The sequence below is a fragment of the Sebastes fasciatus genome, chromosome 4 (assembly GCF_043250625.1).
Source record: "Sebastes fasciatus isolate fSebFas1 chromosome 4, fSebFas1.pri, whole genome shotgun sequence".
NCBI lineage: Eukaryota > Metazoa > Chordata > Actinopteri > Perciformes > Sebastidae > Sebastes > Sebastes fasciatus.
In genome coordinates, this window is record NC_133798.1 from 33632619 (window position 1) to 33747675 (window position 115057).

Consider the following 115057-nt stretch of genomic DNA (forward strand, 5'->3'; position numbering starts at 1 on the left):
GAAAATCTAGATTTCACTGTTTCCTTTTCTATAAAGGTAATAGTAGATTAAATTAACACTGAACTGGTGCAGGTCCATAAACACTAACTGAGTTTTATTTAGTGCCAGTGTAAATTTAAAGTTTATGCTGTAATTTCAACTTGAACCAGGCTTCTATTTCTTGATCATTACTCATAGCCTACTAGAAAACTTTAATGCACCCGGTGGAGGTAAAACCACTGGTGCACAAATGAATATATGCAACAAGTTGAACTTTATTATTTCATTCCAAATGACATTTTTGTGGTTGTGTGAGATTCAATTCAATATGTCAAACTAACTAAATAATTCAGTAATTGAATATACAGACAGATAAATAAATAAATAAACAACACAAGCAATCATGAAGTCAACATAACATTTGTGAAAACTCAAAAGCAGCTGTAAAACGAAGGCAGCAGCAGTTCGTGTGCTGTCTGCTTCTTCAAAGGTATAAATGCCACCCATTTTAATAATTCACATATGTTATTTCTGTGCCACGGAGCACTTCGGTCAATACTTCTCATCCACTGAGCTTTTCTAAAAGCTGGAAACTGGAGAAGAAACACATGACCTTTAAACTGGAGTGAAGGATCTGTCTGTCCTCGAGAGACCACCAACTGGACTGTGTCGAGGTCTGAAACCAAAATGAGCCTTAAAAACTTGTTTATATGAGCTGCTCTAGAATATTAATTTCATTTTGTTGTGACATGTCACAGTTTGACCAAGTCAGCATCTCATTTATTATCGACAAAGCAGCCGCTGAGGAGTTTCTTCTTGATTTCTGTCTTTTAGGAAAGTGTCACCAAGTTCAGAAAAACTGACTGAACCTCTTAATCTATATAATGCCTTAATGAGATGTCTTGATATGTGTCTTTATGATGATTGACACATTTTAACCAGCAGCCACCTGCATTTGTCGCAGTCCTTTAAGAAAAAAAATTGTTCTCCCTAAAATGACTTAAAACATGGAAGGATGAAGACTTTGAATGTCTGTATCTTTTTAAATAACAGCAAGAGTCCTATCATCATTTCAAAAATTAAAGATAATAGTTAAATATCTTACTGGAATATTGTGATAACATGTAATGGGACTAATACTGTACACCTCTTATTGAGTATAGAAACATCAAAAGTCCCTCATTTGATGGGTAAAAGGCAGGAAATGCTTGATATAATCAATGATATTTGAATAAAGTAAAGTAAAAGTATTAATTATGCAGAATATTTATTACATTATTTGATTATAATTATTGATTATTGTTCATTAATTTAATGCTGCAGCTGGTAAAGGTGGAGTCCATTTTAATTATTTGATATACTGCTGGGTAGCAGCAGTGTTAACCTATAATAATATCATAATTTATTATGATATGACCACTACTTAACCTTTAAAAAAAAACTGAAACACGAAGCAGTCATGTACTTATGCATAATATCTGTTCCCTCCTCCTCCCCCCGAGGTCTTCTGGTTCATCCTGCATTTTAACCAGCTTATTGTATGTGGGTTTGTTTTATTCGTAATGTAAATAATGTGTCTATTTTGTATGTAAAACTGTTTGTGAGCTCTTCTGTGTGCTGTCTCGTGGACTGTCCTGTGAGGTGTCCTGTAATTTTAATGTTTTTAAAAATGTTTTTATACCTGCTTTAGGGCTACAGATGCAATTTAGCTATTGTGCTAATTCTGGCATATTTACATTGATGCGTATTGCTGATATGTTGATTAATGTGCACTGTCCTAATTCAATAAATTTAATTTAAAAATAAATAAATAAATACATATATATATAATATTTATTTAAAATTATTTATTAAATTATTATATATTTTATATTAAAATAAATAAATATATATAGCAACTAAAGCTATAAAATAAATGTAGTGGAGTAAAGAGTACAATAATTCTCTCAGAGATGTAAGTATAAGTATGGAATGGAAATACTCAAGTAAAGAAAAAGTACCTTGAAATTGCACTTAAGTAAAGTACTTGAGTAAATGTACTTAGTAACTTTCTACCACTGATAATCATTATAATAGTCCAGAATCACAATGATGCTAATGGTAGCTACTGAATCCCAGTGGAGTTATACTTGTTGGGGTGTTTTTACATTATTTCTTCTTAAAGTATCTGAATGCTTCTTCCACCACGGTTGAGTCGTTAATGTAAAATGGATGAGTTTTTACAGTTAATAGTGGAATACTGGAAAACATTTCCCTCCATTGTTGGATATTATAACAGCTCTACAGGTGGACAGATGCTGACCGGTGAGTCTGTAATAAATTACACGTGCACTGTGAGTCTTCCTAACACGTGCATTCATACTGTACATCCTCTACGCTCAACATCTTCTATTTCAAATTGGAATAAAGATATATTTTTTAATTTCTCAAAGATCCAGTCACTTCTCTGCAGTCAGATAAATGCCTCTCATCCTCTCTCACATCCAGCTCTGTGTCTGGTTTTAAGCTTTTTTAATGATATCTGATGTACCCTTGATCCAGGAGGAGTGGGGGGGGGGGGGGGAATTAGTAGGGCTGTGCTGACGAGCTCTCCTCCTCTGCCAAGGCAGCGGCAGCACGGCGGTGGCCATTACATCAGCGCGCCAACCTCCTCCTTTGTGATTGAGATTGTAGGAGCTGTGCTGAGCTCAGCATGTTTTTTCTCTTTTTTTTTTTTTCCTCCTGGGGGCCTCATTTAACTCTGCCAAACGGCCCTCCGTTTAATTTTTCAAATGGAGAGCAGCCTGAGTCACTGTGTGATGGGTCCAAGCCACACTGTGGACTCTGCGCTCGCACGTGGTGGCGGGGGAAAGAGGGAGGCGGAGGTGCTTTAGGGAGTAGAAGAGAGTGTGAGTGCTCCCATTCCTCTACCCATTCATGGTTTTCAGCTGGTGTTAATCACACAGGGAAACAGTGAACTCCTGCTGTATCTCTGATTCAGATTCAGTTCCTTTATGTTTCTTTGGATAATAAATGTCATGGCATCAGCACAGACTCTTTTTTTCTCTTACTTTATTGTGTCTTTTACCTGAACTACAGGCTACTTCTTCTTGAATGATGACAACACATTTTGCATCCTGAGTAGCTAAATATCGCACGACTCTCATCCCCTTGTTGCTTAAAATAGGTCAGCGGTGTGTTCGCAGCCTGGAAAATGACTGGACTAGTAGGCGGGAAAGGTGGCGGCTCTGCCAAGGTTGCATTAAGCTGGCAGCTCTCCTGTAACAAGGCGGGTCAGAGGTCACCAGCCGCACGGCCAAACGGAGGAAAGCCACCTCATCCCCCTCCCCTCCCCTCCGCGAGTTTTATGAATACTGTATGTCGTCATTGACGTTAACACGGCAAAGGCCAGCGCATACGTGCGTATGTGAGACGAGGTGAGGTGGGAGTCTTGCAGAGATTCTGTTCGCTGCCGTCAGTTTCCTGGTGTTGACGAAAGCGCTTATGCAGCAGTTCAGTGGCAAATGGCTGAAGAGGCTTTTTCTGGCACAAAAAAAAATGCAGTACATTGTGGGGGCACTTAATAATATCAGCAGCTAGATAGATCGTCTCTTTGCTCAGTCTATGAACCTAAGAATAGACAGCTAATAAGCTTTTTCAAACAGAAACTGGTTCACTTTAAACCACCTGATGCCGGCGAGTATTACATACATACTGTACATATACTGGCTGTTTGAGTCACTCAAATGCTGGCTAACAGTAATCCGGTTGCTGTGAGAAGTGATTGAGTACTGTTCACTGTGAGAAGGAAATGCAGTCCTGGAAGACGCTGATTTCAGTCATTATGTTAACAGCGATTACAATTTTCCAATCCATCATTTTCATTGTTTTAATGCCAGGAAATGCACCCACACCAGCGCCGGAGTACCAGAATCCATCATTTTAATGTTCTGATTGCATCTGACCACAGCTCACTGAATAGAAGTTTTAAAGAGAGTTTTTAGGAGGTTGCACTTCACGATACCATGATACATTTTCATAAGATATATACAATTTCTCATTTAGTTAATTTTGTCAGGTGAAAGCACATGTTCCCCACATAAATTCTGTTCATTAATACACATATTCAGTGATAAAGTTGGTGAAACACAAGATCTCTGAGAAGAGGAGATCCGCTGACTGCGTGCAAAATTAGCTGCAGGGAAATCCTTTTTGCCTCTCAGTATTGTATCTGTAAAACTGGGCTTTCTCTAAGTGCTGAGAGGATTTATGTGTTGAAGACTCCACTCAGACTCACACACTTTGTTGGTTATTAGACCGCACATTGTCAAGTGTAGGATAGATTTCCTCCTGTTAGAATCATTGGCTCGCTTTAATCTAACTTTTCATTATTTTTTCTAAACAACTTATTTCTATTTGCACCTCAGAAGATTACTGAGAAGGCCTAAGGCTGATAACCTGTATGTGCCAATACTAGTTAACGGCACACTAACTTGTCCGTCAGTCTGTCGGTCCAACACTTTTGTTCAGAGGAAAATATCTCAACAAATATTGAGGGGATTGCCAGGAAATTTCTGACATTTAGAAGAGGATATTATTGACTATGAAAGCTCACAATTTCACCTTGTTCAACACAGTTTAGGAATCTTATAGAACTAGACCCAAAAAAAGAGACCAAATTTCCATCACCCACAGCTGTACTTTGTGTTTTAATCAGAACCAGAATCAGAAGCAGGATCCGGTTTATTGCCAAGAAGGTTTTCATATACAAGGAATTTGCTTTGGTGTATTGGTGCATACTGTAAACATAGTCGGAGACAATTAAATTAAAAAAAGTAAGTATTGCCAAAATCAAGAAACATAAATATAAAAATTAGAGTAGAAATATGCAAAATTGTCCAAGGAATGTGCAAAGGTTAACAGTAACAGTATGTGAACATAACACTAGTAGTAGGGTCCTGGAGGCTATTACTAATCCAATTTTTTTTTAACATATGCAGTATTAGGCTTCTCCCCAACACCTGTAAATAGACTTTGATGTGTAAAGCTGAGCCTGACAAGCTTAGTCTGATCATAAATGGTTACCATAGAATAGAATAACCTCTTTAAATAAAATAGCCTTTCATCTGGTTCTATAATTTTTGCCTCACTTATGGAAAAGATCTTAGAATTGCAAAGTTGCCTCAACAGTTTTCATCCATCTAATACTTTAGTTTTCTGGTGTAATGAAAATGAAAGAGGGCTGTTAGTGTTGCTAGACAATGTCAGTCTTTTTTTTTTAAGCTGCAGCGGGTAAAAATGGGAGCAAATAAGATTAAAAAAGTTATTTTCATAAAACGGTCACTCTATCCTGACAGTAGTGCATGAGACAGGTAATGTGAAAAAAATCCTGTTCCTCTGTGTCCTCCGGTGCTCCTAATGGCATCAGCAAGATTTAACAGACCGGAGGAAAACAACCAATCAGAGCCGATCTGGAGTCTGCCGTTCAGCCGCCGTCTATGAGAGGCGGCTGTCAATCACTCGCGAACTGACGGTCAAACTAGGCAGCGCTGATCAAATATGAATCAATATTATGTTACGTTAATGCCTATTTTTTGCCTCAATTTTTTTTCAGAAACATCTTATCATATACTGTTTAGCTGTAAAATTAGAAAGTTTGTGTCCCAGCAGCCATGTTGAGATCAGTTGAGGAAATACCAAGCATTGCCCACCAGCCGGAGCACAGCCAATAGGAACGCTCTCTCCCTGAAATGACCTGTGATTGGTCTAAGTCTCCCATCACGGGCTAGATTTTTTAAAGCCTGAAAACAGAGCCGTGAGGAGGTGCAGAAGTCTAGTTTTCTCTCGGAACACTTGAATTACAATATGCTAAAAGGTTGTTATGGAATTTTTGCCCAAAAACATTCTGCCTACCGAAGCTTTAATCTGCTCGATGCACATTTCTGGTTTCAGTTTAACTCATTATCTAATTGAAGCAAAAAATAACACACAACATAGATTCAACCCAAGCTGTAGTTACATGACAAAATGACTGTGCATATAATTATAATAGACCGAGAATGTTTCTCTTTGTCATTTTGAACAGCTGAATATGAAAATACAGTAAAGATGTTTGACTTTTGATGATAACGCAGCCTCAACTAATCTGAAACCTAATGCTCCAGAAGCATTCGTTCATTTGTCATCCCTCGTCAGTGTCAATGCAGAAACATCTGATGATGCCAAGTTTACGGAACGGAGACATCCAATCATTGCTTTGGCTCTCCGGCAAACATTTAAGAATTAATTGCATTTGCTCATCTAGCTCTGCAGTTTTGGAATAAAACTAATGTAAGTGGTCACTTTTGGAGATGAGAGCATTGTCTTCTGACAGATAGCGCTGCATTGATCTATTTAATATCCACAAACAATTGACACCACAAATCAACTCAAACAACATGACTGATTTAAGTTCCACAGACGGTCTTTTTTTCCGTGACGACACGTAATTTGATGATAGCGAGAGCTGGAAGGAGTTGGGAGAGGTTCATCATGAGTCACCCTTTTTGATTTTGTTGTCGCTCCTGATCAGATTTTTCCAGACAATGAGGTATTTCACAGTAGATGAATGTGTGACACAAAAGCCAGTCTGCTGTGTGATAAATCAGTCTGTTTTCTGGCTCGTGCGAAGCTCAGTTCAATGAGCTTCACGTTGACGTCACACACGTGTTTCTGTTCATTGCTGTTTGGATAAGGTCACATGAATGGTGAGAGGCTGGCGCAGTTCCTCTTTATTAGTATGTTAATGTATCAGGCTGAAGGTAATATGAGATGTGAAAAATATATTCTGCAACAAAATGTGTCAGATGGCAGAACTGACAAATAATTTACAAAACGTATAGATTGGAGACATGACTGATATCCCAGACCCTCAGTGGACCCAAGTTGTCTGTGTGGCAATTAGTTTTGATCATAAACTGTATATAAGGATGTGGACGTCGTCACCGGGACGTCACCCATTGGTCTGTGGACTGCCGTTTTGAAGCCTCGAGTTTGGCATTTTGACTGTCACCATCTTGGTTTTTGGCCATCACCATCTTGCAACCAGAAGTGACACGAGAGGGTGGAGCTAAGTAACCAAACGCTGAATAAGACATCTTTAGGCGACCAAAATGTTACAATTAACTTTCATGAACTGAAAACACACTGTGAAAGGGTTAAAGTTGTAAGACAGATTCACGGACAACTCCCAAACCGGACAACGCCGTGGTAGCGACCTGTCAATCACAACGTAGCCCCGCCCTAAAGCATCCCCTGCTTTATGGTCTATTTGACTCTAAATGGGACCATAATTTACTAAATGAACATCATGCTGTGTTGAAGAAAACTTGAATACTTTACAATGCATCAGACAGCAAAAATAGCATTTCCTAATTTAGTTAACTAATAGCTTCAGAATTAATTGAAATATCCCCCAGCTTTAAATTTCATGCGACGTGACTTTTGTCAGATTTATATGAAAGCTTATGGTTTAGTATAGGCATGTGTGACTAATTTACGTGATTACAGGCTGATCTAAAAAGCCAACGGCTGATTTGTGAGAGCCACTGCTATGCGATCACGTCATCGGTTTCGACGGTGGGTTTTATCCTGATATTATTGGTTACAGTTGAGTAAGTATGACAGCAAATGAGGACAGGGCGGACTTCCAATCAATACTCACAGAGATGAAGAAGTCCAGCAAACAGAGGAACTCTGGTAAATAGCAAAAGGTTAGCTCAATTTGATATTTATGCTATTTGACTCTTGGCTGTTTTGGAAATTCAATGAAATACTTAAGTCTAGACATATTTGGATTTCTTGAAGGAATCCTTTCTCAGAGCATCATTTTTTAGTATAGGAAATAGTGTTTTACCAGTTTTATATTGCCAGAAAAGCTTTATAGGAGTGAGAAACATGTATTTATTTTTCTAAAAACCCGTCCACTGGTGAAGTGAAGAGATACGACATGACTGATCTTCAGTGATTTGGCACTTAATGGACGGAAGACACTTTGGTGGCAACGTTTAGGTTTAGGTGGGCGTGTGATCAAGTGTTGTTCTGGAGACACCTGGCTGCTCCGGCTAATCCATTCATTAAACCCCCTTAATGGCCTCTTGTGCTTCAGGATCCATCATGTCACCATAATGGCTTTTACGAGTGAAGGACGCTTTTAACTGCATTTGACTGATTGGGGAAAAAAACAAAACTGTCCCATTTCTCGTGGTGGAAAAAAAAAAAATGCAATGGCTGAACACACCATATTAATTTCATTGCCATGCCGGATAAACCATTAACTGGTGTAGACTCACTTACGTCAATGACAGTGACATGACAAGGGAAACAAGAGGTTCATGGGAAAGGAATTTGATGGTACACAATTTGAGACATTTTCCTCTGACAAGGAGAACAAGCTCTCAAAAGGATGATGAGTAGTCTTTGGTGAGACACATGGCAAACTTGTCTTAGGCAGCAGGAGGTACAAGAACAAATAACAAAAACGGCAATGGAAGAAGATGATGCAAAAAAAGCCACAGCGAAAAAATATTTTTTCTCAAAAGATATTGCACTACATAGCTTGCCATTTAAAACTGCAAAGCACAACTTCATGTAACTGACACATTTAGAGACCTTTAAGGCTTGCTTTGCATAACAGGTCCATATTTTTTGTCTAAAATTGTTGCAAGTTTAAAAATAAATACGACCTGATCCAGCCCGTTCTCACCAAATAGTATATAAATGACAGTAATTTTTATTCATTTCACATGCAATAACAACGCCTTACACCGCTTGCTTTTGGCAAGTCATGTTGTCTGTAAGCCATGTAGTCTGTAATGACTGCTATGCAAATGCATCCTTTTTCAAGTGTTCGTGTCCCATAGTGTTGTTTTACTTAGTTTACGTAATTATTTTAAGCCCAAACATGATGTTTTTCCTAAACCTAACCAAGTGATTTTGTTGCCTGAACTTAACCGCAACTGTTTCGCGGCTTAAATGACACACGGAAATGTTGTGCTATTTATATGCCTTTCCATGACATCGGGTTTTCGGAACAGGTTTGATCTTCTGCGTTATTTTGCATATGACAAGAGCCAAAAGAAGGTTGTTTGACCACTCAGAGCGGCCGTGCGTGCAAACGTCATCATCTAAAACATCATCTGATAAACTGATACGCTCCATCTCCCAGCACAAAGCACTGTACGACAAAGAAATAAAAGAATACAGAGATGCGGAATTTAAATATAGATTGTGGCAGGTGATTGCAGAACAGCTTGGAATCGGGGATGGTCGCAAAAATAAAGGATTTATGAAAGATTATAAAGTACGGATTGTGGATTTAGGTAGCTAAACGATAGCTTCTTTCTAATGTCATTCATTCATCAGCCCGATTGGGAATAGCGCTATCCATTGCACCCACGTAATTAATTCAGTTTTGTCTCGTATTGCGAATTTTCGCAACAAAGAGAATAATAGTATGCATCAGACTCAGTGTGCAAAGTTTCTCTGTGTCATGATTCTTATCAATTGACGGATAAAAAAAATGCATACTTATGTGCAAAGGCCTTTATAACGCTAATTTTGCCCTCTTTTTGACCTGTGCACGAGAGGATTTTGACTGTTGGTCAATGCTGAATCTGTCTTTAGTCGTAGGGAGGAATGGCTCTACCAAATTTGAGATTTTATTATTGGGCAGCCAATCTTACAAGCCTGGCTACAGTTTGACTCACTTCCAGTATCATTTCCAGCATTAGCTCATTCTCCCATTAAGAGCCCCTCTTCTGACTACACGAAAAAAGTAATTGTTAAAATGTCCTTGAAAATCTGGAATCAGCTCAGACGTTGTTTTGGTCTCCAGACATTCTCTACGTCAGCTCCAATAACTGCAAATCATGCTCCCCCCCATCTTTGGTAGATGGTTCATTCACTATTTGGTCCAACCTTCTTCCAACAGAACTTCTTCAGGTATCTGCAGATCTGCAGTTTTGTCATATATCTCAGAGTCATTCTTTACATCTAGTTTCCTTAAACTTCATTAAAACATTTTGGCAAGTGGATCTAGGAGAGGAGATTTCTGAGGAGCTTTGGGAGGATGCCATTGATGAAGTACACAAATCATCTATCTGTGCAAAACATGGACCGATCCAGTGCAATGTTGTACACCGCAGCTCTCGAAGGTTAGGCTCTCTATAATCGACAAAGATGTGAACCCAACCATGAACACATGACCGAGCCATGTACCAATGTTCTGGTCCTGTCCCGCTTGACTGTGGGGGGAAATCTTTAGATCACTGTCAAAGGTTACTGGAAAATTGATTGAACCTAATGCTATGATTTGTTCGTTGTAACTCCACCCACAGTACCACTCTCTTCCCTGGAGGCAGCCTTTACAGCCTGCGCCACCCTACTAGCCAGACACTCCTGGTGTCACCAAATGGCGCTTGATTGACACGCCAATTTCTTAAGTCAATTTGTGTGCTACCACAACGCCTTTATTGCTTTTGGTGTGTCATTTCACTCAATGTGGGCTGTACTGATGGCAATGTTAACACACACACGTGAATATACGCTCAGAGCTACTGACGGAGAATAACGAGGAATGCTCAGAGCAAGTGAAGAAGAGCTGGTGACGATATATAAAAAGTGAGAAAGACTGCTTATGGTGGGCGGTAGGGGAAGTGGATGCGTCCAACAAACTCAGGACTTTCACCCAGGAGAACGGTGTTTGTGTACCGTGTGAAACCAAAAGTCTTGCTGGCTTATTTTGAAGTTCCGTTAGTGACATTTGTGATGTATTTTCTGTGCTAATGTTACATTGTTTACGTACATATTTTACTTAGTTTACACACTTATTTTAAGCCCAACCATGATGCTTTTCCTAAACCTAACTAAAGGGTGCCCTGGTAGCTCACCTGGTAGAACTGGCGCCCCATGTACCAAAGCTCCGTCCTTTGATTCCGACCTGTGGCCCTCTGTTGCACGTCATCCCCTCTCATAATGAGAAAATTTTTACAAGATGGGACTTCTTCTTCAAGTATACGCGAGCTGGACCTCCCATATATCCCAGAATTATTGATCAGGCTTTTCAGCATTTAATTGTGATGTGACAGCCACCAGACTGACCAACAACTATCACTTTATGTTTTAGTATTTCATATTATTATTATCATCATACATACTTTTATATTTATATATATTTTTAATTATTAATTCATTTTATGTCCTTTTTGATTTGAAGTATTTGTCTTGTCTTGGTCCTGTCTAAGTTTTGTATTATTTCTGTCTTGCTTACCACTTGCACCTTTGCTTTATAGTGTATTGACCAAATGTTATTATGTTCTGCTCTATTTGGAAAATATTAATAAACAGATTGTGGAAAAAGACAGAACAAAAACAAAAGATGGCGCAAGAAAGGACTCTAACAAAAGAAAAAAAAGAGAGATGATTATTAAAACCTTTGCTGAAAGCCACTGTCTAAACAGAGTAGATTTAGTTTTGGGTAAAACAATAAGTTCAAACATATTTTTGCTTGTTGATGAAGATTTTCCTTCTCGGTTTCATTGCAACTTGAGCATCTTTGAGCCACACTGAGAGCCAGAAATTTCCAACTCTCAGCTTTGCTGCAGAGGCAGAAATGATGGCAGATTCTTGGGTCTGGGCCAGGCTTTATAACCGCATAACGTTTAACTTTCTATAAATACCGCGGGAAGTGATCCAAGTTGATCAAGTGTGATTGAATCTGAAATGACTCCAAAGACGGGAGCCAAGTTTCCTTAAGATACTTCAGAGGAACTGCTTGCCCCTGCCCAGCGTTTTGACAGGGCACCAGCCTGAGTCACTGCATGGTTTCTCAAGGTAAATCAGAGTTATTCAAGCAAAACTAATAGTTGCAATGCACAAAATCTCAAGCAGTATTGGGATCTTAAAAGGGCAGTTGAGCTATGACTGATGTTGTGTACGTGTCTGTGTTTGTGCACAAGGAGATTTCCTGTCCTGAAATATTAGTTTACAGGTTGTTTCCATCAAGGGTCAGAAAATTGGTTGCGGTTGCTACACCTGTCAATCGATCAGGTCATTTCACAGCACATATGCAGTTGAAATGATAACGGCAGCAGATTTAACACTACAAAATCTTATATATTTATTTATTTATTTATTTGTGGAATAATTGGTCCTTGATTTCAGACAGGCGGTAAACAAAAGTAGTCTTCTCATTTATAGCTGTCCATTTTTTTTGGCAGAAATGACATGTCGATGGAACCTACCAGCTAATCAAGCTAATGTTAGCGCCTTGAGTTTGTTGAAAATGATATATCTCGCTGAATTTTTAATGTTTCCAGCTGACTCAGTTTAAATACACACTTGATAGCTACATACATGGATTGCAATCTATTATGATAATGACTTGTTTTCAGGCAAAAAGGCTTCTCAATTGTCTTTTATCTTATTTGATAGTAAGTAAACTGAATATATTGTGTTCTCTATGTTATGTAATGGCCATTGTTCACCATTTTCTGACATTTTATGGACTATTAATAATGAATTTATCGCCATATTAAATTGATAATGAATATAATCGTTTAGTTTCAGGCCTAAGAAACATCATTATTCTTGTATTGTATTGTTGAGCTTGTTAGTCCACATATTATAAGTAAGATAAGGTAAAATGTAACTTATTCTGATCTAATATAACCCTGTTTTGCCGCTTAGCTTACATACTTGTATTTTCAAACAGTATGTTTCTACTTATAAGGCTACAATAGAAAAGGCTTTTAGGATGAGGACCAACCAATGTATTACCAAACATAACAGCTATCTCGAGTAACATTGGCTGGGACGTGCTGGAGTGTAAAACTAAATGCAGTAAAGAGCCGAACGGAGCCGCTAACCGTCACCCTAAACTCTTTACACCATGTCAGCGTTGCCAGATGTACGATAATCTTCTTATCATATTTGTACGATAAGATAAATTCTTTTCCATCGAGGTCAAGGAAAAATGGTTAGGAAAAGACATTAGGATGTAATTTTTTTAACTTTTCGACCGCAGCCAAACTCTTTGTCACGGTTAGGAGAGCAGAGAGCAGAGGAAGAACCCGAACACAGATGAGGAGAGGCAGATCAATGATTTATTAGAAAAAAGGCTTTAAGGCAGCGAGAGTCCAGATGGCAAGCAGGAAGACAAAACAGGTAACAAAACTCCAAACAGCAACAATGATGACCTGACAACAGAACAAAGGAAGTAGACCGGTAGTAGAGAGTGACTAATGGGGAAACAGGTGAGCAGAGGTCTGCTGAGTGCAGCGCTAACAAGGAACAGGTGATACTCATCAAGGAGGTGGGAAACACAAGGGCAGGAAACGGCAAGGGAATTTCATCTTTCAAAATAAAACTATGAAAACATGATGACAAGAAACTAAGAAAACATATCCTCAGAGGTGATCCTGACACTCTCAATTTACTCCCTATATGTTTGATCTTGAGTTTCTGGAAAGGCCAAATAAAGACACCACTCTCCAAACTCTTTAAAATATCTCTTTTACTGGAGCCCAATACACAAAGTCCAAAGTTTGACAGACCTGTTGTGTTACATTTACTGAGCTATGAATGGACAATCACTGTTTGTATCAGTATTTCAAACATCTAGGTTGATTGCGAGCTGTAATTGCTTCAGTGTTAGTCTGTAAAGGATCCAGACCGGAGCTGAGTTGTTTATGCATCAGCGTCTAGCACTGCAAGAGGTCTCGCCTTTTATTAGAAAATGTGAGTGGATGAAATAAATGATTGAATGATTCTAATAATGTTTTATATAGTCGAGCTGGCAAGCATATTCGCCGCACGACTCAAATCCAATTCTGCCATATTTCTGCTAGTCAGCCGTCAGGTCACTTCATTCATTCTGGTGTAATCATGATAAATAGGACTCCCAGCGGGCACTTTTCGGAAACACAAACCCTCTTTAGTGTTGCTCCGTCAGTCCACAGCATTTGTAAGTGTCTAGCTATAGATTGCTGAGAGGTCTCTTTTTTTTTTCTTGAATGAATGTGGAGTAAGCAAGCCTGGCCGTTCAGACGGTGATGTCAGAGCCAGGGGGCCAACATCCTTCCCACGCTGCGACGTCTACGCCCCTGATTGATGCTTCAAGGTTTCAACGATTGAATGTAATCTCGCTAATGTCTACAACGGAAAGATTAGCTGCGTGCTCCTTGACATTTTACCTGATGACCTGTCCCCAAATGTTAGCGTGACCTTCTGCTCAGCCACTTGTCCCATCGGTTTAACAGGTAGAACAACATGTTCAAGAACACCTGCTTGAAGCTACATATCCTCCTGCTGCTCCATCCCGCAGGTGTTCAAACACAGCCCCCCCCCCACCTTCTCCCTGATGTAAAACCACAACCAGTTCCACCACTTGAACTTGCATTTAATCAGGTGGCGAGCCTCCGTCGTGGTGGCAAGCCACTGATTAGATTTGGAGATTGAGAGCCATTACAGGAGGCTGCAGTTGGATAATGACTTAAGTGCTGTTTCGCCTTCCTTTCTCTGCAGGAAGTGATTTATCTGGATGGGCCTGGCCTTAACTAACTGGGAGGTGCCCAACGGTGAGCGGTGCCATTCGTAGATCATATCACTGCTCTGACCCCTTCAACACTCACCGTTCTCCCCGTGGTGATTTATATGCTTTATGGAAAAGTATTACAGTATAATACTGCTTATATTCACAGCTTGTGAGATGGGATCTGGCTTTCACTTGATATGTCAGTTGAGTAATTGTAGACATGTGATAGAGAGCTATCTCTTTATAATTGGAAATTGAATATCGTAAGGTTTTTGACAGATGGTCGGACATTTGACAACTTTATAGTTGACTTTTGGAAACAGGGATGAGCAATTTAAAAAACTTTTTTTTTAATTTAACCTTTAATTTACCAGGATATTTCCCATTGCGATTTAAAATGTCTGTTTCAAGGGAGTCCTACAAGACAGCTGCATAATAAATTATTACTATTATTCCGACTTACTATCATTCCCAATAGGACAATATTCTGAAATTGATATGGGTCGTGTAAACAGCATACATGTTTGGATAACCTAAATCAGGCTTTATTCAGAATGGAGCATTTTCCAATTAAGACATGTGGGATATGCCAATATTATTCAGGTTTTAGGAGCATTCTTTGGACATGCATACAGTGAATTCGGAATAAGCGTCTCAGTTGGGGGTTTTACGACACGCCTCTTGCCTGATTACGACCAGCTCTGTGCGTTGTACACAAACCAACTAGCGGACAGTTTGCAGAGATGCATGCCCAAAAGAAAAGCCCACATTTCTGGTCGGGAGGAGAAACACACCTACTGTTAAACATTATGAAAGATTTGGATATCAACAGGTTTTTTGATATGCACAAATATCACAACGCCGACCTTTTCAAGAAGGTGGTTGAAGGAATAAAAGAGGGAGGCTGTGTTCACACAGTCCACCACTGGTTACATTAATTGGAGTATGCACGGCTGCATTTTAACAGGAATATTAGTGGAATATTCATTTTCATTAGCCATGTAAACAGCTTAGTAGGAATATTGTCTTTTTCGGAATAAGCACTGTAAAAATAAAAAGTGTAAAATAACGGAAATGTTCCGGCAGCAGGGGCGCCAGAAAATGTCTGTTAAGAAACGGAAAAATACTGTTAATTTACATAAATAAACTGTAAAAAAAACAGTAATTATCTTTATATAATTAGCCTTTATTACTGTAATTTTAGAAGAAATATTTTACTTTTAACATATATTTATTGTTAGAATAGTCATACACCGTAAATCTAAGACCATTTACATATAAATCACAAATGAAACATGTAATTTTACGTTGCAAAAGCCCAAATTTACATTAACTCTCAGAAGTTTTGCAAAAAAAATCAGTATTTTTACAAGAAATAATTTTAGAATTCCATGAAGTCATAAACCTCTAAAAAACAGAATAATTATCTTGAAAAATGATCAAGAAAAGCTTTAATACAGATAATTATGATTATGATTACAAAAAATACTGTAAATCTAAGACCATTTACACATAAATCACAAATGAAACATGTAATTTTTAAATTTTTTTCTGTCATTTTGAAATACAGACAAAAATATAAAATTTCTTGGAAAAAAACTGTAAAAAAACTGTTTTTTTTTACAGTGAGGGCAAAAACCGGAATATTTTGTGAATGCAATAATAATAATAATAAATAAATAAATAATAATCCTTAATCCTATTATTCTAACCTGCCATGCTTATAAAATAATCAAGTTAAATTTTCCGATATTTCGTAGACACAACAATTACTTTTTTATTTGAAAAAATAACCGCGAGATTAATCCATAATAAGATTAATCATTAGTTGCAGCCCTTTTTAAAAAGTTTGAACGATTGAGAAATTAAATTTGTTTGAATTAATTCGAACGGCAGCCCGCGTAGCCCAATCCTGAACTTGACTTTGTAAAATTGATGTTGCTGATTGATGTTTTTGTTAATTTGTGACGCTGCATGTCGCTTCCGTTTTGTTGTTGAGGCAAAGATATTGTAGGCAGGTTTTTTTTAAAGGCAGCAAGCACCCATTATCCACGATTTTTCCATCTACACAGTATAGAACCAAAAATTCTTCCTCACATAATTTTTCTCCATTTTGCGCTAACAAGGAGGAAAAACCATTGCGTGATTTGCGGGGTATGCAATAGATCAAATTGTCATCCTGTTGCACCATTCGCTCAGATAGTTACAGATAAAATCTTAATTTTCCCAACGTTCAAACGGTAATGGATATAACTGGATCTTTTCAACAGGCAATAATGTTTCTGACAAAGCTTGAGCGTAAATACAGAATAGGTGCAGCTGATTTAAATTTGAAACATGGATATGAGAATGTGACCAAGAAATTAAGCATAATACGATAACTATTATACTTAATTAGACATAAGCTGCTGTAACAAAAATAAAGACGGATTATTAAATATGTGAAAAGTGTATTTTAAATGACCTTCTTATTGGAACAATATAAGATGTTTTTATGGATGCAGTGATTCACAAGCTTTTAAGTGTCATGTAGAATAATCGCAGTGTGACTGCAAAAAGCATCTTCAACAGTATTAAAATCAGTCATCCGTGTCCATCGGCTACTTAGTGATTTCCTGCATTTCCCAGAATGTCCTTCATCTGGTGTGAGCGGCTTCCATTCGTCTGTGGGCGGCACTTCAACCAGGGGGTTTGTAAATTGTTTTTTCCTTCTCTGAGAGTCACGAACGCGCTCATTAGTCTGGTTTTAATCGTTTGCTTTACAAGTTATTGAAAGTGAAACAACAAATATCCAGTGAAGATCCAATATCGTGCTAACTCTAATTGTTTTGTGTAGGTGGAGGGAGACAAAACAGCAGCTGTCAGCTGAGGAGCACAGAGAGTCGTGCCTCTTCTACAAACACGACCTGTGTTGTGGCTTCATTTCATAAAGCAATATTGAGCTTTAATATTCCATTACAGGAGTGCCACTCATTGTTTGGCTTAGTCAAACAATATAATGATTATATGGCCATCACCATGTTGCAGTGGTGGAAGAAGTACTCATATACTTATTATTATTATATAGTCTAAAAATAGTGCCCAAAGTAACGTCTTTAAACAGCTTGACTTGGCCGAACAAAACATCCCAAAAAAAACCGTGTAATCATATTATGTGAAGCTGGAACCCGCAAATATTTGGCACATTGAAAATGACTGAAACGATTAATATCAGCAACCATTATCAAAACTAGTTCCCGATTAATGTTCCACTAATCGACTGATTGTTGCATCTCTAGTAGCAGTAGTACTTCACCTGCTGGCATAGATAGCTGTCACAGATTTCACAATTTCACAAAAAAATATATGCATCCTCACAAAGCTTAATCCAAGACTGAGGTTTTAGCTCATAAAAGTTGTATGTTTTAGAAATACATGGATTCCATTTGACAGACATAATAACTGTGAGAGCACATGTGTTTCTGCTTGTGAACACCTACATGTGTGTTTTGCAGGTATTGAATTTCAGTCCCAATCAACCCATTGACATGAACTTGTGTGTGTGTGTTTGTGAATACTGCATGTGCATGTGTGTGAGACATGAAACACACCTATACATCACCTCTTTAATGAGTGTCGTATAGGTCATAACACACAGCACAGCAGTCCAGTAATATCAATAACAGCATTCATGTGTGCCAGCATCATTTCTACAGGTAACTGAAGCTATATTTACACGTGAGCTGCTTGATTGGCCCAATAGAGCTGAGCCATTAAGATGACATATAGCATGACGGTTGCTCACATCCAATAATAGCAGCAGCAGCAGCAGCAGCAGCAGCAGCAGCAGCAGCAGCAGCAGCAGCAGCAGCAGCAGCAGCAGCAGCAGCAGCAGCAGCAGACACGGCGGTCAGTGTGTCCCCAGTAATAACTTACACTAGGGTGGGCGGGTTGATCTCGGCTGGGGGAGGCCCGGCATCAAAGGTTACCGTATCGACTCCACGCTCAAAAGTTCTTTCAGGAAAACTTCTAAGGAGTCAGGATGGCCTGCTGCAGCTCCCTTGGGTGAAGATGACCCAAAAGAAACACCCACGCTGAAAATATGAGCACATATACGTAAGCATGCACGTACATACACTCACCCACACGCAGGAATACAATATATAGACCCACAGAGATGTGCTCACACGTGACACACTGTCTGGTGCGAACTAAGAAAAGGAGAAACCAAGAAAGACTTTTATTTTATTAACTATGACACAGAAACACCACACACAGTTCGTCCAATTGATTTTGAAAGGGTTGTTCAAACACTCAGCACTGTAGGAGATCATACAGATCTTCAATTGAAGTTAAAACTGAACTCTTACAAGATTTTCAATGACTCATACCTTATTATTAACTCCATTTCTCTTTTATCAAAAAACATTAGTAAGTAAGACTGGTTGGTTTGCATATAGATACAATATTTAAATAGATGGATATATAGGTAGTTAGATTTGTAGGTACGTAGGTTGGTAAATACAAAAGTAGTTTAGGATGAGAGAACAGTAGTTTTATAGAAGTAGTTTCATGCAATTTGCAGCATGGAAATACATTTGTTGCCAGTTTATTAGGTACACCTAGCTAAAACTAATGCAGTCTAATACAATGACTAAATAAATAAACAATAAATCCTTCTTTCACAAAGGTTATAATGTTCAGTTTGTGTTGAAACTGTTTTAGAGAGGTGTTGTTTGTCATTTTGGAGCATAGAAATGGACGTAGTCACTGTGACGTCACCCATTGGTTTGTGGACTACGATTTTGGCCGTTGCCATCTTGTTTTTTTTGCAACCAGAGAGGGTGGAGCTACGTACAACCAAATGCTGAATAATAAATTTTTTGGCGACCAAAATGTTAACTTTCATGAACTGAAAACACAGTGTGAAAGGGTTAAAGTTCTAAGATGAAAACACGGACAACTCCCAGACCAGACAACGCCATGGTAGCGACCTGTCAATCACAAGGTAGCCCTGCCCTAAAGCATCCCCTGCTTTATGGTCTATCTGACTCTAAATGAGACCATAATTTACTAAATGAACATCATGATGTATTGAAGAAGACTTGAAACTAGTGATTGAGACCATAAACTCATGTTTACAATGTTTACTGAGGTAATAAATCAAGGGAGAAGTAGGCTCATTTTCTCATAGACTTCTATACAATCAGACTTCTTTTTGCAACCAGAGGAGTCGCCCCCTGATGGCTGTTAGAAAGAATGCAAGTTTAAGGCACTTCAGCATTGGCTTCACTTCTCAGACCCCGGAGGTTGCCCCCTGTTTTCTAGGTTGTAGTTCATGGTGCTGTTGAACTGTATTGCATTATACAGAGAGGCTTTTCTATTATTTAGTCAACCCTCATTGATTACTCCTGAATAGGCTGGACACAATAATAGAAACACCTGTAGGTATAAGATGCAACAGTGATGCAACTTTTACAGATATAACAGTTTTTTTGTTTTACTCTCAACTAGGGCTTGAATAACTACAAATTATCACTCTTTAAAGGTGCAGTGTGTAGGATCTGGTGGTATCTAGCAGTAAGGTCATAGATTACAACCAACTGAAACTTCTCCTGTGAGGAGATTTGTGAAAATGCGAATGTCCCTCTCTAGAGCCAGTGTTTGGTTTGTCCATTCTGGGCTACTGTAGAAACATGGCGGCCGGCTCCGTGAAGAGGACCCGTTCCGTATATAGATATAAACGGCTCATTCTAAGGTAACGAAAACACAACGATTCTTATTTTCAGGTGATTATACACTAAAGAAAACATACTTATTAATATTATATTCCATTACTGCTAATAGATCCCCCTAAATGCTACACACTAGACCTTTAAAAGGAACTCTTTAATATGTGGGCAGCAAGGGAGAAAGCAGGGATGCACATTTACTGAGAGAGGGTTCCCAGAAGTTAGTGAAGTAACCCATTCATGTCAATTTTATTGATAATATAGTCCCAATATCAAGGGACTTTACAATCTGTACAGAATACGCCACCCTCTGGCCTTAGACCCTCGATTTGGACAAGGAACTCCCCCTAAAAAAAACTTTAAAAGGGAAAAACTGGAAGAAACCGCAGGAAGAGCAGCAGAGGGAGGGATCCCTCTCCCTGGACGGTCAGACATGTAATAGATGTACAGAATAACCAACATGGTAAAATTACAGTATAGACACTCAGTAGACTACTTTATAGTCTGCCATAACCCATTGATGCAGGGTATGAAACAGGGCTCAAAGTTGTCTGTCCGGTACTGTGCAATAAGTTCGGCAGCACAGTGGACATGCAGGTAGAAAGCGGTGATGTAGGTCCGTATAGATGTGGCTCGAGACCCAGCAGCTGTCTATTCTGCAGTGATTTAGCGTCTGACATGGGTGAGCCTTGTGGCTCAATAGCACTAAAAGGCTCATCCTGTCTAATGGGGTTCCTCTATGACGCAGACGAGGAGAGGCAACCCCTCCCCTCCTTTTACTCTGACATATTATCCAGAACATACACACACACACACACACACACACCTACTGTACAGCCATTCATTTTGTCCATCGTGCAGAGACTGAGAGTGCACACAGATATACACACACATCAAACACACACACACATACTGTACACATGCCGCCCTGCACACTAATGAAAAGGAAGGGGAATTGAGACGACGGTGCACGACAAACAGTTGTGTAATTGCTTTTGAGAAACGGCTCTTGTCGGAGGCTGTCATCGATTGGTCTTTGCCGAGGACAACTCGTTTACTCAGTGTGTGGGAGGAGGCCCGGGCGGCAGTGATCATTACTGGACTGACTGTGGTATCACTTTATTAACTCAATGTGGTTTGATGTTTCACTGCAGGGGGGGAGGGAGGTTGTCATACTCCATAAAGTAGCTGCTGCGAGACAAGAAATATGTTTCAGGTTGATCACACTGGTAAACAAAAATACACAATTTAAGTTGAAGAAGAAGGAAATTGCTTCGTAGTTTGAAAGTAGTTTTCTTTGAGGAGAGTTGACACATATGATATTTAAAGAGCCATGAGTTCATTATTTGTGGTGAATCTAGATTACATAAGCTGATCGTGTGTTAGACGGTCTACACTGAGCTGAGGCACAGTGGGTGTAGAGTTGGTGTTATCCAAACAGCGTTATGAATGAAGAGCCCAGGAGTGCGTCACCGTGTAGTGTACATCCCTCCCCAGTAGATGGCCCCGCCTGCAAGTGCTTAGCTGGGAGGGTGGCGGCGGTGCTTGGGGGGAAGTGGGGGGTGCGGGCCCTTATCGATTTGGCATTTGAGATATAGCATGCAATGTAACATTTTTGGAAGGTTCTTAAAATATTTATTGCTGGTGATGCTCCTCCACGGACACCGGCCGGCTCTGCCTCCTATTTAATTAATGACATCAATGCAAATTGGGGATAGCAAATGGTCCAAAATGACTGAAGGATTTTGTGAATGGAGCACTTACTGACTGAGGAATGACGTCAGCGCAAAGCCATATCCCTTATTAGTGAGCCAGGACCGAGGGGAGGCGTCCCATTGGCTCGCCATGGCATCAGAGCGATGCGATTGGCTGCCGGCGGATAATTAAACACCTACACAGTCAATGCACAAATCCAAGTGGTGGGATATATAGGCTGGTGCGTTGGCGCTGCATGCAACAGAATCAAGAGTTGTTCTGCAAGTTGAGAGAACTTGTTGTGTTTTGCATAGAGATACATAGAGATATATATTTATTTTTATTTTTTTTGCTGGGTGATTATCACTGAAGGTAAGTGTTGACTTTTAAATGTTGGGCGATGTGTTGGAACTATGAATGTACCTGATGAGCTGTTTGTGAGTGTGTGGATGAGATGGGGACAGAGTCACTGCGTTAGACTGCGGGGACGTGATAGTGTTGGTAATGGGATTGGAGTGTGGCCGCTGGGGTCACCAGTATCACCAGCACCCGTTCTGTGAGGGTCCAGTGAAGGCCAAGGACCCGACATAGAGAGAGAGAGATGGGAAGAAAGACAGAAAGAAAATGACTAAAGTGAAGAATGGCAAGTGAAAGAGGAAAAGGGAAGAAGAGATGGACAGGAGGAGCGAGATTTGAGTGTGTGTGTGAGAGAGAAAGTGTGTGTGTGTGAGAGAGAGAGAGAGAGAGAGAGAGAGAGAGTGCTGGCAGCTCATTACACTAATGCACTGGTCCCTTAGGGAGTTGGCAAGCTTGGAGTCTCCCTCCTCCCTCTCTTCGCTTTCCACCCCTCCTCTTCCAGCACTAGCAAGTGCTACATGCCATGCACAGTCTAGGACCTCCACCTACCCTCACACATACACACACACACATGCACACACACTCACACACACACTCTCACCCACAGGCATGTCACACTCCGGGTCCTGAGAGAACTACCTGTCCTGTGCTCTTGGCTGGATGTTTTGGAGGAACAGTGCGTTTTTCCAGAAGAAGTGTAGGAGGGGGGGATTTTTTAAGTGGCTCAGTTTTGAAGGGGTGTTGAAGTAAAAGCAAGGATGTGCAGCAGGAGACCAGAGCTAAATAGTGCCAAGCTGAGATGTGGGTAAAGCTGAGCTCACCTCTCTGGGAAGTGACAGGAAGCCCTTTTTCCTTTTCCAACTTCTTCCCATCAGTACGAGAGGATCAGACACTAAGAAGTATATATTTTCTAGATGTTTAGGCAAACTTATTTGTGTGAATGGCAGCAGTCTTGTCTACAAGGAGCTGACAGAGGGGGTGTTGGTGTCTTTCTTTGCTGTATAGGGGACCATGGTTATGTTGAAGATCTCCGCTTTCCTCGTTGCCTACGCCCTGGTCATTTGCCAGATGTACTGCTCACAAGCCGCCCCTGCCAGGTGAGACGCTCAACATTCACATTTTTAATTTTTACACTTCAAACTCTCAGCTGACATGAATCTTGAAATATGTGAGGAAAAGTAGAACGGATGTAAAAATTGTTAGTCACAAGCAACCAGTGGGATGGAGAGGAGGGCTGAAGCAAAAAAAAAGAAACCTCAAAAAAAAATTTGTAAATATTTTGTCACTAAGGGAATCGGGTAGAGTTTCTCCTCTTTAAAAAGAAATCACAACATTTTCAGTACTGCTAGAACAATATGAAGGAATGGGAGGGGATGTATGTGTGTGAGGGGGAGATAGATGGAAAAAGATTCAAACACATTTAAAGACACACAGCAGATAATAATGTGCATGCATGACAACTTTATTTGTTCTGGTTCATCTTAATATCATCAATTTATGATGCTTTGCATGAGCAGGATAAAATAAAGGCTCCAGTTGGGAGTTATTAGGTTTAAAATGTGTCTTTAATCACATAATTTTATAAGAAAAAAATAATGTAGATTCCATAAATTAGATTTCCTTATCAATATATGAATGTTGTGTATGCTGTTATACCTCTAATCCAACTGGATGAAATGGTGAATAATAGAACCAAAAAAGAACCAAAAAAGTGAAACAGGACAGAGAATAATTCACTTCACGGGGACATGTAATGTATATAAATCTATATATTTATATGAAGCCCCATTCGAGCCACTCCCCGCACTGTTCCCATGAAGCTATCGATTTAGTAATAAATCTAAAGGCGGCTGCACATCAGCCCCCTCTCTCAGATGGGGCACTTTCCGCAGATTGTTTCCCCGTGTTGGCCGGGGGCCCTCCAACTCAGACGTCATCCCTCTCAGAGTTGGTGACGTCCCAGCCAACCCCCCCTCCCCGACCCCTCCTATCCATCCAGCCACTCCACATCCACCACCACCACCACCACCACCACCACCCTACCCCACCCTAACACCCCTCACATCCCCACCCCTCCTTTTAACTGCAGGTGATAATTCCAGCGAAGGGTTTAATGCTTAATCTCCCCTCTGACCCCTAAACCTCCCCACTCACCCCTTCGCCACAGACCGGTTTTAGAGTCCATGTCAGACCGAGTCACGCTCACGGACTACGAGGCGCGAAGGTTACTCAACGCCATCGTCAAGGAGTTTGTGCAGATGACGGCGGAGGAGCTGGAGCAGCAGGCAACTGAAGGAAACAGGTACACAGACGACACACCCTTCTGTATTTTAACCCCTTTTAAAAAAAAAAAACATTTCCTCCCTGCGCAGAAACAGAAAGATTTGACTAGAATGGAAAGTTAAACGATGAAATTAAAAGGTAAAAGCTCTTCTTTGGGCTACCATGCTGGACTTTGTGTATCTTTTTAGGGGCAGTATCTTATTCTGGTTTCACTTTAACATCACTGAAGATGCGTCTTTTTAGTGTCCCACTTGGGTTCAATCAGGCGTAGAGGTATGTACGACCAAAAGAGAGAAAAACTGATTATTTCCCAGAAAAAGATGTTCATACACGAACACAAAAAAAATCCCTATCCTCTGTCATGACCCTGCTCCCGCATGGATGAGTTTGATTTTGTTTGAGCGGACTACTATTTCCAGCCTGCCTGCCGGGCATGTGAACAGCGTATGCCTAACGGAACAAATAAGTGTGCATGATGTCAATTAAGTGGAGTTGCATGACAGTGGGAAGCGACTGGTTTCTGTTTGTTCTGTGGGTGTAAAAGATGTGACAAGAGGGGATTGACTGGGGCGGGGGTGGGGATGGAGGTTTTGGCGCATGAGGGGATGGAAGACAGGTTCTTTGAATGGTGGGGAAGGAGAAAAAGCATGATGCTGTAGGGGAGGAATGTCTTTATTTGTAGTTTTTTTATACCTGCGATGGCATGTGAATGAAATGCATGTGAGAGAAATGGAAGGAAAAAAAGAAAGACAGAGATGAAGAAAGTGTAACCTGCATGTTTTCCCATGCCTATGAGCCTGTTCTCTGCATGTGTTCTTGTGTGTCCCCTCCCCGACAGCATGGACAGGCCCCTAACCAAGCGGTGCTCCAACCTCAGCACCTGTGTGCTGGGCAAACTGTCTCAGGAGCTGCACAAGTTGCAGACGTTCCCTCGCACGAACGTGGGATCAGGAACGCCCGGCAAGAAGCGCAGTGCGCCTGAGAGCGACAGCTATGCAAGCTACGGCGAGATGTTTGACAGCATCTAACCCCTCCTCGTCCTCCCTCAGCCCTATACTCTTTTACCTTTACTGCATCTCTTCCTCTTCCTTCGCCTCTTCCTCTTCCTCATCCCAGTTTCTTCCTTATTGTTTTTGGATTGGCAAGTGCATGTTGATTTTACCTGCTTGATTGACATGAGAAGAATATGACCTCTAACTGCAACCAACTTTTCAGTTCTTATCTCCTCCTCCCCCCTCAGAGAATGATTTGTCCCTATAATTTCAGACAATCAGACTTAGTTTTCATATAAATGTAATTCAGGAGCCAGTTCAGGCATCCATCTCTGTGTAGTCCACTGTGTGTGGAGTCATTTGACGGCATTTCAAAGCCCCTGAAATCTAAGAGTAGAGAGAGATCACTTAATTGAACCATTAATAAATGACCCACTCATGCGACACCATGTTTCTTGTTCAATAAACGTATTTTTCTACCAGGAAGCCTTAGCTCATTTTCATTCTTAGGGCTATACTTTAAAACAGTTAATGGGTACCTCATGAACACATTTCAAAATATGGACGTAAATAGGAGTTTAGAGCATCCTCTGAAGCTCTCATCGAGTTCACAGGTAAGAGAAATGTCAAAATATGTGAATAAACCTTGCATGCTTGTGCATATTTTAAGCTGTATGTCCTGTTTTTCTGTGCTGTGAAGTTAATGTTGATAAAAATGAAGAAATGCTGTTGTAGTTTGTGTGTGTCAGTGTTGTATTGATAGATGTCACACCAGATCTTGGCGTTAACCCCTCCTTTGCTCTCCTGAAGCAGCGTTACAGCACAGAAGCGAGCCTGCAACACGGCAACCTGCGTGACTCACCGCCTGGCGGACTTCCTCAGCCGGTCGGGGGGAATGGGCAACAGCAACTTCGTCCCCACCAACGTCGGTGCCAAGGCCTTCGGCAGGCGGAGGAGAAGCGTCCAGATGTGAGCAGCACTCCAAAACCCTTCAGGGACATGGTGAATAACTTTTCTTCTCTTCTGTTTTTGTTCTTTGACGGTGATTTCTACCTTTTCATCACTGCTTTTCTTCTGTTGCATGAAGTATGAGTATCATAAAAAAGTCAATATTTTCCATTTGCTGATTAAAAAAGTGCAACAAAAGGACTTAGAACAGAAAAAAGAAAGCAGAAGTATTTTTAAAAATTGGCAGTAATACCAAACTTTTGACAAAATCATTTATTGTATCACAATAGATTTAAATAATTTGGACTCATCCTGTAATGACCACCAGTCTGTATTGTCCTTTTATAAGCTTTAAATTTCCTTTAATGTCTTACTTTCTTTCTTTCTTTCTTTCTTTCAGAGGTTGAAACCCGACAAGAAAACACCAGAAAAAAACCTGATAACAAAAATCAACAAAAACAAAATCAAGCAGAAAATAAACACTGAACTGGCCCTTTATCCACTCCCTCACGTTCTTACTGGAGAAATAAAAAAGACGCCACAGGACTTCTCGTCCCCATTTCCATCCTGTTAGTGAAACCTTTTGCTTTCGGCAAATAAGAGAAAAAAAAAGAGAAAAAAAGCACTTTAGTTTATGTACATGAACAAATGAACTCCTGAAGAAAAAAAACAAAACATCCTAATGGTTCCTCTTTTTTATACATGAATATCATTGGAAAATAAAATGAAAGCTGCAGTGGTTATCACCTTATTCTTTCCCAACCTTCACCTCGTTAGAGCACATTTCTTCTTCTCCCCCCCTCCCCATTTGAGATCCATCCTCCATAACTCCCCCTTTCCTCCCGAGGGTACCCTGTTTCTGTGTGTGCCAGAGGGACGCCATTAAAGATCAGCCTACCCAAGGCCCCCCCCACAACGGCTGTTGTCTTGTGCCTTGATGTAGAACAATTTACATGAACATGATTGTACAGTTCTGTTTCGAGACGATAAAGAAGAGCCGGATGAAGAGAACGAAGACAGATTAATATTGTAAACAATATTGTGAAAAAAACAAATTTCAGCAAGATTAAAATGTATTTTAGATACACTCGGGTTTGGGGTACTTGTGTTGTTCTTCAAAGGTTTTTAAAGCATTTAGGTGTAGAAAGAGGTTATTATGAGAAGCTTATATTTGTACATTAATTGCTGGAATATTGATTAAGAATGTCCATAAAATATAAATTATATGGTGAAATTTGACAATATTTCCAATCACAGATACACACCAACATCCTGAAAATTTGTAGCACACATCTATAGTATGGGAAAACTATTGAAAACCAATTCATATTCTACTGTTGCACAGTTTGGGTCACTTTGTATGCAGCGACAGTCTGCAGGTGTAAACACATCAGTTTCATTTTCTGACTGACACCACAGCGGCATGGATATGTTCAGATGATATGAGAAAAAAAACAACCTGCATGGGTAATTGCTTAATAAAAGGCAGACAAACCTGCAGTCAGACTGGTTCTTCTTTAGCTCCAGTGGAGGTAAATGCACGCCACTCTTTTTAATCAGAATCAGTGTATACGGACACTCGTGATAATAATTCATCACAAGTAAAATCTTTGTTTTATTAAGTTGTATTCTGCAAGAGAGAAATCGACACGTGTTCTTAATTTCAGACACAGCTTTTTAATCAAATGCAGGAACATTTTGGGGTTCTCTTGTTTTTACAGCAGCGCTCCAATAGGTGGCAACATAATTATCTTGAGTAAAGTTTCAGTGGAGCTCTGCAGAGTGTCACAGGTCTGACTCGAGTCACAGAAGCATAAAAACAAGTCCTCACTGGTGATAAATCCATCAACCGCTTCAGCAGGTGCTGTGAGGCTGATAGAGACTTGGATTTTGTTTATTTGCACACAAACTAAAAGAAGAAAGGACAGCTAAAAAACTGTTAAAAAAATGAAAGTTTCTACGCTTGATGATGTTTGAATGGCGTCATTCTTTAGATTCTCCTGGACAGCAATGAGGTGTAAAACAATGACCTGTTGACCTCCTCCTGTAGGCGTTTCCTTAACAGAAGTCATCAACCAGTGCGTCATAACAAGGATGTGTGAGCAGATAAATGAGAAATGGTAAATTGCCTTTGAGAAAGTGACACACAAGTCCATGACTTACAAATGATATCTTTCTGCTGATGCTGAAACACATGAATAGGAACAAAAAAAGCTAAAGGTTGTCAGCTCGAACTGCGTAAATCCAGGTGTGGAGGTGCCCTTCGGCAAGGCACTGAAGCCTCATCTGCTCCAACCAGCCGTCTTTAGAGGACTGGTTGTACTTACTTAGTGAAATTATGTGTACTTCAGCAACCTTTGAGTAAAGGTTACAAGAAAAGCACAAAAAAAGAAGATGTCATTAGTGAAAAATAAAAGTCTGTATGCAGAAATAAAACATTAATTTCACATAAATCATGTTAATTGCACTAAATGGAGCATATCAATATCGTGCAAAGGCATAAGTTCTGTTTCAGATCGTATTTTGCCAACAATAACTTTCCCTGTACTGAATGTATTTGAAGTGCAGTGTTTCCAGAAAAATCACAGACAGAGAGCTTAAAAAGTACTTAAAAAGGAGGATAAATAAAGGCCCCTCAGTTTTTGGATGACAAATGCAGGATGTAAGTTTGGAAATTGAGGGGCTAATGAGCTCATTCAATAAGGGTGAAATTGAAAAACAGGATACAGTTGATCCTATTTGGTTGCACGGATGAATGCTAAAGTGTGCACCGGAGCAAATACACGACATTTATCACAGTGTGCATCACACCCAAGCACACAAGGAGACCAAGGTTTTGTTAAACCATCTTATGAAATACGAGGGATACGTGAGAAACCATCACCACCAGACGTGCCGTGTCCATGCTATAAACACTTAAAGCCATAAATGATTGGTTATGAAGCCAACTGGACGGCTTATTAATTCAGGAGATGCATGAAAAATATGTGACCTTATGCGATCGGAGTGTAAACAGAAAAAGGGATTTGCGCTCTATTCCCCCTGAAGCTTTAAACCCCTCATCTGTCAGTTGTTTTTACAGTCTTTCCACTCGTGCTGTCTCTCTGTCTTCCTATCTGTCTCTCTGTCTGGAGTCATGCTAGAATCCACATGGAAACTTTCCCTGCATGACTGAGGAGGGAAAAACTAAAACCCCCCTCTCTCTATATATTCTGATAATTGAGGGGGACGGGAGGTTGAGGGCTGATTCGTGGGTCGGTTTGGTTTTAAGCTTCTTTCTCAGCAGTAATCTAACAATCCCACTATGTCAATGAGAATAGCAGTCCTAATGGCACACAGCTGCTTTGAATGGGGCCCTTCCAGTTGGAAATTAGATGGTTCGTATAAGAGAAACCAAGAAACAAGCCCCCCATCTCCACAGAGAAGACGTGTCGCTATAGTCCAGTTCCCAGAAACCTACACCACAAAACTAATTTCAAAACCCGAGGCTTTGGTAGATGCTTCTTTTTAATGTTGTAAAGGAATGGTTTGACAGTTTTGGGAAATAAAGAGCTTGAGTCATGATTGATGATGAGTCACGTCCATGGCTGGCTTCTGTAAACCAATGCAATCTCTCACTGAGCTATTATCTAATGCTCTATCCACTTAAACAGTCGCAATACGATATTAAAACCATTGAGATTTTAGCAAACTTTTTTTGTGAGGACAGAAAAAACTGCAAGAATGGCAGTGTGGTCCTACAGTACGTCATCGTACTTGGTTTTGTCCATGTCCATAAAATTCACCAAAGCTCTCTTCTAAAGTTTTTCTCCTTTCTCGTTGTGTAAAAACTTCGACAGCCTCTTGACTCAACCCGATCTCATGTGAAGGCGTATAAATAGCACAACATTATAAGGACATTCTGGGAGTCATGAGAATGCATTTTAGCCTTTTGACGTGTCATTTGTGCGCCTCTTTCCGTGTGTCATTTTTACACCACGCAACAAAACTACAGTCCAAACTTAGACCCAGTCAACAAAACCACTTAGTCAGGTTTAGGGAAAAACATCATGGTTGGGCTTAAAATAAGTACGTAAGCACACAACACACTGTTGAGAAAGGCTCTGTTCCAAGGTTGGATTTCTTCGTTATTTGTATTATCTTAATTTTTTTTTTTTTTTTACTCTCTTGCCAAGATTTAAATGAGAAGATTGATAATTTTTCAGGTGCTGCTAGAGCCAGAAGGTGATTAGCTTAGCTTAGCATAAAGACTGGAAGCAGGGAGAAATAGCTAGCCTAGCTCTGTCCAAAGTATTTCAAATTTAAGAAGATATACAGTAACATGCTAATTAGTGAGATTTAGAGGTGTTGGCAGACAATTTTGTGTACCTTTTGCCACGAGCTAGCTGTTTTCCCCTGCTTCCAGTCTTTATGCTAAGCTCAGCTAACCATCTCCTGGCTTTAACGTCATATTTAGCCTACAGACTTGAGAGTGGCATCAATCTTCTAACCTAACTCGTGGCAAAAAAGCGAATAAGCCAACTTGAGCTCATGGAATGGCGTATAAATAGCACAACATTACAACGGCATTCTACGTGTCATGAGGATGCATTTTAGCATTTTTGTTATTTGTAGGCCATGCAACAAAATTATGGCCGAAGTTAGGTTTAGGTTTTAGGTTTAGAAAAACATCAGGTTGGGCTTATAATAAGTACGTAAACTAAGTAAAATACGCATGGAAACAACGTAACGTAACTACGGAAACACGTCACAAACGTCACTAACATAATTAACACAACTAACATAACTTACAATTTTAATTTTATTGGTTATTTTTGCAGGGACAACGCACAATTAAAAACTAATTGCATCCGAGTTAGCTAGGAAGCAATTTGCATATCTAAAATAAGCAAAAAAACTAACACCGGTCTCCTGGTTGAAAGTCCTGTATATGTTGGACCCATCCACCTCCCTTTCCGCCCACCATAAGCGGTCTTTCTCAGTTTTTATTCTACATCACTATCTCTTACCGTAATATATTTACACAGATGCGTTTACATTGCTGTCAGTACAGACTACATGGCGTACAAATGACATGCGAAAATCAAGACATGTGTTCTTATTGCACGCTAAATGCCTTGCGCATTATCATGTCATTCATACACCTTTTCGTGCGGCCGGGCTGGAATAAGCGTACATACCAAAGTGGAGAACTATTCCTGTAAAGAATGGGGTCTCGCTGAGAATTACCTTCACACATAGCAATGTTTCTCTAAATGTGCCTCAATGAGCACTCCCCTGTTGCATTTGCCAGGAAATGAGGTAAAATTTGGGAGGAAATTAGCTGTTTACATTCAGATTGAGGCTAAAGCTAATATTTATTGACTTTATATAGTGTAACAGGCCCTTATGTGCACATGGGAGTGTGTGTGGAGCCGCCCCCCGTCACATAATCACGTGATAATTATTCACTCAAGAATACGTAGTGATATTAGCTGCAGCAACCAGCGACCAGCTGAGTCTCGCTCATAACGGGAACCAGCCGACTGACGTTTATATTTTCATTTTCCTTCCTCATTTTTAAAGCTCCCAATTTTTCCATAAGGCAGTCATTTCCAAGGCCCGAGGTGAAACCAGACACCCAGGAGCACTCATGGTAAAGGTCCAGAAACAACATAAGGCCGGCCCGACATCCTCTCACCTTCCCCAATCCCCCTTTTCCGTCTTGTGTGACTGTTGCTGGGAAGGTAAACACCTTTTCACCGTGTCAGAAATGGGATTTCATTCTGCTGCCATTGCAGTTCCTTCATCTCCCCCTCTTTTCTGTTCCTCCCTCTCTTTCTTCTTCTCCCCTCCCTCTCTTTGCCGCCACATCTGGAACCCAGCTCCTCATTTATTTATGTGGTCTGTGTTGCTTCTTTTTTTTTCTTCTCAAAGTCTTATTTAAAAGTCCTTTACCTTGTCTTGTTGGCAGTTTCTCTCCATCTGATGAGGTCTGCAATTACATCTCGCCATAACTGGTCACTCTGCAATTACATGCCCCACCACAGAATCTTTTCTCCCCCTCCTCTGAGCAGCACCACTGCTCATATGGCAGACCGAAATAGAATAGTTTCATGTCTGTTTGGATGGCGTCCCAGCTGAAACTATGCTCCGCTGCATGACTGACAGTGGGATGTGGGCTTTTTCTCCCCAAGAAAAACCCTTTAAGGCCAGTCACGTTTAGACTCTGAGCAGTCCCACTCCAGCAGGCTTCGGTGGTGGTTGGCCCAGCTGGGCTCCAAGACGGGAGACAGAGCGAGACAAAGTTAGAGAGAGTGAAAGAGAGGACAGAGACAACAGTTTGCAGTGAAGAAGACAAGAACCCCGAGCTGTAACTATGAACCCTCCCGGGAACACTTAACCTTTCAGTCGCTGACCGGGTAAGTTTGGCAACCGCTAATCTCAACTTCTGGGAATGTTGACATGATGCTGTGAGAAACTTTGAGCCTTTTCATGACGTTTTTCAGATAACTTAAGCACAACTTGTGCAGCATGTACGTCCTGTTTTGAATAGAAAACTCAAAAAGTCTTCAACAGCAATGCAGTTGTCCACTTGGTTGACAGACATTAGTACTTTCCAACGTGAGATGCAGTTGTTATTGTGCAAGGTGCTTGCATCACTTTCAAACTCCCGCATTTAAATGGGTGGGACCTTAACAGATGACAAAGGCTTTTTTTTTTTTCTCATGAAAGTGTTCTTGATCAACGTCCAAGTCTGCTTTAATTTATCACAAAAACCTTAAAAGTTTTCTAAAGATGTCAGTATTCTGACTTAAAAGCTTCTGATTTAAAAGGGCGGCAGTATTGATCATCTGGACACCCAGAGTCTCACAAAACCTAAAGGTTGTATGACCTGCTCTGGAGGGATTTTTTTTATATTTTACAATATCATCCTTGCTAAAAAAGTCAGATGAAGCACAAAAAAACATCCTTTAAATGCCAAATCATAAGGAATTCAACTGAACCCTATATCAATATCTAAAATGTAATGTTAGAGTAATGCAATTGAAAAGGTAATGCATTGAAATTACTGACAACTTATATTTGGGTTTTAGAGTTTTAGATAGTTACAGATGAGTAAAAAATAATCAAATTATGTCTTGATTGCAGGGTATGTAATGTCAGCCCCCTGAGGCAAATTTGTGATTTGTGAATTTGGGCTTTACAAATAAATTTGACTTGACTATGTAATCCAAAAATTGCTCAAAGTTGACTGAATTGATTTATTGGGTGTTTCAGTGAAACCATTAAAATAGTGATTAAACAATTTTTCCCCCCGCTTTGGGGCAGCTTAACAAGCTATAAACACACAATGACATTACCTTTTAAAGTTGATGGTTGCTTAATTACATATCTAGTGGAGATGCAGCAACATTAACATTCATTTGGAGTTGTGTTTCTGGCCACCTGATGAATAAAAGTTCACACTCTTTTAGCTCTGTTTTTGGTCACCACAAAACTCCTGAGGGAAATATCTAGCTCTTTAGCTGCTAAACGCTCCACTATGTTCACCAGCTAATCACTAACTTTGTCTGTGTGATGTCTCAACCCGATATCATGGGAATGTGTATGAATAGCACGATATTTCAAGGGCAATCTGCGTGTCTTGAGGACGCATTTTAGGCTTTTTGTATGAAATTTGTTTGCCGCTTTTTGCGTGTCATTTGTACGCCATGTATGTCCAAAGTCCGCAGTTTAGGTTTAGGCAACAAAACCGCTTAGCTAGGTTTAGGAAAAACATCAGTTTGGGCTTAAAATAAGTATGTAAAGTAAATAAAATACGTATGGAAACAAACGTCAGTAAACGTCACTGAGAGCAGTGAGAGTGAACCAAAACAGTAAAGATATGGGCCTTAAAACCAAAACAATGAGCTGAAAGATGCTAAAATTCTCAGTAGAGCTGTTGGGAAATGGTGATAATCATCTGAGTCCCTCATTAAGAGCGACACCTTTAACATTACACACAGTAACTCTTTCTATTGTTAATATAAAAATACTGAGTAGTGCACCTTTAAGTTAATCCTTTACAAGTAAAGTATACCAACTTTTTGCTGAGTCGGTTGGCCTCCTTAAACCCCGTGACAGTCTGCAGTTCTGTCTAATATGTGCATGAACACTTAGTATATTGCTGACTGACTTTAACGATATTTCAGCCAAACATTTACATTTTAAATCACCGATAGATTGCATTGCTTTAAGCATCCCTTTTGTAGGAACTTGCACTTGCCATTTGATGCTATCATGATAAATATGAACGGTGCTTTCGGGATACTGGTCAGTGTTCTCAATCGGAAAATATTTTATGTTTTTGTTCTGAGTCATGCTGGAGCTGAACACCATCGTGTGGCTATAGCTGTTTGGAGTATATGCTGATCTGGTTTGTGTGGGAGTGATGGAAGCTGAGACTTTGGAAAACAACAGAGATTACAGTGAGGCTGACGGTGATGATGAGGACACAGCTACCACATGTCTCTACTACTTTGTGTGTGTGATGTGGTGGTGGAGAAAAGAGTGTGTTTGAGAGAGAGAGAGACAATTAGAGATTACAACAGAGGTGTGTCATTATGTTTTCCCATTCTCTCTGTGTGTATTTCTCGTCTTTTCTTTGCTTCTGTTGCCCAATCTCAAAGTCCATCAGCTGCCCTTCAAGCATTAAACCCTCACTAACTAACATCACCTGTGTGCTCACTTAAAATGCATGAGTGGAAAAATGTGCCAGCCTCTGAATGGCAACGTGAACTGAACAGCATATGTTACCAGAACCAGAAGTATTTCTGTTTTCTCTAACCACGTAAGTCATGGTGTCACTATATAATTATATAGCAAATACGGTGAGCTATATACAGTATATGAACTTCTTCCTGTGTTTTGTTCATTGTTTTTAGACAGAGTGGCTCGGACCAGTATTTTGGTCCAGACTGGAGTCTCTCAGCAACTATTGAATGCCATGAAATTCTGCATGGAAATTCATGTTCCCCAGATGACGAATAGGTGATCCTCTGACTTTTCCTCCAGCACCATGATGTTGACATTTTTTGTCAACTGTTGTTGTCCGGATTGCAATCGCAATTACAGAGATTACATCTCAGGATGAATTCTAATAACTTTGGTGATCTTCTGACATCAGCAATAATTTGTCCAATATTTTGGTTTATGACCAAATATAATAATGACATTCAGCCTCAGCTCTACTGTGTTTACTGCTTATTGATATTATACTGCCATAAACACACTCGACTCCAACAAGCACTGAATGACCTCTCATGTGCGATATGATGACTGTCTACGGGATCTTGTGCAATATTTACATAATTGTAGTGCAATAATAACTCTTATTCTAGTGCAAAATTAGATTGTAGATATTTATTTCATAGTATTTTAGAAGCTGTGTTGCCGACTGTGTTGAGCTGTGTTTTCTGATGTTTTTTTGTTTTGGTGGTGTCCTGTTATTTTCTGTCTTTTCTGATCAGGAGTAACGCTCCTACAATCATTTTGTTGTATTCTGTACAACTACAATAAAGGCTTTCTATTCTAAAATAAGATGGTGAACATGGCAAACATTATAGCTGGTAGTAGCATATTTGCATTTTCATTGTGAGCATGTTAGCAATCTACGCTTGTCTTTCTATTCTTGTTTCTGTTTTGGGAGCTCGCAGGCATGCTATAATGCTTATTGTGAATTTTATCCTCAATCAAAGTCTGCAGGATTGAGTGGATTGATTGGATTCAGTGAGGCGCTTTTAAGAATGAATGTTGCGATTGATCCTCTGAGGTCTTGAAGTTGCCAAAAACACAAAAATACATGAAGACGTATAGCTGAAACATCTTCAGTGTCTTGCTCTGTTCTTACAGTAGTATTGTGCCTGTCTTGTGCCTGACACACTATAGCAAGCCTAGCATTTGGTGACTCATTACGTCACTCAAGTTTTACAATGTGGTAAAACTGGTGCCGTCTCAGTATAAAAATAAACTTTTGCGAGGCGGTGTGATTGGTGCTTAAATTCTTAACAGCAAATGATAGCTTAGCATCAGTAAAGAAAGAAAGCTCAATGCTTATAACTCATGGTCTGGACAGCTCATTTGGCATCAGCAGATGACAAGCTAGGACAACCACTTCCCGTAAACATCTGTTCAGCACTTCTATCTAATAATACATATGGCTGGTTGGGGATGAATCCAGAAGCACAGTTGCGTTCTCCTCCGGCCCGCCTGGTGAACAGCTGAGGAGGGCGTAGCGTAGCGTGGTCAACACGAACCGCACATGCAGGTGTGGCCGTCACACTGCTGTCACACTGTTTTAATTAGGCTTTCTCTCCACGGGCCGAGGGTTTCTGCTGTAAAAATCTCACCCCCACAGTCATTGTCTGAGACGTTAAGAGAGCGCCTAGTAGTGTCTATCACTGAGGGTGTGACTGAACAATGTGACCGCAGCTAAAGTTGGAAACACAAAGCTTGCACTTGGCTCCACACAAGTCTGGTTTTGGAGGAGCCAGCGCCAAAGCATTGTGTATTCCAACTAGCGTGCTCATAATAAACTGCTCAACATGAAGACTACTTTCACTCATCAAAGACAAAAGTCAAACACATCCCGTATATTTGCTCCCATAATGATAGATAACAAGTTGATTCACGTTCAAGGCTAAGATCCCACACCGGCAGCTGGACCCTGCCAAGCGCCTGTCGCTCTCCATTAGTAGCTCCTTTCTTCTGGATGAGGTAGTTTCTTTCTTTGTGCATTGCTATTTTTCCATCCCTCCTCTTTGTGTCTGTGTGGCCTTGCGTGGAGTCAGGGCCGGGTCATTTTGGTTCTCCTCCCACGAGTCTGGTGTCCCCCACAGGCTATTTCTCACACAGCTCGGCCTTTCCTCCGACGGTTTCGATCCATATGCCCACTAATTGTGCTTTCTTCAGGGGAAACAACAGTGTTACGCTTCTTTTCTTTTAACCAGTTTGCCTGTATTTCAAATTTACCTACACTATTGTTCAACAAATGGAAAGATGTAATTCATTGTCTGTTAGCCAGTGATAACTACATATGACCTGGGGTATATGTCTCCAAAGAATGCTCCTAAAACCAGAATAATATCAGCATATCCCACATGTCTTAACTGGAAAATGTTCCATTTGGAATAAGGCCTAATTCAGAATATCCAAACGGAATATGCTGTTTACATGACCCGTATTACATTTAGATTCATAGTGGAATATTAGTGTACATGTAAACATAGTTATAGAAGTAGGGGAGGCTGTGGTTCAAAAACTAGAGCAGGTTGGTGGTTTTATTTCTTCTCCTCCTCTCCGTGTGTTGAAGAATCCTTGAGCAAGACACCGAACCCCAACTCCCCCTCCGCATGGCACCTTTAGCTGCCGTCGATATGTATGGGTGAATGAGAGGTGCTTTGATATATAAATGCAGTCAATTGTCCAGTCCATTCAGATGATTTTTAAAACGTATGAATTTGATGTGAAGTTGATGCGATGCTGACCGAATACTGACAGATACTCAGCCACATCTGAATACTGTATAAGCTGCTATATGGCAGTGAGAACTCTGCACCCAGTGTGTGGGATCCGTCCCTGTCTCGCTCATCTCAGTCTGTCTAGGCTTATAACATGACTTCTATGAAGTGAATACAATTTTCAGCCTCTGACTAACTATTGCTTCCATTTCAAGATGTTGTTTTTGTACCAAAATACAAAACTCTTACCAAGGCAAGGCAAGGCAGCTTTATTTGTAAAGCACATTTCAACAACAGGGCAATTCAAAGTGCTTTACATAAACATTCAAGAACATTGTGACAAAGTGCAAAAGAACATTAAGACATAATTAAAACAGTTATAAAAACATTAAAACATTAAAACATTAAAGATTAAAAAAAAAAAAAAAGCACTTCAGAGCCATTAAGAAAGGAGATAAAAGCTGGTCTGTTCTGTGACGAATGTAGTACATTTCTACACTTCCACGGCTACAAAAAACGACAACAACAACTGGCTCGGGTTGCTGACCTTTGACCTCTGTGGAGTACAGACAACATCTTCCTCCGCATGGAGCCAGCCGCCTGTCTCCGACATTAATCAAAGAGGCAGTTTTTATGGCGTCCAAACAACCGTGATCAAAGAAAGTTGTGTAAAAATGGTTAAAAACAACAACTAGTTGTTTCTATAAAAACCTCCCGCTGTTGATTTAAACCTTCATTCGTCCAAAGAATGAAATCTAATGATAATAAACGCAATGAATCAGCAAACCTTTGTGGTAAATATGGAGATTTCATAATGTGGGTATACCACAGCATGAAGCAGCTCCCATGAATGACAAAGCCCCATGTTAATGTTTCTTTCGTCACAAAATATGGACGTTGCACGAGTGTCACGCGTCCATGTTTGACGTCGCTTTATTGTGGCGCCTGTTGACACATCGCTGCGACAGCGTTCATGACTCAGTGGAGGCTCTCTCTTCAAAGTGGGGACTCAATTAGGAGAGTGCAGGTATAAATTTTTGCGTAGGTGGGCCCAATATGGCAGCCACTCTGGGGCCCAAGGCTGGGAGATAAATCAATATCAGACTGGTTGAGTTAGAGCGTCAGCTTGGAGGCTCCTCTTGCGTTGACCTCCTTCTCTTTGCTTTCTTCTTTTCTTCCCATCTCCATCTGCTAATTGGAGGGAGGTCGTGGCTTCCCGGGCTTCAGTCTGTTTATCTATCTTGTCTGTGATTGCCATCTACTGTATTTGCTCTGTGGCCCTCGTGACGGTTCATTGGGGAGATCATGAGAGGAGACGGAGGCGTCGGTACTTCTGCGCTTTTGTTTGTTGTGTGATTCTTAGAAGATAGAAAAGGTCACCTCCTTGTGAAAAAGTCTTGATGCTGTATAGAGAGCACCTCAGGGAGTCTTGAGGAGTTACTACTCCTCTCTAGTGGTGTCATTTTTCTGTTTTGGTAACCCCCGCATCCTCATTACTACCGTCTGTCTCAGGGCTCTTACTGCGTCATACAGCAGCGATAGCAACTCAGAGGAGGTATTTGAAAACGTAAAACCAAATGAAAGTCATTATGATCTTTAAACTGTCAATCAGATATTTGGGCAACTTTTTCTCCTTTGGGTTAAATTACATTTTCCTGCATATATTATATTATTTATATTATATTTAAAGTTAACTTAACACTTGTTTTAGAATTCATTATGTCATAACTAGGGCTGCAACTCATGATGATTTTCATTATCAATGAATTCGCTGATTGTTTTCTCGATAAAATCTTGCTTCATTTGTCTGATCAACAGTCCAAAACCCGGGGATATATAATTTACAATGATGTCAAAATAGAGAAAACCAGCAAATCCTCACATTTAAGAAGCAGAATCAAGACAATGTTTGGTATTTTTGCTTTAAAAATAACTGTAACGGTTACTTGATTATCAAAATTTACATCTTTGACATTGTAAATAGACCCTTTTTGGGTTTTTTTTTCGCTCTCGCTGCACATTACTGTCCTTTATTATTTTTCAGTCCATTGTTTGATTTGACTTGTGAAAACACATCCAAGTCAATAAAACTGAAATGGTTTGTAAGAGCATGGTTCAACGGCAGCAATAATTCTGTCACAATAGGTGTTACACCCTTTTAAAACGATGCATATCTCACTTTGAAATCACACTTTTTAAGTATTTACTTCTGAGAATATTCTGTATATCTCAAATGAGACATGGCAGACTGTTTTCCAGACCTAATTACCCAGAAAGCTCTCACATGTGTTTGCTTTTCGTGCCCAAAGTGGAAAAAATAGCACGGAAATGGCTTTTTGAAGTGCCACGTGTGGGCACATATGGAGCTTGCCCTGCATACCTTGCGATTTATGCAGCCGATATTTACTTATCACATTGACCCCATGTGTGTCCCATTTTCCCTGCGTGCTCCTTTAGTTCGGCGGTGGAATAACAGTCGGAGGAAAACGCCTTGAAAAATTCCACCCTGCCCTGAAGTGGTGCCTGTGTTCCTCGGCTTTAGATCTGGGCAGTGGACCTATCCTCCTCCCTTGATTCTTACTCTTCCCTTCTCCCCTAAACCCACACACACGGACCCAGCCCACCTAATTTACTCCCACCTCCTAATGTCAAACAGCTGTAGAGTTCACTCGCAAGGAATTGCTGCTATTACGTCCTCCTCCCCTCCTTCTATGCTCTCTTTTTCTCAGCCATTTTGTGTGTGGCCCCCTAATATCAGGTCACTCAAGAGCCCAAATGTGGCGTCTTAAACCACGCATCTATTCAAGGCTTATTTATGATCCGGCCGTTGGGTATGAGGTCATGAATTTACATCATAGATGCCTGTGGGCGGAGATGGATAGACAGACAGCCGGCTATAAATTGCGCGTATGGATCGCGCTCCTATGTTCTCTAGTGGCCCGGTCTCGCTGACATGTAAAGGTGGGCCGTAACTGGGTAGATGCCAATTTCCAAGGCTCTCCATCAAACTGAAGGAGCCGCGTGACATAAATGCCAGTGACGTCATTCTCCGCGTGATTGACAGGAGAAAATCAGGCAATGACGCTGAAGGTTCTGAGCTCCCGCTGCTGTCGGGAATCTGCTTCAAAGGATTGCTTTGGCCGCATGCCTGAAGTCCGACCTGGAAGCTGATTCCTCAAGAATATCACTAACTTTAAAACTTTGGCTACGATATTCAAGACTGGAAAAGCAATGGACCTGCTATAGGTTTAGATTGCTGAGGGTACAGCACTTTACTGCAATGTTGTCAAAGCCAAAATAAAAAAAGACAAGCGAAAACAGAGGCAAAACTAAGATAAATAATTAAAATAACCTCGAAGGATTATAAAAATATCTTGCATCAAAATACATAAAAGCAACACATCCAACAAGAATATGTAACTGGTGTCAAAATCCCCCTCCCCTTTTCAGAGGACATCAACATAAATGTGGAAAAACTGCTACACCATATGTCCACTCTGTCCAGTCTTTGTACATTTTGCTCCATGTGAACAATCTTAACTTGATGTTAAATTTAACTCGATAGTCGGGCAGATTTTTGATAGACTTCGTAACGTTTACATAAAAGAGTTCAGTGGTTGTTTTTATGGAGCTCTCTCATTCGGGGAAGCTGAGGTCTTGCCATTTTATTGAGAACTCATACTGAGTCTGAGCTCTTCCACTAAAGCAGCTGAGTGGAGTTCTTGTTGGTCAAAGTTAGAAATGTACTGTTGAGTTGAAGATGTTTTCCCACTCATCCGGGGGGCTTCATCAGTTCTACTGGCTGGTTGTGTCAACATTTTTAAATTCATGCTTTCTGCAGAATCTGCTTATGGAAACTAAAGTACAGTATGGTTAAGGTTAGACAAAGATTGTGCAAATAATATATGGTTGAGGATTATCTACGGTTAGGCAATTAAAACAGTTGGCTCAGGTTAAGGAAAGATGTCTATGGTTAATAGAAAAACAGCCTTTAACTGCAGGTCTGTGATGGGACAACATGTTCTTACTTTCAGCTCGTGAAATACCGAAACTTGGTCAGTGCCCCTCGATGTCTGCTGATGCATGTATGAGACACACTGGGCATTCAACTAATGCCGGGTACACGTTACACAAGAATCAAGCAAATTCTGGTCCCAAATCCTATATATTAACCAAGCAGACTGAAGCGAAAGGACAAAAAATGCTGTTATAGCGGCCGAGGCTAATGCATGAGCTAATGCGAAACGCAAAGCATAAAATAGTAGTAAGATGGATCTCAGAAATGGAGGACCAACTTGTTAAGTAAGTCTGAGTGTTTATTTATTTATTTTATCTATTTTTTTCTTTTTTCTTCGTGAAATTTCAGTACAAAGTAGTGCAAAAACTAACATCGCTAATTCTTCCTGCCCGTCGTCCGCCATGTTTGTTTACACTAAAGTAAACGGGTCAAACAAACACCCAGGGGACCGCTGTTCGTGTCCCGTGTGAAACCAATTCAACGCTGACTTACTTCACTGTGCTTTTGTTATGTAACGTACGTACTTCACTACCACCAGTTACGTAACAAGCACACTTATTTTACTAACTAAACCTAACCAAGTACTTTTGTTGTGTAAGTAAACCTAAAAACTCAGTAGACCAACGTCGGAAGTTTATTTTGAAAAGAGACTGTATACGAGCGAAAATAGTTTTTTCAGCCTGTGAACACGGAAGTTTAGTTTGAAAAGCGGAAACCGACACACCGTCCCTGACCCTGACCCATTTTATCCCCTCTGGGTTGTTCACATGGACCAAAACTGAGGCTCCTTCTGGAAGTGATGCCCCATTACCCCCGTCATGCTGTGTCCCCGTGGACCGGGCCTATGGATGTGTTGCAGCTGTGTCTTGATTCCCCAACATCTTAGCCACTCATTTTAAGTACCATCAGAGAATGATCAGAAAACCATGTTCAACACATAATCTGATCATAACCAGGATGAAATGACTCGTGCATGAAACACCAGCGAGTCCTGACGTGGTGTATTTGCTCTTCTGTGCTGTGCTTTATCTTTGTAATTTCATTGCACAAACATCAATTCTCTAATGATGTTATGTGTTCCTCCAGGGGGAGCTAAGCGTTGCCTCAGTGAGTTTGAAAATCGCTGAATGTTATATTTTGCACAAATCCTTCAGGGACACAAGCCTCATATCTCATGACACTGTGGTTCCATATGTGTTGTGTTTGGATTTAAGCTTTGGTCTGGAGTTCTGCGTTGACTTAATCTTTTGACAAAGGCCCAGTCAGTCAAACCACAAGTCAAATGGATGCACTTCTGTCTCCTGGTTTTAACCTCAGCGTTTGTTTTATTTTCTCGGCTCCGAGGTGACTCAGCTGATGTTTCGCAGGAGAAAAGTGGTTTCTAGTTTTTGTTGCTTGGAGCTGGCTCGACTCTGATTAGGTTTTCCCCTCTTCTTTGCCACGAGGACTTCATCTCAGCCAATCCTATTCTGATTCTGAGGTGGGTGTGGTGGAGGTTAAGTCATTCATGTCGACACCCATCAATCCCGTTATTTTGAACGCCACACTGGGTTGTAACTAACTGTTCTTAGATTTTTCTCTCCAGTCATGTCTCTTGAGTATAAACTAGCACTAAACACACTCGAGGCCCACTGTGTGTGAAGTGTGGATTGCTGCAGGGTGATGACAGTCTTTAGTCAGCAACATGTGTCAAATTGCTCCGACTGATTATTGTCATACACCCTACTTTTACCTGACCATGCTGTAAGCCTGGCTCCAATTATGTCAGTGTGACTCCCTTATTAGCCATGTGGTGCATGTGTGCCTCCCTGCAGGCCTCGCTCATTCATTATTAAGCAGCTCCTGATGTTTTGCTGGCCGTCACTGCACCGGTGTCAGGTACCGCACACGGTCCCCCTTCACTGAACCAGACAGAGCCAGGATCCAGTTCTCTTCGGCCTGTTTGGAGCTGCTCCCGAATGCTACCGAGCTCCACTCCAAACCCTTTTGTTAGCACTGGAAGTTGTCTCACCCCGAGGTTGATTTCCCCTCCGTTATTTATTTGGCTAACTGTCGATGGAACTGGGAGGCTTAAAATGCATTTGGATATTTCTCTTGGCGTGACGTCGGGGCTATTTGAGCTCTCTCTGGAGGTATGGTGTTGCTATCATCTTTTTTTTTTCTTGAAATGAGAATTATGGGTACTTTTATAGCTGACTGTAAAGTACCAAGACGACAGTGTGCTCACTTTAGCAGACTTGTGGTGAAGCAATATAGTTATATATGCAGCTGAATTTCATCTTTTTTTGGGGGTAAAATGTGTCCCAGGCTTCTTATTGTCAGAGGAATGAGGAGCTGAAGTGTAACTGCTATCAGTTGTAGCGATCTGTCCACTTTTATTAGTGTGACATTCAGCAGGGTGGCTGATTTTTGACCATGTTGGGGTTACAGGTCTGTGTGTGTGTAACTTGACCTCGTCTGATCTCATCTCCATATGCGCAGGTTGCCTAGAAACCCCGTGAGGGCGGTGCATTTAACTTCCATATTATTATGCCAAAGGAAAGAATGCTTCCCAGACCCAAATAGATTGCACAGTTTCTGGCCTTACAAGGAAATCTTCTCATTCGGTCTTGTCAGTTGAGGAAGGACTTAAAGTTTTCATCTCCCAAACTGGTGCATACAGAGACAACAGGACAATTATGGCATGCTAGACAAAACCAAAAATAGGCCTAATTTCTAGTAAACGTTTTATAGAGTGCTTTTACTGTATGCCCCGCTAAAGGCCTTTACACACTGGGTGGGGGCGTTTTTCTTCTTGTTTTTTTTTCATGCGATTAATTTGCATGTGAATATATTTTTTTTAACTGTTTTTGTCATGAATACTTTCACACAGGACGGGAATATTATGCAGCAAAAAGTAATGTTTTTTTTTTTTTTGGAGCTTTCGCACCGCAAATAAATCAAACCAATCATACTTTGTGGAACAGGTTGAGTTGGGCCTATATTTATAAGGATTATAAAACAACAACACTGAGGCTCTGTAGTCTGAACCAGTGGGGAACTCCGAGGTCTTAAGCCCACGCTGAAGTGCCTTAAACTTGCATTCTTTCTAACAGCCAGCAGGGGGCGACTCCTCTGGTTGCAAAAAGATGAGTTTATTGTCTCAATTGCTAGTTTCAAGTCTTTTTCAATACAGCATGATGTTCATTTAGTAAATTATGGTCCCATTTAGAGTAAAAAAAACAACAAGATGGCGATGCAAAATGCCGAACTCAAGGCTTCAAAACAGCAGTCCACAAACCAATGGCTGACATCACGATGACTATGTCCACTTTTTATATACAACCTATTGTCCAAACCAAGACGGTAAACTTTATCGGTCCTTTCAACCTTTGTCAAGGTTGTCTCTCACCTTTCACAGTAAAAAACACTATATTTGCAGGCGAGTATCTCGCATTTTCGTGTTGTTTATTCGTCATGTCCCCGGTGTGTAAACGTCTTAAGAATAGCTATATGTGGGTCTGAAAAAGCATTGTACAGTATGCTATTGTTATCATGTTGGGGCTGAGACTACTGGTAACATTAGCTCTGTACAACAACACAGGTGTTTTTTTAGTTAATCTGGTTGATTAGACCTCTGCTCAAGTTGAAGGCAGGTGGAGCTTTGATGGGAATTTATTAGGTTATAAATCTTCGTTTAACAATAAGAATAATAAAAGGTGTAATTAACAGGTTCAACAAAGCTAACAGGATGCTCAGGAAGATGTCACTAAATTTGTCTATACAGGCCCACACAGTCCTGAGAAGAGGTCTAATCAGCCAGATTAACTGAAAACACCTGTGAGGCTTTAAATTGCACAAATGCTGGAAAATTATTTTTCCAGTGTATCTTTTTTTCTTAATATACTTGCAGGAAAGTCTATCGTCTCGCCTCATTGCTGCTTGAAAAAGAAAGAAAACTTTGGTTTCTGTAAACTCCAAAAGAGCAAAGAAAATCAAGTTCACCAAAGTGAGTTGTTTCCTGCGTACGCCTTGACTATACATCCTGGGTAACAGTGGATGGGTGCAGTATGAGTGACAGAAGTACAATGGAGCAAAACGGTGGTTCTGCTGTCAGATACACTGCTGGGGGAGCATTTCACATGTCAAGCAAGTCCGTCTTCTCTGTAGAGGCACGGTGACAGACGCTGAACGGTAACCGGCTCTCTCCTTCTCCCAAATGGAGTCTGGAAGACTTAAATGATCCATTAAGGAGACATTATAATACTTTCTCGACGCATCCGCCCTCACTTTCCCACCAGTTTCTCACACTTTCATCTCACAAAACTATCAGTGGAACTATTTCAGTCCTGTGCCATCCCTATACAGAAACTTTCAGTAACCTCTAATTCACCCATCTTTCCTGTTATTATCTACGGCTCTAAGTCTCAACCCACCCCAGCAAATGTGTTGAAAAGAAAAAGATGACTCATTGTAACCAATTGTCAATAAACTGTAGGTTATAGAACGCACAAGTCTTTTATTCCCAAAGCATTTCAAAGACTTTTCACCCTAGAGCTGCACTTTATTTGGCTCTATATTTGGTGTGTGTCTTAATTATCCAATTTATTTCCTGCGGCGTGGTATGCTCGCTGCCAGCGGTGTGTGTGTGAATGGGTGAATGAGAGGCAAACTGTAAAGTGTTTGGATAAAAGCTCTATATAAATACAGTCCAATGCACTCTTTATTTGGTAATTATGTTGTTAGCTGTCATGTTTGCATTCATGTGTTTTTAATGCTTTGCTGCTAAGATTATCTGCGGGATAATAAAGTTGAAGAAGTTGACGTTGAAGTAGTCAGGCTGTTTGTAGCTATACCTATAAGAAACGTAATGCATTGTAATTCGTACATATCCTACAAAATCAACTTGTGTGTAATTCACGTAATCGTGAACCAGGAAATATAAAGAGCGGTGAGTGTCGCGAAGGGAGGAGGTTGGGGTGGATGGACGCGTTAAAAACATAACGGACTTTTGCCCAGGAGAACAGCGTCCGTGTCCCGTGTGAAACCATAAGTCAATGTTGATAAATTTGTCGCTTAACTGACGTACTTAAACCTAACTAAGTAATTTATTTTTGCCTAATCCTAACCACGTTAATCTTTCCTAAGTGTAAGTAAGTCGTTTTCTTGCCTAAACCTAACCTTTGAAGACTGACGTTTATTTTGAAAAGACTGTATGCATGTAACGAGCGGAAATTGACACGTGTTTGACATTCGTAGGAAAATAAACGAAAAAGGAGTAATGCATTTTTTTTGAAGATATCACCTTTGTATGAGAATACGTTGAAGTAGTAGTATGTCTGGTTTCACATTTAAAGTAATTTAAAAGGTGTTAGAGTTAGACTACAAATGGATCAAACCAGGTGGAATTAACCTGGTACCTGAACATCATTTAGCTAAAATGATTGACCAGTGGGTTGAATAATGGCGCCATGGACGGGCCGTTTTCAGCAATCATTTCTGTATTTTTGGGATATTTTTGCCTTGATAGTGGGGAGTTGAGAAGAAAGGATAAAACTACTATGACCACATACTGTTTGTTTACCCTACTGAAGTTTAATAAAGCAAGACTACCTCCCAGCTCCAGTAGCACTTTTCTCCTCCCTGTACTCTTAAAGTAACCTGAAACTCTCTTGTTGAAGAAATATTTCGCTACGAAAACTCTTACTCTGAAAAACCCTGTACTGTATTTGGAGAGCCGTTAATGTAACAGGAGTTTTTGTACAGCGCTGCTTTGTTACCGGCTTTCTCCCACATTCTTCTCCACTTTTTTCTCACCTCTTTCAATCTCCTTCCAAATCACTGAAAAGCCCCTTTTCGTAGTAAAAATATATATGGAAACGGTGCTTCCTCTCCACTCTCCATTATCCCTGACGTCACGGTGTACCACACTTAACTTGATGCTCTTGAGGTCCCTGTCACCATCACCTGGAAACATGTCAAGACATTGACATTGTTTTTCTATCATTAGCCACAGAGCTACAGTGGAGCTGCTGTAGAATATGGTAATGTGTGTATTTAAGGCAAAATTAAGAACTCCAACAGCCCTCCGTGATGACGCGGACTGAGTCAAGCTCCAGTGTTTTTTGTTGCGTACATCCTCTCATGCAAAGAAAATGTAGTGATTAGGAGAGTTAACTGGGAGCTGTCAGTGGTTTCAGTGGTGGAACCAGTGTCAGAAATGATTAAGGTCAAATCTGATGGATGTATTATTCTGACAGACCACCTGAAGACCCGGATGTAGGCACAGGGGAGGCTAAAAGGTGGTGCAGCTGTTATTACCTCCACCAAGACCGAAAGCCTAGGAAGGAGGTTATGTTTTCACCGGCGTTGGTTTATTTGTTGGTTTGGATTATTACTCCAAAAGTCTGTGATGGATTTGAATGAAATTTTTTGGAGGGGTGGGGTGTGGCACAATGAACAATCCATTAGATTTTGGTGGCAATCTGGATCATGATCCGGCTTTGGGAGTTTTTTTCAATAACTCCGCTCAGACTATGCATTAACACCACAGACTTTAAGACATGCGCAGTGTAACTGATGACGCATCACCCTGCCTCTTTCCTTCTGCCTGCAGAGAGAGGGACAGAGAGAGAACAACATAAACAAAAATACACATGGAAGATTGCTGCCGCACAGAGAGGGGGGCGGAGGTCTGTGCTCTCCGAGTGCCATTCTAGTTTTAATATAGGACTCATTAAATGTCCTTGGGACAAAAATATCAAATATCAAGTTTTAACATGGTTCACAGTAGATTACATGTATTTGCACTGTGGATTAGTCTTCATTAGTATTCAAAGTATAAATATTCTATGGAGTTTTAACGTGTATTTTTCCAAGGGCAAAGATTACAGTATGTTACATGTTTTTAGTATTTCAAGAATTAATGTGATTTGCAGTCTAAGTCAAACATTTACCCCTTTGTAGGTTTAAAAGCTGATTTCAAAACGTTGTTTCATCTTCTATAAAGGAAACCAGCTGTAGTCACTTTTAATTAACGTCAGTTACGATTGATTCTAATCACCATCTACTAATCCATCTCCGTATATTCTAAACACTCATATTTTTCACCAAAGTATGGCTTAATATGCCAACATCTGGCAGAGCTCCCAACGTCCGAGGATGGCGGTAACACAACAAAGTAGTGTATTATTGTGCCATATTTTGCAGAATGGCCAACAGAGAAGTGAATTATACAGTTGGAGTAGTTCGAGAAGTTTCTTTGGACATGGTGATACTTTCTGCAGAGAAAACTGACAAGCTCACCATTGTTCTTTGTGAAGACTTTTAAACATATCGTGCGTCAAACACATTTGGGGTTTTTGAAGGAGGTCCCTTTTTTATTTACTATCGAACTGAACTGTTGTGCTGTAACTGTAATTGTACTTGCAGCTGTTCCTTAGCTGGTTATCAGCCCTTGTCTTTACATTCTTCTCAGTTTTCAGTGTAAGTTTAATGTTCACCAGCGATGAATGGAGTGATGGTAGCCTCAGGGTTTGGCTTGTGGCCAAAATATTTGCTCAGAAGGTCATTCAGATCCCTGGATGGGCTGGGAAAATGCGAGAGGGCCACTGCAAGGCACTGACCCCCAGTTACCCCATGTAGTGCTGTAGAGTAGTGGTTGTACTCACTAATTGTTGGATCTGTGTGAATGTGTAACCAGATGTTGCTAGATAAAAAGCTAAAAAAAAACTAAAAATGTTACCTTCATTTGGTTAGATTTACACAACCTAAAGAAATATGTGCTTGCATACAGCAAAACTCTCTAGTAGCAGATTGGACAGACAAACTGCCGTCCAGTTAACTTGAGAAAGGTAAGGAACAAATTGTAGTGTCTTGATGCAGCTAAAAGGAACAAATCTCACTCACAAACATGCTCAGTGTACTAAGAGTCAATCTGAGGCGTGAAAAGGCTAAAGCTTAAAAGTAAAAACCAAGCTAGACTTTATGGAGAACACATGGGGCTTCAAAAAGCTGACCATGTTGCTAATGTTCAAACCATCCAGATCATTAAGAATATATGGTTGTAACTTGGTTAGCCCACCAAACAGATTGTCAGCTTGGCAACCCAACCTAAAATAAGTTGCCCATGCCAGTGTTATCTGTGGAATGTGCTGCATTTAGACTCACGGAGATAACGGGAAAGACTGTTGTGTCTGGTGAGAACAAATATGTCTTTCCAATGTCTGACTGGCTTTATATAGAAGAGACCAATTGATGGACAAGTTGGTATTTTATGTTTTTCATGATAAAATTATCAAGTTCATTGTCCACATCAAACCAACAGACCAAGGACTCAAGGCAGGGTTCAGTACACATGTTTGTTAAAAAAAAGTTAACTTAAAAAACAAACAGGCAAAGGCTAAGTCCAAAACTACAGAAACAAGGTCCAAACACAAGAGCTGGGAAATGAGAATGCCGGACCTCTAACCATTTAGAGCTAAAACAAACTGGCAACAGACAAAGAGAGCACAAGGACTAAATACACGCGGGAGGAAGAGTAATCAGGGACAGGTGAGAATAATGAGGCAGGTGAAACTAATCAGGAAGGCGGGAAACGAACAAAGGGCAGAAAGTGAAGCTTTCTGAAACGAGAGGATCGGTTAGTATACCAAAATAAAACAGGAAACAGTAACTGAAAAGTGGAAAACCTCATCAGGAGGCCGGGATAAAACACAAACGGGTTGTAACTCCTGCCAACTAAGCGCACGTTACCTCACGTGACATTATCTTAAGTTACGTTACCTTACATTACGTTAGCCTAATTTAGACTATCAAATGCATCACAATATTCAATATTGTGCTCCCAGTTGGTACACATTATTGTCACTTTTTTCAAACAGTAATAATTCTTCTCATCGGGAATTATCATGGTTGAGGCAGTAGCTAGTAGAGCTGCAACCATTTATTGATTAGTTGTCAACTATTAAATTTGAGTAATGTTTAAAAGAAAAAAGAAGTCAAAATCCTGAATATTTTCTGGTTTCTTTACTCCTCTATGACAGTAAACTGAATATCTTGTTGTTGAGTTGTGGACAAAACAAGACATTTGAGGACGTCATCTTGGGCTTTGGAAAACACTGGTCGACATTTTTCCCAATTTTATAGACCAAACAACTAATCGATTAATAGAGAAAATAATCAACAGATTAATCGACAATGAAAATAATCGTTAGTTGCAGCCCTAGTAGGTATAGGCTTGGTTTGTGCCAGACATATTCAGTCTAGCACATCTGCAAAACTGTTGTTCCACTATATCCTGTGCCACAACCCATGTCTATGGTCCCTTTACATCATTGTTCAAACAGGTTATACTCTACTGAACAACCTAAATGTCTTTTAACAGCAACTCTAGCACATTACCTTGGGATAAATCTCTTATATGATGTTTGATTATTGGGTAGCTCAATGGATCAAGCATGGCACTAACTGCCTGGATTCTGAGTTGGTATTTCACTTGGACCATTAGAAATCTTACTACGTGATATTTTGTGTACTGTACTAACCCTGAAATAACTTCAGGTTGTAAGTAGGATGATGTAAAAGTAGCTTCAGTAGTAGTAATGGTTGACTCACCAGACAGCAGTTAACATCAGGCATTATCTGCTGCACTGTGTGGGTCTCTCTGTCCAAGTACAAGGGCCCACTTTGAGCCAGCCCACTGTGTGTGTGGGATGGGAATGTCGGGTCCACGGCTCGGCACAGCCTCCTTCCAGCTTGTTCCCACCCAGCCACCCATACAGTACCCATGCTGCTCTGCTACATGACAGCTCTGTGGTGACACTGTGACCACTGTCTCCTCCTGTGAACCAAGTCTCCAGCTCAATGATAGGACGCGAGCAGCGCGGCACCGCCGAGTCGCCGATGAAGAGCGTGTCCACCGTATTTAAAGGCCAAAGGCCGGAGACAGCTGCTTAGATGCTTTCATCTTGTGAGTTTAGGAGAGCAGCAGGAAAAGAAGCATTTCGTCCATAAACGCTGGCAGTTTTGAACTAAAGCCAAACCATAAGGAATCGCTTACACAATGAGGCACTCCTGAAACAACAAGGATATTAAACTTGGAGTACACAGCCTGACTCACTCCGTCCTGAACTCCAACACATTGATTCAAGCTGGTTTTGGCCTCTCAAAAATGGTGAGTGGCTTCAATTGTTTCTTTCGATTTCCTCAGAGTTCTTCTGTCTTTGTCCAACAGAAATTCATTGCTTCTGGCACAATGGTGAAGCTAAGCCACAGTGGTTTGGTATTTTGTTTTCTGCAGACCAGTTTTTTGTATTCATTTGGTGGTTTTGCACAGAATCTGCAAAAGGCATTCTGCATCACCACAGAATATTGTGAAATGAGCTGGAAGCATATTTTTAACCAGTGAATCTCCAGTTATGGAGAACACACACAATGAGGTTAGCGGACAATGAAATCTGAGTGGTACATTAGTCTCCTTTTATTTGTTAGTTAAGAATGAGGCCTACAACAGAAACAAGCATACAGGGACTAAAAGGGAGGATAACTCTGGTGCTACAATGTCAATTTAAAAGTCTGTCTGTCACAAGTCAAACTTTAGGATTGTACAATATTGGCTGACAAAATATAATGTAAATAATCATTATCTGAGTTTAATAGGGAGCTGAAGTCCCGATGTTACGTCTGTTCTTGCTGCTGTTCCATCTGCTTCTGTCTTTCATAAAAAAAAAAGAAAAAGAAATGAAATACTTGCTATTTGTGATTTTAACAAACTTAAACAAAAATCAATTTGTTAGCATTCAAAACACTATGCTCCAATTATCTCCCTTATCCTACACAATCCTTATCTTCACCTTTTGGGGGGGAGTAAGAAGGTGTGCTGTGGTTACAGTTTGTGTGCTTTAGATTGACAAGTGACAGTCCATTGTCATATCTCAGTTTGTCAAACTGGGGTCATTTAATCATGCAGTAGAGGTCTTGGGTTGGTGGATAATGGTGTCCATCGAAAGCAGCTCAAACAGAAATATTATCTAAACAATGATATTATATTGTATTCTAATATATTTTTTAATCCCGTCACAGGACCGGTTCAAGGCATATTTCTGCAAAAAATACACTTTTCACCCCTGTAATAAATACAATTATTTATGAAAATAAAAATCTTAATTTTTGTCTTAAAACCATTGTGATGCCTGATGTGAGTGCAGTTTACGAGGCTAGCTAACCCTAACCCTAGCGTTGCAGAAATAGGCGTCGGTGGGGGCTCCAAATCCGAATTTGGGATTTGCCGGCCCTGTCCTATCAAGACAAATGGAGTGAACCACAGAAAGGTTATGTTGTAGTACTGGATGTTCAAACCAATCTCATGAGAAGGCTTATAAATAACATTTACACGTGTCATTATAACGGATTTTAAGTGTTCAAGTGTCACTTATACGCCACAGGCTTAACATTGTGAAACGGCTTTTTGTGTGCCATGCCGAAAAGGTTGCGGTAATGTTAAGGCAACAAAAGCACTTTGTTAGGTTTAGGAAAAACATCATGGTTGGGCTTAAAATATCTACATAGTCTAAGTAAAATACGTACGTAACCAACGTAACAATCATTAACAATCATAAACATCACTAACGTCACTTCAAAATAACTCAACAACACTCTGAGACACAAACACTGGTCTCCTGGTTGAAAGTCCTGTGCTTGTTGGACTTACTCTGAGCGTAGCTTATTTACGCAGATGCATTTGCATTGTAGTCAGTACAGACATGGCCCTAAACATGACAAGCCAAAAGCAACAAAGGCGTTGTTATTGCATGCAAAATGATTTACAAATTACCGTGTCATTCTTAGGCCGTTTGGTGCAACCGGACTGGGATGTTGTAGGTTTTTTTACTCCTGTAACAGAACCTGGAAGTTCATGGTTTCACTTTGGTTCTTTATTGAATGAGCCTTTAACCACTGGCTCATTATTTAGGCCCTTTACTATGTAACTGCTCAACCTTGGCCAAGCTGTTGAGCTACAGCCAAAATATATAAAAGCTACTGAGCTCAGATAAGAATAGGTCGAGATGACTCTCGTGTGAAATGCAGTAGTTGGCGTGACTAACTACAGACAGACATTACATGAAACATGACTGGAAAAGTGCAAAGTGACAGAAACATGCACACAAGCGCACACACACACAACATTTAAATCCCCCTCGACACACATGCAAAGAATGAATACAAGTGCTGCAGTAAATCTGGAGCAATTTCCCTCACACAGACATAAAGTACTGAGTGCTTGTTATTTTACCCGGCATGTGACATGAGGCCGAGACAGAGGTGTCCTTTGTTTAGCTCACCTACAACCGACACGTTCTCCACGGCAACCGAGTGGGGAAACCCACAGGGCCGCTCGGGTTTCAGTCCAGACATAAAAAGAAATGTCCACCCCAGCAAGAAAATTAGCCAGGATGCCGTCAAAGCTGACCATCTGCTTCGGAAACTCATATTTCTGTAACACTTGCAGCCTTCCTGCTCTTGGGGATGTTTAAACAGCGGTGCCTGCAGCCCCACGGAAATACAGCTTTAGAATGAATAGAAGGCAGACTTGCCAACCGTGAGACCCTAAAAAAAAGGGAGGATTTCAAAACTGAAGCAGGGGGTCCTCCCCCAGAAAAATCAGAGTTTCAGAGACTTTGTTTCCTGCATTCTGGTGACTTTTAAAGAATGGAAATAACAAAATAATAAGTGCACTGCAAAAGCATTTTAATGTTAAACTTTGGATTTTGCCTTTAACTCCCAGGAAAGAAAACTGAATAATTCGTCCCTCTGGTGTGAACTTGGCGTGTGAATCTCTATTCATCCGTTTTTATTTATTTTTGCACCTGCTTGAGTATTTCTTTCTCATAGTTCACTCCATTTCCCTCTCTGTCTCTCACTTATTGAAGGTCTTTTCAGACACAACACGACAACGGCACCACTGCACTCTAAAACCCGTTATTTCCAACGGCTTGCGCCGCGCCAAGACGGCTTTTCGCTGCGTCGAGCAAAGCCCAACTTTGGGATCTGCACGCTGGGATGAGCGCAGCTTAAACATGAGCTCAAACTGTGTCACGAGCATAGACTGCTCTCCTCCGACGGGAAACGACAGTTGGTGTAGCTCTATTGTCGTCCGGGTGGAAACAGTAGGGATTATACACTATGTTCAGTTCCAGAAACAGGTTGAGATAACGAAAAGGAAAAAAAGTGGGAAAATTGCCATAAATCGGGAGAAATACGGAAGAATTGTGACCCCGGGAGGAAACCGGGAGAGGGCGATGAAAACCGTGAGTCTCCCGGGAAAATTCAGGGTTGGCAAGTATGACAGAAGGTGCATGATTACAACATAACAAAGCACTGTCTGTACCAAAACGACATCAGTCCAGGAAGCTGTAAAAGAAACAAGACTGCTTTGACATTTTGCTAAAATGCCTTTTCGTTTTCCTCCCTCGTGCACCGCTTTGCAGTCGGTGGCCACTCACTGCAGAATGACAGAGATCACTTTCAGTGCAATGGCCCTTAACACGGCACTTAGTGGCACACTCTAAGTGCTCAGGACTGAATTGCCTGATTGGACAACTCATCTCCATTTGTATGGTAATCCACAGAAGAGCGCCGTAACGAGCCGGAGGCACATGTAATGGAATCTGCTGGATTTGTGTCTCGTTGGCGGTGACCCTGAGCTCAATTATAGGGCCGATATAATTCATCTACGCCTCTATTGTAATAATCTAACAGTGCAATTATATCAGCCCTCATGCTATGGTATTCTATTTGACTCTATTCTAACTGCACAGTGTGTAGATGTGTGTTTTTTCCCCCCTCCAAACTGGGTGCTCTCTGCCAGACTCCCGTGGTCCTCCTGGCACAGTATTGGTATAATTTCTGATTCGCTGTGATGCTTTCTCTGAAAATGGCCCTGGAGGAGCGATGCCAAGACTGCAGTTAAAAGACCCCCTCCTCTCCCCCTTTCCTTGCATCTTCTTCCCCCTGCTCTCTCCCGTCTTCTCTTTCTATCTGTATTATCTCGTCACCTATTCATCCGGCTGGGTATCCGTTAATCACAGTCACTGACTCAGTCACCCAACCCCCCCCAAACAACCCATCCTCATCCATCATCAAACAGTTCCCTCGTTGCTCATAATTACGTAACTCGGGGAGTTTCGGAGCAATCGAAGCAAACGGTAAAACAAGAATCGGTGTTTCCTCTATTACGCCTGATCCTCTCCATCTCCTAAGGATGGTGGAGTTTTTCTGTCATTTCGGCTCGAACACTGCGGCACTGAAAAAAGCAGGCCAACATGGGATCAAACCAGTGATGTCCCACGTGCATCACACATCCCTCTAGTCTCAATATCTTTGAGTTCTCTTGTTTACGTTTATCGATCCCACAACACTCTGGAGGCATTTAATAAAAAGCAGGGCGCTACAGCTGAAACCTGCTCCGTGACACCGGGAGGGTGTGTGTGTGCGTGAGAGAGGCACAGTCTCACTTTGTAACTACCTGCTAATTACACTCACACGGTAAACATGAAATTTGTAACCACACCACTGCAGGATATCATTAACTAAAAGGATTAGAGTGTAGTTCAGGCGGGAGGGCGTCTGCGGCTTCTCCCGATTGAAAATGGACTAATCTAAATGGGATACATCAATAAAACGGCAGAATAAAGTTGCGGGCACTTAAGAGCGTCAGCCTCTTTTGCTCAGGCTCAAAGTAGGGACGAGAGTCACTGGCTGGCAGTCAGCCAATAAATTAGAAGATAAGAAATATTATTCCATTGGCACACCAGCGGCTTGCAGCTATTTAAAACAGTGAGGTTTATTGATAATTAAATTACTTGGAGGAAAAAAAGACAAGACAAGAATAGAATGCTTGGAGGCGGATCAATAAGGAGATATTGTAGTGGATAACGCTGCAGTGGCAAGCAACACAGCCAGGAGGATGCAGTGTGTGTGTGTGTGTGTGTGTGTGTTGTATTCACAGTGTGTGTGTGTTGAATGTTTATATGTAATGTATGAAAGTATTAAATAGGAAGTGACTGATTGAACACCTTTGACGCTATTTTTTTGTGACAATTTTTCACATTTGACGGGAAAATCAGTTGATAAAGGAAGACACGTTTGTGTGTTGTGACCTTGAGGTTTACGCTGAATGTCTTGTGTTTTCAGGTGCTGAGCTGAAGTAAGATGGCCTCGGACAGAATGGCGACTCCTCAGAGCAGCTCCAGGCAGAGCAGCTCCAGGCAGAGCAGCTCCAGGCAGAGCAGCTCCAGGCAGAGCAGCTCGCTCTCTTCATCCCCAATGAGGCAAGTAGCAGCAGTCCGACCACTGGCTGCAACCAAGTCACTAAAACATCTAAAGTGGGCAGCAGCAATGCAATCTCTTGATTTAGGTCTATTAGGGTTACAGGTGCTCGATTAGCTTTGTATCTTGTAAGGTCCACTTCGATGTATTTGCATAAAGATAGAAGATAGTAGGAAATAGCACAGATTCTCAGATACTCCGATTTTTATTTATTTATTTTTTTTACTTTTAAAGGCTATTGAAGGTGTATTTTGACCCAACCCGGGTGCAACATGACTGATTGTGTTGAGATGTCGAGCACGATCTGCTCAAATCCACGCAGTCCTGAGGAGAGGTCTAGTCTGACAAAATAAGTGAAAACACCTGCGAGGGTGCACCATGGCTGTGTAGGGACTTGAATAGAAACGTAACTAATGTGTCTACTCTGTACTGAAATAATGCAACGGTTACCACACGGCTTATTATTAGCACAAAGTTTAATACAGACAGTCTCACACAGTCTCATGTTGATATTAAAGCCGGTGGTGCCGAGCTGTAGATGATCTCCATGTTGACGACACTTTTCATATCCATCATCACACACACACACACGTCACATTCATACAGAAACACACACCCAAACACCCAAACAACATACTGACAATAATAGCCATGATAGGAAGAAATAACCCTCCTGTTTCATCTGCACATGAAGCATCCCCCCCCCCCAAAAAAAATGCAGCGCACTTTGGCTCCTATCTCCTTCTGATAATGCGCTGTAATGGTGGCAGCCGCTGGTATCAAGGCAGCTCTCACAGGAGCAGAGATTGAGGTTTCACAGTGGTGACGGGGTCTAGTTGTGTCATCGGTCGTCCTCGCTGGTTGACGAGGAGATGAATGCATCACAGAGATGTTTGGTAGCAGATTATAGGCTGCTGTGAAGAAGGCACGTCGTGTTTGGTTCTCAGCGGTGCGTGAGTTGGAGGACACAAACAGAAATGCATTTACGCACTCATACAACTGAGTCAACATGAGACATTTTAGGAATTACTTCATGTGCTTTTAATCACAGAAGAATCACCAGACTAATTGTCTTAACTGCCCACAGCTGGTAAAGTCACTGCAAAAATGTAAAAATCTTACCAAGTATTTAACACTAAGACACAATCACCTAAGAAATAACATTCAGTGAGATATAGTGACTTGATTTTAGACCATCATCTTGAATATCTTGAAAGATTACTACTTTAGAGCATAACTGGCTTATTATAACGCACAACACTTCCCAATACTAGTGAAATATAGTCACTGATCACACTTTTAAATACACCTGGTGGTCGGACAGAAAACAAATAACTGGATAAAAACCCCACATATCCAAAAAACAACATTTGATCATAATAACAATCTTAAAAATGAATCATTTAATCTCTGTTATAACAATATATAATATGATCCTTATCCTCTTTGTTAACAAATATGAAATTGAAACATATGTACTGATTTAATGAAGACTTTTCTTGAATGCATTACTTTCCTTTCCTACAATATATTAAGCTCGTCTTTGAGACAGCTGCATAAAAACACTTTATGTGCAAGTCGTCTTAGTTAAAAACCGTGGCAACCAAAAGTCTCTCTGACTAAAAAGAACTCTTAAGATCTCTTAGATGACCTAAAGCAGCAATAATTGATTTTTTTGCGACTATAGGGGGTAAACACGATATATTATCATCAAATAAACTTGTTGTGGCTAACTCGTCAGCAAACAGTTAACAAGGTTAACTAAGCATTCAGTAGACACAGAACATCATTATTATTATTCATTAGGAATCGCGTTTCTGGTGATCCTACACATATAAGTCCAAAATTCACTCTCGTTTTAGCTCCGTTTTGGTCTCCACTAAGTCCTGAGGTAGACTTCTGGTTCTTTAGCTGCTAAATGCTCCATTTTGTTTAGCAGCTAGTTGCTTATTGTTGGCATGTAAAGTTGGATGTTGAGGCTGCGGTGTCGATGAAAACAATGAGACTGAAAACAAACAGTATAGTTACATTCTGTAAAAACAAAACAATGAGCTGAAAGACGCTAAAACACTCTGCAGAATTCGTAATAATTTCATCCATTGTTTATATAAAAAGATATAGACGAGAACTTAATAATTCCCCAACATAAATGTTTCTTATAGACTTGTATTGTTTGCATCCTGCACAACACTTCTACACCATTATTTAGACTATCGTGGGATTGAACTGAAACTCAGAATAAATGAACTTTAGATGGTTTGTGTGTATGTTGAGAAAGGGTGAGGCAAAATCACTTCCTCACCTCCTTCATATCAGCCTTGGGAAATATTTACCAGCTGATGTTTGATTAGAGTTGTTGGTTCAACATCACCAAACCAATATATCGGTCTCAGTCAGAATCCTACATCAACTCATTAAGTCAACAGCAGGAAGTGCAAAGGTCAAAACCGTAATGACAATGCAAACACATACACAAACCCACCACAGTCCCATCCACGCATACACACACACCTGAAAACATCTGTACATAATCGGATTCCATATTTGAGGTCCACATCTGCACTCAAAAGCAGGAGATTGAAACCAAAAATCCTGAAAAATCTGTGAGACACATGTGGTCAAGATGCAAAATGTGCACATACCAAACAATCAGAAACTGAAGCGAAAACAGTGCAGCGCTGCCAGCCACGTTGACAGTGAGTGCAGACCGATCCAGCCGACCTGAACTGGACGCTCTGCACTGTTGAACCATCAACTAAACAGCCTTCATCATAAGCCGGAGGCCAAATCAGCAACTGCCAGTTTATTTATTTAACATTTCACAGCCAAAGAAAACACCCCAAACCCATTGTGTGTTTTCAAACCTTCATGGCTATCAATCTTTAAATAAACTGATTGCTCCCTGACTTCCAGAAATGTCTCTTCTTGGAGATACACAAGACAAAACTGTTATCACACAGCAGTGATTTACATCTTTGTTGTGAATGTGTCAGCTGCTGATACTTAATGGGAAAAGCCTCCTCGTCAGCCGCTGCGGTTGAGAGTATTTCAGTCATCGATAACACATTTGAATATATATCTTCTGACAGTTCTGTGTTTACAAATGCTTACACAGCGTTGCAGAAGACACGCAATGAACGCCTTTGGATATCAAATCAGTACAGCTGTCACGCCATACATAGAACCAGACACACACACACATAAACAAACACACGCATAAACAAACAGATCATCTGTGACTTGCTTTCTTTGTCTGTCCCTCCAACATAAATCCTATTCGTGCAGCACATGGCTCAGTGAATCAACTGATGAAAGGAGCCAAATGACTGAATCGTATTAAAATAAATTGTAAACACAGATGCACTCAGTTGACAAACATCTCCACAACAGAACCGGACCGGCTTGTCTGGACAATCTAAAGGCCTCGGGTTACAGTCTGAAAGAGGCTCGGCACAGTGCGCTGCATGCAAGCAGGTTAACCAAATTTCTGCGCCGTCATTTGTCTGTACGTTTGTCTTTTTAAGTTGTGTATTCACATGATTGGACTGTTATCAGGCCATTAAATAGTCGCTATCTGTCGCTCTTAGCACCATAGATGTGGGTCATTAGGGGCCTACTACACCTACTACGTTGTAAAAGTGAGAGTGAAACTTAAAAGCAACGCATTTTAACACGTTGTAAAACTGAATGAACCGTTACGTTTTGAACACAAATAAGTCTTTAGGTTTAGGCAATAAAACTAAAACAGGTTTAGGCAATAAAACTACAACTTCTTTAAGTTTAGGCAACAAAACTACAACTTCGTTAGGTTTAGAGAACAAACTACAACTTCTTTAGGTGTAGGCAAAAAAAACAGTTAGGTTTAGGCAACAAAATTACAACTTATTTAGGTTTAGGCAAAAAAACTACAACTTCTTTAGGTTTAGGCAATACAACTACAACTTCTTTAGGTTTAAGCAATACAACTACAACTTCTTTAGGTTTAAGCAACACAACTACAACTTCTTTAGGTTTAGGCAAAGAAACAGTTAGGTTTAGGGAACAAAAGTACAACTTCTTTAAGTTTAGGCAAAAAAAACCCCACTTGGTTAAGTTTAAGGACTTCCGCTTCTGTTCCTGTCATAATTACTACGGTCACTGTCATGTTCTTTTATATCTTCTTTCGGTGATCATGTGAGTAGATGATAAAACCTACTATTGGCGGTTGTAGGCCCCTGTTGACCCACATCTAAGGGGCTTATATCGACTGATATCGCCTATTTAATAGCTTGACAACAGTCTAATCGGCTGGCGGATTTGTGTTTGCAGCCGATGCAGAAATGTTGGAAGTTACACAAGTGTGGGTTTGCTGATGTGAGGGAAAGACTGAGAGAAAAATGGAACAAACTCAAGGCAGAGACGAGTCAGCTGCAGATGGTTTGAGACAGAAAAGGAGAAGAATCCACAGTATAATGTTTTGCACATATGCCTGCAGTAGGTGTCCTTTTATGTACTGTAACCAGGCATGTGTGAGGGCCGGAGCGTGAGTCAGAGAGAACAAACGACGGAGTGAATTAAGAGACAAAGAGACAAAACAAGAGAGGAGCAGACTCCGTGTGCTGTTTTAGGTGAATCTGGTCTTGGCTGCACATTAGAGGCCGTCTGAAACATCTGGGAGTCAGATGTCTGCCCCCGTTGCCAGGACTCAACTGTACCAGTCAGAGAATCGCCCAGAAAATCAAGGCGTGACTTGCACATTTAAAAGTACCATTAGCCATATGCTTTTACTATTTCCTTAGGTCATCTGTCAGCTCTTTACACAGTGAGGCAGCGTTTTGTAAAAACTCCCTGAAGATTTCAGTGGAGCTCTGTTTGTTCAGAGAGTTCTGTTCACCGATGTTCTATAGTTCGAGGAATGCATTAACATCCTATTTGGTCTCTCTGTATATATGCCTCCATATTTAATTCTTTCTGGGACAAGAGTGTCCTTGTTTCCTCCTCCAGTCGAAGCCAAAGCCACAATGGTCTGGTCCTGAAAAACTCGCAGCTCATTCTGCCCACATTTCCATCCACTCGGCCCCGCTGGACTGCGGTTCTGTTGTGGTATTTGAGAGAGATTTCCATTTGTTCATAAGTGACATCAGGCGTCAGACTGTGATATTCATGAAAAGCAGACGACAGTGAAGGCTCCTTCCTGCTCATAGTGTGCTGAATGACTTCCATATCAGACAACGGTGGGAAGAACACTCCAAAACAGAAATACTAACATGAACTAACACATGTTGCAGTATATATTTTTTCAAACAAGCTGCTTGGCCTGCAGTCAGTGGACAAATCCAGATGTCGTGATAAAACCCCAGAGCCGGATAGTTTCTTATCCAGTTCAAAAGTTTTCATTTTGTGGACACCTAATGTGAAGATTAAGCTCCGGCGGGTTTTGGCAAATAGAGTAAAACAAGCTTATTTATTGTAGTGATACGAATGAGTGTGAAGTCAATTTTAGGAGCAGTACGGCACGAAGTGAGGAAACGATTTGTTCGTGAAAATGTTTAAGCTTGAGCAAAAGATCCATGCTTATCTCAAAGCTGCATTGTTTGCATGTAGTTGCTGTGGTGTGGTTTCATCACAGGTGAACGAAATTAACCACGTCCATCCCTCCCTGTTAAACATGTACAAATCGCATACTGGTTGTAACAATGGAACTCCTTGTATTTTATCAATGAATTAATTATGTGATATAGTTGGAGATGTTGTAAACATGGCAATTTTTAGTAGACAAATAAGGGTACTTTATGTCCAAATTTGAGAGCTCTAACACCAAAATCCAGGGACCAAATAATTTTGTTAGAGCTGCAATAATTATTATTTTAATAAGTGATTATTCTGCCCATTATATGTCTCAATTAACTGATTAATAGTTTGCCCTGTAAGATGTCAGAAAATATTCAATAATTTCCATCATCATTTCCTGAAGCCCAAAGGGACGCCATCTAATTACTTGTTTTTTTCTGATCAACTGTCCAACACCTTCAGTTTACTATCAAATAAGTGAATTGTTTCAATTTAATGACATTTAGATCCATCACCACACCCTGGTCAATATAAAACTCAATGTAAAACCTCCCCCTTTCTTGTGTTTTCCTCTACCACGGTGCATGGAGCACATTACCTGTATTTTACGACATGTTAATTTCACACACGTTCATTAAGGCGGACTGGCTGAGCCACACAGGGCGTTTTCACTCTAATTCAGAACATCAGCGGCCGGCCAAAGAGAAGCGGGCATTGCTCGACCTGTGCTCGTGATCTATGAAGTGTTGTACGTAGTTCCTGAATCACTTGAAGCCTCCAGCGATATGTAGAACGAGCCCAGTAATGGCCAACCACCCCTGAAGAGCAAACTAGTTCCTGCTGTGCAATAACTGCCCTACTTGAGTGACAACAGGTGCTCTGCTGCTATGTCTGCTGCCCGCTGCCCCACACTGTGAGCTGGTGCAGTATGTCGGGACTATCACTGTGGTTTAAAGCACATTTATATTGCCATTTGTTTTCATTATCTTCATGATGCGATTAGCGAATGACCCACAGACAGCACACGCAAAGAGATGAATGCTTGCAGTGATGCGGACGTGGTTGCTGTTTTTAGCCTCAAACAAAGTGACTCACTTCCTGTGATGAGGGATTCTGTTAGAAGCCCACATTTGTGCTGTACCGAGTGATATTTTTTCTTTCTCTTTGCTCGCCGAGGGTTTCCCTCAGCTGTCAGCCGATGATTCCATCTTTAAAGCAGCCGGATGTCACGGAGTTAAGATGTTACTGTAAGGTTCATGTGATTGACATTTTACACTTGAATATGGAATAGAAAGTCTTCTGAATTTTCACCTTATTGGTCTGTGATGAGCCACTTAACCAGCAAGCCGTTCTAAAAAACAATTATCGTTATGCAAATTGTTCTGTTAAAAACATGCTTTTCATTGTGTTCATGTTGGCTGGAACCTGATAGTTTGTTTTCTGAAATCCTGGATTTGGCCAAAAGAATCAGTGCTTCTCTTTTTCTGTTTAGAAAAACAAAAACAAAAAAACATTGAGGTTACTGTGTGTGTGTGTTTTTTGTTTTTGTTTTTGGCCACCTATGGGGACACATTTCAGACTAAAGACCACTTCATTGGGGACATCTTGTCCAATTGGGGACAAAAGCCGTGTTCCCATTTGGGGAAAAGCAGATTTTGGGGTCAGTGGTCGAGGTTAGGATTAGGGTAAAGGTCAGGCAAGTAGTGGTTATAGTTCAGGTTAGGGTAAGTCCCCAGTCCCCAGTCCCCAGAATGTAAGTCGATGTAATGTCCCCAATATTCACATAAGTAAACATGTGTGTGTGAGGGATGTTGGTGCATGTTAAAGTGCATAAACAAACTAAATACTGTTGAACAAACATTTGACCAACAGCTTTGTTTTTTGACTGAACTCTGCGGGCACATGGTTTCAAATTGTTTTTTCATAAAATAAAATAAATTGATTTAACCATGCAATAGCCTCAGGAATGCTAAACAACAACAAAAACAACAACAACAACACAAGGCTACTGTTTGAAAATCAAAGAAAACATTTATGAATCCGAGTACTCACAGCACTAGCAGAGCATTAAGAAACCGAACTAAGTGACATGTTCTGTCTGTCTCTCTATCGATGTCCTTCACTCAGTTTCAGCACTATGAACAGTGCCACACCCACGATAGGTAATCATTTTGTTGATTTTGCTATTTTTCTATAGATACATAAAGCTTAAACATCTTAAACAATATTGTTTGGCTTTAAAACACAGATACAATTCATTCAAACATTATACCAGACTCCAAAAGTTACCTGGGCCATGGCCACCCCGGCCCCCTTGCTTCCGCGGTCTATGATATAATGCATTCCCCAGCCACTGACCTTGACCTTATTCATGTTATTCTGGAGTTATCATATTTCCTACTTTCCGACTTGTAAATAGTATTAAATGAACAATATGTAGTACTGACAGCGAGCGCTTTAAAATGGGTAACAGCAATCCAAATTCAAAACATTGGCGCCGTGGCCCGTCCACTCCTCCGGTGTGACCAATAGCGGTTAGGGTGTGTTAGCATCACGGCGTTAGCCTCTGGCCAGCAGCACCGACTGTGTGTCTCAAATACTCGCTGCCTTGATAACCCAGCTGAACACGTACCAGAGAGACGTGCCGAGGCTTTTCAGGTCTGGTAGAATCTAACATTAACGTTATCGCTGTTGATCCAGTTCGTTAGCTTGCTTGCATGGCTGCAGAAGGCTGTGCAAATTCGTTTCATATGTGGCAACGGGGTGTTGAAATGGGCCGTGGACGGGACCACACTGATCCAAAACAAAAACGGACGTTCTGGACCAGAATGGAAATTTCAAAGGAGAACACACAGACTGTAGCATTGTTGTCAGAGAAGCCAGTATTTCAATTTAGCATGTTTCCTTAATCTCTGATGACATATCATGATCATCCAGTCAGACTTTGTGGATAGCTCTGATATATCCGAATTGGCACTTAATAATACAGAAGTGTTGGAATCAAGCCACATATCAGCAGAAGTGCAATAATCCCAAATTGAGTGATATATTGTAAATGCACAATATTTTAACCCTCACACAACCAACCATTACAACTACATGCCAAATTATAACCTCAACCCTAAAACCAACTCACACAGACGGAGTCTGAAGTCACAAACCTCTCTCTTCCATAAACGTGGAGTTGAGTTCAGGGCCGGGCGATTATGGAGCTGAACAGCCAGAGCTGCAGCCTCTCAGTGACTCATCCAGCAGAACAACTCTCTCTACGTCACTCAAGCACATGAAAAAGTTGAGAAAGTGAATCACCTAAAAGCTCAAGCTATCATTTTCACCTGAAGTGTTACAGGAAGTGTGAGCTCACTGTGACAGTAACTCAGCACCTGATTCCCTCCGTAAATCAACCCCCTTTTATTTTTTGGAGTTATGTAACTCTTCCTTTTGATCTTTCTTCCCAAAGTCCAACATTTTTCCTCTCGGTTTATGTTTGTTACAACTCCAAATTCAGATTAATTCATTTTCCATATATTTATTGTTCTTGAGACACTCATTGCAATCTCTCTGTTTCTTTTCTTTACGGATAAAGCTTTTCATATTCTATATTTTTCTTATTTTCAACAAATCCCACGCCAACAATGTGTTAGTACGTCTCTCAGTACTTTCCGTCTTCCCTTTCATGTCTTAAGGCACTCAAAGTTCTTGCACGCCATAAAGTTTTATTGACAGCTGTGTAGGATCAAAAACTCCTCACTGTGAAACAACCGCAGATTCCTTCTCAATTTGATTTCAAGTTCAGTCAGTGCAAATCAGGTGAACAGTAAAGGTCATTTTAATTCACTTTTCTTTCATTAAACAAATACAACTTTAGCCTGATTGAATTTAAATTTCACAGTAATGTTTCAAAAGCACCGTATCTCCCTCTGATCTAATCATAAAACAGAGAGAATGTTGATATCAAACACAGACATGAATAGACTTATACAAAAATCATACATGCAGAACCATTTCTAAAAACAAAAACAAGGACATCAGCTCGTGTCTCAGTTTCCTGACAGCCAGCAGCAGATGATGACGCTTCATCTCCACATCAAGATCCCTGTCTGTCTGTCTGTCTGTCTGTCTGTCTGGGATAATAGAGCTGCTGTCGCCTGACCCTCTCTTGGCCCCGCATGTAAATATTTGTCATTCCCTGCGAGCTGAAGTGCACCGCTTCCCCTCCTTTGGAAAACAAGCCTATTATTATCATTTTTTTTCCTCCCCCCTCCCGTGGTGAGGGGAACGTTTTGTGGCTTGATGGGCGTGTAAATCAAGACGGGTTCATCCTTATATGATGCTGTTATATAACGGTGGAAAATGGTTTGAAATGGGTCTGGTATGAAGAGGATTTTGCATATTGCTTCACATTTTTAGATTGATTTGATTGTTTGTTTAGACATTTTCAGACTCAGTGTGTCACTTTGGCGCTATTAGGAAACACACGTCATAAACTGACCTTTTCTTTTTTTGTTTCTGCGTCATCCAATTTGGTTTTCTACGAAAAACTGTGTAGGTTAATTGGGTGAAATGTATGATGCCGATTAAGAATGGAGAGCTCTTTCCATCTCCTCTTCTGGTGATCTTTGTGGCTCACGTATAGTTTGAGTCACTGTTATTCACCACTGTGTGATTAATCTCTAACAAGAGACATTTTGAGAGCCGGAGTGGTTTTTAAGAGGTTTTTTTTCAAAATGTGAGAAAAAAAACAGAAGCAGGGTTCAGCATAATTTTATTTGCGAGGAACATTTAGGAGAAATGAATTCCTTTAATCGCCTGGATTTAAACTAAAACTCGTATCTCATCCATTTTCAGAAGTCACGATGATCACTATGAAGCCATTTACCCCACTTAGCAGAACAAGCTCCATATTAATGACTACCGCACCGTGCAACACCGTGCAGTTATTTATTCCAGTCTACGTTCACAGCTAATTACATCTTCATCCTTTTTCCAAATTGAGGGAGATTTATTTGCCGGGGTGAATTTTGTACTGGCGTGCTTCCTCGCTCTGCATCCTACAGATTTGACTACTTTTGCATTATTATTCCACCTCCTCACCTGACAGGTGATTGACTGAATGTAAAATGTATATACATATACAGTATGTGTGTGTGTAAAGTGTGTGCATTTGGCCTCCATTCTCAATATTTCTGAAAAATATTAAGTGAGAGCTCTGAGTTGCAGAAAAAAAAATCGCTTTTTAATTACATTTTTAATTTTTTAATTAAAACATCAGACTTTGTTAAAGAAAGGGGATGCCTGAAGGAGAGACACCCCAGTTAAAGAGGGTACAATCTTTAACTAATAAATATCACCATGAAACTTCCCCAGTTGATTACTAACATTAGGATAAATATTTTCTGTGTTACAAGATTTCTGAAATGTTATGATTAAATATGCAAATGAGGCATTATCTTATTAAATATGTACTAATTTGCATAAATTTCCAGAACAGAAATCTGATCATTGAATAAAGCCATGTTATTTGTATCACTCCATAAATCCAAAATACTATTAACAGCCATAAAATATAAATTTTTGCCATGTTTTTAGGAATAAAATGTTCTATAAATCAGGCTATGAATGATATATGAACAAAGCCCTGTGTAATAAACTTCAGAATATAGATAGGAATGAAACTGGGAAGTTTGGTGGATGTAAGTGATACTGAAGTGGAGATTTCTGCCTCAGTCTGAGAAAAAACAAATTTTTAGGAAATGGCCTTTAAAGATATGGATCGTAACATTTCATACATTTTGCAAAAAATGTGAACTAATAGATATCACCACTTCCCAGTTGATTACTTACATTAAGACAATAATTATTTTGCATTACAAGTTTTCTGAAATTTTATGTTTAGATATGCAAATGAGGCATTATCTGATGCAAACTTTTGGTAAATATAGGAGAAATCCACAGTTGCAAATATATAAATAAACACCTTAATGTGTATTTTGGATGTTTTCTTTCCAGTAGACTGAAAGAAAACATGTTATAGAAGAAAAATTGACCATTGCATGAAATCATCGTGTCAGCTGAGGTAATCTGCTGCAGCTTTTTTCTGACCTTAACAAAACTCCACATGAGTTTGTTTTTCATTAAACAGCTGCCCTCTGTGGTTTGATAGTGGATTAGATATAATTGGAGCTGTGGCTTTCTAATGATTCATCGCTTTTCAATGACTGATCTTTGTTTTTTCAGTGTACACACCGCCACAATGCTGCCTGGTCTACCAATATTCCATACTAACGCAATATCCCAACGTCTCCAGTGAGCTGCCATTTCTCCACAAACTGCAGACAATACCCAGAGAGCCAAGAGGAAAATATCAAGCTTCATTAGAGACCCCCGTTCCCATGTGTTGACTCAAAGCAGAGGTGGCTGTTGTAGCCATCGACCGGTCCACTTCCAGGGAGCTTTGACTCACTGGGTGCAGGACTCTGGATCGCCCCCTTAAACCTGCGTTCATTAGGGTCGGCGCTGGGAGAGATTGAAGTCGGGGGGGAGTGTTTGCTCGGTGCAGCCCTTTGTTAAAGCCGCCTGCATGCTTTGGGGAAATGTTTAAACTAACGAGTGTGGAAACCGACAGTTATCGGTGGATAATTGACTTTGAGTACACATCATTGATTTTAGGAATGCCGTGGTGGTTTTAGCGCTGCGGTTTATTGCGCGGCTTAAATGGGATTTTATTTTAGAGGAGGAGGAGGAGGAGGAGGGTGGATTTTATTTGCATGTATGAGGGCTCTAATTATCATTTAGTAGGACTGTAGACTCCAATTTTCAAGCAGTGTGGTTCATTTTATTCCATCGTTAAATTAACAACCAATTCCTCTCAGATTAATATTTTAGAATTGACCCGTGTCTAAGCCCAGCACCTTTTATCACTGTTGTTGCACCTGTTAAGATTTTCAATTTAGCATGGTGCTACGTATGCAGTTTACAGTAACGGTGGCAGATTTTACACATACATTTTTGAAACAATGGGTCTTTGACCTGAGATAGCAGTTGACAAAAAAGGTTTGCATTTGAAGTCGGTGACTGTCATTTTTTCTGGCTAAAATCCCAACTCTCACTGGCAGATTGTATTAGCTATACTAGCTAGCTAACTAACATTAACTCATTGATTGAAAACTCTACTGTCTCCACCTCATTTGACAATAACAACAATGCCAAAGAGTCTGAAATATGCATTTGATTGCTACATCAGGCTATCATGCTAATTTACACTGAAAGACAGACTAAAGGCCGTAGCGTTTTTTATTTTTGTGTGATTAATTCGCACGTCAATGTTTTTTTTATAACTGTTGTTTTTGCCATGAATACTGCACCATTTTTTTATCGGAGCGAGGTTGATTTTCTGAACTTTCGCACTGCAAATAAAGACATCACCCAATCACGTTGTGCAGAACGGGTTGAGTTGCACCTATATTCATGAAAGAACAACACGGAGGCTCTTAGTCCGAACCAAGATGGCAAACTTTATTACTCCTTTCAACCTTGACGAAGGCAGGGCAGACCAGATCCACTCCTTCCATTCTTACCTTTCACAATAAAAGCCCTCGACATATAATATTTGCAGGCGAGTATTTCACATTTTTGTGTCATTTATTTATCACTCACCAGATGTGTAAAGGCCTTAAGGCTAAAGCTTATAGGTCCCTGGCAAAAAGTCAGTATCCACAACCAGTTGATGAAACATAGTAAACGTGTAAATAAATATAAGTACAGTATTATAGTACAGTAGTAGTCTAAAGTAACTTGCCCACATAATTATGTAGCTTGTTAGCTCTTGGCCTGAGAAGTAATAGGTTACAACTGTAGGTAACTAGTTAGCTAGGCATGCTAACACACGTTTGAAAACTTTTGCTCTTGTTTTTTTTTGGAAAGATGATTACAAAAAGACAACACCCTCAAAAAGATAAAATATTGAAATTGCTCTTATTATTTTGTTTTATCAACTTTCTAATAAAAAAGAACAAAAGAATTGTAAAAAGAGGAGAAGGAGGAATGAAAGAGAGAACAAGGGTGGCACGGCCAAGTTAAATGATCCGTCATTGTCTGCAGTTTGAATTTATGAGTAGCCACTTCCTTCATTTTCTACTGATTAAGCATGTTATTTCTTGGGGAGGAGGCAAAGATGATTAAGACTTTCTCATATAAATCAGTTCAAGCTTTCGTCAGCAGGCCGGTCAGCACAAACGACTTCCCGGATCTCAGACAATACATGCACACTGTATCTGGGTGATACTGAGTACATCTGTTGCACTAATGTGGTTCTGTTTGTGCAGCAATTTGTACTTTTTTATTACTTATATCAATAATGAGTAACTGCTATGAAGCCGTACAGTGAATTTATGATGATTTTCTATCTGCAAATCAATTCAGAAGCAGGGAGTGAACGTTCTCTGCATACACCGATCAATATAGGCGAATGATCTCTGGTCTGTTTTACCTGACCTCATTTTGATGTATGTACTGTCCATAGACTGTGTATAAGAAGTGGACATAGTCACCATGATGTCACCTATTGGTTTGTGGACTACAGTTTTGAAGCCTCAAGTTTGACATTTTGGCCGTTGACGTCTTGTTTTTTTGCAACCAGAAGTGAAAGAAGAGGGTGGAGCCAAGTACAACCGAACGCGGAATGGTCTATTTGACTCTAAATGGGACCATAATTTACTAAATGAACATCATGCTGTATTGAAGAAGACTTGAAACTAGCGATTGAGACCATAAACTCATGTTTACAATGTTTACTGAGGTAATAAATCAAGAGAGAAATAGGCTCATTTTCTCATCGACTTCTATACAACCAGACTTCTTTTTGCAACCAGAGGAGTCGCCCCCTGCTGGCTGTTAGAAAGAATTCAAGTTTAAGGCACTTCAGCATTGGCTTCACTTTTCAGACCCGGAGGTTACCCACTGCTACTGTATTGTATAGTACATCAAAATCCAAATATGGACAATCCATTTGGGCAATCAAGGTCTCCAACTCACTTTTGGTTTAAAAGTGGAGCATTTGATGCATCTGTAAAATCATCTTAAGTTTAAATCCTCTGTTTCTTCTACTTTTAGGCCTCCACTCACATCCAGCTCCGTCTTGCTATTGAACCACTGTGACACAAAATAGCTCATAATTTTTCTGTGTTCATTTCTCCCACAGTACCCGCATGCAGTCTCTCCACGTCGACTCGGTCCAGCGCTGGATGGAGGACCTCCGCCACATGACGGAGGTCGAGTGTATGTGCGTCCTCCAGGCCAAACCCATCGGGGTGGAGGAGGACGCCCAGCAGGGAGAGCTGATTGTGGCCACCGGGGTCGGCGGAGGGGACCACGTGGCCAGGAACAACCTGCAGACGCTGCTCCGCCGGGCGCTGGTGGTCAGCACGGAGCTCGGCAAGATGTTCCAGCGACTGGAGAAAGGACGCTGGCAGAGGGTCCACAGCACCGCCGTGAGGGCCAACTGCCACGTGCGCTCACTGGTGCACGAGTACAGCGCCGCCAGGAGCACGCCACCCGAGATGCAGAAGGTGACTGTTGATTGTGGAAGTGGTTGGAGGCCAGTTTGGGGTCCTTACAAGCTTTTAAAGTTACAAAAGAACTACATGTGAAATGTATTGTAAGACATTTTTGGTGTCACTGCTAAATTAAATGTGACGTTAAGGCCCACTTTCAATAAAAAAAACTATATTTAGTTCTTCAAATTCATGTAGTAAAATGTTGTAATCATATTTCACCCTTAAATAAATGGGTGTTATCCTTATTATAGGGTTATTATATCATATAGTTATCATGCAGTGAGTATTTATTAAACACCAAAATGCCAAAACAGAGAGAAACTTGCAAATTAGATTCCAAAGTGATGAAGTTAACAACAGTTTCAGTTTGATTAATCGTATGTAAGTTAACACCGGGTCAATGGTACAATGAAATGTTGTTGACGAGAGAACTGGGTCAGCTCAGCAATAAAAACACTAATCGCAATAAGAGCACAAGTCATACAGTATATTATATAAATATACTAGTACATAAAAGATAAAATAACATACAATAACAATGATAAGATTAAATGCCAATACGTTGTGAGATAAATTGTCATCACATAAATACAATATAGTACATATATGAATATGACGATTATGTATAAAATTAAGTGACGGTATCTCTAACCGTATTGCACAAATGTAATGAAAAAAAGGAATGAGATAAATAGATAAATAAATAAAAATATACACCAACTATGAAACTATCAACTATGAAAACTAACTTTATTATCTAACTACAGTATATCAATGATCAAAATGAAAATGCAGCAATGTTGTGCTGCTCAAGAGACTTTAGTTTACAAAAATGTGATGAATTGAACTCGGATTATATAGAATACATTTGGATATAAAGCCAATTATTTCCCATTATGTGATTCTTCTTTTCCTTTTATTGCAGTATGAGAAATCTCTGCTGGAAAAGTGTATGGAGCTGACCAACATTACAGAGAGGTAAGACTCTGAAATGATAGAATAAATTGTAAAAACAGTGTGGAACATAATCCAAAATGTCCCGTCACCCACAGGTGCCTTCACACCGATGACGAGTTCTTCCTGAAGTCCATGAGGGAGGCCATCCACGAGATCCTCACAGATGTCAGCGACTCCTTCAGCAACATGATCGACATGGCTTTAGCCAATGAGATCCGGGTATGTAACTCAATCATAAACCCACAACTCCCCAATATATCCTTCTTTATTTCTATTTGGGCCTCTCATCATGCGCTCCACCAAGTGTTGAAATTGAGGCCATCAATACAGATTTTCTAACTAGGACTTCAGCGCATGTGAGCCCCATTTTTCTGTGGGAATAATAATGATAAATAAAGGCCATTTGTATAAAAATAATTGAATAACGAATTCATTGCAAGACTGTGGTACTTGAGTCTGGTCTCGGGACCACTTTTTTGAAGTATTGCACATGTCTTGGTCTCATGCCGTGTTGGACTTGGACTTGTCTTGGTTTCAGACTCGGCTATTGAGAACTGGTTTTAAAGTTGTTCCTGGCTGCTGATTTGGGATCAGTTGTACAGAACATTACCTGACTAACATGATGCCTAACAGCAGGAACCTGTAATGGTCCTCAAACCTAATTTAATCACTATGTTAGCATTGGAAAGACACTATTGCCTATGATGGTCTTGAACAGGACTTGATTTGTTCTGCACTCGGTCTTGACTCGTACTACAGCCTTGATTCATTCAGTCATCCGTAGCACCACCTTGGATTTTTCTTTCACCACAACCATTCTTTGGATTTCATGTTGATATTTAATTGTTTTTCTAATAAACAGGTTGTGAAAAAAATCTAATCTGCAACTGTTGCATATTTCTGAGTTTGTAAAACAACAGACTTTATTCTTTTTTTTACAAACCAAGACTTGTCGTAGCTGAAGAAGCAGCGCAGCAACACAAAATTCCATGTGACAACAAAGATGAAGTGACAAAAGACAAGGGGAGCACGGACACTAAACACACAAGGAAAGGAGGGAGATAATGAGGGACAGGTGAGAGCAGGGCTGACGAGGAACAGGTGAAACTAATCAGGGCGGGGCAGACAATCACACAGGCGGGAAAAAAAGTCAGGAAGTAAAACCAGACAAGACACAAGAGGAGAGGACTTTCATACTAAAACAGGAAACAAACAAAAATCCTAGGACCATGACAAAAACCTTTGACATAAGGATAATTACAGAAAAATACTACAAGCAGTGTCTTAAATCCACTTTTTAAAAAAAAAATCTTTAAACAGCATTCAGCTACTGACAATGTGAATCACATTTTTGTGTCCGTAATAAAAAAAAAAAATGACACGTTTGATCTTCTTCGCAGCTCCTGATCAAACAGATCGACTCATCGGACAGCGTCCACACCATCGGCAGTGCCATCAGCAACCTGCTGTCCCTCACCCAGGACGGACCTCAGCTCTGCAGCATCATTGCCAAGGTACTGTGGACACATACTAGTGGACTATAGTGTACCGCCATGATCCTGTGCTGACAATGGTTACACCACCTTGGCCATGAGTCTGATTAGGGTGGAGATTAATTCCCACCACTGCCTGAGATGAACCCGTCTCCGCTGACGCATTTCATTGTGCAAAAGCCTGCGAGGTCCGAGATCCTGACGTCAGTGACAAGTCAGCAGCAGCGTGATGTATTATATTCTTAGCTTTGCAATTTTTCCACCCAGTCTTTGGCAGAAGCCGCTTCATTTGATATTACATCTCCAACCCTCACTTCACTCTGGACACACCCCTGATCAGCTCCACCTTTTGCCAACGTTCATCATCCAGGCCGGCGGACCTGCAGCTATCTCTCTATACATGCCTCTAAAAAGCTCTTTCCCTGTGAGATAAGACAAGACAGACCAGACAGCAGTCTCAATTGGCCATTAGTCAACCGAATGCTTCCAGGATACTCTTGATAAGACTCTTCCTGATGGCCCACACACACACTCATACCTGCTTCGCTGCCAGCTTGTCAGATCAATACTGTCAGCTCCCATTAGGAGTGAGCATTGGTCACAAATGCAGGTTACCTTTCAATCCGCTCCACCTTCCTTAACTCTCTCTGTAGCGCCGCTGGCCGATCCCCCAGAGAGGCATCTCAAGGAAACCTGCCTGCCAATGGCTGCTAATGAATACCCAATACAAAACATCCTCCACCTGCCATCGGAGTTAATGAACTAGCACCAGTCAGTCTGTCACACTCTCACATACACACCATCTTACAGTATAAGTGTTGCGTATCCTCTGGCTCATATCCGAAGCTCTTCACTCATTATCATTTTCCGCAGCCTGCTGACTTCACACTTGTTTTGAAAATCTGCAATGAGCCGTTTAAATATTTGGGGTGGGCACCTGATATTTCCACCTTTTCCATCTCTTTACCGGCGTTAGACAGCGTTTAGTGAGGGATGCGCTGTGTGTGGAGAAAAGGGAAGTACGTTAAATGTGTGGCAGTGAAGCAGGCAGCATGATAAATAGAGATGAATCATTGTGTATATGAGCTGGAAGTACCAGATGCATTTAACAATGTTGAACAGCATAATGGATGCCAGACAGTTTAAGGCGGTGGCAGTTCCTCTGGGAAAATTAGATTATTGTGTGATAATTAGGTATTACGTTGTCATTTACAGCCATGTAGCTTACATGATGACAACAGCTGATCACTTTGTTCATTATTTATTGCTAACACATCAACTTCCACATCACATCACGGCTGTTGTTAGGACATAAAGTCATCCCCCTGGGTTTTGTAAGAATTAAAATGCAATCAACAAATTCATACTTTTAGAGATGTCAAACATAAACTAAATAAGTCTTTATAAAATGAAAGATTTGGGTACTTAAAGTTGCATTAATTGACGTTTTGGTTGTGTACCATATAACGTTATGACAAACCTGGTAGGAAACTGTTGCCTTTTTACACATCCAACATTCGTTTGGAGTTGTGTTTCTGGCCACCTGATGTATGTAAATCCAATAGTCACTCTCTGTTTATCTCTGTTTTGGTCTCCACCAACTCCTGAGGAAAGCATCGGGCTCTTTAGCTTCTAAATGCATCCACTATGTTCACCAGCTAGTTGCTGACTTTGTCTTTCCGCAGGACATGTACAGTAGCACACAGTGGGTTCATCACAGTATTTTTTATTATCTTAAAACCACTTAGGTAAGGTTAGGAAACGCGCGTGGTTGGCGTTAACTTCACTGAGTAGCGAGTCACGTGACTGAGTCAACGTTACTTTTAGTTTCACACGGGACACGAACACCAGTCTCCTGGTTGAAAGTCTTTGTGTTTGTTTGACCCCTCTTCCCCGACCTGAACGGACTCTCCCGCTATTAATACTACGTCAGTTGAACAGTCGAATAACGCTGCGGGTGCATTTACATTGGAGTTAGTTGAAAGCCCGGTTCGTCACAAAGGGCGCCACCGTGCGATGGGTTTCCAATGCAGAGGGGCATTGACCATACGGCGGTGTTTGACGAGTTGGGAGTGAGAACGGGTTGAAACAAAACAAAGAAACTAAAGCAACTTAACCAAACTAAATGGAAGTGAAGCTGCAGCAGCCAGCAGAGTCAGCCACAGAGAGAGAGAGAGAGTAGGCGCTGCAGCCGTGGCTTCAGGAAACAAGGATCACGGAGCACAGGTGCTCCTGATTACACCAATCAGCCTGCAGCAGGGCAACGACAGACAGGTTAATAAGGTCTTTGACATCACGTCAACACTGTAACCTCTCCACATTTACGTTCATTTTTTTAATGTTTTAAACTAAAATTCCGGCCATAGCTTACACATTGCACCTTTAAAGCACTTTTCTGTAATTCACAGCTTATCAGACGTTAACTAATCACATAATCGTGACTTATTCGTCACGACTGAATGAACTGCACCCGTCTGGTTTACCAAGCAGGTCAGAACAAATGATTGTCAAACACCATCCATGTGTGCCTTTATTTGATGACCCACTCATAATGACAAAACCAACTAAATAAATGTATTCATCTAAAAAAAAAAAAAAAAAAACTTTAGATATTTGTTCTTTAATCCACTAAAACAATGTTTTCTTTAGTATCGCAGGGATAAACTATAAATAGACGAACACATTCACATTTTCGGGTAATTTAGATTCTCATTTTCACCTGATCTGCGTGTTTTTAGACTCTGGGAGGAAACGGAAGCACCAACAAACAGAAAAGCCCAGAGCTGAGATCACTGAAAAGAAAAATGTTATATGAGCTGACAGTGTTTAATACCGAGCCATGTGCCACCTCATAAATCAAGCAGCAGCTGGAATATTAGAGAGCGACTGTGTCATGATGTACAGGAGAGTTTACCTACTGTCATGATGGATGCCGATCTAAATGTGTCCATGTTGGCAGACTCCCCGTGTGTGTGTGTGTGTGTCCTTGCTCTTCTAACACGGAAAGCGTTTTGACTGCAGGCTGTGAGAGCATGACGTGGCAATAACTCAGGCCCGGTGAGAGGCAGCGTGTCGTCAAAACTACGTGGGCAGAGAGGGCAGACACGTGTAGAAATACAGTGCGACAGATGAGGATGTTTATGTGATGTCTCAATTTTAATTAGACCCCAGAAAAGGCAAGGTTTTTTGGCTGTTTGGATGAATATGAAGTGTTTTTCTTAGTCTGACAAAGCATTATGATTTAGCTTCGTATACACAAACACAATGATGTCCTTGACATTTTTACTAACAACCTTTTTGTTTGCAAATCAAGAAAGCAACCTCATAACTGCAGGCTGTGAGCAACAACAGACCAGAGTTCAGTTCAGGAAACTATGAGATGGAAAGAGATTACACGCTATGTCGGCATTCACATGCAAACAAACGGATAGAGAGGCATTTTAAGACAAGTAGTCGAGTTTCACATGATGATGTTAGTGCAGTGAGTAGCGAAATGCACGAGTGAGGATAAATGTGTTCATTGAAGGAATGAGGATGAAGTCAGTGGAAACAAAAGAGCTGAGGGTTGTTTGACGGGGAAGGAAGAGAAACGAGTGACAAGAACCAACCATCTGTGAAAAGGAAGAGAAAGTCTGTAAAGAGGAAACAAACAGAAAGACGCTTCAAACTGATGATTAACTGAATAAAACTGTCTGGTTGTCAGGCTGGAGGTTAACTTCTTTCCTCTGATACATTTCTGATTTCAAGTGGATGTTAGATTCCCCGATGAGTCCAGGGGATGAGGGGAGTAACAATAAAATTAAACTGGGGAATAATAATCAAGGAAAATAAAGTATATGCATAAACAAGGAGTTTATTAACAGATTGAAGTCTAAGGTAAACATTTTCAACAAACAACAACTGAACATTAACTTAAAATACAGCGCTAAACACACTAAAACTCACAGACACCCTCTCTCTCCAAGAGGGAGTGAGTTTGCCGAATAACACGCAGGCCGACGTCTGCCATGCAGACTGACGTTAGGTACTGGCCCACTGGCCCCGTCGTTAGACCCTGATGAGTGACTGATTGAAATCAGCTGCATACAATCAGGCAGGAGAGGATAGCACCCTGTCGCCTACAAAATTACTTTCCCATACAATTAAACTGCATTCTCAATTACATTTCGAGGGAAAAGCATTTTCTCTCGTATCATGGTCGCCCTTTTAAACAGTTTTAAATATGTGGTTAACTTTGTATATTGAAACAAAACTAAACAAAAAACGCAACAAAACTACTTAAGTAAAAAACATCATGGTTTAGCTTAGTATCACTCAGAGTCCATACATAAACATAGATGGATCAGACTACCAAAAAAATCAGGTAAATTAGTACATGAAACAGAAATAGCGATCCAGGTAAAAAAAATTAAATATAATTTTTTTTCTTAATACAAGAGTCGACAGTAAAACATCAATTCAATATCACACTATAAATACTATGCAGGAGTTTTTATTCTAGTTCTGCGCACCCGTCACTTGGTTGGGTCGGGTCAATATTTTCATCGTAAAAGCAGGCTTTAGTGCATTGTTTGAAATACAATCCTAAGGCCGGATTTATTATTATTTTAACCACGTGTTCGTGTAGACAACTGGCTGCGTCGTGCTACATTCATATACTTTGTATTCCGTATAGATGGCAGCTATTTAGACAAGTATACTTGTCATGGACGCATAGCGTTAATTTCTGAGAAAGTGCACAACCAACGCTCCAAACAGCAATCATGTGTACACAAACAAGTTAAAAGCAAGTGAAACTTCAATTAAACTTTAACATTTTTAAAGTCACAAAATATGACTTTAAAACCAAAGAACTAAAGTTCAAAAGTAGGGCTGCACAATTAATCAAAATTGTATCTACATCATAATATGTCCTTCTACAAATTTCAAATTGCCGGAAGCACAATATTTGTCAAAATACCATTTTAAATTAAATATTGTTGTGCTGCATAGATGTCCTGGTATGCGCATTATATTTTACAGACTTAAGAAAACATTTGTTAGTACAGATCCTAGCAAAAATTCTAATGTTTTTCAGTAAAAATGAGAATAAATCGTTCCCTGTAATATCGCAAATCATATCGCAGTCAAAATAATTGCAATTAGATATTTTTCAAAATTGTTTAGCCCTACTCAAAAGTGCGTTATTAGACTATTCGGAGATTCGTCACACACTCGGTCTGAAAGCTGAAGCAACGTTTGTGTCACAGCATAACAACAGGATCAACACCCTCTTCATCACTACCCCGAACACAGCTTGAATCAGCCTGCGAGTCTCTCTGGAGTTTCAAATGGTTTACTGAAAACTGTATGTCGGTGTTCGCAGTTCTTCCAGGTATATGGCGGAACAGTATTGCGTAGGCGGCGAACAGGGAAGAGCGGTCAGGCTGGAGGGCAGGATGATTAGTCACTCCAAGCCCCGGCAGCATGGCCTTAGCAGCATACGAGACATGCCAGCCCAGTATAATGGCCTTATTAGGATAATGGTGGTAGTTACAGGCTTCGTCTTCCTCCAGGTAATTCCATCTATCTGCACGCTGAATAGAATTCAATACCTGCAAGTGTTTGTTTGTCAGAGGGCTGCTTTGGTGTAGACGTAGAGCCAATACAGGAGCTATTTCTGTTTGTTTACTCCGAGCATCATCCAACAGAAAATGCTCAGCCATTAGAGCTAGCAAATCATCTTTTTTTCTCAGCTCAGTGTTTTCCATTTATGAAATATGTATATTTTGGCTGTTTTTATCTGACATGATAAATTGTGTGAGCCATTTGATAGTTTCTGTGGTTGGCAGGCTCGCTGCAGTGAAGCCGCCCAAATCCATCGGTCATTCCGGGTCCCCTGGACTCTTTAAAACCAGCATCGCTGCTATTGGCTTAGAGCCGCAGTACTGGCTCTCACAGCACCGTCTAGCAAGGAGCAATTTGATCCATCATTTTGCTCAATCATGTGTGCTTCAAGACAAGAGCGGATTATGACGTACGCTGTATAATTTGGTGGTATGATGAAGCCTGATGTCGGGCCTGTGAAAGTCTAAAAAGAGCTGTACTCTCACTCAAAGTTGTTTTCCGAACCGAACCACCTTTATGTCCCACATTAACCTGAGCAAATGTACGGAGAACTAAGTGCAACAAAACAGTGTCCCCTCGACAAATGAACAAAACAGAAATCTTCATATGATAACACAACTCATCATGTGGTGTAGGTGGGTGTTCTTAACTATGGATATGTTAGCATTGTTGTTAAATACACAATATGTAACTGTTTTTATTTTGAGAAAATGTGATAAAAAGTTATTTTTATAAAACTGTCACTTTATCCTGACAGTAGTCCGTGAGACAGGTAATCTTTGAAACAGATCATGTTCTTCCGTGTCCTCCTAGTGCTCCTACTGGCATTTGAAATGAGAAAGTTTGCTACACTCGTGCAGCTTTAACAATATATAAATATGCAACCCTGTCTTCTAGAAATTACATTTATCTAATACTGAATAGAGTGCTGCAGGAATGAGTTAGTGTAAGCATTTTAGCACTTCCAGTTACCTCGTCTGGAAGTCAATGGGTTTTTAGTTAGATGCCTGAAATAAGGTCTGTGGTTAACACAAGCTGAGGAGAGTTTAACGTTTTGTTCTATGACATAAAATACATCAATAAACATCCCACTCGTGAATTTTGAAGCCTTTATGTGTCTTAAAAAAGGCGGTTGCTAACAAGAGGCTAAATGAGACTACTAAACGGCATCCTGCCGACTTGTGTCACGACCGCGTTTACAGCCTCGTTGTCTATTCTCGCTTTCATGCCACCGTTGTGTATTTTCGTTTATAGCCTAACGTTAGCTATTTACTTCTGGCGATTGCATTAACACTTAAAAAATCCTAAAAGTTGTGTTCATTTGTGGAGATTATCTTCCGGAACAAAACGTTTAAGTATCATAAACGTGAGTTTGCCACAGAGCTTATTTTCTGCAATAACCCAAAACCCAAAGGAACATCCCATTGGCTTTTTGCCGAGGGAACCAGGGTGATGCTAACTTCCTGGTTGGCCTACAAAAATACGTCATCCCTGGAGCACTCTATTGTTTTCCCAATTATGTTATGGATTTAGCAGCTACAGCTTATTCAAAGATACCTGATGATGATGCTTGACACAGTTTTACTGTTGTGGGGGGACTGAACGTATCAGAATTTAGCATCAGTGCAGATTTATGAAGGACTGTAGATCTTGTTCTAATGCACAAACATCTAATTACTTTTGGTTCCTCCACAGGAAGGAGCTGTGGTCGCCCTGTTTAAGATCTGCAGGCAGGACCGCTTCAGAGAGCTCTACGCTCACGCTCTGAGAACAGTGGCCTCCATCTGCTGTGTGGAGGAGGGCATCAACCAACTGGACAAGGTAAACCTCTCTCTCTCTCTCACACACACACACACACACACACACACACACATATATTACAAAATGTTGAAATAAAAGAGACCAACATTAATTCATTGATATTATGCCAAAGGAAAAAAAGGTCAAGATCATGATAATAATAACTGATTCGACAACTTAATTTAATTAATTTAATACCATTGATTATTTACAAGGGACACTGATTCACAGAAGTTTGAATCTGTATTTTGTGACCAGATGTACAAAATCAGTTCAAATGGGGAGGAAAATGACAGATGAAAAATGGGATGTACGTAAGTAAACGTACGCAGTTTGGCAACGAAAGTATGGCAGAGTGCAGTATAGCTCGCCAAGCTACGCAAGGACATTAACCACCAAAGATCGCAAATGCAGCCAGAACAAATAGACTTTCCAGAGCCGTGTGCTATTAGTGAGTGAGTAAAAGACATCAGGCTGTTCTCATACACTGTTCGTAGCTACCTGCATTGTAGTTTGTATTCATCACACAAAATCAATTCGTATGTAAACCACGTAATCGTGAACCAGGAAGTATAAAGAGCGGCACAGGAGGAGGCCGGGTTTTTTTTAAACACACACAGAGAGAGAGAGAGAAAGAGAAAGTGAGACGACATTAATCTCAACTAAGTACAGTACTTCCAGTAAAATAACTTGGCTGCCTCCAGCCCAGACAGATTATGTTTACAGTGATCAGCTGAAGTTGTGCCTCAGACAGGAGCTTGTTCCTCTTCCCAGCAGCACAGTAACATCTGTCTACTGTTGTACACATTCAGCCATGCTCTTGCTTTCTATGTTATGACTGGGAGGCTTAGTTTATTTTCACAGGTGAATGTTATGCCAACAATGGCAGCAGCGGGAGGAAGAGGAGGAGGAGGAGGTGGAGGATGAGGAGGAGGAGGAGGCGGCTGCACAGAAACAAAGTGTGTTATCGTAGAATCAAAGGATCAACAGTTTTGCTCTTTACTGGGAAAATAAATCGTCTATATGTTGTCCTTTAAAAATCATTTTCAATATCTCTTCATTGGTTACAGTAGACCCTTTTTACGGTTTGTAAACAATGATGACGTACGTAAGACTGGAAACGCAGTTTGGCAACGGAAGTACGGCGTAGTGCAATAGCTTGTCAAGTTATGCATGGGAATTAACCACCAAAGATCAAAACCTAAACAAATTGTCTTTCCAGATCTGTTAGTGAATTGGTAGAAGATATTAACAAGGCCCAGTATACAGTGGCCGGATATAGCGTGTAACGTTACACCAGCGAGAAATTATGAGCAGACGAGTCACTAGATGCTTACAACTACGTTATCTGTGTTCATGTGCAGAATGTCAAATAGACATAGACTCAGAGTTTGGAGTTTAATAATGAGTGCTACAAACAACAATCGTATCGTCAGTCCAGCGGTAGTCAACATGTTTAATATCTTGCAGCCATAGAGGTGTTTCGGTTTAACGAGTGATCGTGTTAACTGGGGCAACGTATTCTCATACAGCAGTTTGTATGATATCTATTTTTCGTGCGTTTTCCTACAATTTTCCAGCATCAATTTCCGCTCCAGACTTTTCAAAATAAACTTCCATCTACAAAGGAAACAGCTTTGTTAGGTTTAGGTAACAAAACCTCCTAATTAGGTTTAGGAAAGATCATAGTTAAGTTACGCCGGAAGTCGTTACGCGATACCGGAAGGGGCGTTACTTAAGTATGGAAGTTCCGTGACAAAAACTCCTTAGTTAGGTTTAGGAAAAGATTGTGGTTTGTTTTAAATTAACACCGGGAGTGGCGTTACTTAAGTGTGAAAGTTACGTGACAAATCCAGGGTGAAAATCCGGTGTTTTTTGAGCCCATCCATCCACTCCGACCTCCTCCCTATGTGGCGTTCGCCATTCTTTATGTTTCCTGGTTCACAATTACGTGGATTACAAACAAATTGATTTTGTGGGATGTATCCAAGTTACAGTGCATTTGCTTTTTGTAGGTATAGATACGAACGGTGTATGAGAACAGCCTGAATGGGGGCTTTCAGCTTTCGTAGTTGCTTGTAGTGACTTCAGCTGTTGAAAACACAAACAGAACATGTAGGTGTCTTCATAAAAGCCTACAATCAGTTTTAAATACAGACTCATCTGTGATTATTATCTACGCCAACCATTTACACAAGTTACTAGGAGCAACCACAGATGCATTCGGCTGAAAGTCACTAGATAACACGGTCACTCGTTAAACTGAACCACCTGTTGCTCTGAAATGGTCGTGATCCTGATCGTGATGAACTTGAGTCCGCTGTTGGAATATTGATTCTGACAACCGAACACGCAACAACCAGACATTTTGATGCTGGTAACAGCTTTAATTGAATTTTTAAAGCTTGTGAACTCATCTGGATGGCATGGGGCAAGACGCCACTTCCATTGCCAACATGCCGCACATAGTTTTGATGACGTCGGCTGTAGAAGGGCCCATTTACGATACCTTGGGGTTTTATTACCATTTAAACACGATGAAACTGGTGCTAGTAATTACCTCAATTAAGAGCACATTTCCTAAACACCTTGTTGATTACTCTCACATGTTGCAGGTGATGTTACTCTCTACTACTGGCAGACCCGATTAGAACAGATGCAGACAGGCAGGTAGTGCCAGCCCGATGTTAACGTCTCGTAATGAATAATTGATGTTCTGTATGGCACCTTAACGTTGTTTAGGAGGATTCACTTGACACATACAGCCTCTGTGTTATTAATTATATTCCCGTATTGTTACTTTTTTGGTGGGGGAACTTTTGGCTGCAGCAGTTGAGTTCTCCAGCTTTCTATTTACTTGATTAAATTTTCATGAATGAGTTCCCCGAGTTCAGTCACCTCAGGGCAGGGGAACCGCTTTTAAACTCTCGCTGTATAATTTTAGGTTCGGTGACGGTGAAAAAATAGGCATCATACTGTGTACAATGTGTTTTTCTTTTTCTGACGACAGAATTATACAGTACACACACAAAAAAGATGAGTCATGATTTAGAGTGTGTCTCGGTGGTGCGCAGAGATGAGATCATTATATGGGACCTCTTGACTGCTGAGCTGACGGGTCAAACATTTAGACCTGAGTGACTCCTCACTGTGCGTAAAGGAGAGATGGCAAGGCAGGGAGAGAAAGAAAGAGAGAGAGAGCTAATGGTACATCCTTCTTTGTTTGTCCTTGTTTGTTCTCTATCGAGAATTCATCCAAAATAAACAACAGACGCACCTGTGTCAAGCGAGCGTTCACAGAAAGACAAATATAACCTGATTCCGGCTAATAATGATGCCACAACGGCGTCTGTGTTCACGTGTAGAGCAGCTGGGACAGCATGAATCATCCGAGTGTGAAAACTCTTTTTACGGGGAACCAAAGTCCGCCCCAGATTAGCAGCCATGGTCCCGGGAGAGAGGCTGTCAGGCAAGTCTACGCTACCAACCGCTCACCAGCGGTCGCTCAGGCTTGAGAAACACAACTGTCACTGTTGAAGGGTGATCGAGAAAAGGGGCCGGCACGCATCTGTGCTGCTCATTGGTGGATATAGTATGTACTAACTTTTATCCCCAACTGGAACATTATGTAATCATAGCATGGTGAATGGGAAGAGTTTTCAAACTTTGATGCACGATTGACTGAAAAAAGGAACAGTGTGTAGCATGTCGGGGGGATCTATTAGCAGAAATTGAATATAATATTCATGTTTTCATTAGTGTATAATCACCTGAAACTAAGAATCGTTGTGTTTTCGTCGTTGTGTTGTGCTTAGAATGAGTCCTTCATATCTACATAGGGAGCGGGTCCTCTTCACGGAGTCCACCATGTTGCTCCACCATGTTTCTACAGTATAGCCCAGAAGTTACCCGAAGGCCACCGTAGTTCTCCGACACGCTTAAAAAACTGCGGTATCGTGAGCCGCAGAGCGCAAAAAACGTGGTAACGCCAGCTGCCGTCTGACTTCCGTTGCTCTTAAAGTAGTGTTATTATGGTAAGGATGAGCTCTGAGCGAGGCGAACAGCATCACCACCGTTTCGCACTCCGGGGAAATGCGGAGGGGTACTCATTTGGTTGCAATCTGCAACCACACCACTAGATGCCGCCAAATCCTACACACTGTACCTTTAAGCTTGCAGCTCTAAAAGTGTAAAATGAAATTGGATATGATTGCATTAACCTGCAACGCACGCTGGCTGTGTTGCATAGTGGATAATGTTTATAGTATTATGGGATTAACAAGCGTGAATTTGCAATAGCTGCGACCACATATGTGCAGGCGTGTATGCATTCATACACACACACACACACACACACACACACACACACACACACACACTGTCAACTTCTTATATACAGTCTATGGTGTCTACAAGAAGGGAGTTATGAAGGGGGCAGGGCTAAGGTGTAGGGGGGCGGGGCAAACCATCACTAATGAAAAAGGAACTCTGCTGAGTGCAATGATGCCTCCACAAGAGTCTACAACAAACGGTTCATGAGTTTTGCCGTGGTACGTGAATCCGTTTCGAAGTTATGCCCCTTTTTGTTATAGGCCACTCTCACTGCCACACCCTCTGTTTGCCAATTGGCACGAACACAAACACACACCTTCACACACTTGACCTCCACGCCACATTTCAATCTCCTAGGGGCAAAAAACTGTGGCCGCTTAATGCATGGGGAATCTTTCGAGGACCGACAGAGTGAGCTATAGAGCTGCTGGTCGACACTTTAATAACTCATAAGTGCTGCCTCTCTCTGCTAAGTATTCATGTAGTGTCAACTGGAAAAGTAGCAAATTTAATTTGGTGTTCAGGATTTTGCACTTTTGTTCCTGACACAGAGAAACACAATTCAATGCATTTTCTCTGGTCACAGGGCTGAAATACTTCAGGATGGTGTGACGCAAAAAACTCCCCTCAAACTATGTTGTGACTCCGTAAAATGCAGAAAAAGTTATTTGGCGTCGGCCCAGAGAATAAACTGAATGAGATACATCCGGTGTACGGTAAATGAGGAGTCGGGGAATATCTTATTTTAGGGAGGAGGAGGTGCGGGTAGGGACGGGGGGAGGGGAACAGAAGGGGAATGGGGGGACGGTAGATGAACGGGGGTGTGGAGAGTGGATTGTTCCACGTCAGTGGGTCGCGATGGCACAGTGCTGCTGACGTCCACGGAGACAAAAATAGGGAATTGCCCTGTGAAGCTCAGCGCGCTGATGCTCGTCAGCAGATAAGACTGACAGGTGTGGCGGGCTGAGAGCTGACGCTGTGCCTCACTCTGGATGCTCCAAACTTTTGTTTTCAGGTGTGTCGGCTGGTGGTGGCTGAGCATCACAAACATTAACATGCTCTTTCCCTAAATGAATACAGTAATGATTGAAAAGTGACTAATGCAGAAAACAGTTTGGACATGATGGAAATGTATAGGTGTCTATTGCCACCATGGAAACCACAATCCTGCAGTTTATCACTAATTGATAGTATGGATGGCTTCCAGAGTGTGTGCTGATTTTCAACACTTACACATATGCGAGACTTGATAAGATCTAAAGCCGACAGAGGCAGAGTAACATCAGCAGCTGGAGTAAAGTTGGTATGAACTGTGCAATAACTGTGCCCCCAAGTGGATGAAGATCAGCTCTACACCTCCATTATTTCCTGAAGCTTCTAATACCAAAGCACACACACACACACACACACACAAGCAAACAAACACAAACACAACGATGAGATAAATATGACCTCATGCTCCTGAGTAAACGTCTCTTATAACTCTGAGCTCCTCCTCACACACTCTGGGTCCACGCCAGCCACATATACAAGAGTTTCTTGACCATTAAAGCAGAGTGGTGTGCTTTAATTGTGATGGCTTTATGGGCAAGGCGGCAGGTTTTAGCCAAGCTGACACCTGCATGGACACTTAACTGTCCTGTCTGGATGGCCAGTGATGCTGCGGATGTTTTGTCATCCCTGCAGTGTTGAGAGGAATCATTAAAGGGGACACATCGTGCTCATTTTTTAGATTCATACTTGTATTTTTGGTTTCTGTTTACATGCTTTAATTTTCAAAAAACACATTAATTTCCTCGTACTGTCTATCTGAATATACCTGTATTCACCCTCTGTCTGAAACACTCCGTTTTAGCGCCTGTCTCTTTAAGACCCCCTCCAGAAAAAGCCCAGTCTGCTCTGATTGGCCTGCGAGAAAAATATGGTGCACCTTTGCAAAGGTAGTTCTCAAGCTGAAGGCTATAGTTATAGTGACTCGAGCAGGTTAAAATTAAATGTCTACGTAGACGCAAGCGAGTATCGGTCAAAACTGTGAGGCGACACACACAACGTGATTGTGATTGTTGATTGATTTATGTTAGCAACATTAGCCTGCTAAAACCACAATATCACTCTATATTTCACCTGCTTGGCAGTAACGTTAGCTGACCAAATGAAGGTCCCTCCATGAATCGAAGGCCCGGCGTATTATGAACCTAGTTTTCCCCACCGACGTAGGTCACATTCCTGTTTTGCAAGACAGGCTTCACTAGATATAACTTTGTTTTTTGAGTTGTGGTGGGGGGGCTGGTCGTTTGTTGGTGTTAATGGACTCATCTTCTAACCGAACGTTAGCAATGGTTGCACACTGTTAACCCTGTAGCGGAGTTGAAAATAAAGGCACTCGCAAGCGCGCATGACGTCAAATCCGTTGGATTTTCCCGGTATAATCGGCCCGGGTTCTTCACAAAGCAAAGTTCTTCATATTTAAAGCAGTCTGCATAAAGTTAATAGATTATTATAAATGATTATGCTGTGTGTTTTCTGACGTGTAGGTGGATGGGATCCTGTGCCTGGCGGACATCCTGACCGACGAGAGCAGCGTGGAAGCAGCCAGGGCCGAGGCGGCGGCGGTCGTGGCTCAGATCACCTCCCCTCACCACACGTCCACGCAGCACCTCGCCAGCTTCCTGGAGAGCATGCACGACATCGTCACCGCGCTCATCAGTGAGTGGACGTGGCACTGATCATGTAACCATGACCTTTGACCTCATAGTAGGTCTGACCGAAGGTTGTTTGGAGAAACAGGATTTTTTTTTAGGTTTAAAAAACAGTGAGTTTTGATTGTAGAGAAAATTAGAATGACAGATAGTGGTGCTATGGAGCCGTATGGAGGCGATACACAGTCCTATCTACCCCATACTGATCTACAGTTGGTGGTAAAAGATATGCTGCGATGGGCCAACGGATATTTTTTGAGGAAGGAAATGCACTCGAGGACCTCAAGGACACACAATGTAAAAACTACACAGGGCACCTTTAACCTATAATTTCAGATTAGGGTGCATTTTATTTTAGTTTATTATAATAGAGGTTCAGTGCAGATATTTTATATATTTTTGATACTGTAGAAAAAGTAGAAAAAGTACAATAAATACAGTATATTAAATCAGAACACAAAAATAATGATTTTAATGTTTAAGATTTTTACATCTCAATCTACAAAACATGCAAACAAACAAATGCAACAAGCGATCTAGTTGCCAGAAGACAACAACTTCAAACTGGAGCAAATAATGTGATTTGGGTCATGGTTTACCTTCCTTGCATTACATATGCTGTGTGTTGTGTTAGAACCGCTGTACAGTATTAAATGAGAGACGTCTTCTTCTCTCAGAGTTGTGCGAGACCGCCTCCTGCGGTGAAGTTTTCCTCCTGGCGTCTGCAGCCTTGGCCAACATCACCTTCTTCGACAGCATGGCCTGTGAGATTCTCCTGCAGCTCAGTGCCATCCACATCCTGCTGCAGGCCTGCAGAGACCGCCAGAGAGTCGACACACCTTACTCCAAAGACCAGGTACACAGCATATGTTTCTCAAAATACTATATATAATAGCAAAAACTTTGACTCAGAAGTGCCCTGGAGCAGTGCACTTTTTCTGTGGCAAAACAGCTGGTTGTGATCGTACAGGGACAGTAGCTGTGAATGTAATTCAAATTTAACTTAGTGAACTGGTATGGTACAGAAAAAAAAAGTAAAAGCATATGTCTAACTTTTTGAAATGTTTTTTTTTTATTCTTTGTTTTAATCTCAGGTGGTGACAATCTTGGCAAACCTGTCAGTCTTAGAGCAGTGTGCTTCTGAAGTCCTGCAAGACCAAGGTAATCTATTTCACAACAGTCATTTTTAATTAAATGTTACATGTCATTGTTATTTTTCATGGGTTGCTGCTGTTGGATGAAGGACATACACCAGCAAGTACTGAACTACTCACTAATACCCTGATTTGAGGGGGGTGGGGGGGACGTCATCCCCCTTGTTAGCAAAATGACCAAAATGCATCCCCCCTTGTTAACCTGCCATCCCTCCTCTCCACCCCCTAGTAGCAGAGAGTCCAGGGTCAGAATATGTTAGTCTAGTCTGCCTGACTCATTGATCCTTTATCTGACTGAGGTTTGAACAAGTTAGAATCTAAGGCCCCGACCATGACTCTGAAATATCTACAACCTGTCTGTTCTGTGTATTGATGAATCCGTGGTGCTGAAGTAGCAGACGGATTTCCGTCCCCCCTGTTAAAATAATTAACAAATCGCCTACTGCTAATATACCCACACGTTGATGTGCAATAATTCTGTGTAATTCTTCTTTAATCCTCAAGATGGCAGCCTCACATAATATTTGCGAAGTAGCCTGGAAGAGTTTCAATAAAACATCAACCATATGCAAATATTTTTAAACTGAAATACATTTAAATATAAATAGTTTTTCATTCCTTAATTTCACTATTTATATATATTTTTTTCTTAAATGTATTACACATCCCGTAATCTCTATTCATTCATTCATGTATTGTAAAATACATTCATAGATACATATGTTTACGGTATGTTTTAGTATGGGTCTGGGTCATTGTGTCAGAGCCTCTGATTGTGTGTCAGTAATATCCTTCACCCATTTAATTAACATTTCCAAATACATTGTATGTCTTGCTCTTGCTTCATTTAGTGATTATTTATAATAAAATTTGATCATAGAATGAGCGGCCAAAACTGTTTATTCTTTTACAATCTGCACAATGTATTTCAAAGTTTGTTGCAGTCTTTGTCCTGCAGTTGTCCTGAAGCACTTGTGGAGGATTATGTGTCTTTCCTTTCTGTATTGAGTGATTTTAGACTGTTGACTTTGCTTTCTAACTGCACTTCTAGTTTAAACCCTTTCTGATGTGTGTAATGTGTCTGGATCCTTTCTAATTCACTTGAGCTCTTAGTTGTGTCTGTGTTTTGAGTAACTTTGTGTCTGTGTAAGTTTCAAACTGTTTGCTGTGTTTGGTTCCTGTACACCATATGTAACTTATTGCTTGTCAGTTTTTCTGTCTTCTCTTTATTTGTTTTTTATTGTGTGTCTTACTGTAGCTTCAGTACCATGTTTCTTTCTGACTGTGCTGTTTGGTGTCCTCCCTGACACCTTGTTGGTTCCTTGCTAATCTTTACTATGTAACATGTCTTGTAGGAATAGAGCGACTGCTGCTGCTGCTGGGAGAGAAGCCGTCCTCCCCCAGTCCATCAGAGGGCGCCGCCTGCGAGCGCGTTCAGCAGAAAGCTGCTGTCACTTTGGCCCGTCTGAGCAGAGACCCTGACGTGGCCCAAACAGCCATCCAGCTAAAAGGTTGTTAGTGTTAATATAACACTATAAATTATTTATGAAATGGTATTGTTGACAGATGCAGAAAAGTTCAAAGATACAAATGAAGTGCGGTAAAAAAAAGTGGTAAAAAGAAACATATTCATTAATGAGATATGCTGCATACATTTGTGTATATTTACGCAGCCCTATTTTAAATAATATCATCTCATGCTTTCCTTTTCACATCTGACTTTGATTGACTTAAAGCCTCTGAACACCCACCCAGGTGTTTTCAGTTATTCTGGCTGATTAGACCTCTGCTCAGGTTGAAGGTGGGCCGGAGCTTTGATGGGAATTTATTAGGCCACAAATCTTCATCCACCAATAACAATGATGAAGGTGTAATTTGTCCCACTCTAACAGGTTGTAGAGCAGATCTTGTGCTAACAGTCCTGAGCAGAGGTCTAATCAGTCAGAATAACTGAAAACACCTGTGTGGGTGTTCAGAAGCTTTAAGTCAATTAAATTACGCTGTGGGCTCCATAAAGGCTGAAGACAGTTGTGAGTAAGGATATCATGACATTGAAAGATATTGTTATAGATATATATACTTTGTATGGATCTTACATAATTTGGCCAAAGGGAATGTAAGTGGATTTATAATCATAATTACAATACAGCTGGACCTTGAATTGAGCCTTGAGGTACCTCATTTGTAATTTAATGGCCAGTGTGTAACATTTAAGGGGATCTATTGACAGAAATGGAATATATTATAATATTAAGTGTATGTTTTCTTTAGTGTATAATCACCTGAAACTGAATAAACCGTTTATATCACATATGGAGCGGGTCCTCTTCACGGAGTCCGCCATGTTTCTACAGTAGCCCAGAACGGACAAACAAACACTAGCTCCAGAGAGAGCATTTCACGTTTTCATGTCGGCCACCGTAGTTCTGGGTGTGCTTGGCACACGGGAGAAGTTTCAGCTGGTTGCAATCTGCAACCTCACCACTAGATGCCGCCAAATCCTACACACTGCACCTTTAAACACTTAAAGACAACAAAACCATCAACTACATATGATGCTCTGATTCTGCATCCTCTTGAAGCTTGAATATTTATTCACTTTAAGGAGGTAAAAAAATGTCTCACGAGATCATTTCACAGGACAGAGGTCCTCGTCCTCTCACTGGACAGAAAAGCCTCCACTTTGATATAATGTACTGCATGTCCATTTTGCCAGTATACCTCTTTGTCTCATGGGACGCAGCTCTCTATGAATGCTTTATGAAACCCCATAATGTGATTAATGGAAAGTAACATATATTATGCTCTGTCACAGAAGCCAGAGATGTAAAGTGTTATTTTTCTATTTTTTAAACTAAACAAAGGTAATACCTTTTATGTTTAAATTAATTTAAAGTACACTGAGACATGTATAGAACATTAATTAAAAGCAAATACTTATGTGTAACGGAAACTTCCCTGTTATTTTGGGAATGTTATCAGCATTACAAAAAGTGTTTTTACTCTGTTTTATATACACAACTGCTCTCTCTGCCCTCCTGTTTATAGTCAATATCAATGTTTAAGAATGGGACAAGCTTGTAACAGATTTTTTTTTTCCCCCTCTGCTGTCTGCTTTAGCTGTTCCTCGTCTTATTGAACTGTGTCGCTCCCCTACTGAGAGAAATAACAGCGACTCAGTGCTGGTCGCTTGCCTGGTACGTATAAAGTGTTTGTGCACGCAGCCCCCTTAGATATGTGTAAATGACTCCATGTCCTGAAAACAAATATGCAATTCAAACATTCAAACTGCCTATTTCAGTCAGGCAGTTAAAATACTATACATTTTCAGCTGCACTTGCTATATAGTACTTAAATAGTGCAAACTGAGGGCATTATACAGCAGGCCTGCATGTGTAACATCAGTGTACCGAACGACTGTCCAATTTAATTACATCCACAGGGCAATATCTGAAAATTGAAAATACATCACAACCTCAGTATCTTTAAGCCGCGTCGAGATAGCTGACCGGTTCATCTCAAACGTTAGCATGTTTAAATATGTACATATCATGAATAATATCCCTGCCTGCGCTTTATCATCCTCTCATTCTGATCATGATTATTAAGACCAGATCTTAGGGCCGATGAGGGGGATTTGAAGCCCGTAATGGTTCGGGAGCTTAATTGGGCTGCCTCGCCGCGCTGAGAAATGCCCTCCTCTTCACTGTAGCCACACTTGTCAGTCTATTCAAATTAATGTGATTCTATTTCATCCTTTTAGCCAAGGGGTCAAGTAGAGCATTTGTAGGTGTTGAATTTTTACCTTCAAAGGATGCTGAGCTTTCACAGAGCATTTGTAATCTCAAATGTAAATGTTGGAGGCTCTCGAGACGTCACACGTATTAAACTCATGAGCTCTTGAAATCACATGAGATGTGTTTAAAAAAAATGGTAGGACTGAATTTAGTACAGTATCACTACAGTTTGTTGTTTACTGTTAACCTGCAGATAACATACAAATTTTATTTTTAATTTAATCATACTAAATGTGCAGTTCCAATTCTAATTCCCCAGTCTGAGTGTGTGATTTCACATGTATTAACAATGTGTGTATTTATACACAGCAGTACAGTATGATCTTGATATGTGATGATGCATATGTTTATTGGGTTCGTGCACATGCATACTGATATATATGTGTGTGTGTGTGTGTGTGTGTGTCTGCAGGCTGCCTTGAGGAGGCTGGCAGCGGGGTGTCCAGACAGCATCGAGGCGGCTGACCACCAGCAGCTGATCAAACCGCGGCTAGTCGACTCTTTCCTGCTGTGCTCCAACATGGAGGAGAGCTTTGTATGACGGCCTGCACGGCGAACACAGACAGCGGAGAGATGAACTCGTGTAGAAGATCATGTACATGTACCGTTTCATGACCCAGCGAGGACTAACGAGCAGCCAGAACATTGCAATCGATTTCCTGACCTGAGCGTCAGAAGATCTGTTTTTTGTCCAAAATGTCAAACTGGACATCGAGAATTTGGGCGAACGGAGTGAATGTCAATCATTGTCAGTTTGGATGGATGCAGGAGACTACATCTATAATATGTAAATGTACATAAATGTGTTGCCTATAGTGCAATCACATTAAATGCAATGAATGTGTACGGTGTTGTAGAAAAAAAACACGTCATTAGTTTATTTTATTCCACTGGGAATTTCATATCAGCAATTCTATAATTATTTTGCACGAGTAGGTGCTACTTTTTGAAAATGAAAGTATAACCTGTTCTGGAATGAAACACTTTATACGCCACCACTGTGCAATTTATTTGTGCAATGTCTGAAGCTATTGTATCCAAAGCATGTTGGCTACAGAGAAACATCCTTCAAGTGGATAATACAGCAAATGCCTCAGACACAAATGATCATCTGAAGCATTTAGTGTTGGAGTACCAAGATGTACGTCTGGGGAAATTCTTTTATTGTCGGTCTGTTCAAAATTATATCGCCTTTTTTATGTTTTCAATCAGCAGCCACTTTATTTGGACCATTTACAACTAAATTATTACAGTTAGTATAACTATTACATCTTCCCAGCTTGTTATTTGAGTACCTTAACTGACAGGGCACTATTCGTATTTAATGTTTTCTTTGAGACGTGTGGCAACATGATCTATTTGTCCTGGTGTACAATATATTGTTTGTTAAAGCTCATTGTCTGGCATGTTGAGTTATTACTTATTTGCCATTAATATCAAATATATTTGCCACTGGAAAATGAATCTATAAAAATGGTGTTGAATTTAAATATAGAAATGCTTTTTATTTAAAGAGGAATTACCATTATTGTATGCCATGCATGGAATAAAGGCAATCATCTAATGTTCAGTGTATGTCGTTCTAGTGAATAACTGTTACTGAAGCTCTGTCACAAAGCTGAATGCTTCAGTTTTACATAAAGTAAAGCCAGTCCAGCAGTACTCAGAACATGGGGAGTCCACAAGGACATATATATATACATACCGATCAGCCATAACATTAAGACAACTGAGAGGTGAAGTGATTATCTCAATAGCACCTGGCAGTGTATACATTATATTATATTGATATATTAGATAGCAAGTGAACATTTTGAACTTTGAACTTTGTGTTGGAAACAGAAAAAATGGGTAAGCGTAAGGATGTGAGCGACTTTGACAAGGGCCACATAGTGCTACTAGACGACTGGGTCAGAGCATCTCCAAAACTGCAGCTCTTGTGGGATGTTCCCGGTCTGCAGTGGTCGGGACCTACCAAAAGTGGTCCAAGGAAGGAAAACCGGTGAACTGGAGACAGGGTCAGACCCGAGGCTCATTGATGCACGTGGGGAGCGAAGGCTGGCCCGTGTTGTCCGATCCAATAGAGGAGCTACTGTAGCTCAAATTGCTGAAAAAGTTAATGCTGGTTCCAATAGAAAGGTGTCAGAACACACGGTGCATCGCGGTTTGTTGCGTATGGGGCTGCGTAGCCACAGACCGGTCAGGGTGCCCATGCTCTCATAATGTCATGGTAAGAAATGATTGGATGGGCTTATTACAGTCTTGCGACAGTCACAGATACCTCTTTTTTTGTCAGTGCATTTCATGTATTGATTGCTGTCGGGATGTAATTAGACTTTCAACTGATATAGCAAAAAATTAGGGATGCACTGATTGCAAAATTCTGGGCCGATACCGATTTGTTTTTGTCAGCTGCTATAGCCGACAACTAACTACTCAATGAGAAGAATGTTTCAGTACAGCCTAACAAAATATCTGTTTAGTGAAATTAAAACGATTAGAAACATAAGCAGTGTTTCTCACACATAAACATCACTTGGGCGAGCCGCCTGTATATATTAACGGCTGCACAAGTATATTTGGCGACAAATTTTAGCCTTTTTCATTCTTATTTTTTTTAATCGGTACGAGAGAACGACGCCATCCGCGATCAATTAACTAGTGGACTAGTAGCAACAGAAGGCCGCCGGGGAGCCGATTGAAAGCTCCGCTCTGCTGGTGCAGCTTCCCACACGGCCGACTTTTCTTTTACTTTTATTTGAAAACAAACCACACGTGCGCACGGCACCCGCCGTCAGAGTCGTGTCCAGCCAGTGGCTTCTTCTTCGAATTAGCGAATGTCAACTTATTTGCTGATAGGCCGATGGCAGTCAACAAGATGAATATCCACCGATACCGATGTTTGGCCAATAAATCGGTACATCCCAACAAAAAATGTCTCTAAAATACATTACCCACCGTAGCTTCAAAGTCTCATCTAGTTTAAATACCCAGAAAGGTTTGAAGCATCTTTGGATAGAGATAGTTTAACTCCACTGCAACACAGACTGCAGTTCAACTTGTGCTCATATTTATGGTGGTCACACAGACCACTGCTACACCACCGGTACAACAGGCAAACATTCCAAACAGTCCATACATGGTGCCACCTTATTGCAGTATGAGTGCATTCGGGGTCCACGCTGCTAAAGTCCCTCGGAGGGGCCCCCGCGACCTGCAGCTATCTCTGAGGAACTGACCGGTCTTCTGCACAAACGCAGGCACAGGGATGAGAGAAGCCTTTGAATGAGGTTCACAGAGAAAGAGAGAGGCTAAGAGACTAAGAGGAGGTGGACCCCAAGGTCTACCTTTTGGTCCTCCGTGAACCGCCAGGTCCTCTAGAACAAAAAACCAAGAGGGACATTTGCTATTTAAGCCTCCAACTTTCCAAAAAAACATTGGGTCTCGTTGGGAGGAATGCCAGTACAGAGTGTAGCTGTGTGCATTAGATGAACTTGTCATCAAAATACTTTTCATTCATTCCTTCAATCACAATGGATTTGAAAAAGGTTCACAGGTTCAGGTTCAGAGTTTTTTACACAACACGTTTGAGTGATTGGGACAAGATGCAGCAAGTGATTACAAAGAAATATGAGGGCTTATCTGCAAAACTTGTCCTTTGTATTGTCATCTCTTTGATAGAAACACTCAGGTTTTTGTTTTTTTCCCTCCATAAGCCTTCCTCTCCTTGGAGAGACAATTGAGGGTCTTCTTGCTTTCTCTGTAGCTTCTTTTTAACCTAAGGGCACTTATGCTGAGCCTGGACTTGTTACACTCCAACCCAGAGTTGAGACAATTGAGCTGCTTTGTGTGTGTGTGTGTGTGTGTGTGTGTGTGTGTGTTGTCCAGCATACACGTGGGACTGTGTTCAGAGGCCTTTGTGATAGAATATGCTCCTGCCTCGCTTTGGTGAGACCCAATGAAATATGTATCGACGCAGAGGAGAACTAAACAGACGGCCTAAAAACACAGGTTCCTTTGATATTGTTTTGGTTCGACCATGACCATGATGCCGAGTATTGTAGCTCTGGGTTTTTCAGTTTTTCTCAGTTTCAAAGCTCTTGAACTTTCATTTTCCTCCCTCTCCATCGTCCTCTGTGTGTGTGTGTGTGTGTGTGTGTGTTGTTGTTTTCAAAGTTTCAAGGTGGTGGTTAGATAATGAAAAAGTGTAATCCAGTCATCCTATGAACAAGGTCTCTCATGAACAGGTATCAGAATGTCAGCACTACAACATTTAATGGATAACTTCAGTATTTTTCAACCTTTTCCCATTTTTTTTGTGTCTGACAACAATTTTTTGAAATTGGTCCAGTATTGAGGAAGCAACCGGCAGACACGTAACGAGCTGCGAGGGCAAATAACCAGCGACAATGTAACGTTACGTTCACTAAAAGTTCTTGTTTTTGCCACAGACAGGCTCAGATTGTTATTATAAGTGTCTGACTTCATTATGGAAAGGACCCTACAGAGAAATTAAACCTTTTTCTGACCTTTCTCTTGATCCGGTCTGTTTGTTATTGTGTCAAAGTCCCGCTAAAGGAGAAGTCACGTTGTGAAATCTGAATATCCTCATGGCTTAAATAAATCAGGCTGTTCTCATACACTGTTCATCGCTATACCTACAAAAATGAATGCACTATATCCCACTAAATCAATTTGTGTGTAATTCACGTAATCGTGAACCAGGAAATATAAAGTGCAGCAAATGCCACATAGGGAGGAGGTCGGGGTGCATGGGTGGGTCAAAAAACACCAGACTTTTGACCAGGAGACCAGCGTTCCCGTGTGAAACCAGAAGTCAACGTTGATTTATTTGTCACGTAACTTACGTACTTAAGTAACGCCCCTTTTCTGAGTTTTTTTTAAGCCAAACCACGATCCTTTGCTAAACCTAACTAAGTAGTTTTGTTGCCTAAACCTAACCAAGTATGCATGTAACGAGCGGAAATAGACACGTGTTGCTGGACATTCGTAGGGAAAACAAACAAAAAAGGAGGAATACATTTTTCATAAGATATCATATGAACAGACGTATGAGGATACGTTGAATAAATACGGGCGGCCATCCAATTCAAAAACCTCGTCCACATTGTTGAAATCATCTGATCATTCAGCCATGACACTGAAAATCTTTTAGATAACACTGAGCTATGCTTTCTGTACTCCAACACAACAAACTGCCCGGCTGGATCTCGCATTTCCACCATGGATGTATTCCACTATTCCACCGCTGTCTTCTGGCAACACGTCACCTCGCCAGTATTCAGAACAAGATTTCTCCTTGAGCGAGACTCTTTCCATGATGTCAGACACTTATAGTAAAAATCAGAGTCTGTCACGGCAAAAACAAGCACTTTTAGTGGACGTAAATGACGGTGCCAGCTTGCCCCAATAGCATCATATTGCAGCCTGTGAGCAGCTGCCGTCTACAGCGTTCTCCCTCAATATTGGACCAGTTTAAGAAATTGTTCTATCTTTTAGTCAATTAGACACAAAAACATGAGAAAATAGGGTCTAGGTTAAAAAATACCGAAGTTATCCTTTTATATGTAAAGCACATTACAAATAAAACTGGATAATAAAAGGACAAGCTGCTTTACAGAGTCATTTTCATCTTCACTGTCTCAAACCATCACAGACACTTTGTGTAAGAAAAGGATGTGAGGATTTGTAGCCTAATGCGAGGAGACACTTCTCTGTGACTCCCGAGAGATTTTAATATTTTATGGGTCACATCTTTTGGAAAAGTTTTTCTCTGTCTGACTCTTTTTCTTTCAGAGGGCTGGAAATGAGTGAAACTATTTCTCCTTTGAAACTGCTTTCAGAAGTTGATACATTAGACTTTACTTTCAAATTGGGATGAAATAATTTGGCCAAACTTAAAAGTAAAATGCATTTGGTAAAGAGATGAAAAGTGATGCAAGTTTTCACATAATAATAAGCCCCTTGTTCCCACTGTTAGTCTACCGATGAACTGCACTTCAGACACAGTTGATGGGAGGACAAAGGACTCCATCATCAACAAGAAGGTGAAGGTTATTTTCAAGGAGCCTCCAAACAGGAGCAGCTCCCTGAATAAGGTGACGTCTGCCGGACGGATTGTTTGTTTAGTATCTTTGTATTTTAGTATATTGGGCTCAATATGAATGCCACCAATCCAATGGCAGAGAGTCTTAGACAGTTTGTCCCAGAGAGCACTGATGGTAAAACTTTTAATGCCATAAAAGGTGCTTGTTGGTTGTCATTTCTGCCATTTGAGGCGAGAAATAGGCATTACAGTAACAGAATATTGATTCATATTTGATCAGCACTGCTTAGTTTTACTGTTTGATCGGAGTTTGCGAGTGACTGACAGCTGCTCAGAGACAGCAGGCTCCAGAGTCTCATGAATTACTGTCAGGATATAGAGACCGTATTAGGAAAAACACTTTTTTTAAAATCATTTTTGCTCCATTTCTACCCACTGCAGCTTTAAAACTACTATGTCTGTTCAGTGAAAATGAAACTGAATGTTGTGAACACGGGACACGAACAGCAGCCTCCTGGATGAACGCCTTGTAAACTCTTTAAACTACGTCACCACACTCCCGCCGCACATTCTCGGAGCGTTTACTGTTTTCCGCAGATGGGTTTACATTATAGTTCATGGAATGCCTGGTGCGTTTCTTAAGGGTGCCGTGTGTGGCGGCCGTGACAAAGCCTTGGTATTTGACATCCTGGGAATGAGAACGGGCTGAAATATAGCTGTCAGAAATTCTTGATATCTCGGACTTGGAATTACAACTCAGAGGTTGACAGGAAAAACATTTTTTTCTTGTAATTACGGTCTGAACAATATGGCGTAAAGGACAACACTGTTATGAAATCTGTCGCCTTGTTTCCTTTTCCAAAACGCTTTGTGATTTTGTTTTCTACATTCAAATTAAAAATGTAACTTCCATGTATCCAAATGGACTCTTCTTGTAAATACAACAGGAAAGGCACCATGATGTCACCTGCTTTTTTGTCAACCATGCTGTTGTAGACGGGACTAGCTTGACTAACATCATGGACTGCACATAATCCGAGGAGAAGAGAGTCTTCCATTGAGTTTCTGAAAATCACTTGCTAGCTAGTTGGCTTGTTACAGTAACTTTTTTGCAAGATAGCCAGTCAGTTGTGGTTTGCGTACAATATTTAATTTGGACAAATTAACATGGTCCAGATTGTCCTGTCCTCTGACAAACAAAAGACACCACTTAACACACATCTGCAGCTGTTCTGATGAAAAGAGAACAATTACTTACATTTATCATGTCGCCTCTAAAATTCACTCCACGTTCTGTCAGCTTTGGACTCTTTGAAACTGTAAAACTGAAAGGTTAAAACACACACACAAGTCCCACATTAGCATCCTGCTGCAGCACATATAGACCTCACACTATAAAGGCTAATTATGACTTAAGTGCCATCACCTGTTGGACAGCCAATTAAGAGAATACTATTGCTGTTTACTGATATCTCTAGTCCAGTGCCCTGCTGGCTCCCATTAGAGGACCCACTGGGGATTTTAATTGCTCAAACACAACCACAACATTGAGCATAAATTAATATCAGCACTTTGCGTTCACAACTTTTGGCCAGAGTCAGTGGAGGGTAAAAGCCTAATGCCAAAAAATGTTCAGGGGCTGGTGTACAGCGGTCAAATGGCTTTATCCTGCCACGCATTAGTAGACTACATCATAAACTGCTCTCCCTCCATGATGTTATTCTACTGAATGTGTCTTGAAACTGCAGAGAAATAAATAGTAAATAAACGTTATGCAATAAAAATCCCTACGGGCTGAATAACTTGAATTTTTCTAAAGCTTTTTTGTTAGTTGTTGTTAGTTTAACATTCCCTAAAAATAATGTTGAATGCCACGTCTGTTTGATATTTAAAGTATTTAAACTGACTTTTATGGAATAGTAAATTAAAAATTCCTTTAAAATATTGTCACTGCCAACAAACACTGGTGTTTTTTTTTTTTTTTACTATACATCAGATGGGTACTTAGAGAAACGTCAAGGCCGCGCCCCATTTTCGGGGGATAGAAAACTGAAGATTCCAGAGCAATGCATTTTGATGTGGTTCATTTGGATACCCAAAGTGTGCCAAATGGGTTTTCTACCTCTTGAAAGGAAATCTGACTATAAAATACTACTGATATCCACTACGGGAGGCTATGTGCACACAATGGAGCCTTTGGCCATGACATTTACCCTGTGCATCATCACATTCTACCATTGCGCACACTATAACATCCATAAAAATCAACTAAATTGTATAATTTTGACTCCAAATGGAGTAGTTTTATTATAATCATGAAATATGATCAAGAAAAACTTAGATAATAACAAATAAGATCACTAACGTTGTAAATAAGATAACAAAAAAGAATGTACATTCAATATAAACACAGTCAAAAGTATTTATAAGGTAAAAATACAATTTCTTGTGCATTGATTTTAACTAAAATAAGTAACGAAAATATTGAAATAATTGCCAAACAAACATTGTTTGGACAAAAATACACTTAAAGTGTTGTTTTAGTAGCATTAAAAAATTTGGTAAAAAGACCACCACGGCATTTTATGAAGTTTTTAAAGGCAGTGTTTTAACACGCAGCTCAGCCGAGATGTACCGGGTTCGTCGGGTAAAAGAGGTTAACACCTTTTATCCAGTTTATCATTATACATTATGTAAATCTAATATTATTACTGTATGGATCTTTCACTCTATTTTCCAGTCAGTATTTATCTACTCAATAAAACCCAGACAAAAGACATTAGCCTGGCAGTTTTTTTAATATAGCTCATTTTGGCTAAAGAAACAGCATCATTTAAAATTCAGTATGATGAAACACTCAACTGACAAAGTACGTAGTGTAAGTAAACTTTACTTTCACAGATCTTCAAGGTAAAACAAAACCCTATTTTTGCTTTGTATTCAGCAGCATTCCTCGTGGACCGCCATGAATTTGTTAAATTGTTGCTTGAGTGCACCTTAATTTGAGCATGCCAGGCAGGACGGCGGGAGGTCTCTCTGTGCGGGTCAGAATTGACTCTCAAATAAAGGCTCAAACAGCTCCTTTTTGTCCCAAGACGTGCGGCCTTGACAAAATGTTCCGCATATTCAGGGCTGCAATTTATTTTTTTGCGCCGTAAAGTAAAAGACAAACAATGGTGATTACTTTTCAGTGACAGAAAATTAACGTTTTGAATCTTTTTTCTTTCACTAAAATAACTCTGGAGCGTGGTGTACAGTAGCTCATTGGATGGAGAGCAGCGCGCTCGTGGAAAAAGGAATGTATTAATGAAATGTGGTAATTAAAATTTGAGCAGCCACAGTCTTGTTCGTGTCAAAGGATGTTTTTTATTAAGTCTGTATTTTTGCTTTTTAGTGTGTGTGTGTGTGTGTGAGAGAGACAGACAGAGATAAAGAGAGAGACTGCTTCTCTTTAGGGACTCGGGCATTTCCAGCAGAGAAAAACTGCCTTGAACATCACATACGAACACACACACGTTTGTACCTCTAAACTTATGAGGACCCTCACTGACTTAACCTACACTATCAGGACTACTAACCTAAACCCTTAACTTAAACTATGAGAATACTTAACTCCTCTCTGATGTTGTATGGATGTTTTTAAGACAAGGGTTAATCTATCCATTACAAAAAAACATAGTGAGTGATATAGCCATCTATCTTTTATTTTCTTTCAGATACTTTTGGCTTTATTTGCCCCCCAGATGCCATCCCAATACAGTAGAGGTAAATGAAACTGTTCTCATTGGAACTAAAGTTATTACAAACTAAAGCTTTATTTCTTAAGTAGGATTATGGAGTTATGGATATATCGTAATTTGGGTGAACAGACCTTTTAAAATGTAACTTTTCTCATTACTGTTTATGTGCAATTAATTTGCACGTCAATATATTTTTTTCAAACTGTTGTTTTTCCACATAGAACCGGAATATTACACGGTGAAAAAGCGTAATTTTTTTCAGAAGAAGGTTGATTTTTCTGAGCTGCGAATGCAGGCATCAACCAATTACATTGTGCGAAACGGATTGAGTTGCGTCGGAGGCTCTGTAGCCCGAGCTGAGACGGCAATCTTTATTACTCCTTTCAACCTTGGCAAAGGCAGCGCAGACCAGATCCACTCCTCCGTTCTTACCTTTCACAATAAAAAACGTAGAAATATAATATTCGCAGGCAAGTATTTTGCTTTTTTGTGTCACGCCCCCAGTTTCTAAAAGCCATATAATTTGCTGATACAGTTCATGTATATATCTCAGAAGATATGTTTTATTTTAATGTGAAACAGTAGTTTGACACAATAATCTTTACTTGGTTTAAATCTTAAATTTTTTTTTTTTTCTTATCTGGTATTTTTTGCTCTCTTATTCTGTATCTACTCTATATACATTAGATTTCTTCTTATTATTATTATCATTGTCACAACATATGAAAGACATACTGCCACAACAGTAAGCCTACTGACACTTATCACGTATTCCAAGAGGATATTAGCATAAATAAAACTGATGCACCTAAAAACATTTACACAGCAATGCACAGATGACCAAGTCGCGGGCGGGCCGCCATGACTCCACCTCCATGGATTGGAGTTGGTTGTCTCTCTGTGTGTGAGATTTTGTCCAGTGTTTTGCACTTTGGATCAACTGTATGGTGTTTAAATAAAGCAGGGTTTATGTGAGTTACCACTAACCCACATAAAGTACCACATTGGAGTTTTCTTTTCTTTCAGTGTTACTCACAAAAACACTGTGTATCATTGCGGTATTAAGCTCTTCCTCATAAAACATTTGCAAAGCTGAGTTTTCAAATATTTTTAAACCGGCAATGTTTACATTAATGTTTGCTAGCTAGCACTCTTCTTCTTCTTCTTCTTCCTCTTGGCATATAACCATCCAGCTGTGTGCTCATTCACGTACATGTGCATCCTCCTACTCATGAAAACATTTCACTATAGCGCTACTAGTGATGAAAAACTCTGAGGACAAACAAAACCTAATACGAACCCGAGATCTAAATCCAAATTTTAACCCTCAAACGTCCATTTGAAAAAGTGAAGGCAGGTCAAAACGTTGTCAATCCCATAGGCTCACTCTAAAACTGGTCCTCACAAAAATAGAAGTATCAGGAGCACACACTTTTACCAACAGATCAACGTATTCTCATCCAACGGTTGATATCTTACGGAAAAGTGAAATATCCTTTTTCGTTTGTTTTCCTACGAATATCCAACAACACGTGTCAATTTACCCTCCTTACATGCCTACAGTCTTTTCATAATAAACTTCTGTCCTTACAGGAAGCAACTTCCTTAGGTTCAGGCAATAAAACTACTTAGATAGGTTTAGGAAAAGATCGTGGTTTGGCCTAAAATAACTCCGGAAGTGACATTACTTACGTGACAAAAATAAGGCTTCTGGTTTCACACGGTACACGAACGCCGGTATCTTGGGTGAAAGTCCGGTATTTTTTTACCCCCAGTACATGAAATACACACAAATTAATTTCGTGGGATATATTTTACAAATTACAGTGCATTGCTTTTCGTAGGTATAGCTACAAACGGTGTATGAGACCAGCCTGAACACATACATATAGAGATATAAAAATGCACATAAAGACAAATAGGTGGATTCGAGCTACACACTCTCTCTTGCTTCCTCCTGCACGCTAAAGGTACACACATACATGCGCACGCACACACACACACACGCACACGCACACGCACACACACACACACACAAATGTTTGGATAATTTAAATTAAACGTTTTTCCATTGTCATTAAAAACCATCAGGCCTGTACAGAACAGCCTCACTTAACCCGTGTTCACTACCTCTGTTAACACAGTCATCTGTTCAAATCATCCACCATCCATAATCCTACACCCCCACACACCCCCACACACACACACACACGCACACACACTTTCCCCTCTCTGGTCCTCTGAGCCCCCCTCGCCATTAACAGGCCACCGCAGCACGCCTTCTCCATTTAGGTCCTCCAGTCCTCCCAAACCCCCCGTACACACACACACACACACACACACACACACACACACACACACACACACACACACACACACACACACACACACACACACACACTCGTCTTTCCTCTCTCTCCATCCAGTGTCTCGGAGGATTTGTGGAGAGATTTTTTCTCCTGCAGACGACCAGGCAGCAGAATTGTATTTGTTTTTTCTGTAGCGCTGCCTGTAACTGCAGACAGTAGCAAACCGCCGGCCTGTGTGTGCTAACTGTCTGTGTCCACAGTTGTAATGACGGAGTATATCATGTAACAGCCCCAGTATCTGTAGCCTTCAGGTTTTATATGTCTAACAAGACTGAGTGTGTTTGACACTGTCTTGGATTGGCAGGAGCCGTTCTCGGTCTCCAGGGTATTTATATTTTGAGTGACATGTTGCGGGATGTTTTCTCCAAAACTGCGCTGGATGAGAGGAAATGCCCAGTTGCTAAAAAATGCCCATATGTTACATGAGTATTTGTTTTTACCTCATCCACATTTCAGTAGTCATTTGTTTTAGTATCTGAATGTTTTTTTTTGTTTTTGTAACACTGTCTAACAGGGTGACTCACACACAGGATGTTAAGTCAATACATTTAGTTTCTATACTTATATACTATACTCTATACTAAAAATGACACTTGTATTTAGATGCTAATGAAACAAATACAGCTGAATTGACGGAAAAGTAAATACAGAGATTGTCTCATGTACTGTCGGTAACCTCCCATGTTCTAAAGTGACACACCTGGTTAAACATTAAGGCGGGTGGCTGATTGAGTTTGCCCTCTTGGAGTGGATGTTTGAGCATGAATGACTCTGAGTGTGTGTGTGTGTTTGTGTGTGTGTGTGTGTGTGTGTGGAGGTATTTTCACTCAAGAAAAAAAAAATAGAGTTGCTGTGTTTCTGAGGTCGTGTATGACCCTCGACTGCCGTCATATTAAGTGACTGATAACTCAGATGGTTGTCTTTATATAAGGAGGAATGTTATTGTTTTTGTTTAAACAATAATTAAAATCATTTTGAACAGATTCATATTTATGAAATCCATGACAGCCTGTTGTCTTTTAATGTGCTTTAATCCAGCTGTATTCAAAAGGTCACCTCGGAGAGCAACACTGTCTCCTAGAATTTACATTTATATACTATGAATTGGTTTTGCTATAATTAATTAATAATTATTGCCCTGACTGTGTTCAGTGGCTTTGTTTTTCAAGTGAAGGAAATGACACCAGAGACTGGGATTCACATCCTAAATCGTGATACGGTTTAGGCAACAAAGGCACTTTGGTTAATGTTAGGGAAAGACCGTGGGTTTTAAAAAAATGTTAATAACATAAACCGCTCATGTATATAATCAAACCAAGATCCCTATCTTTCCCTCACCTAAACCAAGTGATTTCAGTTCCTGAACACAACTCAACTGAAAACATTAATCATGCTTTAGTTGCTACGAGCCGATATTTTATTGCAAGCGTAGATACTTCAGGAAAACAAATGAAAATACCACCCCTCTTTGGAGGATTAAATTTACATTGTTTTCATTATTTTTCAAATTAATAGCCAGTGAAAGAAAAGAAATGTGATAATATTAATAATAATCTTAATCAAACCATATTACTTTAAATAGCAGGAGTGAATAAGATGGTCACCTTATCGACATATAAACAAATAAACAGACAACAACGACAAAAAAACATTCAAGAGTAGACATGGACACATAATAACAAATATCAACAATGACAGAAAACAACGAGCTGAAAAACAAAGAACAGAGACGTAGAAAATAAGGCCTTTTTAAACTGTGTAAGATGGAGTATAGGTATGGGATTATAATATGTTATATGAAGAAGATAGTAGTGACGGGGTGGCATTTACCTGGTTCTTTTGCATCCCGCACCTTTCTTGGTTTATGTTAGTGTGCTGTAGTTTTGCTAAAACATAAACAAAAAGCCAGCATTCAAACTTAGAATAAATCATGTCTTCATTGATCAGTTAACTGCAATTCAGTTACAGTCCTTTCATTTTATCAAATCAGAGGTAGTAACAGGCTCAGTTTGTGACAAAGATGGCTATCAAGGATTACAACTTTGTAATCTTCAGCTGCAGATCAGTATCTGAGCGGCGTCGATGCACTCAGCTGGTGTTTTGAGAGCGTGTGAGTCACTAGCATGCAGCCTTAAATGAGCACCCAAAATATTCTGCAGTTTGGTGCAGCAGTATGCGAGATTAGCCGTGGACAGACACAGAGATGCACACACACACGTGCATGCAAACCGATCCCATTATCTCCTGGCAGAGATTTAAAAACCCCCAAAATAAAACACCTCTCACATGTTCAGGTAACATTTCCATAATATTCAACATCTTTTATTGGGTACATTTAACTTTAAGTTCCTGATGTTTATTATATCTTATTTTCCTGTCTGTCCTCCCCTCTCTTGCTCTGTGAAGCAGTATACATGCAGACTTAATTCCATTTATTCCAGTAAAAAGTCTTGAGTCCTTCGCCACACTGTTCCGCGCTGCTGCCCTCCGATCTAACATGGCAGCGACATTACCATCTCTATGTAAATTGCTCTATGACACACAGACAAGGGGGGTGGGGGGAGGGATAGAGTACTTGTCAGAGTGCTTGTCTAACCCTTCCACCTCCTCCTCATATACCCTGACGGGAAATTACAACAGCCGTTGGTCTGGTCTTCTCTGTTAGAGACACTTGTATAGACGGAATAAAGAGCCTTTCTTTAAGAGGGGAAGCGAGTGTGTGTTTAAATGTGTGTCCGTGTGTGTGTGTTTTCCAAAAGGCTGATGTTTCCTCACAGATGTTACAGTATATGTTTAACACAAGATCACGATACTATCTTCAGTATGTCAGTATTAATTCCTTCAAGTATTCACCACCCTTCTTTCAGGTATGTCATACCAACTTCAAGATTTCTTTTTCTTCTTGTCTCTGAAAGATTAAACTAGAGCAGCACTCGTAACCAAAACAGGTAAGGACAAGTAGATATTAACAAGACAGGGCACTTGACAGATGTTTTTTCAAATACAGTACAGCGCTTTCCCCCTCCATCAAAAGAGACCCAACAGCAGCATTGAGGGCAGATCTGTGTGATTTTCTAGCAGATGAAAGTGAATATGTAATTAACATGCTATAATTGCTGGCAGTCTCTCTTTTTATTTCAAGATGAAATGATGCTCTCTCTCTCTCACACTCTCTCTCTCTCTCTCCCAAGCCAAGGTCAGAGGCCCAAGCCTATGCAACACATATTTAATGGAGAAACACTGAATGTGAACATATGTGACTGGATACTCGAGCTATACTGTATTTTAAATATCAGCTGCTGTTGCTCATTTTTATCTTGTGAAATAAATTAGGCAGTCAGATAAATCCCCCGCATAGCATCTTTTACGCTGCATTATTTATTACTTCCAATGTGTCATTAATAAGAAATGTTTGTTTTTTCCCGGTTTGCAGGGTCTCAATCCAGAGATGGATTGTTCATTTCCTCAACTTCCAGCATAATTCGGTAGCCAGACCACAACTAGCAAACTCTCCACTTAACATAAAAGTAAATGGGCTACCTCTGCCTTCATGCGCTGACGTGGTTTCGTGGCTCATTCTTCATTTCGAGATCGTTTCAGCGTTACCGCCATGCCGCCATGCTCTATAAACCTCGTCCCAACCGCCGCACTGCTCCTTGCAAAACGGCATCACCAGCACAGGCCCTCTATCGACTTCAAACGTATAAACTGAGAACGATTTAGCTTTACGAGTGGCCCCTAAGAATCCACGCCATGCACAAGACAAGACAGCATTGTTGGATGGTGGAACACCCCAAAATAGTGTGGTGAGAGATGGAGCTGGTTAAGCGTTTCTCTGCCAATGATATCAGATTAAGCGGAGCTCTCGGGGCCCGTCCGGTGCTGGCTACGTGCATGACCTCATCAGCTGCGGCTCGGGTGGTTTGGCAGCGAGGGACCGTGTATAAGCTGTGGCAGGAGATGACAGAAAAACACAGCAGAGACGTTTTCTGCAAAAGGAGCGTGTTGGTGCCGACACTGGCGACTGGTTTGATCCTTAAATGCTTTATTTTGTAGAATTAAGTCAACAAGAGTAATGCTTTGGAAGCATTTGGGGGTCTAAATCATTCAAAGAATCACACATGTAAAGCTATTTATTCACTTGTTTACTACAATATATGAAAGCTTTGAGCAGAGCAACAGTAGTTTGAAAACCCTGAACTTGTTTTCCTCAGTGTGGCTGAAATAAACTATCCAGAGTAAAATAATATTAATAGTATAATTATCATTAATCTTATAGTAACCTAAAACGAAACACAACGTAAGCAATCAGTAAAATGCAATCAAAGAAGCCAAAACTTTAAAAACCTTTAAAAACTGCACAAGCTAAATAGAATAGTAAGTCTCCTTGAACCGTCTGGACGACAGTCATGACACGTATCTCTTAGGTAACTCTTTATAGTTTACTATCTAAAGTCAGATTAGTCGTGATAGTGTTACCGATACTGAATCAAACTTACAGAGGCTCAAACTTGGTAAAAATGTTACTTATTCTTTGTTAATATATAAGAGAAAAAACAATAAGAAAACACAGCTTACAATTCAAGTAAAGGCAAAAAAAGTACAAAGTGATTCAAATATTTAAAACCTAATAAGTAAGCTGAGGGGAAAACTCCTTTTTCTGCTTTAAAGTCAATAGATTTTATATATCTAATTTCCTTTAGCTGGTTAAAGTCAAACATTGAATACCTGTCATGATCTTGACTAAGATTGTTGGAAATAAGTCCAGGACTTTATTATTATATCCCCGACAAAGTCTGATATATACGACGGGCCATTTTAGGTAAAAAAAAAATAAAATAAATAATTACAGAGACAAGAGAGAGGGGTAATATTCTGAGAAAAAACTCATAATTTTAGAGATTAAAGTCATTAATTAACTGACGAAAACTCGTCAAAAAATGGGCCACTTCAATCTCAGAAAATTAAGGACGTTTTTTTCTTGTAAATTTACGACTTTAATCTCTAATTTTGAGTTTTTTCTCCAACTATAACCTCCCTCCCCCATAATTATTATTATTTTTTACCTACAGTGGTCCTAATATGCCATCGTAGATATATACTGTATATATTGTCTTTCATAAATATATTCGGATGTTGTCAATTAACCAAAATTAAAACAATGCAGTTGTATGAAGAAGCATGTTTAATTTTGCGTATTACTAATTCTGAACAAAACTCTCCGAACTGGAAATAAGCTCCAGTATTGTGTTGCACTGAATGAAGTGATTTTTTACTTCTCATTCCTGCAGCACAACTCAGCACCGGCCTGAAGTGCAGCAGTAAACATCAGTTAAATGACGTACAGTTACTGCAACTTGCAGCACCAACACTCCTGCAGCCACTCCCGTGACGTGACGCACTGCAAATAAATCTGACGAGAATATCCCGTCCACATCTCTGAACGGAACAATTAATTGCACTTGCAAAGTATTTTCTTTCCCCATGTAAATCAACAATGTCTCGGGCAATCAGGCCCTCCACCCCCCCTCCTCCATTCCCCACAAGGGCTGAATCCTGCATGTCACCCTCTTCACATAATGAGGAGACAGCGGGTGTCATGTCTGGACTTGGCAATCTGTTACTGACATGAGAGTTAGAGTATTAAATGGACTAACTGCCGGCTTTACTGTCGAGGAACACCGGTGTCTGAGCCCGATGATTACTGCGGCCCCCAAACAAAAATGACATTTGTCTGACAATAAAATTGGATACTAACCTGTCTGAAAGCTGTCTCCATTTGCCTAGAACAAACGTTGGCGTCAGCAAACAGTTTGACACACTTTCCCCCTTGAATGCATAGAGAAGGCGAAGCCATCCTTTGCCTCACGGTAATGGCCCCTCATTGTTGGCCGCAGAGGATGTGGCGCTATTCATACCAGTGGATGATTGAAAAGAAAATTGAATCCCTTTTGATGTGATAAATGTGTCTATTACTGCATTTGCACACAAAATGTCGGTGGAAATTATAGTGGGGAGGCAGGGCTCAGAGGAGAAAATACATAGGGATGGCATATTGGCTAGCTTTGATTGGAGCTGAAATATAAATATACTGTACCGGTGGATGTAATGAGTCCAAGCTCCCTGATTTTTCCACAGGAACTTCACAAATGAAAGGCCTTGAGAGCCCCAATTGTGAGACTATATAAAAAGGTTAAATGTCTGCATAGCTCTCTCTCTCTCTTTCTCTTCAAAGAGCCGTCTGATAAAGGACACCAACAACTGTTTGCCTTGTAATAAAAGGAAATTTTCTCTTTTCAAAAACTTCTGAAAGACAGCGAAGAAGCCCGGGGAAGAAAAAGGAGACCCGATATTTTGTGTTGCAAGTGTCGCCCTGTGAAGGCCAAATTCATTTGAAATTGTTAAGACAGTCGATGAAGTGGTTTGATATATATCAAAAAATGTTCTCTTAGTGGTGGATAAAATAAAATGTCTTGCCATTTTGCATTTTTGCCTTTTTTTTATGTTTTTTTCAGTTTGCCATGTGTACAACTTCTAAACACATTGGGATCTCATCCACATATTGAAGTAGCATTAGTATTATGTTAATGTTATTAATGCAACCGTTCTTTATGAGGGGTCACTTTTCAAGAGTTTACCTCAACATAACTGAATATTTCTGTATGCATTAGTGAAATAAATAAATAAAAAGTAATCATTTATGTTATGTAGGACATTTCTTGGTTGCAAAATGGTCTAAAACGTGTCATCTTAACCAAAAACGATGGTATCAAGTGGCATTAAAAAAGTAAGAAGACGACAAAAAAAAACATGATCAATGTCAAGATATTTTCATGATTTTGGAAGGAATTTGAAGACTTGTTTGATTGGATGAAATGTATATAGTTTTAGAAATAAACAATGAAAACAAAATAAAAGAAGACTAACACACACAACAACCTAAACCTACAGCACACACTCTTCTTCTGTATTTTGATCTGCCATTATTCCATCAGGAAGAGTCTTTGTTGATGTGATGAATGCATCCTTTCCTTGAACAAGTTCAGAGTTCGTGAGAACTTTTTCTAAAGAACGTTCCAACAATTCACAACTTAAAATCTTAAATCTGCTCTTATTCAGTTTTACTAACAATTCATCAAATTATACCCTTTGAGTTCTTGGTATTGAAAGATCAAGGTCTTCCTCCGTACACTGTCCTGCCCCATAATGGAAAATCACCCTTTTCTTGCCATTTTGGAAACATCTTTGAGGGAAGTATAATAATGGTATTTGCCTTTTTGCCCTTTTTATGTTGTTTTTTTCAGTTTGCTATGTGTACTAAACTGAGAAAAAAAAGTTCGGAAACTTGTGTTTGGTGGATTATTTCTCTGTTGTTACAATGCTAATTGGCATTGTATTTTACATCGTTGGAAAGCCTGTTTATTTACCTTCACAATGATGTCCAACTTGTAAGGATCATGCATTTGTGGGATGAGCAGCACAGCTGATTATGTGGGTAGCGCCCAAGAAAAATTTGCCAAAATGCTCCGTCAATGGTAAACAGTGTATTCTCCTGTTGGTGTTGACTCTTGTTTTGAGTTGTTTGGTGGATTGGATGATTGAACTCTCTATCAGTAACAAGGAACAAACAAGACATATTGTCAATTTTACACTTTATTCATTTACAGTTTTTCTCGATTGTTGGCCGCAGAGGATGTGGCGCTATTCATACCGGTGGATGATTGAAAAGAAAATTGAATCCCTTTTGATGTGATAAATGTGTCTATTACTGCATTTGCACATGTAACCCACCTGATGAATAAGTATACACTGGATTAGTATAACCTAGATTCGTAGAGAGGAATAATGAACAGGAATTGGACACCACAATGAGTAAGCAGAACACAGAATTAAGTTTAAAGGAAAATTATTGTATTGACACAGAATAAACTCACAATTACTGCCGGCATTCAGTTTTGTTCAGTTTGACATGTATATTGAACTGGGTGCACCCTAAAAAATAAAAGTAATCCCCAAAATAAAATGTTGAAATCCAATTGTCTTTTGAGGTCCTTCCCCACAGTCCTACCACACTGACAGCAAGGCAGATGAAAGTTGAAAGCGCTCCTCAATCCAGGTGTTTTGAGTTGTTTGGTGGATTGGATGATTGAACTCTCTATCAGTAACAAGGAACAAACAAGACATATTGGCAATTTTACACTTTATTCATTTACAGTTTTTCTCGATTGTTTACACACATTTTCTGAAAGCATGCCTCATACTCTCAGAACTCTACACACAAATCAAAAAACACACACACAATGGGCAAAACCCCTCAATTCTCCTGCAAAATGAAACTTTACATTCAAAACAATGTTATTTCTTCTCAAAATGGTATTTTGTTTTCAAATGACACACACAAACCATCATATGAATAGACATTTATAAGAACCAGTTGAACACTGATGTGCTCAATGTAAAACACTATGATGAATGGAAAACACTTCTTCTCCATTCATCATAATGACTTAGGCCTTTTTTTTGTTCAGTGTTACACTTACTACAGACAGTACATACATAAGTGTGTTGTAAAATATTTTAGAATATTGTTTTTATACTCAGAACACACAAATACACGG

The 115057-nt window shown here is 40.4% G+C and overlaps 2 protein-coding genes across 11 annotated transcripts; both read left to right on the forward strand.

The window, feature by feature from the left end:
• Positions 1–22150: 22150 nt before the first annotated feature.
• Positions 22151–27995, forward strand: LOC141766704 (calcitonin-1-like). 5 transcript variants are annotated; one of them, XM_074633760.1, is made up of 5 exons: positions 22790–23209; positions 23299–23390; positions 24461–24595; positions 26379–26570; positions 26917–27995. In XM_074633760.1, exons 1-4 carry the CDS (start codon positions 23093–23095, stop codon positions 26539–26541), a joined length of 507 nt encoding a protein of 168 aa, XP_074489861.1. In that variant the 5' UTR covers positions 22790–23092; the 3' UTR covers positions 26542–26570; positions 26917–27995. The 5 variants fall into 5 exon arrangements, with proteins under 5 accessions (XP_074489864.1, XP_074489860.1, XP_074489865.1 ...); XM_074633761.1 differs by having other exon boundaries at positions 22816–23209; positions 26382–26570; positions 26917–27991; XM_074633763.1 differs by lacking the exons at positions 22790–23209; positions 26379–26570; positions 26917–27995 and adding exons at positions 22151–22308; positions 25415–26288.
• Positions 27996–32402: 4407 nt separating this feature from the next.
• On the forward strand, positions 32403–95827 carry insc (INSC spindle orientation adaptor protein). Of its 6 annotated transcripts, none has more exons than XM_074633767.1 (14): positions 32405–32917; positions 57186–57244; positions 57275–57322; positions 72070–72436; positions 73350–73402; positions 73477–73600; positions 74782–74895; positions 82177–82302; positions 89148–89319; positions 89990–90168; positions 90407–90473; positions 91822–91977; positions 93587–93663; positions 94676–95827. In XM_074633767.1, exons 2-14 carry the CDS (start codon positions 57204–57206, stop codon positions 94802–94804), a joined length of 1653 nt encoding a protein of 550 aa, XP_074489868.1. In that variant the 5' UTR covers positions 32405–32917; positions 57186–57203; the 3' UTR covers positions 94805–95827. The 6 variants fall into 6 exon arrangements, with proteins under 6 accessions (XP_074489866.1, XP_074489868.1, XP_074489870.1 ...); XM_074633769.1 differs by having other exon boundaries at positions 57290–57322; XM_074633770.1 differs by lacking the exon at positions 32405–32917 and adding an exon at positions 51759–52167 and having other exon boundaries at positions 57290–57322.
• Positions 95828–115057: the final 19230 nt, after the last annotated feature.

Coding starts and splice junctions, on each gene's coding strand:
- LOC141766704 (XM_074633759.1), top strand. CDS start 23,093: ATGTGGGTAAAGCTGAGCTCACCTCTCTGGGAAGTGACAGGAAGCCCT. Junction 23,210..23,298: donor GAAGTATATATTTTCTAGAT/GTTTAGGCAAAC, acceptor TTTGCTGTATAG/GGGACCATGGTTATGTTGAA. Junction 23,391..24,460: donor TCACAAGCCGCCCCTGCCAG/GTGAGACGCTCA, acceptor CCTTCGCCACAG/ACCGGTTTTAGAGTCCATGT.
- insc (XM_074633765.1), top strand. CDS start 57,204: ATGGCCTCGGACAGAATGGCGACTCCTCAGAGCAGCTCCAGGCAGAGC. Junction 90,474..91,821: donor TGAAGTCCTGCAAGACCAAG/GTAATCTATTTC, acceptor CATGTCTTGTAG/GAATAGAGCGACTGCTGCTG. Junction 91,978..93,586: donor AACAGCCATCCAGCTAAAAG/GTTGTTAGTGTT, acceptor TGTCTGCTTTAG/CTGTTCCTCGTCTTATTGAA.